The sequence below is a fragment of the Rattus norvegicus genome, chromosome 10, assembly GCF_021556685.1.
Source record: "Rattus norvegicus strain SHRSP/BbbUtx chromosome 10, alternate assembly SHRSP_T2T, whole genome shotgun sequence".
In the NCBI taxonomy this organism is placed as follows: domain Eukaryota; kingdom Metazoa; phylum Chordata; class Mammalia; order Rodentia; family Muridae; genus Rattus; species Rattus norvegicus.
In genome coordinates, this window is record NC_141543.1 from 101,548,141 (window position 1) to 101,682,576 (window position 134,436).

The 134,436-nt window shown below is 41.2% G+C and overlaps 1 protein-coding gene across 1 annotated transcript; it reads right to left on the bottom strand.

Moving 5' to 3' along the window:
• Positions 1-360: 360 nt before the first annotated feature.
• On the bottom strand, positions 361-68,754 carry Abca5 (ATP binding cassette subfamily A member 5). Its single transcript, NM_173307.1, is given in 39 exon segments — positions 361-674; positions 1,425-1,480; positions 2,365-2,444; positions 3,309-3,458; positions 4,653-4,772; positions 5,559-5,653; positions 5,769-5,844; positions 6,373-6,548; positions 7,286-7,377; positions 7,472-7,589; positions 7,927-8,053; positions 16,804-16,895; positions 18,839-18,913; positions 19,667-19,801; positions 20,141-20,254; positions 21,925-22,095; positions 24,221-24,334; positions 25,420-25,557; positions 26,326-26,453; positions 28,520-28,689; positions 30,255-30,456; positions 31,919-32,038; positions 33,408-33,547; positions 33,722-33,812; positions 34,941-35,079; positions 36,058-36,177; positions 36,733-36,908; positions 38,087-38,197; positions 40,654-40,712; positions 41,334-41,502; positions 42,388-42,535; positions 44,451-44,639; positions 45,703-45,844; positions 48,229-48,458; positions 50,891-50,979; positions 57,463-57,624; positions 58,768-58,972; positions 60,122-60,241; positions 68,738-68,754. Coding segments are annotated over 38 exon segments (4,929 nt in total). The 5' UTR covers positions 60,224-60,241; positions 68,738-68,754; the 3' UTR covers positions 361-566.
• Between the last annotated feature and the right edge of the window lie 65,682 nt (positions 68,755-134,436).

The window sequence follows — 134,436 nt, forward strand, 5'->3', positions numbered from 1 at the left end:
GCTGCCCATGCCTTCGCTCTATTTACTGTGGCTAATGACTGCCACCTAGTGGACGTCGCTTCTCAACCGCTCCACATTTACACAGGCCAACCTCCACTAAGAGCTTCTTTTACAGGAATCTTAAATGAAAACCCAGTTTCTGCATTGCTTTGTGTGTTTCTTTTCTACGTTACCAGTCAGGTATTGATCTTTTTAATTAGCACTGGGAAATTACATAATTATGTAACAATATAAAATTTAAATATTCTTCAAAATTATTCTTGTATTATTTCTTTAAATGCTAAGTTGAGAAACATTGTTTGAGAATAATGGCATGTAGACTATCTTCAACATACTTCAGGTACAAGCATGCAGGTGGACAACTACACACACATTTATTTAAAGAAAACCCAGACACATAAATAACCATGGTGCATAAATTAAGGAGTTTAGGAAATTTCCAAGTGCTTTCATGTTTTGTGACTATTCAAGTAATAAACTTTTAAAATCAAAGTTAAGATAAAAGAAGGAAAAACAAAATAAAAAAGAGTAAGTTCAGGGTCAGCAGGCGGGGTGAGCGCAGACATTCAGAACACGACTCTGTCTTCCTGCCTTCTTTCCCACCAGAGCGTGCTGTTTAAAGTCCCGCAGCTATTATCTTCCTCCTCCTGCTCCTTAGTAAGTTCTACAAAAACCTGCCAGAGGAAAAAGGGGAAGGAGACTGCTGTATCATTCAAGTGAATTTTAACTAAGTCAGAAATGATACAATGCCATACTAATATCTAACAAGTATCGAGAGGTTTGCTGATATTGATGCTATTCAAACGAAGCAAGTTCTGTCCAGTAGATACAAAGACAAACACATAGTTAGAGGGTTAATAAATTTTCTAATTAATATATCAAGTAGCAGTGTCATAAAATAGCTTTAAAATGTTTAAACAATTTAAAGTATTCTAATATGAAATAATGCCATGAGTCTTTTAAATATTTACTAAGATAAACAAAAAGATGTTCAAGCTTAACAAAATAAAATTTACTTGAGTTATTTAATAGTATACATATATATCAAACCATCACACTGTAGCCAATAAATATAAATTACATGATTTTTCAATTAAAGATTTAATTGAAAATGAAATTAAAATGAAATTGGACAAAAAACTAAGAGGAAGCTAAAGTTGTAATTACAATTAAACTATAATTTGGGGATGGTGAGATGGCTCGGCAGTACCTTTTGTCAAGCCCACACAAGACCTGAGTTGTCCTCCGGTCCTCACAAAAACGTGTGGCAACTGTACACCCACACATGAAAGAGGTGAGTAACTGTGTTTTAAGTACGTAGTTTTAAATGCCGATAGTATCAGTCTCTACATTGTAAACCTAAGCAATTGCTACTAGATACACTTAATGATACAGTAATCGTTTCTAATTTAACTTTACAATACCTGTTCCAGGGTTGCTTGAGAAAAGCTGTATTCTTCAATGGCAAAAGTGTGTTTTGCTATTAAAATGTAAAAATAGCATTTTACTTAGTGATACTTCTAAGGAGTGAAATGGCAATTAGTTCTAAAGAATCTACTCTGCTTTTTAAAACTCTGTCAACAACTTCTTGGAAACTGAAGCTGTCCAAGTTGTTATTCTCTCAGCCCTGCTTCTTGTCCCTTCCACGCCCACTGCTGGCCCTCTGTAGACAACTGCATCACCTGTGCTGTGGCCTGCTTCTTCTTCTGGGTCAGCGCCTCCTCCTCTCCAGTGTCCTGTTCTTCATCACTCCTCTGTTTCCTTGTGGTGTCAGAGCCCTAGTCCCCATTCTCCAAACACCACTAGAGCCTGGTTTGATTCTTAAATTCATTTCATATCATTGGTCATTATCAGCTTTGCTGTTTTCACTTCAAATCCTACCTTCTAATATCAAATTTCTAATACCAAATTCTTAGTATACTTATTCTTTTAATTATAAAGAAATTATCAGTAAGGTAAAAATTTCAGAACTAATAATTAGTCTACAGCTACAGAGATACATAAGATATAAGTAAATATTGTCCGATTCAGAATCCCCATTAGAAAATGATAAAAACTCTACATGTTTCAAATTCTAAAGTTTTTGTGACTTATATACATGAGAACTGAATTTGCATTATTCCCTTTGAAGTTCTCCCGTGTTTCCCACATCCCCTTTCAAAGACTTGACCTTTTCTCTTTTTAATTATTGTTAAATATATAGGATGAGTATATACATTTATATTTATTTAACTTAGAATAAAAGAACAAAAGATTACATTTTCTATAACTGCAAGTATAACCTGACTCCTAGTTCTAAATTTTCTGAATAAAACCCTTTCCTTACTTGAAAACCATTTTACAGTATTCTCAAATGCTACTTGCCTTCCTCCAACTTAGCAAAGGACTGTGAGAGAGACTGGACATCTTCTTTTGGAATTTTATAAGCCAGAATAGAAGAGAAGCTGAAAAAGAAAGATAAAATACTGGAAGATGGAAAATTTAACTGCTGTGTTTGCTTGAATGCTAAGCTTAAAACTTTTTAAGTTCAAATGTACATTTTAATAATCTGATAATTTCCCTAAAAGTGTGTGCAGAATGATCTGGACACTACCAGGTAATTATCCCCCTGTAGTAGTTACAAGCCTCTATTATGACAGCACAGCCCTGCGCTGCTGAGAACACAGCACATCAAAGTAAGACAGTCGAAGACACATGGAAAATACCTCAAAATGTCAACTTCCCTGATTTCTTGTTGATCACACTGTGACCCCGGATATTAAAGGCTGTCTCTAGTTTCAGCACGGCTCAGTCGTAGGACACACCTTTAATCTAAGAGTGTGCAGGGTATTTGATCACACTGTGAGACTGTGTACTGGAAAAGCCTGTTTCTAGCTGTTGTGTGGCTGAGCCCTGGCACACATCCTTAATCCGAGAGCTTTCTGTTTATTGTAAACAAGACTGAATAAAGCCAGCCAAAGGTCACAGGCAGAGCAAGCAACCAGTTGACAGAGAGTGAACAAAGGAAAAAACTAGAGATTGAGAGGAAATCAGGAGGACGGACAGAGAGACACACAGGAGGTAGAAAGGAGGGACATTCAGTTGGAAGGGTTTTCAAGACTGTGGAGAAGAAATGGGTTGTTTTTTTTTCCTTCTGGGACACTGGTTGAGGAGGAGGGTCAGCTGGGTGCTTTCTCTGCCTCTCTGAGCTAGCAGGCTTCCCCACAGCAACTAGGCCCTGAATTGTCATTTGGTAAAACTGAATGTTTAGGATTTTGTTTTAAAAACAACTGTATAAAAAGTATTAAATATATTTTAAAAGTTGTTACCTCTCTTGGCGGCTTGCATTTGGGAAAATATATTGAATTTCTCTTTGAAGGCGATCTATTTCCAGGTTTTCTATCCAGTCCTTTAGTTTAATTTCTAAAAAGTAGCCTTTGCCAAACTTGCTCTTTAGATGTTGTACTGTTCCAATGCATCTGAAATAATTTTTAAAAGAGTTAAAATGGCTTGACCGTTTTCAAAGAATGATTTCTCCCTTAAATCTCTGCTACATTTTTTTTTTTTTATAAAATGACTCTGGCAATCCTTTACACGTATAGAAAAGTTGCAAACATCATGCAACATGTTCATACACTCTTTATCTAGTCTCATTTTACATAATATTTTCTTCTTCTATTCTTACAAGTTTGTCAAAATCAAGTGACCTCCATTACACAAGGCTGGCCAGGGTCAGACCTGGGTTGATTCTGCTCCTTTCTGTTAGTGTCTTTTGTTCCAGGAGACTATCCTAAGCTTCACCTAGTTTCTAGGGGTCTATCCCAAGCTACACCTAGTTTCTAGGGGTCTATCCCAAGCTACACCTAGTTTCTAGGGGTCTATTCCATGCTGCAATTAGTTGCTGTCTCTCTCGTTTCAAATGCTAAGGACATTTATTACTCAGTCCTCCTTTCTCCCGACTTGCACAGTTTTAAGGAATTCCGATCACATGTCTTGCTGGGATGCCCTTCGATCTGTGTTTACTTTCCTCCGTGTTAAAGCAGGCTTATGAGCTGTGCACAAAGAACCCCATCTGCGTGTGCACCTCACCACACTGTAGCACACTCAGGGATATGCAGTGTCTGCTCAGTTAGGGTGTCTGTAAGCTTTTCAGCCGTGAACACTACCTCTCACAGTTCTTACTCCTTTTCCTTACTCAGTGTTCTAGGAAAAACTGGTTATAACCAGCATTCACCTGAGATCAAGAACGGGTAAGCTTCCTTTGAGAGAACAATACAGACATAGATTACTTGAAACCATCGTGAAGGAAAATCTGCCTCTTTGCACACACTCAATTATTCAATCAACTATTTCTTTATGCAAATATAAGCTCAAATACTATTTTATATTTTGTGTTATAATTCAAAACAATGTCCATTATTTTAAAATAGTTTAATAGTTTTTAAATAACAAACACAAGACATAAAAACATATGAATGCAGGTAGTAGCTGGACATATTTTATAAAATATAGATATACATGTATTTCCAAAATGTTCTATACAAAACTGATTTTTAAAACTAAAAGTTTTGACATTTCAAATTAATGCATAGTTCTCTACATTTTTTAAAGATCACATTTAAAAATCTGCCCTCCCTCTCTTTGTCTGAAAGGTGAGCTGTTTAAATGTCTACCTTAGCTGCCCGGACACCATGATGGCCACCCTGTCACAGACAGCCTCCGCCTCTTCCATGTAATGCGTAGTGAGGAGGGCAGCCCGCTTCTTGTTTTTAAACGCAGTTCGAATGGCTCGCCTATAAACAGAATAAAAGTTAAGTGACACCTGTTTAATATGGGAAATACTTTCTCAAAACCCAACTACTTGACTAAAACTTACCCATTACCAAGTGTTGTAAACGACTGTATCCTGCCAAACTCCAGTTTCCGTCCTAACCTACCCTTCCTTGGTCCTGACTGACAAATGCACTGGGTCACAGGTACCCATGAGCTAAGGCCTGACAGCCAGGCTGGTGCAGCTCAGAGGTGCAGCACCGGCTTACAGTGCACAGTATCTTGGTCTCAGTCCCCAGCAATAACAACAAAAGTATAAAGAAAATACAAAAGCATGAAAGGAAGAAAGAAAGAATCAAGTATGACAAAATGTGATTTTGTTTTAAAAATGGACATACTCATAAAATTAATATAGATCTAACCCAAACCTTATACTTGAAAAACAAGGAAATTAAGAACTAAAAATTATTCAACCAACTAGTGCTTTAAATTTCAACAAATTACAACATAAATTCAAAACAATAATATGAAACACAGTTTACTGTTAAATGACTATGAGAAAAATCTTCCAAAATTAATTCAGAAAGTAGAATTATTTATTTCAGTAATCAGCTGTGTGTTGACTTCTGTTCTGCAGTATACAAAATATCATTAACATTTCAACAAAGATATGACAAAAGCTTTAAAAGTTTAATTGCTATTTTATACAATCAAGATGTACTCATCACTGACAGGAAGCTATTGGTCACAGTGACTCTACCCCATGATGCAACGCACCAAGCGGCAAATGTCCCAAGTGTCATACTCACCACATGTGCTGTTTGGCTCTGGGGTCCATACCTGTAGACGGCTCATCCAGCAGTGTCACCTGAGGATTCCCCAGCATACTGAGAGCAAAACACAGCTAGGAGGAAGAAAGAGGGAGGCTGGACTAAGGCTTCAGTCTGAGGACGTCTGCCCAGAGAGCAATGGACCCTCAACTAATGAAATACACGTATCTGTCCTCTGATGAAGAATACCTTTCGCTTGATCCCTGCAGGGAGTTTCTTTACAGTTTTCTGAAGATGTTCTTTCAAATCAAGGGCTTTTGTTATTCTGCAAAACGGACAACACAAAATTATGTACCTGGATCTGTATTAATACAAACATGTTACATATAATTATTTATACTGTTCTAAAAGTATCACTCAGGTAATGTTAATTAGGTAAGAAAAAAATCTCCAATTTATATCATTGTAAACAAATTAATTTTTAGAAATAATTCAATTAATTTGCATATTATGCATGGTACATTTTCCTATAATTAGAGATAGAAAAACTGAACCCTGCTGGCATGCTGACATATGTCTAATTCTAGCACTCAGGAGCAGATGCTTGCAGATCTGAGTTTCAAGACTGGCTGGGGCTGCCGACGAAAGAGTATCTCAAAAAAATAAAAAAGAATCAGAATGAACAGAAATAGAAGAGCTGATTTTTTTCCATATGTATCATAACTTGTAAGGGACAAATGAAAAGCAATGACCATTTTTCCATGGAAAACATGATCTACACAAAGATGCTTGTTTTAAAATGTAAAGAGGCTGCAGTGTGCGTCTCCGTCCCCAAGGGGTGAGGGTGACTTACCGACTGATTACTTCCTTCATGTCACCTGAACTCATCCCTTTCACAGCTCCATAAATTTCAAAATGTTCTTGCAGAGTAATATCTGGCCAGAGTGGGTTTGTCTGGGGGCAGTAACCCATACACTTGGTGGATTCATCATCTTCATTTGAATGTGAACTATAATCTCCTAGAAATATCTACAAAATGCAAACCATGTTTTATATCTTTGCTTTGTGTTGTGAAGGAGACAGTAAGTACATTGATCTGTTAAGCTCCTCCCCTAGGTCACGGTAGTACCTGGCCAGCATCCTAATGCTTTGTAATGGTGCAAGGTCATGAATAAGTAAGTCAGAATTTAAGAGTTCCATCCAGAGAAGGTGGTAATTTTATACTGGTGGATGGGAAATCAAGTATTATCATCACAGGGCTTCACTGAAACACTGTATGTAAACTAATGAGATAAGTAAAACAAGTCCTTTTTGTTTCTCATGTATAAGGTGTAATTGACATAAAAATTAATCTTAGGCAAAGTCCCAAGAAAGGAGTATTCCTGGTAATTCACAGTGAAGAGAGCAAAGGGGAGCCAGGAAGAAGAAGCACATGGGTGTGGGGTCCTAAGCACGCTGCAGACTCACTGACAGGGCCCAGACTAACCCGCCTATCTCCAGAAATTACTGTATCTGTCTTCATAAGTGGGTGGATAAATCTATCATGCGTGTAAAGACTCACTAAAAGCAGAACTATATATGTCTATTTGTGTGTGAAAATTTCACGTGTATTACTTTCAGATAACCAAAAGACCTTAATCTCATAAACCTATACTAAGAATACTAAAACACAATGTCTGGCCATCCAGTTCATAATTTGACATTAGTGAGCGTATCTTAAATTAAAATATCAGATTAGACATAACCCATGGTTGTCCACAGCGTACCTTGCCTGAAGTTGGTTCAACATCCCCAACAAGAATATTAATAATCGTGCTTTTGCCAGCACCATTTGGACCCAACAGTCCCAAGATCTCTCCTACAGGTATTGGGGAAAAAATTATATATTAAAGTCAAACTAAAATCGGAAATTACTCTTCTGGAAAACTTTCTTAAGAAAAATAAATACCAACCTTTTTTCACACAGAAAGAGACGTATTTTGTTGCTACTTTTGTTGTTTTCCTTGAATGAAGGAAATCTTTCTTGTCATCATATTCTTTATGCAAATTGTATACCATAATGGCCGGTTTCTAATAAGCAAAAAAGTTTTAAACAGAGTCACAAATTAGATATCTATCATTTCATATCTCATATATGTATGCCAAGAACTGATTCACTTCTGAGAGGGCAGTCTAATATAAATTTTACATTCATAGGAAAAGTGTTTCTTCCTCATTCCAGTGCCTTGGTGATTTACCATTGAGGCTGAACATGACTTAGTAACAAGGGCAGGTTACCTCCTCACAACACTGAACATGACTTAGTAACAAGGGCAGGTTACCTCCTCACGACACTGAAATGACTTAGTAACAAGGGCAGGTTACCTCCTCACGACACTGAAATGACTTAGTAACAAGGGCAGGTTACCTCCTCACAACACTGGCAACCCATCAGCTCTTTAACCTTCAACCTTTCCGCTTTGACATCTTCATCTTCATCCTCATTGATGGGTGGTTCTGGAAACTTCTTATGTTTGGCTTTTTGTGAGAGGGCCCTAAGCACATACAAATAGTAGATGGTTACATAATTAAAATACTAAGAAATTTAGTAGATAGTTACATAATTAAAATACTAAAAAAATTGGGCACTAATAGATAAAATGGTTTTAAAAGAACATCAACATGAAACTTAATGTTACCTCTCAAAAGAATAATTACAAATGGTACTTCTCAATGAATGACTGTTAGTGGTTAAACGATACTATTCAAATCCAATCATTTACAACATTATATATATATATGTATATATAAATTGGTATATATGGTATGTTTAAGGTGTTATTCCACAGGGAAAGGGGGAACTGGGGGCTAAAGAGATGTCTCTGTAGTTAAAAGCATGTATTGTTCTTCCAGAGGCCATGAATTTGGTTCCCAACACTCACATCAGGAGGCTCAAAACTCCCTATAACTCAAGCTTTAAAGGAGCCGATACCCTCTTTGGCCTTAGCTTTCACTCACACAAACATGCACACATACACATAAATTTTTAAAAAAACCATCTTTAACTTAATTTATGAATATTTCCCCCAAAGATATAGTAGTCTGAGTAAACATAGAATGGTCTAGGAAGAGTAGATAAGGCTGAAATCAAAACCCAAAGGAATCCTTGATTTAATGACAGACAGGGGAAGGAATCCTTGATTTAATGACAGACAGGGAAGAAGTGCTTGAAGAGAATCTTGAGTAGGAAGAGAGTAAAGAGGCGATGAACGTGACCTTATAAGAAACAAAAGGACCGGAGACAAGAAGTGGGGGAGGGATCAACCAAGGAACCAAGCCCCCTGAGCCCAGCAAAGACTGAAGATGCTGTAGGTGAAGGGCTGAGAGGAAAGCCAGATTATACAGTATGAAGGAGTGAATGGGACATAAACAACAAAAGACAGAGGGCATCTGACTAGAAAACAAACAAAGATATCACATAAAGAACCAGAAATGGATTTATACTTGAAAAAGACTTTTAGGTCCTTTCCTGTATTATGAAGGAAGGTGCTGGAGAAATGGCTTATTTGGTAAGGTGCCTGCTACCACAGAAGCATGAGGCCCTGACCTTGGATCCCTAGCATATATTTTAAAAACTGGGTGAGGCAGCACAATCCTGTAATCTCAGCGGTGGGGAAGTGGAAACAAAAGGATCCCTGGGGTAGAGAGACTGAGGAAGACATCAACCATCAGGCCTACACACACAGCACACACACAGCACATACATACATACATACAGCACACACATGAATATATACATACAAACACCACAACATACAAACACACACACATGATTCAGTATGAAAGAGAAAAGAAAACTGTCAGAGCAACATCCTTAAGAGCATGGAATACAGGATCCATAACAGAGCCAGCGCTTCCCTGGGGCATGAAAAGGCAAAAGCACTGTCGGTGTAGATGAATCTGCAGACACTGGCACTTACATTAAGGTCTGAGTCCTGTGCTCTCACAGAGGCACGAGGGGAAAGGGGTGCTGGGCACTTGGGTCGTCTATGTGAGGAGAGATGTGCACCTGTTCTCTACCCGAGAGGCTGAGAGTGGCTGCTAAGGGCCTGGTAATCTGTGCCATCTGCAGGACCAGGTCATACCAAAATCCACCCGCTTCTGCCCCAACCATCATGTATGTGTAAGCCAGAATCCTCCTCTCTAGACCTTTCTCTTGAACACTGTCTCTCAGTCAGTACAGTCCATTCTTAGGGGAGAAGTCACCATACTTTGAAGCTTTTTAAGACCACCTGTCTTAAACTATAGGAACCGTGCTTATGGAAGACATCACTGGTTGGTTGGAACCCCAGCTCATCCCCTGTACAAGCTAAGAAACCCTATTGGCTTTTCTCCCCTCAACCCCACCAGGAAGGAGAACACTCCAAGCTAACGTCATCTCTCCCATCTACCAGTGCCTACCCAGTGACTTAGTTTTTTTGTTTTGTTTTGTTTTGTTTTGTTTTGTTTTGTTTTACCTTATACGGGCATAATCCAAGCTCCTAGCTCACACATTATCACCCCGCACCTAAAAACCCATAAAACCACTGGCTTTAGCCCAGGCACATGATGTCCCTGACCTCTACCTATGGGATTGTGAACCCACCCAAGAGCCCCCTCTCAATAAACCTGCCCTTCTACTCTTGAACTGGCTTGAATCAATTCATTTAGCTAACTGAAAACCCTACTAATCACTAGTACTTTGCAGAAGAATTTCAATGTGGTCAATCCTTAAGCTTTATTACACACATAGAATTGATATAAAGGTTCCTAGAAAACTGTTTTCCAAAGTTGTACTTAAATATGTATAAAATAAACGGCCTGTTATCAGACTGTACAAGTAAGAACCCACACCACCCAACTAGGTCACATTGAACTAAATGACGTTCTTGCCTCATGTAGATTGTTACTCTGCCAGCTGTCTCTCTCTCTCTCCCTCTCTCTCTGTCTGTCTCTCTCTGTCTGTCTCTCTCTCTCTCTCTCTTTCTCCCTCTCCCTCTCTGTCTCTGTCTCTCTCTCTCTCTGTCTCCCTCTCTGTCTCTCTCTCTCTCTCTCTCTCACACACATACACACACACACACACACACACACACACACACACAATCAAGTACTGTATTTTCAGAGATAAATGGCAATATTTCACTAAGAAGTAGGATGCAAGGTGATCTGGGAAATTTGAAAAATTCGGAGAAAGGCTCAAGTAACAAGTAAGGTTAAGTAGGAAAATGTTATGGCTACCAAGTAGGATCAAACAGCTTCTTTTTTACAGAAAACATACACTATTACCAAGTTATTTTATGTTATTTTCATTTAGAAGAAATGTATTTTTAGCGATAGTGCAAAGAGATATGAAGCTGAGAATAATGAAAGAGGCAAACTGAACAGAGTAAGGGGTGTCAGGGAGGACAAACTAAAACAGGAACTCCCTGATACACAGTTACAAGGGGAAAAGCTGCAGGAGTTGAAGCACATGAAGAAAAGTCCAACAGGACTAAGAAATGAGAAGTAGGAATTGAGAAATTACTGATGAAATCTGACACTGAGGTTTATGACGCTATGGTATAGGTAAGAATTCTATCTCCCGGGGCTGGGGATTTAGCTCAGTGGTAGAGCGCTTACCTAGGAAGCGCAAGGCCCTGGGTTCGGTCCCCAGCTCCGAAAAAAAGAACCAAAAAAAAAAAAAAAAAAGAATTCTATCTCCCTGCACAAAATTACGCTCCACTCGAATCAAAGGCCGCAGTGGGTGAGTGGAAAGACTGCTCTGTGGATCTAGGACCCCTCCCCATGACGTCAGCAGGAATAGGGAGAGGCAGAGTCAGAAGACATTAAGATAAAAACAACCTATGAAAAGGTGATCAGAGTGTTATTTGTCAAAATGAAATGTTAAAAAGGTAAAGGAGCATCACTATGGGATGGATAACGAACCGCCCAGACCCTGCCAACATAGGACTACATGAGCTGCATAAGAATTGGCGCTTCAGATCCTGTTGAGCCAGTGAGATGGCAGCAGGAGGTGTCCACTGCCAAACCTCATGTCCTAAAGTCAATCCCTGGGGCTCCCAAGGCAGAAGGAGCTTCTGCGCTGTCCTCTGAATGGACCATATGCACCCAGGAGTGCAGACTTCCTGAGACCGCAGACAGACTGCCACCTCTGCATACCTCTGCCCACATTCCCGATCCAAGGGGAAACTGCACAGTGACTCTGGACACAGGGATATAGGAACAGTCAGCCGCTGGTTCCTGTGGTTCTGGTCTGCGCCCAGGACTGAACTGAACCGGCCAAACAGTTCCCTGCACCCAAATCTCATGGGGGAGAGAGCTGGACCCTCAGAAGTGTGGATACTCCTGAGAAGTCAGAGGAGAATACTCTCTGCCCACAGTCCAGACCCAAGAGGGAATCACATAGTGCCAACTGTGCCCACTGGGTGCAAGGACCTAGGAGCAATCAGGGGCTGGACCCTTTGATTCCTGACCACGCCTAGAGCTGGAAGACAGTCTCCAGGAGTGCTGAGACACCTGAAATCAGAGCACCTGTTCTCAGAAAAGGCTGAAAGAAAACAGGAAAACAGTTCTACAGGAGTGCTGACACAGAGGCCTACAGCAGGGTCAAGTCACTCCCAGAAACAGCAAGACAAGCAAACACCAGAGACAACCCAGTGACTAGAGGCAAGCACAGGAAGCTAAGCAACAGAAACCGAGAGTACTTGACATCATCAGAGCCCAGTTCTTCCACCAAAGAAAATACTGGATATCTAAACACACTGCAAAAGCAAGACTTAGATTTAAAATCGCACTTTTTAATAATGATGGAGGACTTTAAGAAAGACATAGAGAACTCCCTTAAAGTAATGCAGGAAAACACAAGTAAACAAGTAGAAGCCCTTAGAGAAGAAATATAAAAATCCCTGAAAGAATTACAGGAAAACACAACCAAACAGGTGAAGGAATTGAAAATGGAAATAGAAACAATAAAGAAAGCACAAAGGACCACTGAACTGAGAACAGGACCCCGTTGAAGGAATCAGAGAAAGGACTGGAAGAGCTTGAAGAGGCTCGAGACCCCATATGAACAATGCCAACCAACCAGAGCTTCCAGGGACTAAGCCACAACCTAAAGACTATACATGGACTGACCCTGGGCTCCAACCTCATAGTTAGCAATGAATAACCTAGTAAGAGCACCAGTGGAAGGGGAAGCCCTTGGTCCTGCCAAGACTGAACCCCCAGTGAATGTGATTTTGGGGGGAAGACGGTAATGGGGGGAGGATGGGGAGTGGAACACCCGTATAGAAGGGGAGGGGGACGTTGGCCCGGAAACCGGGAAAGGGAATAACAATTGAAATGTAAATAAGAAATACCCAAGTTAATAAAGATGGAGGAAAAAAATTTAAAAAATAAATTAAAAAAGAAAGAAAGAAAGAAAGCACAAAGGGAGACAACCCTGGATATAGAAAACCTAAGGAAGAGACAAGGAGCCATAGATACAAGCATCACCAACAAAAGACAAGAGATAGAAGAGAGAATCTCAGGGGCAGAAGATACCATAGAAAACATCAACACAACTGTCAAAGATAATGTAAAACGCAAAAAGCTCCTAGCCCAAAACATGCAGGAAATCCAGGACTCAATGAGAAGATCAAACCTAAGGATAATAGGTATAGAAGAGAGTAAGACCCCCAACTCAAAAGATCAGTAAATATCTTCAACAAAATCATAGAAGAAAACTTCCCTAACCAAAAGAAAGAGATGCCCATAAACATACAAGAAGCCTACAGAACTCCAAATAGATTGGACCAGAAGAGAAACTCCTCCTGTCACATAATAGTCAAAACACCAATGCACAAAACAAAGAAAGAATATTAAAAGCAGTAAGGGAAAAAGGTCAAGTGACATATGAAGGCAGACCTATAAGAATTACACCAGACTTTTCACCAGAGACTATGAAAGCCAGAAGATCCTGGACAGATGTCATACAGACCCTAAGAGAACACAAATGCCAGCCCAAGTTACTATATCCAGCAAAACTCTAAATCAACATAGATGGAAAAAACAAGATATTCCATGACAAAACAAAATTTACACAATATCTTTCTACAAATCCAGCCCTACAAAGGATAATAGATAGATAACTGGAACACAAGGAGAGAAACTACACTGTACAGAAAGCAAGAATAGAACTTACTTGCAATGAAACCAAAAGAGAGACAAACATAATTACACCTCTAAAAACGAAAATAATAGGAAACAACAATCACTATTCCTTAATATCTCTCAACATCAACGGACTCGATTACCCAATAAAAAGACATAGGCTAACCGACTGCATACGTAAAGAGGACCCAGCATTTTGCTGCATGCAGGAAACACACCTCAGAGACAAAGACAGACACTACCTCAGAGTAAAAGGCTGGAAAACAACTTTCCAAGCAAACGGCCCAAAGAAACAAGCTGGAGTTGACATTCTAATATCAAATAAAGTAGACTTTCAACCAAAAGTCATTAAAAAAGATAAGGAAGGACACTTCATATTCATCAAAGAAAAAAATCCACCAAAATGAATTCTCAATACAAAATATCTATGCTCCAAATGCAAGGGCACCTACATTCATAAAAGAAACGTTACTAAATCTCAAAGTACACATTGCACCTTACACGATAATAGTAGGAGATTTCAACACCCCACTCTCATCAGTGGACAGATAATGGAAACAGAAATTAAACAGAGACATAGAGAAACTAACAGAAGTTATGAACCAAATGGATTTAACAGATATTTATAGAACATTCCATCCTAAATCAAAAGGATATACCTTCTTCTCAGCACCTCATAGAACCTTCTCCAAAATGGACCATATAATCGGTCACAAAACAGGCCTCAACAGATACAGGAAGATAGAAATAATCCCATGCAGCCTTAGACCAAGGACTAAGACTGGTCTTCAGTAACAACAGTAATAACAGAAAGCCCACATATACATGGAAGTTGGACAACGCTCTACTCAATGACAACTTGGTCAAGGAAGAAATAAAGAAATTAAAGACTTCTTAGACTTTAATGAAAATGAAGATACAACATTTCCCAAACTTATGGGACACAATGAAAATGGTGCTAAGAGGAAAACTCATAGCGCTGAGTGCCTGCAGAAAGAAACAGGAAAGAGCATATGTCAGCAGCTTGACAGCTCACCTACAATCTCTACAACAAAAAGAAATAAATAAACCCAAGAGGAGTAGAAGGCAGGAAATAATCAAACTCAGAGCTGAAATCAACCAAGTACAAACGAAAAGGACTATACAAAGAATCAACAAAACCAGGAGCTGGTTCTTTGAGAAAATCAACAAGATAGATAAACCCTTAGCCAGACTAACCAGAGATCACAGAGAGTGTATCCAAATTAACAAAATCAGGAATGAAAGGGGAGACATAACAACAGAAAAAGAAATTAAAAAATCATCAGATCCTACTACAAAAGTCTATATTCAACAAAACTGGAAAATCTGGAGGAAATGGACAATTTCTAGACAGATACCAGGTACCAAAGTTAAATCAGGAACAAATAAACCATCTAAACAACCCCATAACTCCTAAAGAAATAGAAGCAGTTATTAAAAGCCTCCCAACTAAAAAGAGCCCAGGTCCAGATGGGTTCAATACAGAATTCTATCAAACCATCATAGAAGACCTCATACCAATACTGTCCAAACTATTCCACAAAATTGAAAAAGACAGAGCACTACCAAATTCCTTCTATGAAGCCACAATTACTCTTATACCTAAGCCACACAAAGATCCAACAAAGAAAGAGAACTTCAGACCAATTTCCCTTATGAATATCGACACAAAAATACTCAATAAAATTCTTGCAAACCGAATCCTAGAACGCATCCACCATGATCAAGTAGGCTTCATCCCAGGCATGCAGGGATGGTTTAATATACGGAAAACCATCAACGTGATCCATTATATAAACAAACTGAAAGATAAAAACCACATGATCATTTCATTAGATGCTGAGAAAGCATTTGACAAAATTCAACACCCTTCATGATAAAAGTCCTGAAAGAATAGGAATTCAAGGCCCATACCTAAACACAGTAAAAGCCATGTACAGCAAACCAGTAGCTAACATTAAACTAAATGGAGAGAAACTTGAAGCAATCCCACTAAAATCAGGGACTAAACAAGGCTGCCCATTCTCTCCACACTTATTCAATATAGTACTCGAAGTCCTAGCCAGAGCAATCAGACAGCGAAAGGAGGTCAAAGGAGTACAAATTGGAAGGGAAGAAATCAAAATATCACTATTTGCAGATGATGTGATAGTGTACTTAAGTGATCCCAAAAGTTCCACCAGAGAACTACTAAAGCTGATAAACAACTTCAGCAAAGTGGCTGGGTATAAAATTAGCTCAAATAAATCAGTAGCCTTCCTCTACTCAAAGGATAAGCAGGCTGGGAAAGAAATTAGGGAAATGACACCCTTCACAATAGTCCCAAATATTATAAAATATCTTGGTGTGACTTTAACCAAGCAAGTGAAAGATCTGTATGACAAGAACTTCAAGTCTCTGAAGAAAGACTTGGGGAGGGGGAGAGGAGGAGATAGGGACTTATGGACAGGAAACTGGGAAGGGGAATAACATTTGAAATATAAGTAAAGAAATATATCTAACAAAAAATTTTTGAAAAGTACATATAGATACAAAATAAATATTAATGTAATAAAAAGTGAATAAGTCACATCCTCACAATCTGACTTCTTTAAACATTAATGTGCCCAATACAGGAAAAAGCAGGTGACTATTCAACTTAAGTTCACTTAAAGTTCCTAATAGAACCACGGTCTTTAGTTTCAAATATATGTCTTCTTTCCTAAACCAATGTTTTCATGTATTATATAACTACTCAGAACGAACATGCAAGTAACATGTGAAGGACACTGCACATTAATGTTTAGTTTACAGAAAAAGAAAGATATTATAGTACGCATAAGAATGAAGTAAAAAAAGACTACGTTATATATATACATATATATATGTATATATATGAAACCCCAGTTTCATATATATATATAATGTCATATATATATAATGTTCAGAACAGGCAAACTTCATGAATATAGATTAGGGGTAGCACAGGGCTTAAAGGCACGGAAAGTCTGTGGGAAAGTTACTGCTAATAGATGGATACTGTTACTTTAAAGTGCTGGACACATTTAAAATTATATTGATATTTAAAATGATAATGTGTAATTCTGTAACTAACCTGAAAAGCGGATCCTTTCTTATTGATCTGCCTCCATGTTTTTTCTCATAGTGTTGTAAGAGGAAAATCCACAGTACACACTGCAGGTAGGGCTAGGGAAAGAGTAGGAACAGCTCATGACTAAATCATCTTTTCTTCCCACAGAACCAGGACTACATAACTCAAGTTCTTTACCATGACCAGGGGAAAATCCAACTGCTTTACGTTTGTGATAATAAAGACATTTAAAAGTACTGTGTCTTGTTTAGTTTCTTGGTACTTGAGGTTGAATTCAGGGCTTCAGGTACACAGAGCTTTTATTATTCCACCAACTACAACCCCAGCCGTATACTTTAACACTAACAAAGTAACGTTATTTTCCATAAATCAATTCTTCCCATATTCTCCGCCCCTATAAATTCATTTACTGTCAGTTTTACAAATATAATCAAGATAAAAACTTAGCTGGGAATCTGTCACTGGCTTTAACCTCAACACCAAAGAATTCAGGCAGAAGGATCATAAGACCGAGGCCAGCCTGAGCTCTCAAGACCCTGTCTCACAAACAATAAAAGGCTAAGCTCTTCCTTGGAGGAAGCCAGTTTTATTAAAACAGAATTAGTAGCATGGTAGTGGAGATAGTTGGAAAATAAAGGTATTACTACAAAAATGCAGATTCACTAGCATAACACACTTAACTTATGGGCTTGTGCCATACCTAACAGGATAATCACAACACTGACAACCAAGCCATTCTTTTTTTTTTTTTTTTGAGTGAGTGAGTGAACGAGTGATAATTCTATTTCAATTACAAATATTTTTTAAAAAATTATTGAATCATTTACATAAAATATACTAAAATGTATAAATATATGGTAACAGATGTGATAAATAGCTTCTAATATTTGGAAAGCACCAAAATATTTCAAGGGCATATAAAATTAGTAGGTATATGTGTAAGTTAGTGTTCAAAATTATTTATTTTTTTAAATTTTTTTGGTTCTTTTTTTTTTTTTTTTTCGGAGCTGGGGACCAAACCCAGGGCCTTGCGCTTCCTAGGTAAGCGCTCTACCACTGAGCTAAATCCCCAGCCCCTTAATTTTTTATTAGATATGTTTCTTTACTTACATTTCAAAGGTTATTCCCCTTCCTGGTTTCCTGTCCATAAGCCCCCATTCCTTCCCCTCCCCCCCCACTCATCCCCCTTACTGCCCCCCCATATTCCCCTGCACTGGGGGTCCAACCTTGGCTGGACCAAGGGCTTCCCCTCCCCCGGTGCCCCAACAGGGCTATTTATCCTGTGCTATGGAACCTGAGGACGAGCTCATGCTTCTGAGCGGCCTGCCTCCGCCTACTTAGTGCTGGACCACAGGCTACCCTGGCCATGACTGAACTCAGGATTAAATCAATGGCTCCTCATACTGGACCAGCGTCCTTTTTCAAAGACGCATTGACTGTACCTGAGTACACTGTCACTGTCTGCAGACACATCCTGTAACAGATGGTTGTGAGCCACCGTGTGGTTGCTGGAGATTGAACTCAGGAAGAGCAATGAGTGCTCTTAACCGCTGAGCCATCTCTCCAGCCCCTGGACAAGCATTCAAGCTTTCTTAATAACTGAGTTATGTCCTCAACCTGTAACAGTTGCACTTATTTTTAGTTTTGTTTTTTTTTTTTTTTTGGTTCTTTTTTTCAGAGCTGGGGATCAAACCCAGGGCCTTGAGCTTCCTAGGCAAGCGCTCTACCACTGAGCTAAATCCCCAACCCCTATTTTTAGTTTTTTAATTTTACTTTATGTGTATGCGGATTTTTAGTTTGTTTCCTTTGTTAATTTCTGTATCCCAGATGAACACTTGGTGTCTGTAAAGGACAGAGGAGATCGTAGAATCCCCTGCAGCAGGAGTTAAGTTGTAAGGCGCTAAGTAATTGCTGGCAATTGGCCCTGGGTCCTCTGGAAAATCAGCCGCTGTTCTTAACCACTGAACCATCCCTCCAGCCCCACTAATACTCTTATGAGGACACATGAACACAGGAAAATAGGTTTTTTATTTCTTACCATGATTACAGCAACTAAAAGTCTGTCCCAGGGATTGTAGGCATTCTCAGTTTTTGGTATATTCTTCCAAGAACCCTACAACAAAACATTTTTATTATATATATACACAAATATTTGGATTTAAAATGTTTAATATATTTCAGTCATAAATATGTGACCTCTATACATAAGTTGTTACTATTAATAAGCTATATCTTGTGTTATATCTAGCTTAAAATCTTCCTTGCTAAAAATGTCTCTGGGGGCAAGTATAGTCAGACATATTAAACCAAAGTGGGGAGATTATCTAGCAATCAAAGTACAAACTTACTGGTTAATTAATATAAACTTTGTATTAACTCCTTGAGAATTTCATACAATATCATTTGCTCATAGTCGCCCCTACTCCTACCAACTACTTATTTTTTTCCTAATAAAGTGGAAATATCTTGAGTTATCTATGCTCAAAACTAAACGGAATTTTTCCTTTATGTTTTTCTGGGTGGGGGATCTCTTACACTCAATTTTCTCTCATCACTTTATATATAATACAGTAGTCAATCCTTGAGGAATTCCTCAATATAGAACTGACTAAAGCCGATCATACATCAAATTATGCATATCAAATTGAGCATCAGACACCATGTAGTGACTGTTAAGTTTTTCTCCTTTGACAACTGGAAATCAGACTTGAAAACTCCTGTTATTTTAAATCCCTCTGCTGGTTTTATGATCAAGCATTAGCAGATCATCTTATTTGTTGCTATTTTCAGTACAAGAACTAAGACATTAAAGATTAAGAAATGTATATTTAGACCTTAGACTTTCTGAAACATCCACTAGACATACCTTTATGAAAGAAATCAGACAACCCAGGAGCGGGTAGATTGGGATGGCTATGCAGAAGGTGTAATGAAAAACAGCCGTAACTCCATACCCCAGAAAGAAAGTTATTTCCGTGACTGCGACACAAGCCAATGCTGTCTAAAGAGGAGACAGGAGAAAACAGGTGATGGAGTATTTGCAAATCTCTCATAGATTTATTTACAAATAGTGCCTCCAACTAGGCCTTTGATCCTCAAATAAACCAGGCACCCGGAGACGGTCCCACGCCAGGAAGCAGCAATGCGCTGACAGGGGTTGTTGGCTGTAAATACTGTGAGCAGCGTCTCGCAGAGGAGATGAGGAGAAGGAAGATCAAGGCGCCCACCATGGAAGAGCCACCACACCCTGTGCCCCAGCCCTGTGCCCCAGCGCCAAGGTGTGCCTGACTTCTACCTAAGCTGATCTGAAAAGCTGAAATAATATAGAAGTGTGACTTACCACAGAATAGATAAATGACCAAAATTCCTTGGTATTTAAAATTTTCTTAAAGGTGAACGAAGCTATATAAGTGAACAGAATAACCGAGGGCACATAAGCAATGAGGCAAAAAACCTGTAAGTCAGAAACGTTTCTATAAAAATGAGCACTTAATAACATCGTAAAATATCTCAGAAATATTAAAATATTAAGTAATTGTATTTATCAAATTTCATTTTCAACAAATCATTCCCAAAACTGTCATTGTAGTAATTTAAATAGTTATAATCTACAGCTCTATTAAGCCAATAAAAGTCATGTTTTAATTTAACGTTTTATGCAACACCAAGTAATTTAGGTTGCATATTACTTGTAATCTTTTATACCAAGTAAAACACTCTCTCACTTTCTTAGCATTCAAACCACTGCAGCTAGTTACAGCTATCCATTGCTCACACACAAGCCACCATGCTCCGAAGCCTTTAGACGTGTTTATTTTAACACATGAGGTGCTTTCCCTGCTTGCATGGACCGTGTATGTACCGTGTACATGACTAGTGTCCATGGAGGTCAGGAGAGGGCGTCAGATCCCTCTGAATTGGAGTTATGCATGATTGTGAGAAACCATGTTGGTGTTGGGAACTGACCCCAAATCCTCTGCAAAAATAACAAAATTATTTTAATTGCTGGGCCATCTCTCTAGTACTTATCAATCATTTTAACACATCACAGTATAACTTTTTGTTTGTTTTAGTTTAGGTTTTTGGTTTTGTTTTAAACAGGGTCTCATAATATAGTCCTGGCTAGCCTGGAAATCACCACATAGACCAGGCTGGCCTCAGACTCACGAGATCTGTCTGCCTCTTTCTTTCAAGTGCTAGGATTAAAGGCAAACACGACCACGCCTGGTTTTACTGTAACTTCCATGTTTATTTTACAGGGTGGGAATTAATGTGTCAAATACAAATGATCTCTCACAAAGTGAGGTTTGCACCCAGCACCCTCTTATGTGGCTCTGTGCTGCTTTGCTTTTTTTCTATTAAAAAGACATTTAACCAAAGGATTCTTAATTAAAACTTCCACAGATCACAAATGTCAGTTATATATTTCTTTCACATTTGCAGACAAACTTAAAACCTAAGAGAAAGGATTTCGTTTCCCTGGGCTCTCGCTATGGCCCACTGGTTAAGAACCAGGCAACAGGGGTTGGGATTTAGCTCAGTGGTAGAGCGCTTGCCTAGCAAGTGCAAGGCCCTAGGTTCGGTCCCCAGCTCCGGGGAAAAAAAAAAAAAAAAGAACCAGGCAACTTTGAGAACTGGCATATGGATTCTGTACCCTCGTAACAAGACAGGCAAACTGCAAATGCTGGTAACTCCAGCTCTGAGGGATAGGACCCCTGACTGCCCTGGCTAGCACATATAAACACATACGTATCTGTGACACCCATTCACACGAATTAATTAAATCAAGTCTTTTTACAAAGCCTAGTCCTTTCTTGTAAAATATTTAGGCATGAGAAGATGGAAGGATGGCTATATTTAGGTGCCTGGTGCGAGCACCTAGTCTACTGGAAAGACCAGCACAGCTTCAGGGTTATGTTTAAATGGTGATTTGCTTTCTTTTTATATAAACTTGTAATATAAATTGAATAACATGTATCATATACAATAAAAGCCTTTTGCTTCATTTTGTTTTAAGAAGCTCATACACACGTTATTCAGATTACAGCTGTCATGTTCATATGTAAATAGATTTTAAGGAATACTTAACTATAAAGTCCATGAGCACAACTGATGTGAACTTACCACAGCAAGAAACTTTACAGGATAAAAATACAGTCCGTGATGAAAGGCAAATAAACTTCCCAGCATCAAAGTCAGAACAACAAAAAACAGGGGAATGTCCACCACAGCCTGTCCAATCCAGTAGGCGGATGGCAAAAGACCTGAAAGTTTAAGCTGAGTGTAAGCTTTGATCTAAAAAAAGAAAGAGAAACTATTAAAACCTTAATCATTTTACAAATAAAAAGCAAGTCAATTATTGTAGAACTTTTGATTCTATTCAACAAAACAAAAAGTAACTTTCCATGCATTCATTTTAGCCCTTAGTCGGGTTCACTTGTGAGATTTCACAATGTCAACAGCATTTTTAAGAATAAAATACACTAAGACAAAAGATAGCATAGAAATGATGGATGTGTCACTGATGAGTGGCCAAGCACAGTCATATGACGCTATACAAAAGTAAATGAAGATAAGTTTAAATGGAAAAGGATTCCCATGCTCAACGTCTACCTTTAATAAAAACACTGCTAAACATAGTATTTAAAAAACTGCCTAACACCCTCTGCATGTGCACAGAACCCCAGATTATGGGTGAAACTTGGTGCAAAGAAATACACTTGAAAACATTTTAAATACTTTTAAAATAATTGCCTCGTACATAAATGCATGGTTTCACGCTGGCGTTTTCATGCATATTAGAACTTAATCAATTTTCCTTCTCGTGCGCTCATTACTTACTTTTTGTAAAAATTCTCCCAAGTCCTGATACCTAACAATACTATTCATGTGATCTGTACCACGTCTAAACTACCTGCTCATATTAACTAAGAGTATTACATCAAAGAGCAGGGCGTAGAGTGAGAGACGGGAACAAGACACAAAGATTAGAGGAGGAAGCAGGGTGCTAGAGATAGGTCAGGCTATGGGCACTGGCTGCTCTCCCAAAGGCCCAAGCTTTGGTTCCCAGCACCCACGTAGGGGCTCACAACCATCTGCAACTCCAGCCTCAGAGAATCTGACGCCCTCTTTGGGCATCTGTGAGTACTGCAGGCCTGCAGTGCAGACATTCATACAAGTAAACACTAGTATTCATACACACACCCGCATGCAAACATTCATAGTAACCGTACTCACAATAGTGAGACCTACCAACAGTCCAGATGATTTTAAACAAGTAAACTATACAAACTATAATACACCCGTATCTTCAAATAGTTCTCAGTAATAAAAGAAAATAGACTATTGAGTCTCCTGACACAAATGTCATGAATTTCAAGAAACACTAGGAAGTTAAAGTAGTAAAAATAAAGCCAACCCCCCAAAAATGTGTACTGTGATTACATGTATATGATCTTGAAATACACAAATCACAGGAACAGAGAACAGGTCTATGGTGTAAGAAAACAAAGTGAGCCAGCCAAGAGCCAGCCAGGAACCAGGCAGTGGGCTGCTTTCCGCCATGATTTCTGCTCTGGTTCCTGCTCTTATGTTCCTTCGCTGTGCTCCAGTTCCTTGCCGACTTCCCTTAGTGATAGGCTGCTGTCTGGATTATAAGCCAACCCTCCCTAACCCTAGTTGCTTTGGTCATGGTGTTTTATCCTAGCAATAGAAATATAACTAAGAAACTCTCTAAATTGAATATTCTGAAAGTTTTCTATGAGGCAAACAGCTTATTTTTACCCTTCTAACTAGCAGAATTGATACCTGTAACTGTTTTTATTTTTTTAAGATTTATTTATTTTCTGTATTGAGTACACTGTAGCTGTCTTCAGACACAGCAGAAGAGGGCATCAGATCCCATTACAGATGACTGTGAGCCACCATGTGGTTGCTGAGAATTGAACTCAGAACCTCTGGAAGAGCAGTCAGTGCTCTTAACCACTGAGCCACTTCTCCAGCCCCAGTATTTTATTTTTTAAGATATATACTTATTCGCGTATGTGTGTATGTGTGAGTGATGGTTATGAAGGGGACAATGAAGGGCAGAAGAGGGTACAGATCCCTGGAACTAGAGTCACAGGCAGCTGCGAGCTGCCACGTGGATGCTCAGAACTGAACCGGGGGCTTCCTCAGGGAAAGCCTGTGCTCCGGATTGCTGAGCCATCTCTCCAGCTCCTAGTTATTTATTTTAGCTAGATTGAAAAACAATTTCTTTACATTTACTTCTCTGTGTCCCCGTGTACATGGCATGAGTGGATGTGGGAGGACAATTTAGAGGAATCACTTCTCTCTTTCCATGTGTGGGTTCCAAGGACTGGACTCTGGTCCTCAAGCTGGACAGAACCTGACACCTGTAATTTTTTACATGACCAATTACCTTATGATTCTCTGCATTTTCCATGGCAAAGTAAGGTGGCATTGCAGTAACAATGATTCCAAGCAAAGCTGCTTGAAAATATAGCTCAACTTTAAAAACAATGTCAGTAATTTCCTGAAAGACAAATAGAAAATAGAAAATGAATCTGAGAATCACTTTAATACCTTAGAACATCCTGAAAGAGCATTTAAATCTCTAAGGATCTAAGCAATGATGATATCTACCACAGGCAGGGGTAGAATAAATAACAACACTTATTAACAGACGTGTTGGATTACATCACCAACTCTGCCACTAATTAATAAGTGAGATATACAGTTAGCATATCCACCAGTGGCCAGACATAATAAGAAAGTCCCAGGAACGGTGTTTGGTGTTTTCACTGACTGTGTGAAGACTTTCCTGGCTCCATCAAACAGGATCTGGACCTCCTTCCCCTGGGGAAAAGCTATATCCAAGCTTGTCACCCTAAGGAGTCAAGGACTCCCAGACAAAGGTGACTTTAATGCCTACAGCTCCATGTCCCTTGTCATCCTAAGGAGTCAAGGAATCAGCTAATTTTCTCAGGCAGTGCAGTAAGGAGCTGAACTCCAAATGCCTGAAGCGAAGGCTGCCTTTGTATTAGCCCCACCCTCAACAAGTCCATCTCTGCCCCCCTTTACCCTGCTCTTCATGCTGGAGACCAAGCCAGTGTCTTGGACATGCTGCGTAAGCAAGCACTGGAGGAGCAAATCCTGGACTCATCCTCACCCTTGTTATGTACGATGGCACACTTATGAAACAGGGAAGGCACTCTGCATGAAAACAGAACCCACTGTCTAATAAGCACCCTGGCCCTGGCTACTATCTTATCAGATGACACAGAAATACTATGTCACTGTCTCACTGCCTCCGGTCTTCAACATTTGATACTTTAGTAAAAATGGTTGTCTAGGTGACTCGAGATGTCTTTCACTATCTAACTAGATTACACACACACACACACACACACACACACACACACACACACACACACAAATACTAAACAGTGTTCATTTTTTGTCTACAATTAATACATCGTTGTTTTGCAAATCTATCAGCATCAAATAAAGCTGCTCTGGTCTTGAAGCCAGGTAATCTTGGAGACTCCTAAACTCCCCACCTCAATTTTTAACATTAAGATTTCCACAGATAGATCCCTCTTTCATATGCTTGCTTACCTGAATGAACGGGGTACTCCAGATCTGGATAGTGTCAGTCACATTTAAATGATAGAGATAGTAGTTACTAATGATGTTCATCATTACTGGCAAAGAATAAACCATAGTACTGTTGAAAACAGCAGTAAAAACATAGTCCTACAATTAAAAAGAAGAGTTATAACAATAATGCCAAGCAACCAGAGCTTCCAGGGACTAAGCCACTACCCAAAGACTATACATGGACTGACCCTGGGCTCCTACCTCATAGGTAGCAATGAATATCCTAGTAAGAGCACCAGTGGAAGGGGAAGCCCTTGGTCCTGCCAAGACTGAACCCCCAGTGAACATGATTGTTGGGGGGAGGGCAGTAATGGGGGGAGGATGGTGAGGGGAACACCCATATAGAAGGGGAGGGGGAGGGGTTAGGGGGATGCTGGCCTGGAAACCGGGAAAGGGAATAACAATCAAAATGTAAATAAGAAATACTCAAATTAATAAAGAAAAAAAAAGAAAAGAATCATTGTAAAGAGCCACAAAGATAAAAAAAAGAGTTATTACATACTTGACATAAGCATACTAATATTGCTAAGGGCCAAACTTTTCTTGGAAACTAACCTTATTGGATTAATTATTTCATTAATTAAATTTTACTAGATATTATAAAAAACTGCTTCAACAAGTGATAGGAAAAATAGTGATAGCTAAAGATAACCTGGCTTGCAATATGCAGAAATTTTAGCAGAAATATAATGTAAAATAAAATCAAAAATGCTTACTGGTCACTTACCAGGGCATAAAAGCTATCACATCTAATACAGTTACTTCTAAAAGCAGACTAATGGGATGGGTTCGGCAATTAATTTCAGGACAACCGTGTTAGTGCCTTCCAACTGTGAGATGAGGACGCACATGGAGCACTCTTACCTTTTCTGACTGCACCACATTGAGAGCCGCACTATGAGGAGCAGCAGACACATAGTCACTGTCATTAAACATGGCCACAATTATGTTCTGCTGTGTGAAAAAGTCAATAAGATCATTGATATCTGAATCTGTAATTGAAAAATAAGAATAATAGAAATCAGCTTAAGTAAGAAACAGCCAGAGACTTTTAGTAACATTAGCAGAGTGGTCACTCAAGGGGACCCTTTCTCTTCAGCTTAGACACTGTAGTCAGCTGGCCAAGATTCAAATCCAAGCTGTATCAACTTACACCGTACGTCCTTCAACAAGCCACAATGATACTTAGATCCTAGCTTCCTCCTCTGACAAGGAGGAAGAAGTGTGACTACCTAAGTACAGTGTTTATGACAATTAGTGTCATAAACAAAACCTGGCACACAGTATTGTGTAAATTTTACCTGCTGCCTACAAAAATATTAATAACAGTATAAAGTTTTCATGAAATATGACTAAAAAGTAAAGATGATCTATTTGGTAATTTTAATTATACCAAAGTAGCTAAGCAGAAAAATCAGTCTTCTACCTACATTCTTCAAATGTTCCCCTCCAAAACGCTTGACTCCTGTTCACGTTTAATTGCATAGCATCATGTCTGATTAGTGGAGAGGTCCTGCTCCACCATCACAAAACACAATGTGACTCACAGAAACCCAACTCCCACAAAACCAAGCACTCAGTAACTGAACAGAATGGCAGGGCAGACCGAGTACCAGTCCTGAACATCAGAAAGAATGGTGCTTTTGACGCAAAACTTTCTCCTAACCAGAACCTTACCTGTCTCCTAACTTTACCAGAGTGGCTATGTAGATGAGAAAACAGCTACGGTACAAGGGAAGAAACTATGTGATTTATGCTCCAAAGAAGGGTAAGAAAATATTCAGTATGTGCTTGTGTATTATGTAGACATGTCTTAAATACATGTGTGGATACACACATACATGCTTCACTTTGGACCAGCAGTGGCAGTGTTGTTCCAAAAACAAGAAACAATAATATGTAAAGTAACAGAAGAGACAAACAATGAAGATTCTAGAATTTCTACAAAGGAAAAGAAATGAAAACAGAACAGAAAGACTGAGATACATATATAATTTTTAGATACACATAAAAACTCAAAAGTATGAGATCTCACAAAAGTACTGTATTTTAGCAATGCAAAATACATTTTAAAGTAAAGATAAGATTTCTAAATGAAAAAAGTAAACTGTAAAATATTTTTGAATTGGAGAAATTTTTGTTGCTAAATCCATCTTTCCAGAAAATATCAAGGTCATGTATCACACTCGGCACTGTATTTTTACTGTAATGACTGCAAAAGTAAATAGTTTCTACAATAGTCTTCAGGCCACAGGCTATTATGTAAGCAGATGTTATAGGAACGCTGATCATGAATGAATGATTCTTTACTAAGTTTTCATTTTTAAAAACTTAGAATCTTAATTTAAAATTAGCTCAAGTCCATAAAAATATGAAAAAATCTCTTGTCACTTATAAAGCATGAATAAAAATAGTAAATACGAAATTATTAACTGCAAACTTAAGATATTCAGCTGTAGTTTGTTTTGTGTTGTTTGGTTTTTGGGGGATTGCTTGTTTGCTTTAGGGGTTTTTGGTGCTTTTTTTTGGTTTTGGGTTCTGGTTTTGGTTATTCAAGACAGGGTTTCTAGCCTTGGCTGTCTCAGAACTCACTCTGTTAACCACACTTGCTGGCCTCAAACTCGCAGATGTTTGCTTACCTAAGCACTGTCACCACCGCCTGGCTGGTTGTAGATATTTATATGTAAGTAAGGCTTTCTTTTTAATTTATAGTGAATTCTTCAATAGTTCTTGATGAGTTTTTAGCATCTCAATGAAGATGTGTAAATACTACATACTATAAACTCTTGCTTAGAAAATCTTACACACTCTAAAATTCATTAAGCCCATCATAAACTTTGAGATAAAGTATGCCAGTAATTACTGTTTTTAAAAAGAATTTAATAACTGCAAGTAGTATAAATTGCTATCATTCAAGGTCAATAGGTAAATATTTCATTTAATTTTACAATGGGTCATGCTTTATCTTTAAAAGGTCTAAAAGCCCAGTCTCCGAGCTGCATTACCCCTTGCCCCGCCCACCGCCAACACACACTCACAGACCTTCACACGCTCTCACCAGTAGAATTTTGAAGCAGCAGGCTTGTTTTGTATTTATGAGGTTTATCTCCAGGTTTTAGAAAATACAAGTCTGGAACGAGCTTGATGGGAACCACAGCATTTTTAAAAGAATGATGGACCAAAAACATAAAAATCTGAACTGCAAAAAAAATTAAAAGCAGAAGCAACCTGAAAGGAAAAAATAATATAGCTTAATATACATCAACATACAAATCTATTAGCTATCTTCCCTCACGTTAGTATCGATTCAATACTCAATTGCAAAACCACAAAACAAGAACAAAAAGCAAAGAAAAATAAAACCTTCCTAAAAATTTACCAAAAATGGCCTGATAATAATATTGGAGAGGAAACGAAATGCAATATCAAATGTAAAGGTTATTAAATTTGAGGTAGAGAAGGAAAAGTTAGAAAAGTACATATAGACTAGATTTACTCTTTTTTTTCCTTTTTCTCTTTTTCTTTTTTCTTTTTTTGGAGCTGGGGACCTAACCCAGGGCCTTGCGCTTGCTAGGCAAGCGCTCTACCACTGAGCTAAATCCCTAACCCCTAAATTTACTCTTAAACTACATATAAGCGTCACTGCTAAGGAATGCGGTACGGCCATGAATGCTCGTGCCACTGATCTATGCAGGAGAAAGTGCCACATCAGGGCTGGGACAAGCATCGGACCCAGGGACAGGGCTACAGTGAAAACAGTCATCCTTACCACAGTGCGATTACACTGGCTGCTACTACTCCACTGAGATGCTGTCAATCTCTATCATATAATATACTGTCAACACATATACATATACACACACATTACCGTATTACCCACTTTTATTGGTTTTCAGAAAATGCTTTAGCAAAATGATGTTCAACTAAATAAATTAAAACACACTGACTTAAAACTTTTTCAGGACAACTTACATAGAAACAATCAGATACCTGACTAGCATTTGTTTTTCACTAAATGAACTTGGTCAAAACCTCAAGTAACTCCAGAATGTTTCAGATATGTATGAATGTTCTTCTTATAAAATTTTATTCCTACAATCATTCTAGTTCTAAAAAGAGAGACACGTGGTACATGTAGCAGGATGCTACTTTCCATCAGTCATTCTGAGCTGAGGAGAAGAGATATGAACTGGGAGACTAAATGATCTGGAGAATTCTTTACATCCTAGGTTCACTAGCTATAGAACTTTATGGTTCAACTTTCTTCATCTAATAAAGAGGGATAAATTTAACTTTCTTGCTATTTACTAAAAACAGTTGTAAAGCTTAATGGATAGAAACATTATGAAATTATTTAAATTCAAAATAAAAATTTAGATGTACTGACAATAACTCAAAAACTAGACATTAGATAATATTACTTGTTACTTCATGATTTTAGAGATGAGACAATGCCAGTTTAGGAAAAACGGGTAGAGCTTGACATAAAAGCACACATCTTTCATCCCAGCATCTAGGAGGCAGAGAGAGACAGGTGGAGGAAGCCAGCCAGTGCTACACAGTGAGACTCTGTCTCAGACAGACAGACAGATAGAAGACAGAGAGACATGATAAGAATGAAAAGGTGAAAGTACCATGGATGTGTGATAAAGTTACTGTGACTGTCAAACTGTCATGTAATCTTTCAGGAGTACAAAGCTGTGTACGTGTCATTATTTAAATGTTTGGAGAGCAAATTCTATTTGCAACCTCAGAAAGACAGGCCTTCCGAGGAGAATGGTAATTATACTCACACAGAGCGCACTGATTTGCTTTCTCGCTTCAGTGAGAGGAAATGAAACTTTGCTATTGTAGATACTTGCTGCTTCCAGAGACTCATGGTGCTCACTAGAGAAGCTTTGGTTTCAGAGAGAATAAGTAAACTCTGTTCCATTTCATCAAAAGACTTTGAATCTGTTTCTTCCTCCCGTGGCTGCTGGGTAAATACACTATAATCTATTTGCCAATAAAAGTAAACAAACAAAAAACACTTTGGAATGTTTGAAATAGAAAGATCAAAAACTTAAGACACATCAACGTTACAGAACACATCTGGATGTGATGTGGATCAAAATGGAACTCTTCCACACCTTGGCATCATCTATGGACATTGAACACGTGCTAAGCTTCATCACAAAGTTCTCAGCTCACTGTCTCATCCGACATACCACAGCTCCAGCTTTGCTCTTGGCCACACCACCCAAGACGCTCCCAGCAAGGTCACCACTGAATTCCTCACCACCAAGCCTCTCAGCTCCAGTTTCCAAATTCTTCCCTTCCTTGTTTTACTCTGTGTATCTGACAATCAAGAGTCCACTTTCTCTTGCACCAAAGACAGCTTTTACTATCATTTTGCTTCTCTGTTCTTTTGTGAAGAAAAATTCACATTGTCAGCCCTTCTTTTTCTCCCTGCTGCTCACATCAGGGTCCCCTCCCCCACTGACTGTTCTCCCCATCCAAGGGCTCCTCCCCATCTCCATAACAGCATCTTTGTGACTTCAGGATTTCTAGCTTGAGCCCCTACAGCTCACGTAGCCTCTGATCCACGTCAGACAGTGAAGGCGAACACACATCCTTCCGTTCTGTAAGGCTGCTCCTCTACTCTTAGGAAGTGGCAACTACATCGAGTTCTCAATCAACAACTTGAGAATGACTCTTGACCCTTCCTAACAAGCTGTGATCCACAGTACAAGTGCACTGTGTGCACACTGTCCGGCCACCCGAATTCAAGCCCAATCTTACACACGAGTTTCCTGACTGACCTTCTGTTTATCCTTCACACTGCGGCTATCACTCCAGAATCACAAATGTCTTCCAATGCTAAACATGAGTCCAGCCTTGCAGATGCCAGACAAGACCTCTACTGTGGAACTACCTTCCCAGCCAAGAGAGTGTTCACTAGAAACAGGCCAGAGATTACCAAGTTAGTCCTTCCTTAGACCTTTGACACTGCACTCACAACTAAAGGAAGCTCTTCAGATGTTCAAAGGCAAAACCCAACCCAGCCCTCTGGCTACTCCCTGATAGCAACACCGATTATTTCCATCATGGTTCCCACCATGGGGGCCTGCGTTCCTCAAAGACATCTAATTATGTCTCAACACCTGAGAAGTGGAAACTTTCTTATCTAGTACATTTTGCCCTAAAATGTTTGGCATACGTAAATTTTTCTGGTGATTCGCATCTCAGTTCAGCCACCTCAATAAAGCCATCCCTGACAGTAAGACCTTCCAAGAATATCACGTCACTGCCTTTGCAATCCCCCACGTTAGCAATACTTCAATTACCCATTTACTTCCATCCTTGGCGCCACGTGACGTCAACACGGACTTCACATGCGTGCATAGCTAATTCATTTACTTACATAATTATTTGCATTGTCCAGTTCATTAACTGATCTTTTTAGTTCTACTTTTACCTGCTTGGTCAATTTCTGCTTCAACTTCTAGCTTTAAGAACACGTCTTCCAATGTCGTCATGGAAACACCATAAGAAATTACACCCAGGTTTGAATGAATGTCTAGAGCAGAAAACAAGCCTGAAAGAAAGGAGAAATAGGTCAAGTGATACAGGACTCTCTACATGGGATGGATGGATGGATGGATGGATGGATGGATGGATGGATGGATGGAGAGATGGTACAGTCATTAAGAGCACCTTATATGTCCTTCCCCATCCCCAGGGTGGGGTGCCTCACAACTGCCTTAACTCCTAGGAATCTGATGCTCTGAGAAACCTCCCCAAGTACCCGTACTCATGTGCAAACACCCATACACACACACACACACACACACACACACACACACACACACACACACATGATTTAAAACGAAATCAACATAAATTGACCTACAATGCCATTCAACTAATACAAAGTCTGAAATGCCATTGGAGAATGGGTCTGAGGCAGGCTCTTCACGTCTGTGCTCATAGCACTCCAGAGGCTGAGGCAAAAGAACTGCTAGGAAATTAAGCCAAACCCACACCACATGGTGAGTTCCAAGACAGCCAGACAGCTTGCACTGTAGTCTAAGATCCTATCTCCAAAACAACAAACAAACAAAAAATACACAACACAAGAAGGAAGGAAAGAAGGAAGGAAGGAAGGAAGGACTAAATTTACTTAGCCAGCATAGCGGTACTCAAAGATTTTGCTGTCAGAATACTTTTAACATTATAAATTGCACAGAATGCCATGGAAATTATATTTATGGAAAAATATTAATTAGAACTTTAATGTATTTTAAACTCAAATTAATATTTTATAGCACTTAAACAAAATAATTCTAAATTAAAATAATTACTATGTAACTTATTCTGAAATTAGAAATTATTTGAAAGCACATGAACAGCCTCCCTACACACATATACAGTAAGCAACGACAAAAAGAAAGAGCAAAACCACGTACACACCACCCTGCCCTCAGGAAAACCACACACACACCACCTCGCCCTTAGGAAAACTACGAGCAACTCTGCCGGCTTCGGAACAGGGCTCCCATTGTGAAGTGGCTGTGTGGGCCTGGAACTTGCTATGCAGACTGGACTGGCCTCACATCCATAACCATCTTCTGGCTGTCTCTGTCCCCCAGCTGCTATGGTATAGACAGGCACCACCAAACCCACCCCAATTTTCTTGTTTTCTTAACAACATACACATATTTCTCTTTATTTCCCTTAAGTATTTAAAATAACAAATGAAAGTTGTGTACTCTTTGTAAAAAGACAGAAACAAAAATCATACATATTAGTGTACAGTATTCCAGGTACGAAGACAAGCTTAAGCAGAAAAACTGCAAACTCTGGCCAGCTGAGACTATTACATAGAGAAATAATCAAAACAGGCAGAGAAAAACCTATTCCCAAAACAAAAGCTCTATTCAACCAAGAAAGTGAGAATAAAATACCTGAAAATTTGTCCATGTCTTTGAAGGGCAAGCTATAGACAATCTGCTGGTCATTCTGCTGCAGCAGAGCGGCCGCAGGGATGTGCTGTCTAACCAGCGACGAGAGCGACTCTGTGGCACAGTACCTGTCTATATACATGCTAGAAAAGTCAAAGCCAGGACCGTGATTAGTCACCAAACAATGGGTACGCTCTCAGTGCTCTAAACTTATCACTAAGCATGCCTAAGGCACGCTACAGCAAGCCTTGGACACAGTACAGTAGGCTAAGCGAAGACAAACAGAGTAAGGGAACAGAAGAACAAGCGTTAGTTACCTCAGACGGTAGCCGATTCCCCATTTACTTTTCAGGAAAATTGAAGAACCAACACATTTCAGCATTCCTTGTGATATGACAGCTTTCCTGTCTACAGAGTGAATTCACATTTCAATTTCTAAGTTAACAATAGCGTGCATCTAAGTTCTCTATCATTAATCATTGTGATAACCTTACAAGGAAGACAGCAGAATATCATCACTTATTCTATCCGATGAGAACATGGAGAGAAGACAAATCCACATTGCTTAAACATGTTTCACACAGCTACTAACACAGCGAAGCCAAGAACTGTCGTCAGGCAGCCTGACTCCAGAGTACACACTCCAAATAGCTCAGACCCTTCCTGTAATCCAAGAGTTCTCATGATTCCTTTATAACCAGATGGACCGAAGAAAGGAGACATAATGACAAAATAAAGATGTTAGCTCACTAAATTCTTTCTGATATAGATACGACTGAAGACATAAGTGACTTATCCATTTAATCCTATACGATCAGCTAGAAAAAGAAGTTACAGTGATTCAAACTCTTGTCCTGGGTGTGTGTGTGTGTGTGTGTGTGTGTGTGTGTGTGTGTGTGTGTGTTAACGTACACATACACAAAACTGCACAGAAATGGCTAACAGACCAGTGAGCGCTATCTAGAATGATCTACTTACAAAGCTGGCGCTTGACTAGCAACTGGGAATCTGAATGGGAGAAGGTTCTGGTTAGTGTCAAAACCAAGTTTATGCTGAATGCTTGCTTTCCTTTCCTTCTGGAGTTGTGCTGTGTTTGGAAGAGCACCTCTATGAACCAGTACACACAGGAATTATGGACACTGAGTCTCTAATGAACTAGCAGACAATATTTCATTTGTATTTGCTAACAAGTAAATCATGGGGAAATTAAGGGCCTCTGGAAAGCATGTGCCTGGCTTCCTAGACGTCTGCCTCTCGTGACTTAGCCCTTTGCTAGTTTTGCTTCATAGCCTTTTGCAATAACAAATTAGTATACAGTGAGTATGATGATAAGGGACTCTTGTATGAGTTTTTGAGAAATCACTGAAACAGGATCTGGAAAACACTGAACACAGAAATATAAAAATTTATAATTTTAAATTTTTAAAACATTTTGTTTAGAATATACACCATTAAATAATTCTTTATTTGTTCCCCAGGATTTAGCATGTTCATGTTTGTCTCCCTTATCTTTTAAAAGTAAGGCAAACATCTCACCGGCAAGAATGTCGGCCTCATCCATGAAGTGAGTGCTGAAGACTGTCACTCGGTTAGCCTTCCTGTACTTGAGAAGATTCCAAACAATGTGGCGAGAGCAGGGGTCCATTCCTGCTGTCGGCTCATCTAGCAGGAGGATCTGGGCGAGCCGGGGATAAAAAGGCAAGGAAATCAAAATACTGAAATGTATGTGCACACTGGAAATTTTCTCTATTTCAAGTTAATATTTTCACTCAAAAATCTCTCTTAAAGTTTGTATAAATGTTTAAAATTGTGAATCTTTTCCTTGGTTACTATATAGAAGACACTGGTATAACAATCAGACCAACAAAATGACAAAATACTAAATCTGTTCTAAACATAATTAGACCTGCAAGTGGAGCGACTGACTTGTAGAGACAGACGTTCTCTATCATTGCACGCGATGGGTTCTTGGCTAGGGGAAGAACTTTTTCCCGATACTTTTTGAGGGGCACTTTTTATTAAAATAAGAGTCTTACTATACAGCCTAGACGGCCTTGAGTTCACGACCCTCCCGACAGCTTCCTGAGTGCTGCATTATAGGCACTGCCGCCTAAGCTGGCTTCAAGCTGTTTGTATTTAGAAAGCAGACAGGGTGCCGGCAGGCACTCCAATGAACACACAGCCAGCCCCCACCCTGACCCCATGCTGCAGCAGAAGGGAGGAGCACAGCAAGGCAGTGGTCTGCATGGGCTCTCCCCTGCAAGCACACAGAGCTTTTCAGTGTGTGGAAGGTGAGGCTGCTTCTGGGTCTACAAGCCAGAGAACAGCATAAAAGAGACACAGTGGAGTCCCTGCACCAGACAGCGAATAACTCAACTAACCATTATTTTGTCTCAGTCTAACTTTTTAAATTTCTTATTTCTATGCACATGAGCACTGTGCGTGTATATGTGTCCATGCGCTGCATGCATCCCTGGTGGACTCCAGTCCTGCTGGGACTGGACTTAGAAACAGCTTTAAGCTGCTATGCTGGTTCTGGGAATTGAACACAGGTCCCCTTGGAAGAGCAGCCCGTACTCTTAACCACTAAGCCACATCTCTAATCGAATATTATTTAAAGTGATCTCATCAATGAAATTAACACTGAATTTACCTTTGGATTCCCAAGAACTGCAATTCCTAAAGACAGCTTTCTCTTTTGGCCACCACTTAGTTTTTTCGCTTGATTATCTTTGATGGCTTGCATGTCCAAATCCAGTAAAACTTTCTGTACCTGTAAAAGTAAAGTGTGAATAATGTTCAATCAACAATCATATCATTTTCATAGTCATCAAAATTAGTTTTTACATATTTTAAGCTTTGAAGTAATTTTTAAGCATCAAGTAAGCAGTATAATTTTAAAATTATTTTTAATATCAACTTTAAAATGTTAAATGAGAATGTGCTTAATTTTCAAATATTATATATAATTTTGAAAATAGTAAGTAGCTAGGTTCTTAGAGAAAAGTCTGCTTTGATTTTGTGCCTTGCTGGTGAGTATCGAAGGTTCTGTGTGTGCTGAGGCAGAGAGTGACAGGGGTGAGGGCAGAGGACAGGAAAGGGAGGAGGGAGGGGGAGGAGGGAAGGGGGGAGGGAGGGGGGAGGGGAAGACATCCCCTCAGGAGGAACAGAGGATCATTCACATGTGCTAATGTGTGCACTCCAAATCCATCTAATCCTTCATATTTTCTCTTTATGCTTAGATTTTCAAGCATATTTACTGTACAATTACTATAAGGCATATTAATGTACAGGAAATACAGTGACGGCTTATATATGAATAACATACTTCCTGAATTATGTTGTTGGCTGGTATTCCTTTGACTGAAGCCAAAATTGATAAATTTTCTTCTACTGTCAGAACATCAAAGTTCATATCTGACTGTGGACATATGCCAATCATTTTCCTCGCTTCAAACATTTCATCTATTTCAGAGACTCTGTGTCCATATATAGAAGCAAACCCTAAAAGCAAAACATTTACATTTACATTAAAGACATAGAGTGTTAAAAACCCATGTTCTGAAGTACCTAACAACTGACTCACTGTGTCACCGTGCATACGCAAAGCCAGAGCTGATAGGAATTTGGAAGACACAGTCTCATTCTGAGAGCACTGTTGATAGCATCAGTTCTATCCCCACCTCATTTCCCTCCCCTATCACGGCGTACGACAGAGTGGAAAGAGAGACAGCGAACTATAAGCTCAGCACAGAACACACACAACTGCAGTGACTGTTCGAGATTCAGCCCAACTCCTTCCACATCCAACTATGAGACAGTGGGAGAGCTCTATAATCACACACAATGGCCGCGTGGTCCTGCCGTCTTGATCATCATAATGCCTTCGATTCCAGGCCTCTTATCTCAGCTGAATCAAAAGGCAACTTGACTATCAGGCTGCTTTCCTTAAGGACTACTAAGTCTATGTGACAACGAATGGAGAACTCTGAGTCATGTGTCTAAGCTGTAAGATGCTATGACCAGAGTCCCAGAACAGCTCGAGTAAAAAGAACTAATCAAACTAATTTGGAAAATGAAGTCTCGTTTACAAAGTTGAAATGCAGACTCGACACAGTCTGGCCCCTTTATGACAAAGTGTATTTCACTGACACTACTCAGTAGTTGTGGACACATGGGGCTCCCACACAGAGTTCACACCTAGAACATAAACCCGGGCCAAGACTATTCCTTTGAGGTACTGCCGTTTAAGTCTGATTTTAGAACACAGTGTTAGTAGTTACCATTCTTTCCTTTGGCTGCATATGGAGATATTTGTGGTTTTTCCAATGGCAATTTAATTTCCAATTAGTTACTGATTTATTCTTCCAAGTAAATAAGAAATAAAGATATGTACACGTATAAATATGTGGTAGAAGTGGGTATGTAAAATAAGTTTTTTAAATGTAAATAAAGTTTAAAATTATAGTTTTTTGTTTTAATAAATATCATGAAACCAGTTTTTTATTTTTTAAAATTAAGTGTATATAGTATGCAAAAACTTCCTCAAATAGAAAAGGCTATTCCAAATTACTGACCTAAATGACTGCTACACATAGAGGACAACAATTGCTACATACTGTGATTCCTAATAACACTAAAGAAATAGGGAGATCTTTTTTCTCAAGTGAGGAAACTCTTACCATCAGAAGGTGGGCACAGTCCACACAGAATATTCATTAGTGTGCTTTTTCCTGTTCCACTGTGGCCCAGCAGAGCAGTAATCTGGCCTTCATAGATGTCAAACGACAAATCTATTTCATGGAAAAAATAAAGCTCAAATTTTTATGTTAACTGTTCAGCTCTATAAAAGAATTCATAATTCCACACGTCTTAAGGAGACAAACTTCAATGCATAAAGTTAGCAACACAGTGTAAGCAGATTAAGTGGTCTGGACTAGTCAGTGATGTCAATAGCAGGAAATGTAAAAACTGTTACTGATTTGCTCTGATAGTAAGAATTACGGTATATTCAAAATGTTTGAAGGTTTTCTGTGTACTGACTTCTAAGGAGTTGTCAAGGAAATTAATACAAAAACTTACCTCACCAAGGTGTCTGAAGAGAAGCTACATGAAGTAGAACAAAAAGAACCAAGCAAGGAATTGACACCAAACGCTAAGAGGTTAAGAGGACAGAAAGGCTCCACGTGTGACACTTTTAATTTCATTTTGTGTGTACAGATGTTTGCCTGCATCTGTGTCAGACCTCCTGTAACTATAGTTACAGATGACTGTTCCCCCACGTAGGTACTGGGAATTGAACCCAGGTCCTCTGGAAATAAGACAGTGCTCCCTGGGCAGCAGGCCGGTATGTGTGTCCTCCACAGTTCAGCTTCAGCCCCTGCCTGAATCCCTGCCCTGACTCCTTAGGTAAGGTAGAAGAGTAGGATGAAATAACCCTTTCCTCTCCAAGCTGCTTCTGCACACGGTACTCACCACAGTAACAACTACGACACACGAGCTGCTCTTGTCTCACTGCTGGATTCTGACGCATTTTAAAACATTATACAAACAAGTGCCTTCTTGGACACGGGATTTACACATGTCTCTTCCAAACTTAGGACATTTTTATTTCCTTAGCAGTGTCTTACAAGCAGCAGGAGACTTTGATTTTCAATCAACTACAGTTCATGCTTTTGGAGCCATAGCTATAAAACCTTTGTTTAATCGAGTCTCAAGATATGTGTCGTGTTTTTCATTCTTTGGGTTTTCTTGTCACTTTAAATTCTGTATTCAGTTGTATGACTCATCTCCACTCGTCTTTCTTTACAGCTCAGCATGGATTGCAGGTCATGTTTTATAGTTTTTGTTTTGTTTTAAACTCTAATGGAAATTAATTATTCATAAAAATATAATATTATTTCTGTCTTCTCTATTTCACTGATTTTTCAGTTTCTTTTAAGCCAAAATTACAGTCTTGACTCCTATAGCAGTTATATGAAATCCTGAAACAACGTCATGTTAAATTCCAAATTTGTTGGTTTTTCCACATTTGTTTTGCCAATTCTATGTCATTTGCATTTGTATATAATTTCAGAATCCATCTTTCAAAACGAATGAAAAAATCTAATAGACTTTTGTCTGAGTGCAAATCTTCAAAATATGGATAGAATTTACATGCACACATTTGTTCTTCCAACCCTTAAACATGGTATTTCTAGCTCTTAAACTCTCCAACAATAATCTGTACTTTTTAAGATACGAGTCTTAGAAGTACACAGTATTTTTATGTTTTTATTTAATTGTCAATTCCATGCTGGTGGAATACTGGCACAGAATGATTTTTCTATTATCTTACATGCCAAACCTTTCTAAACACACTTTCAGTTCCACTATATGCACTGCACACACTGATCACTTCATCTGCTCCCTCACAACCTAGTATCTCTTATTCCTTCTCTTGCTTCTTGGCAATAACTTCCAGTTGAGCAGCTCATGCTGGAGATCATAGATAACCTTGAGTGTTAAGTAAAACAACAGAAGAACCATTTATCATGGATGGCACTGTAGCCAGAAATGATGAGACTCACTCGGGAATTGGGTATAATTTAAGTGAAGAATTTGTTTACGCTCATCAAAACACATTATTTATAACCAAAAGACAGGCTTCAGATTGGAATAGGATATTTGAATTCCTTTATCTAACAAAGGCCATGAGCCTAAAATATAAAAAATAAAAAATGTAAATAGGTACTTTTTAAGAAAAAGAATATTCAAATGCCCAATGAAGAGATGATAAGGAGCCTTATTTAATGGGCCGATGTAAAATAAAACCATACTAGCATACCACTGGACCCTCCCGGGACACAGTCACATGAACTAACAGTGTCAGCGTGTTTTACAGATCCTGGAAGATACTGACCCGTTGCTAAATGTACCGCATCTCCAGACAGACCTCACACACACACAAATCTTACGAGGTAAATAAGACATATATACATATATACAATAAAATATAATATTAACCAATCTAGAATATAATATAAGCTGGTTCAAACTGCTAGGTATTTTCATGTCAACAGATACTACTTTCTGGCTTTGTAACTTCCATGTGGTAGATTTTATTATCAACATTAGTCACATACAGTATCTATAATGGGAGACAGACAGAACATCTTAACAGGTAGATTTAACTTCCACAACGACAATGCAGACGGGTTCTCCACCTGTACTGCGATGCTATGGACTAAATCCCGGGCCAGCTACTTACTTCTCAAAGCCTCCACGGTCTCATTCTTCTTCCTATAGGCTTTCTGAATACCACTTATTCTGAAAAACACAGATTCATATTAAATATATATATATATAATTTTATAATCACCTGTGTTAACATATATTTCTATCCAAACTGCCTTGTTTTAAATTTTGAGCTAGCTTCACATCTCTAGCAATACGAGACACTTTACACACTATTAAGACAGGGTTGCATACAAAGTCAGGTAACAGTTATTCACATTTGAGGAGAAAAATTGGATGGGAGGAACTGGAGGGATATATTGAAATTACAAAATATAGAGGAGAAAAGGCTGAAGTACTTAATAGGAAAAATAATAAACTACCTTCCTGCTAAAACAAAGAGCCAAGTAACACTGACGTTGAGGACACGCGTGTCTAAAGACGCTACAGAAATGGGACTCCTGGCTCCCTGTAGGCTGAGCCCACTCGTCTCAGCCTGAGACAACTGAAGGGAGGCACTTGTTTCATCCTTCATTAATCAAATGCTTCTTACATTAGTAAGGGGATACAAACTAGATATCATTTCCTGTAAGCAGTACCAAACTGCCTACAATGTGGATTTTCTCATCCCAAATCCTCTATGGTGGTATAACATAGATTTAAATATCACAATTCCCACCAACAGTTCTACCTATACTTAAAGCTTAAACATACCTTATAGCTTCTTTTCCTATAAATTCTGAAGAAACGGGCTCAACAATTTCATTGAGACTAATATTCCCATTGATGTTGCCCTCTGATAGCTCCTTATAGTTCCTTTTGTTTTTTGACCAATATGATGGCTTTAGGAAGTACAAAGATGACCTCCTCAAGCCAAATTCCCCTAAAAATGAACATAAAAACTGAGTTATATTAAATTGTTTTTAACCATTCTAATCATAGTAAATAACCTTACTTTCATTTTAAATTTAAAAGTCCTAATACATGGGTACAATAGCACACACCTTCAATCCAAGCACTTAGGAAGCAGAGGCAGGCAGAACTCAAGGCCAGCAGAAGCTACATAGCAAGTTCCAGACCAGCAAACCATATCTCAAAGAAAATAAGTAAAAATTAAATAAATAAAGTCCTATTAACTAGTAGTTATCATATTAGACGGGCCTGGAATATAGAAAATATAACAACAAAAAAGAGGCCAACGTCAGGCAGTGGTGGTGCCCGCACCTGGGAAAAGGAGCCGGGTGGATCTTTGAGCTGGTGGCCAACCTGGTCTGTACAAGTTTCAAGGCAGCTAGGGATACACAGAGAAACCCCATCTCAAAAAAACAAACAAAAACAAAGAGGCCATGGGAGGGGTTGGATGGGGGTTGGGAAAGACCTGGAGGGAGGAAAGGGAAAGGAGACATGACGTAATTGGTTTTTAATCTTTAAAAATAAAGCTAAATTTTAAAAAGATGAAGGAAAGTGTCTGGAGTTATGAGGCTGCTTTGGATCTTAGAGAGTAGAACAAAACAGTTTTAAAAGATTATTATAATGAAGGACTGAGTTGTGAAGTGCAGCTAGGCTTTCAAAGCAAACATCTCTCTTGTTACACAATCTCTTCATATTCACTAGGGGCTAGTGAATACGTAATAGACCACGTACTGTGAATATTTGTATAAATATTACTCAAAAGTAGATTAAACCACAGTATGATGCAGAATACTCTGGCTAGGAGAAAATTCAATTGACGGTATATGAGCAGAATGACTTCAGAGCCTTTACACACCTGGGATGACCTGATCAAGGTACACAGCCAGCAGGGCATAGAACACACTGTCCAGAGCGAGCATGGTAAGGGTGATAATTAGCGGGTAGGGGCCTTCAGTCAAACTAGAAAATAAGGCTCCTTCATTGAAATCTTCTAAATGCATGACCTGAAAGGAAAAAAAAAACAAAAACAACTTTTTCCATTAAAATGATTAGAACAAAGCTAGCATCACTAAGCATAATTCATTAAATCTAGAGTAACATTAACAAAACTATTTAAAAAGTAATTAATAACATGCTCTTATAAGGAAAGCAGACCACAAAAGAAGTTTATCTAAAAGATTCCCTTTATCATGATTTCTGTGCGGGGATTCTTTGTTTTTATTTTTTGAGAAGGATCTCTCTATGCAGACTAGGCTGGCCTTGAACTCAGAGACCTACCTGCCTCTGCCTCCTTACTAAAGGAGCAGTTTAAGGGGATGTGGAGATTAAAGGTGTGCACCACAGGCTCTCCTTTTAATTATCGTTTTTCCCAGTCAGTGCTTCTCAAGCCTGTATGCCACACTCCCCGAGTCATTTAACTCTAATGGATAATAAACGAGGAAATAAAAGTAATGTGCAATGTAATGGCCAGCTTGTGTGTAATACTGAGAGGGTGTTTGTTAACATACGTCCTAAACCATGCCCAGGCCAGCTTGTGTGTAATACTGAGAGGGTGTTTGTTAACATATGTCCTAAACCATGCCCAGGTCACAGCATGTGTGTAATACTGAGAGGGTGTTTGTTAACATACGTCCTAAACCATGCCCAGGCCAGCATATGTGTAATACTGAGAGGGTGTTTGTTAACATACGTCCTAAACCATGCCCAGGTCAGCATGTGTGTAATACTGAGAGGGTGTTTGTTAACATATGTCCTAAACCACGCCCAGGTCAGTATGTGTGTAATACTGAGAGGGTGTTTGTTAACATGTGTCCTAAACCACGCCCAGGTCAGCATGCGTGTAATACTGAGAGGGTGTTTGTTAACATAGTCCTAAACCACGCCCAGCAGGCACATACGCTAATGGGAAATGTTCTGGAGGCTCAGACCCCGCTCAGATGCAAGTTCTTCCTGTGAGGATAAACTCATTTCACCACCCTCGATTTCAGTCCTCTCATCTGTGAACTTAAGGAGATCAATTAGATGACCTTTAAGGACTCTGTCACTCCCAACGAAAACCTATGACCACAGTCTCGCTTTGTGAAGAGAAGAGGGACTCAGTATAGTCTCAAAGTGTGGAACAATAATTCCTAAGTAGTTAAATCTTGTTTAATGTACTTATAAATAATTTATTGTAATGTTACCTTAAGAGCACCTACATAACATCAAATATAAATCAAATATAGTATGAAATCATATTTATTTATACAATTACTGACTTAGGGGATTTTTTCATTTGATTCTGACTATACATATAAGAAAAAATAAAAATGAAATTTATAAATCTAAATATTCTCAATTGTATAATGTTTTCTTACTTTGTGCATGCAGGTGTTCGTTTGCATGTATGTCTGAGCAGTACATGTATGCCTAGTGTCCATGACAGCAAAGAGGGGCATCAGATCACTAGATCTAGAATTATAGCCACTTGAAAGACACCATGTGGGTGCTGGAAGAGTAGCTTAACAACTAAGACACTTCACCTCCCCTAATGCTACAAGTCATTTAGACAACTGATAGTCTCACAGTTCCTAGCCAAGAAAGCCTACTACGGATACAGAGTTTACCATTTTCATCTCGACAGCTTTGTTCTGTGTCACGTACGATTTTCTGTGCAGCATTCTTGTAAATTTATAAATGTTTGCAGTAGAGCAATGAAGACTACTTGGCACTTAAACAAGTAACTTCAATGGACGCAGATATAAAATGTATTCTGTACTTTCTTTCTGATGGAATTTAACTTTTCTGACATTTCTTTCTCATGAAATGCTGTATTGTTTGTTTACAAACAAAGGGTGATATTCGTGGCAGGATGGGATACTGTATGAACTGTCAGCGGCAAGGGAAAGGACCGAGTGAGCGTCAGAGCGCAGGACCTACCTGTGCAATCCCAATCAGAAAGGCGCACTGACACAAAGGACTGAAGAGCCACACTAGCGACCTGGGGAAACTTTCTACGAGGACTATCAACAGGCCGACAAAGCCAAACACCACGGTGACAAAAAACTCAACGACTCCCACGTGCTTTGATTTTTTAAAAAGAGGCGTCAACATTAAAGCAAAAAACACCTAAAAAGCATAAATGTAAGGTTACTGTACACTTTATATTACTGACACAAATAAATGTAAGGTTACTGTATACTTTGTATTACTGACACAAGGGAAAATTTACTTCTTTATGAAAGAAAAATGCATTCATGGAAAAGTACAGCTATTAAAATGCAGTTTCTAACTTTTATGGGAAGACACTTTGCTTTCAGAACTGACAAATATTAATGACTACATTTATCTGTATGATAGGGAAATACACCCACATTTACACAACAGAGCCCACAAGGAGCCATGTGTTAGCTAGTTCGCTCCGGGGCCCACTTGCCTTTATCCCCTCACCTCCCAATCCCCAACCTCCACACTGAGTCTTCAGGCACACACTGCTGCACCCAGGTGCCATGTGGGTGCAAGAAACCTAGACTCGGATCCTGATCTTTGTAGGACAAGCACTCTAACCACTGCGTCATCCCAGGGGTTCCCAGTAGCCTTTGAACAAAAACCTGGCTTTAGACTGAGTGTTAAAAATGATATATTAGGTTATTATACTAGAAATGTGAGTTACTTATAATTTATTATTTTAAAGAATGGAGATAGTAAATTTATTTAACTATACATATGGGCACCTAAACCGATCATAATGACACAAGGGTCAGTCATCATTTTCAATATTCAGTTAATATACCAAATGAGTATCAAGAGTACTGAAGAATTATATTTTAAAAAATGAAAAACGACCTCAAAACCATAAAACTAATTGTCGTACAGAATAGACTAACTTGACAAGGTCAGGGCGTCATGAAAGGAGAAACAAGTGCAGCAGTGTGCAGTCTCCCACAGGACAAAGAGAGACAATAATAGAAGACGTGTGTGTGAATATAACACACCAAAACAAGTTAGCGCTAAACATGAGGTTATAGTGTCATTTTTCTAAGACGCACGGCAATATAATACTGCACCATATACCATTTAGTTATCTGTAACAGTACAAATATCTTCACTGGAAAACTGTCTAAGTTAACCAAAGAAAGAGACCCCAGCTACGTCACCAAGGAACTCTGACATTTCGAGGTGAGACACTCACAGATGACAATCCGTACAGGAAGAAGAGCAGAAAAATCACGATGCTGCTACTCTGAGGGAATAACGAGGACGCTGTTGCAATGACGGCCATAAGAAGGGACATAAGGAAGATCAAACTCGTGTACAGAAGAACCCAGGACAGCCTACGAGGAAAGCGTGCACACACTGTCACATGAACAAGCTTCGGTAGTGACAGCAGAACACTCTACACTGTGTGTGAAATTCTTTCAGCCATTTTACTCTTTACGTCAGTTATCTGCATATGTTCATGTGCTGAACACTAATGTGTCAGGAAAGGAAGAATAAAGGGCTAGCCACGCCGCGGTGGATGTGACTGACAGACACAGTGACATCTCTGAGTCAACAGCTTAACAATACAACAGCAGTGCATGCTTAATTAAAGCCCAGGAACACGGGCAGCTCTGATTCCCTTAAACTCTAAGAGTTTACTAAGTCAATACATTTCTTTTCTTTGTGAAATAAATTATACTTACACCCCTGATGGCTTTGGTAATCATAAACCCAAAAGTCCTTACCAATTAATAGCAATAATTACCGTACTTAAACGATGTGAGATGATTAAAAAGACCAACTAAAATCACCATTTTAACTTTAGATCTCCCTTCAGTCAGAGCTCAATGGAATTATCATCAGTATTTAAGTTCACACTTTATTTATTTTCCCATTAGCATTGAAAAATCATTTTAAAGAAAACTGCAAATTTATTTTAAATATTTGAGTTGATATATATTAAGCACCTCGAGCTAAATTCATCTAGCAATTTCAATACAAAAGTAATGTTCCAATGCATCTTGAAGACCATTTCTAGAACATTTTAGAAAAAAGGTGGGGAATGGGGATTTAGCTCAGTGGTAGAGCGCTTGCCTAGCAAGCGCAAGGCCCTGGGTTTGGTCCCCAGCTCCGAAAAAAGGAAAAGAAAAAAAAAAAAGAAAGAAAAGAAAAAAGGTGGCTGTGGTGAAGGATACTTTAATCCCAGCATTCAGGAGGCAGAGGAAGGCAGGTTCCTGTGAGTGTAAGGCCAGTCTGATTCACTCAGGAAGCTCGGAGACAGTCAGAGTTACTTGTAGAGTACCTCTCTCAAAACAAAAACAAAAGCAAACAAACAAACAAAAAACCAAAAAACAAAAAACAAAACAAAACAAAAAAACAGTGGGGGTCTGAAGACATGGCTCAGTGGTTAAGAACACTTGTTGCTCTTGCAGAGGACCTGGGTTTGATTCTTAGCACCAACATGGTGGCTAAGAACTATCTATAACTCCAGTTCCAGGGAATCCAAACCCTCCTCTGACTTCTGCAGAAACTATATACACACAGTGCACAGACATGCAGGCAGGCAAAACACCCATATACATGAAATAAAAATTTAAGGGGCTGGGGATTTAGCTCAGTGGTAGAGCGCTTACCTAGGAAGCGCAAGGCCCTGGGTTCGATCCCCAGCTCCGAAAAAAAGAACCAAAAAAAAAAAAAAATTTAAAAAGCAAAGAAAATGTTAAGACATAGTAATACCACTACATAAAGTTTTATATATATATATATATTACAATAGACCAAATAAAATTTGTAAAATGTGGGCTGGAGAGATGGTTCAGCACTGACTCTTCTTCCAGAGGACCTGAGTTCAATTCCCAGCAACCACATGGTGGCTCACGACCATCTGTAATGGGATCTGATGCCCTCTTCTGGTGTGTCTGAAGACAGACACAGTGTACTCATTACATAAAATAAATAAATCTTTTTAAAAAATTGTAAAATGCATTTTTATATTTATAAAACTGTTTTATAAATGCAATGATAAATTGTAAACAACATAGTTTCTATTAAAAGTACTAACCTTCCTCTGAAATGGGCTAAAAAGAAACCAATCTTTGTTTGAAACAGCATGTGGCAATCTAGCCTGGGTTGGCCTCAGACTCAAGCCTCCCTCCTGACTCCTGAGTGCTGGCATTACAGGCAAGCGCTGCCAGCTTACAGACCAACTGTCTTATTACACAGAAGAAAGAGGAGGGGAAGTGCTTAGTTATTTATACATATCCATGCCTCTATAAAGTTAGCACTGTATAAAAATGCTCATATTTAACCCTCACTTGTGGGAACTTTTTCCTCCACTGTGTCTCTCTAATTACCTTTATATTCCTCATCTGAATTACTGAAGTTCTCAAGGGAGGAAAAGAATCTGGAAACTACATGTATAGACTGTAATCTTTCTAGCTAAGCTTTCAGTGTTAAGTCTGCTCTGACATCAGGGAAGGGCATTAGTAGTCAAGTTCTAGTTCCTAGAGCTTTCCTATCTTCCAAGCAACGACACAATGGCATACAGACTGTGAAATAAAAGTAAATGTCTTGTCACAAGCAGCTACTGACTAGTCTCAAACTCTAAGGAAAGGGAAGCAGGAGGAGGAACCAGGATCAGCACTACGTCAAACTGGGTAAATGAAAGTGTACCGCTGAGGGTCAGGATATGTACTATAACTGCTAATTGCACTACATAGTAAACTGTTAAACATACCAAAAAGCAGTGTCGTGAAGTCCCATTATCTTTAAAAACTCCTTTAACCTCTTTTCCTTTTCTGCTACAATGTGAATTGCCAGAAAGTACCCGAAGGGCGAGAAGGCTATGACGAGGTAGATGAGGATGACCCCTCGTGGGAAGGTGTCAATCTCCACGACCGCAGCTTCCCCCATGATGACAGCTTTGGTTGACTCCAGCTCCCTCCACAGAGAAACATTGGTCTTCAACTATAATTAAAAGGGGCAAATACATTAAACTAATTTAGTTCTGACGATAGCTCCTAATAAAATTGGTTGTTAAACAGTTAAAAAAAAAAAGTAACCTCGGGGTTGGGGATTTAGCTCAGTGGTAGAGCACTTGCCTAGGAAGCACAAGGCCCTGGGTTCGGTCCCCAGCTCCGAAAAAAAGAACCAAAAAAAAAAAAGTAACCTCAATGCAAATAAAATATTAGAAAAGCCACACTGCTGAAATAAGAGTGAGTAATCATAATATCATGATATAAAGGAGAATTCTGCTTTTAATTCATTCTGGATATTAAAAGCTTGAAGACTGTGAATGAATAAATTTTGGTTAATTCACCCAATAAAATAAAATCATACAATTTTATTACTACGTTAAGCATATTAAAGGGATAATAAGAACATGTTTCAATTATGAAACTGGAACCAGTGCTCTGAAATCTTTCATCCTGGTGGATGAACAATGCGTACCCTACTCTCACTCATGCCAAAATGACGTCCTCTATTTCAACTTCAACTGGGGCTGGAGGGATGGCTCAGCAGTCAAGAGCTGCTCTTCCAGAGGACCTGGGTTCAATTCCCAGCAACCACATGGCAGATCGCAATGGAATCTGTACTCCATTCCAGGCGATCTGACACCTTCACACAGATATACATTCAAGGAAAACACCAATAGATATATAATAAAAATAAAATATTTTAAGAAAAGAAAAGCTATGTTTCTTCGGAGCTGAGGGTCAAAGGGATGATTAATAGTCACCATTCCTATGACTATATTTTAAAAGCTGTCTTAAAAAACATGTTTTCTGGGGCTAGAGAGATGGCTCAGCAATTAAGGGTACTGACTGCTCTTCCGGAGGACCCTGGTTCAAGTCCCAGCACCCACATGGCAACTCACAACTGTCTGTAACTCCAAGGTCTGACCCTCTCACATAGAAGAAAAACACCTGTGCACATTTTTAAAAAGGCAAATAGATTTTTTAAAAAAGAGCATGTTTCCTTATTACTTTCAAGTTGATACATGTAGAAAGAACACAGTTACAGATTTGTGTAATAAAAATGTTTACCAATTAATAATTCTAATATTTAAATGAATGCCTAAACTACAAATCGGTACCATCCACAGTGGTCTAGGCTTATAATTGCTAATGTCTAACTGAAACACAGTTAAGTTTTGTAGTATCATCTAATGTTTCAGACTTTAACTTAAAGCACAATACAATTGAATTAGCACAAAACTACAAATCCCTAATACCTTTATAGCATGCAAGCTTCAAGAATTCATAAAACAATCCTACATACGTAGTTCATTTGTTTTTTACAAGAGTCTTGTTGCAAAGAAAGGCATTACTGTCCCGGTCGCTGTGCTCCTAGCAGTGTACCAACAGGAAAGCCAGTTTCAGTCCCCCTTCTCCTGCTGCTCACACATACTCTGGAGGTGGAGTTTGCTAGAGAAGACTGTTTATATTCGTTTCTTTTTGTTGTTGTTTGGTTGGTTTTTTGTCTGTTTGTTTTCAAGACAAAGCTTATCTTTGTGCAGCCCTGGCTGTCCTAAAACTCACTCTGTAGACCAGGCCAGCTTTGAACTCACAGAGATCCACCAACCTCTCCCTCCTAAATGCTGGGACTAAAGGCACACCCAGCCATATGCAATATTGTAAGCTAAAATATTCTATAGTCAATTTCAACTTGAAACACCTTTTAGGACCGCCCCCCCAGATCCAAGGGGAGATAGAGAAGTGTGCTACGTGATTCTCACAGTTCTAATCCTAAGGCACAAAACTTAAGGCTGATTTTTCTAAAGAGTTAAATGTTGAAGCAGGTCATATCTTTAGAATGTAATTGAAGAATTTATAAACCATCTTAGAGGCGAAACTGCACTAAAGCACAGATTTAGGAGTCTGAAGGACATAACTGGTCCTCTGCCGTGATTCAGTCCTAAAGTTACTTGGTATTACTTTATTCCAGGTTCTGTCTCGGAGGGTGGTTAGACAGTAATGAATTATATTAGAACATAACTTTAAAAACATTGTTTAATAAGTAAGAGATAAATGCCTATGAAATAGAAAATAAAACATAGCACTACAATTAAGATAATAAAAGTAGCTACCTTCTTTAACTTATATGTATTCAAGGGGAAAGGTCTAAAAGCTCAGAGCCTTCATAATATAATATTTATGATATTATAATATCATAATATAAGAATATTTCAGAAAATTACATATAATCAATAAATATATTAATATTTAGTATGTTAATCATATTCATAAACCCAAAAAAGATTCAAAAATTCATTTTATCTTTTTTCTCAAATGATTATAAGTTACATATTATTTATATTTTTAATTAACCAAATTGAACTTTAAGGAATTCAGGAATAATTGTTAAAATGTGGTTGGCTTTCTTCCTGTTACATTTACCTGTATAATGGCAGCATCTATTGAGGCCTGTAAAGCTGTAAACCCTGAAGACCAGTACTGAGCAGCATCACATGACTTTGAACAGCCTGCTGTGGGGAGAAAATAGGAGACATCAGAGTCTGCAATACTAAGTGCTTTCGTGCATGGCAGGCTACCAAAGTAGCCTAATCAGTCATTCTCTACAGAACCAAAGTAAACTTGGTACCATTCTTCAAAGACGCGATCTGTTAAGATTTCTATTGATCTGAATGCCCAGACTAAATTACACAAGTTAAGCACTGGCACAGTGGGCCAGTGCCTGCCACACAAGCCTGACAACCCAAGCTGTACCCATGAAGCCACGGAAAGCCAGATGTGGTGGTTATGTGTGACCCAAGCATCCCTGTGCTGAGACGGATGATAGACAGGGAGACAGAGGGAGAGGAGAACTGCCCAGAGAGTCATGGGCCAGCTAGCCTGGAGCAGGAGGCAATAGAAACAACAGAAGAAATCCTGCCTCAACAAAATAGAAGAAAACTTCTGAAAGCTTCCTCTGACTTCTACCACAGATGCAGCAGAATTTACACACAGTCATGAGCATAAGTATATACATACATATATAACCACATAACTAACACACACACACACACACACACACACACACCACTTAAAATATACCCCACTTGAAACAAAAATTATATGTGATAGGATACTGGGTGGTTGTCAGGAGCCACCTAGGAAAGGCTAAAGGCATACAAGTGGCATCTGGAGAGGACATCACATCGCATGGTCTGTGATGGAAAATCTAGTTTCCAGGGCCTTCAGAAATCTCATCTCAGAATTGATGCTTGCGGGTGCTATGTCTTTCCTGTCATTATTAAATTAATATAATTCCTGGGCAATAGCCCACCCTATTGGGCATTTTTTTCTGCAAACCAAAGAAGATGTACTCTCTTGTAGCAATGCTATGCAGACAAATTGGTGATTTCAGAATTCCTAATAATGGTTCTAAAGAATTCCTAAATTTATACAAGTATATTTTGTGCCTTCTATAGAAAGGGCTCTATAAACCTTCACATGTCATAGGATAATTGCACTAAGGTAGAAAACAGGCTTGACATAGATTTATGATCAGAGAAAACATTCTTTTTAGGCTAGCTATAAAACCATTATCTAATAACTAAGGTCATAAACTGGGAATGGCAATTTATTGTAGGTGCAAAGACAAAAGATAAAATATTGACTGGATTTATCTATACAAAGCTTCAATACTAAGGAGACACAAGGCAGATGATTTGCCTCTTGACCAAAACCGTGCTAACTTAAGTAAGACATAATAATTATTGTTTTAAACTCTTAATGAACCTGTAGAGCTAGTGACAAATAATGAATGTTTAATTAGATAACTAGTCTTAATGGAAACACACATAAACATCTCTGTCATAACTTCTTATTCAACGTATGATTTGAATTTATGTTTGAACGTGTGAATGTTTGAAAAAAGATGTTTAGAATACTATGTGATCACGTGTTCTGAAAAAGTACAAGAACCAGGAACAATGACAATAAAAGCAAAGAGCGGAGAGAGCAGAGAACACAGAGAACACAGAGAGCACAGAGTGCAGACACAGCAGGCAGGCTGCTTCTTACCATGAGACAGGGTTTTTCTTAACAGCAGGTTTCTTCTTACTGACAAGAACAGGGCTTTTTCATACTCAATAAAAAGGTAGATAAATTACTTTCTCTGAGCAATAAAGGTTGGAGCTTATTTTTCATCCAGAATAAGTTCTTTCTGCACTGGCGCCTGCTCAATGAAACCTGCTCCTAGAGGCTTTTGCTTTGCTCTATCCACCGAATACTTGTGGAGTGGATGGGACAGGCGGTTGGGCCCAACAAAGACATGTAAATAGTGTGTATGTATAAGTGTGTGTGTTTCTGGGCATAGTGCCTGGGTAAAAGTTTTTCTTTCTGAGAGCATGACTTTCTTTTCCTAGTTCACTAAAAGTTAATTGCCCCAAGCCTCCCTCTTGCCTGGCCAGCAGAAGAAGAGGAGGCAAGAGAGACAGGAGCCTTAGGAATCAGTCTACAATGTTCCTGGCTGCTATGCACCATATGCTAATTGCCAGAGGATTGTAAAGTAAGTTTATAAAGTAAGAGTTAAGTTTTCCAGCACTTATTCAGGTGCAGAGAATTATAAAGTAAATGAAAGACAAAGAATTAAATCTCCCCAGTGCTTAATGAAGCACAGAAGAGGAAGAAGGAGTGAGTTAAGTTTTCTACAAGGCTGGAGATCATCAGTCTTTTGGCCCGTGTCCCATGCTGTGTCCTACGTCAGCCCCTAAGGCAGGCAGGCCCCTGGCAGACAGTAAATGAATAAAGATGAAAAGTCATTATAATCATAATTATTTATAAGTCATCTTTCTAGGGCTGGAGAGATGGCTCAGTGGTGAGGCTGTCACTATGGAAATCAGTGTGGCTACTCTTCAGGAAGAGAGAAATTGATCTACTTCAACCTCCAACTATCCAACTCTTGGGCATATACCCCAAGGATACTTCATCCTACCGCTGAGACACTTGCCCAACCATGCCAAGGCTCTTTGTTCTCTTCGTAATAACCAAAATTGGAAACAACCTAGATGCCTTTCAACAGAAGACTAGATAAAGAAAATGTGGTACATCTACACAATGGCGTACTTCCTAGTCAGCCATTGGGGGGGAAAGACATCATAAAATGTGCAGGAAAATGGATGCAACTAGAAAAAAAAATCACCCTGAATGAGGGACTGCAGATCCAGTTTTATGGAATGGATTTACTTATACGTGGATATTAGCAGTGAAGTCAATGACAACCAAGCCACAATCCATAGAACCATGTGATGTAGGTATAAATAAGGGACTAGAGGTAATGAATAGATCTCAGAGAAAAGGGAAATATATGACTATATTGATGAGGGGGGAGTAGCAGATCAAGTAGGGATGGGAAGGGGAGAAGGGGATGAAGAAAGGAGTATGGGGAGAGACAGATAAGGTTAAGGGACATTTGAGGGGTAGTATGGAAACCTAATAAAGTAAAAATATACACATATGAAGGCCATCTCTTGTCACCAAATGAAGCATCCAATACCAGGTTCGGGTTACATCTAATTAAGTTTTAGCCAAAAGGGCCCCACAGGAATCTCCAAACAGCTAAGGCTATTGGCTACAAAAACCACGGGTTGCTTTCCATACACTGACAGACAGCCAAGCTCCACTGCTAAAGAAAACTCCTCCACTGAGCACGGAGAGGTCAAGCCGGTGCCTCCAGGCACCGTTTACCCCTATGTTCCACATCTTTTATACAACAGCTCTCTACGTGCTACCAAAAAGAAAATGGGAGCGCCAAGCCAGCCACAAACCTTTAACTACAATGGTCAACTACCTATAAGATATGCTAGGACAACGATGGCACACAGTCTGTGGTAGCAGCCAAGCAAAAGCTGATCTGACATATAGCCCACTTGACAGAACCCATAACCAACACTGCTTGAGTAAGCAAGAACCAGGGACTAGGGAGCCCAGGGACCTAGGGCAAAACCAAATAGTACAGATGTGAAAACAGACAGACAAAATGCAGTGGTAAAGTAATCACTAACGGAATCCTGTTACACTCGTGGATCTCTGCTTACTCAGCCATCATCAGAAAAGCTTCTCCTGCAGTGGACGGAAATGAACACAGAGGCCCACAGCCAGCCATGACACAGAGAATCAGAGGCCTCAGAACACTCAGTCCTAAATAAAATGTCGCCAGCAAATCCATCCCCTCAGGGCTCAGGGAGCCTGAGGAAGAGGAGACAGTGGGGGATGGCCAGATGGCCTGGGAAAGAACGAAAATCTGTGGGGGGGTGGAATGGGAGTGTTGGGGGTGCTGGCAGGGCATCTCCAGGATGAGACAGAGACTTGAGATAAGGGAGGTGGCCAAGAATCAATAGCTGTGACTCACAGCAGTAGGGAGGTCCCCTCCCGTAGCCAGGCAAGAAGCCCAGTGGAGTGTCAGAGACACCAATCCACCCACAGAACTTTCCACCCAAAATTTACCCTGTCTATAAGACATGCAGGGACGGGGGTGTAGCAGAGACCAAGGGAATGACCAATGAATAACTGCCCCACTTGAGACCCATCCCATGGGCAAGCATCAGTCCCTGACACTATTTTTTTTTTTTGTTTCTTTTTTTCGGAGCTGGGGACCGAACCCAGGGCCTTGCGCTTCCTAGGTAAGCGCTCTACCACTGAGCTAAATCCCCAGCCCCAGTCCCTGACACTATTAATGATACTGCTATGCTTACCGACAGGAGTCTAGCATGGCTGTCCTCTGGGAGGCTCCACCCAGCAGCTGACTCAGACAAATGCAGACGCCCACAGCCAAACAATGGATGGAGCTTGGGGACTCTTGTGGAAGGACAGAAGGAAAGATTGCAGCCCCCAAGGGAATAAGAAGTCCACAGGAAGACCAACAGCATCAACTATCCTGCACCCTTGGGGCTCTCAGAGACTGCACTATCAACCAAAGAACATACACGGGCTGGACCCAGGCCTTCCTGCTCATAGGTAGCAGATGTGCAGCTTGGTCCTCATGTGGGTCCTAAACAACTGGAGCTGGGCAGGCGGGGGGAAGGGGAAGTGGGAGGGGTGTAACCCAAAAGCTGTTGCCTGTATGTAGGATATGTTCTTCTAGCTGACTGCCTGTATGGCCTCCGGGAGTGGATGCTCAGCCTGGCAGAGACTTGATGTGCCAGGGGATGGGGGACAGCAAAGGGGACCACTCAGAGGAGAAGGGGAGGGAGTGGGGGTAAAAACTGTAGGAGGGAGTGATGGGGAGGGAGGCAGTGAGCTGGATATAAAGTGAAGAAGTTAAAAAACAAAAAAGTAAAAAGAATGTAAGAGTGGAGGTGAATGGAGGCCACCAAGAAAATATGGCTTCCCAGTCAGTATAAGCAAAGCTCATATGAACTCACAGAGACTAAAGCAGCAGGTACAGAGCCTGTGCCTCTGCACGAGGGCCTCTGAGCTTACACTATGGCTCCAGTTTGGTGTTCATGGGATTCCTGAGCTTATGAGTGAGTGGGTCTCTTGTGCCCTTTATTGGCTCTTTTCCCTCTGATGGTCTGTCTTGTCTGACTTCAAGGTGGTAGTTTTGCTTTACCTGATATTTTATTTTGTTATATTTCCTCTAAAGAGGAATGAATGTATATAAAGCTACCCACGAGGATAATGGAACTGTCGTTTATATCTGCTGGGAGAGGGGAAATCAGTTTTCTTCAATGGAATGACACTGATATAACAACCACTACAGAACGGATCTCATGTTCAGGAAGACTTGACCAGCAAATAATGAAGACTCCACAGGGTTTTGTGTGTGTGCACTTTTATTAGATACAGTTTTGGAGGTTTTTGTTTATTTTTGCTTTTTGAGTGGTGTATTTTCTAGGTTTTGAGCATTTTGTTATTGAATTGAGCTTTTGGTTTGTTTTGTGAGAAAGAACTTAGAGTTGAGAGGGTAGAGGAGAAAAAAATCCTGGACAAACTTGGGAGGGGGAAGGATATATTTAACATTATTTAATTTTTACATTTAATATATTTAATTTATAAATATAAAATATAACAACATTTAATATATTTAAGTTTTAAAATTCTTTTAAATAAATAATGCAAAAAATACAGACAGGAAGGAAGGAAGAAAGGAAGGAAGGACAAACAAACACTAGGTTCAATTCCCAGTGAGTGGTTCACAACCACTTGATAATCCTGTCTGTGGGCACGAGGCATGCACTTGATGCTCATACATACAAACAGGCAAAATGAATATTCATAAATAGAAAATAAAAACAAACTGCTTCTATGGTTTAGGATAAACTATTCCACGGTGCCCATCTCAAAGCATCTGACACATAAGCAAATTCAAATTCATAAAAAGAAATAAGAATTTTCCACATAAGACTTTAGAATAAAGGAAAAACTTCCCATACTTAATAAAGTTGACTATAATATTGTACAATAAACAGTTGATATTGTCTTTGCATGGGTTTTAACAACAGTTTTCTATGTTTCAAATGTAAACAAGAAATTTCATTGGTAGTAGACATTGAGATTTTAAACATTTATATCATACAATAGTGAGAGTGGTTACATGCAGGAAAACTGTATTTGGAAAGACATATAATGAAAGATTCAATTTTGTCTTTTAAATATAAATGGCATTTACGTAAGTGTATTAAAATTATATTATGGTTATTTTATAGAACATACACATAATGTACAAAGACATTTGGATATACGTGCATAGACAATTTTTATTTATGGATACAGGGTCTTGCCATGTGCCCCAGATGGCCCGGAACTCACCGTGTAGACCAGGCTGGCCTTGAACACACAGAAAGCTGCCTGTCAGTAAGGTGGATGCCACCACATCCAACCTCACTCCTAAATTTATTTTGCTGCACACGACAGTTTCCCTAAAAATAAGTACAGCTGAAAATGTCAACACTGGACACCATCTTATTTTGAGTATAAAGAAATGCACTTAACCCTGAGTTCAGTGACTAGATAAAGTTATTTACCTCTTGAATCCATATAAACAGAAGACACTGGAACCATATCAGGAAAAAACCGCAGTTCATAGGACATGACGTCTTTGAAAACCACACCCACGAAGTTGCTGGGCTTAGACAAACTGGATGCCAGCAGCTCCTTCTCACTGGCGTATTCTTCAGTAACTAGAACTGTAACATGAAGACGGTGTGATGAACTCACGCTACAGCACAGTGGGTTAGCGGATGCCTCGCCACTGCCTCGTCTCACTAACTTCATAGAGAATGATAAGCACAAAGGGAATAACGACAGACAGCAATAAGCAGCATTACTTTACAGACACTAAAGTGTGACCTGATTACATAAACCATGATTGGATAATATATGATCTGTGTCTATAGTACAGTAAAATATAAAACAATATGGAGGATATTTCATCAAAATATGCTATTTGAAATATCAATACATTGTAACATATTCTAATTCTATATTCTAACGCTGCATAGTTTGATATCATATACCTTTAATTTTTAGGAGGTTTTGGTACTGAAATAAACCTCTGTCCTTGAACATGCTAGGTATACATTTAAAGTCTATAAGATTTCAGACATAAATGAAATTATAAAAATAATATAATTCAATTACCTGCTTCAAAGTAAAATAACTCCTAACAATTAAAGTTTTATTTTTAAATATTTGTTTCTATGGAGAAAATTCTTCTTGGCATGTCCAGCTTTTGACGGGCTTACACTATCTACAAGGTTCATGTTCAAGAATCACTCAACCAAGTTCCCCAAAAAAAAAAAAAAAAAAAAAAAGTAAATGTGGGTTGAACCGTCTTCATAGGTGTCCTCTACCTCAACTATCTGTGACCTATGACCCACAGCTGAGCACCCCAAGATGTAGGTCAGCAAGCTCTGCAATAAAACTGAATAAAAACCATTACTCATACCTAATACTGCTTATTCCTCTTCAGAAGGCAAATGCAGAAAGCTGTGAAGCCGTTCTATCACGTAAATTCAGACTCTTTTTAAAAATATGTCCTTGTGCAGTTTTACATGCATTAAGTTGACCTCACTACGAAAGCTCCAGATTTTGTGGTCGGGGGACAGGCCTCTAACTGTTCATTATCCGTGTATGTTCAGATGAGTGATCTCACTCTCCCCTCATACGTGAGCCCAGCCGACCACGCTGGACTGCAGTGATTCCAGCTCCAGAAATCCTAAGGGCTATTCTGGCCTCCCTGCGCCCCTGCACACATGTGAATGTACACTCACACAAACACATACAACACAGGCATAAAGTAAGGTAAATACACTGGGAGACTGCCATACCGTCGGGAAGATGATCGGTAGAAACTCTCTGCATGACGCTGCTTGTAGTATTAGTCACTGGAGTGTACCCCAGGATAAGGTTGGAAAGGATGGATTTGTCCATAGGGCTGAGTTCTATATCAGATACTTCTTCATATTTCTTATTTGGATGCATCATGCTAATTAATATCAGCCAAAATAAGAAAAATAGAGGAAAAAGAATTTCCTACAATAAACACAAATAAACAAAATGATTACAATGTACAGGAATAATGGCAAGAGTAAAGACTGTTTTGCAAATAGCACCTGTAACAGAAGGGTTAGCACTGCGGGCCTCACATGTACAAAGTAAAGGCGGGCCTATCCTAGAACGACTGCTGTGTTGGACACCACGGCCAACCCAAACACAGTCAATCGTTTTCAACATGACATCAAAACTCAATTTTGATTTTACTGAAGTGTTTTAATACGCAACTTACATAATAAAGTTACATGAAAATAATGTTTAATGGTGATTTAAGACCCACTATATCTGCCAGGCGGTGGTGGAGCGCACCTTTAATCCCAGCACTGGAGAGGCAGAGGCCAGCCTGGTCTACAAAGGCAGTTCCAGGATAAGCAGGGCTGTTTCAAGGAGAAACACTGTATTGAAAACACCCACTACCCACTATGTCTACTCTTAAAATCTTAAGGCAACTTATAAAACAAATCCCTACAAAGATTATCATTAAAATGAAAGGCTTTGGTATAAGAAAAATAAGTAGGTAAGTAAATAAATGAAAAACCCTCTGGTTCCAAATAAAAAATACTATCTTACTAAGATTATACCACTAAAACTATACTTAATTAGCTTTCCGGCCCGCTGTACTAGGAATGGGATAGTATTTTGTCTTGTGCTCGCTGGGTTTGCTAGCTTCAGAGATACCCGTACTTGGAACTCTCGTCCGTTGGCTTCCTAGCTGTACTCTGTACTCTCCTTACCGAGACTACTCCACTACAGTACAATTCTTGTGACATAATTTTAGTGTTCTTTGACAACTTACTTCAGAGACCATAAAGTGGGAAAATATAGGGGTTTAAAATCGTGTAATATTGGAGGTTTCATCCGCAGCGGGGAGAAAATGCATGCCCAAGGTCCGACATTCCACACTGATGCTGGCAGTGGACCGACCTGGGGAGTCATGGACACATTCAGGAGCCTTTGCTCACTCCTTCCTATCTCACTATCACGAACAATACAATATGCTTTTGTTTTATTAAAAAACCTCAAGAAAATAAAAGTATAATAAAAATATTTTCAGTAAAATTATCTCTTGAAAGAACACATCAAAGCAAAACAAACTATAAGGCACGATAACAAACATTCTTAACTCACCTGAACACTACTCTTTTTAGTCCTGCATTTGACGAGGTAATTCTTCAGAAGAAGTGTTCTGGTCTGTCTCCAAACGCCCACATCCCTAATTGCAGTAGCCATGTTTTCTAGGTCAGCTTACTAAAAGGAAAACAAATAAACCATGAACTACACAGTAAATCACGTGTGCTATCTAATGGCAATAATATTCGTGTTTTTCATTCCCAGGTAAAATGAGGTTGAGTAGTCTGCAAGCCATTTCCCTGCCTGTACAGAACCCGTCAGAGCCTCTGTGGTGCGCAGGGTGTACAGCGACATGTGAAACAGGGCTACACCAGAATCTGAAACAGCCCCTGGCAGCAGTGAGCTTGCCACAGTTTCTCTTTTGGGATCCCTCAAACTGACCACATGAGAGGTGGGCACCAAGACAGAAACTCTTAAGAATTTAACTTATAATTCTGACTCCAGGACAAGTTAGTCTCAGTACTCAAGGAGATGTGGAAGTGTCAACTTTGTTTTTATTCCTTCCATTCTTGTCCTTGTCCTTCTGAAAACTCCCCTTGGTGGCAGTACCACACCCACTATAGCAATGAAAGCCTAATGCAGCAAAACTCAAGCATCCTCTCCGTTTGGCGGGGCTACAGTCCTGGCAGGCTGGGCCATTTCCTAGTCTTCCCCACCGTCTACTCTTTGTACATTGCTCTCCTGCCACTGGCTCCTGAGGAGTGATCACTGCGTACGTTAAGTGGCACAGTGAAACTCATGAGAGGACCAAAACAGCAGCCAGAGGGGAGGAGAAAACAGGGAGATAAAGTAAAATGAGGCGCTCCGGAATGCACACTTCAACTGAAGACGTGTTCACAGAATGTGGGGAGAAACTTACAGCCCAAACTAAACACCTCCACAGCCTACCAAAGGAAGCTGTCAACATCCTCCACAAAATTGAGAACAAGCTTCTTCCTATCTCAAACAACCCCAAATTACTTAGCAAATGGCCAGTATATCCCAGTATTGCAGGACCCATAAGGGCACAGCCTCTGCCTTCAAACTGTGATGGTGCTGTCAGACCAAAACTTCAAACAAGTCCAGCTTAATAAGCCAAAAAAAGTATGTATGTATGTATGTATGTATGTATGTATTTATTTATTTATTTATTTATTTGTGAAGTGGTAGATGACTCTCTGTGGGTCAGAGTGATCAACGCCACACTAAAAAGTCCTTATTTTACACAGCCATAATTGAGCAGCAAAAATGATTGATAAGTTAGTTAATCAATTAAAATCTGAACTAAGAATCAACACGAAAGTGGCAAGACAGGCGTGGAATTAAAGCCTGCCATAGGTCAGAGATAAACTCAGACGTGGAGAAGGTGACACATTTGCATGTGCTCTGCTCTTACTGTAGGTTTGGCTGCTCTGGACAACTCTCATACCATGGGAAGGAATCATCTACTTGGCTTCAGTCTGGCACACAGAGCAGCAAGTGGTGTTTGCTGAAAGACAGGAGTTCGCTGGCTAAGATCTGAGGGACTACAGTCCTACCCACAAATTTTAGAATTATCTGACAAAAACTTCAAAGTAGGTAGTGATCTTCTAGGAGACATAGAGAAATCAATTTGAAACTAGCCTGGAACACCCTCCCACCCACCTCCAACCCCACCCTCACCCCCACCCCCACCCCCACCCCTGCTGATGGCTGGCCCTCACAGTGCAGGGGTAAAACTGTCAAATCACTCAGCTACAGACCCTAACTGCAACCCTATCGTGATGCGAGCCAAACAAGGCCTCAATGGCATAACTGGTGCAGCGTGAGTGGCAAGCCTGCTCCAGCGGTAAGCAATCACTTTCTAACCGGCTTGAAACCCACACCAGAAGGGAATGTACACCTGATACTGTAAACCCATCAAAAGCCTAGGGAAATCTTGGGTCCCAGAGGGAAACTACTACAGTTGTTTTGCTAAATGGACCTGATGTGTGTCTCAAACTGCCTTCTAAATAACTATGTTTATGCCCATAGAATAGTGTGACAATCAGCTTAGGGGGACCACAACCCTCCCTGAGGAGCCATAAACAGTTAATGGGAGGGGCGTCATATTCTTCAGTGGTGTGGCCACTGTTAAGTTTCCCTTACTAAAAAAGCTCCCACCACTTCACTCCTGCTCAGGCATGCAGCCCTAATTAAATGTGTTGCACCACAAAAATAAAAGTTTTTGTTTCTGTCTTTTTATTATTATTATTTTAAGATAAAAATAAGAAGGGTCTTGTTAGGAAGGAGTTTGATGGAAGGGCAAGAAACTAAGAAAAAACATGACTGAAGTGTAATATATATAATATATATAATATATATTTCAAGAATATATATATTCTTGAAATTGTTAAAACTGGGAGTTGGAGAGATGGTTCAATGGTTAGGAGCACTGACTGCTCTTCTAGAGGTCCTGGGTTCAATTCCCAGCAACCACATGGTAGCTCACAACTATCTGTAATGGGATCAGATGCCCTCTTCTGGTGTGTCTGAAGACAGCGACAGTGTACTCATACACATAAAATAAATAATTCCTAAAAATTAATTAATTAATTAAAAAACTGTTAAAATTGATAAAACAAAGCAAACAAAAACAACAAATAAAACAACCCTCCCCCCAGGTTTTCTCATTACCCCTTCCAAAGCAACTGTCATTCACTGCCTTGTTTGACATAAACGTGAGCAATGGAGGCCACTGGTGGGAGTCCTCTCCAAAACAAAGACTACTTGTTCCAGCTTCTGACCCTATCCACTTCAATTAAAAAAAGCAAAGAACTTTTTAGAAGCAATTTGTCTTCTCCAGAGCAAATGTTCATCGAGAGTTAACTTTTTATATGCAGAGAAAAGTGACTAGACTAGAGCTCTTTAAATTAACAACGAAATTACAATTTTCCTTTGTCACTGATAGGTAAATCCTTACACGGGAAAACAATACCGTATTATAAAGGTATAAGAAGGAACTAGAAACAGCTAAAGCGAGCAAGAGTACACGACAATCATCTTTGTGCCAAAATAATAATAATAAAAAGACAAAGGAAAAATAAAACGAAAAAACGCATTCCTTCAAAGGTAATTTGCTACAAAACAGAAAGAGCAACCGACTCAGTGCAAACATTCCCACGTTCTCTGCCAAAACACAGCTCACTAAATACCACTCAGTTATTAATTCAGATTGAATGTTTAACACTCCACTTTTAAATACCAAAGCCTCCAGCTGCATTCACTATTATTGCCTCTTTGGACTGCTGCCTGAATTTACATTTGAGCCTCTTGTCCGGAGTTCACAAGCCTGGCTACGCACTTCACATCTAGTGAGAACTTTTCAAAGCAAAACTAAATCCAAGCTGAGTACATAAGCCATACCTTGAATCCCAGAAGAGGTGGGCAGGTCTGGCAGAGTTGGAGGCAAGCCTGGTCCACACGGGGAGTTCCAGGTCAGCCAGGACTACATAAAGAGAACATATCTGTCTTTGATGATGATGATGATGGTGAAGAGGAGGAGGAGGAGGAAGAGCAGCAGCAGCAACAACAACAAAATAAATAAACTAACAAAAAAAAAAACCCTAAATCAAATTTCCCACCCATCAGTCAATATCCACAACAAATAACAAATACACCCCCATTTCCATTTCTTCCCTACAACTGCTCCTTGAGTTGCATTTATTATAGCTTCTTCTAGCACTATGGGATTTTTAATAGCTTCTTCTAGCACTTTGGAATTTTTAATTAGGAGATCAGACCAAAAAGTCACAGGAACTGAATTTACCTTAAAGACAGACGACATTTATGACAACTTCACTTTTCTGACATTAGGTTTTCTCCTAATGGGAAATTAGATAGATTGGGGGGGGGGTATTTATGTATATGGGTATGCTATCTTTATGTACACCAGAAGAGGGTATCGGATCCCATTACAGATGGTTGTGAGCCACCATGTGGTTGCTGGGAACTGACCTCTGGAAGAGCAGCCAGTGATCTTTACAGCTGAGCCATCGCTCCAGCCCCTAATAAGAAATTCTTAAGATGCTCATACGGTTTTCTTCCTTGGGGTAGTGCTCTAATATCGTCCCATTATTTTTTTTTTCAACCAAAAGCATCTTAACCAACCCAACAAAAGCACCAAAATCAACCAATATAGCGATGACCTGTGCTTGAAGCCGTAGAACAGCATAGTGGTTAAGAAGGCGACCTCTACAATCAAATTCACCAAGATGAACTCTGCCTCTGTCACTTCACAGCTGTGAAATGTTAGAAAAGTTACTGGACTGTTTTGTCTCCATTTGCCACTTGTAAAACAATTCCGGTGCCTACTTGGGGTCCTTAAAAACGACTAAATGAATGGGTACATGCAAAATTGAAATCCTGGTACAAGCCAAGTGATTAATTATAGATCTTGATCAATACTACATGTAAACACAGTAGACCCAATACAGGGTCATATTATTGGAAGAACAACAGGGTAAATAAAGGAAACTGACAGAGATGAAATTAGCAGAGACAGAGACTCTATAAACAGTGTTGTTGGCGGCCAAAGACAAATGAATGAATGGTAAACCCCAAGTAAAACTGAATCAGGAGACTCCGCCAGAATCGAGGAGAATGACGACAAAGAACAGAGAGGAGAGAACAGTGAAGTACAAAGTCCGTTGCAGATGCACACACGGGGATGGCTGTGATGACTGGTCATGACTACAAGACTTCCTAACCGCAGAGCAGGTCTAAATGCATGGAAAGTATTACATTTCAGCGTTTCTGAGCTTCTATCCATTCACATTAGTAAAGCCTGACAGTAGTGACAAGGACACTAACGAGGAATCAAAGAAAATCTAAAAGTCTACTAAAGAAACCTTCCTTCCCTAATATAGAAGTAATCAAGTTAAAAGTAAAGCATTTCACAAGCCAAGTGCCAGAAAATCAGAAAAAATTACAAGACTCTGTTTATTTATTATGTGTGTATGCTTATGTATTTGCTATATGTGAATGTTTGCATGTTCGTGTGTTGCTGGTTCTCTCCTTCATGTGGGCTTAAGGGGCCGAAGTCAAGAATTTTAGGCTTGGCCACCAAGTGCATTCAGCTACTACGCCATCTCACTGGACCAAGAATGTTTACTAAGAAACTTGAAAGTTATAAAAACTTGAAAGTTATAAAGTATTTTTAAAGGTAAGAGAATCCTACTGTTTGATTAATTGCCTTTGTTTAAAATGTGCTTTTATGAGATTCTTCACTTAAAAAAAAAAACTCTAACTTATCTAAAATTGCCATTACCTCTGTCAAGCACTTTTAGCAACAATGCATCAAGTATTTTGGAGTAAACAATACCATTTTATTTCATAAGAGGTAAAATCACCTTGAAATTAATATTATGTAGTGCCCACTTTTAAATCCATGTTTTACTTCTATGAAGTATGAAGTAAGATTATTTCATATAAAAAAAAGAGCAATGTTTACATTCAGAGCTATTTACTGATACGATGTGCTCGATGATCTTCTTAGCACATCTGAGATTCTTGGAACAGCTCTCAACTGAAAATATGTTCTGTATTTCCAAAAGGTGACTGAGGTCACTTCTGGCCAACTCAAGCCGAGACAATCACCTCTGCTTTACTGCCCTTCACACTGAGTACATCTACCTGTGATTACTTAACACACTGTGGCACCACTTCATCTTGACCCTAACCCGTAAGACCCTCAGTGGAAACTCCGTGTCTTCTTTCTATTTGCTTTGCTGACCCACCACTGCTAATTATCTCAACACAGGCTCCTTTCTCAAGCCTGTTCCTGGGAGTCCTTACAGATGAAGGGTCTGAAAGTTAAGATTCAAGAGGCCATAGTGTCTGGCCCTCACCTTGCTCTGCCACCATCCAAGAGTTAACAATGTGTGCAGGTGGGGGAGGGGAATGAGACCAGCTTTCCCTGCCAAGCCCTTGATGGCTGGCTGTCAACTCCCAGAGATCCACTTACCTAGCAGATATCCACAGTTTTTAAGGTTTTGGAGGAGAAAAACCGAATAGCATTAACTGTGACAGGTGAAAAATACAAAACTCAAATCTCAGGGTCTCCATACATCGTATGAAGCTGTGTTGGAAATATACCCATGCTGCTTCATGCATGTGTGGTCTGGGACATGCGAAGGCAAATTTAAGCTGAGACAGATTCTACTCAGTCTGCAAGGTCTAAGAGATTGACTTCCTTACTCTTCATCCAAAAAAGATTCACTAATTCCTTCTATCAGTTATAGAAGGTGGGCGTAAGTGGGAAAAGCAGGTCGCTTTTCTAACATTCTCTAAAGAATGTCTGCACAAAACAGAAAAAACGAAAAAAGGATCTTACTATCACTAACTTAATGTAAACCAAATTAAATGTAATATTGTAACTACAGTTGAGGAAAAGAGTTAGAAAAGAATTTCTAAGGGGAGAGAAAACTATGGAGACGCTGAATTCCCAAAGGACTTGATCTGTGGAAAATAAAGTAGAGATCTATTCGAAGCACAGCAGAGGCAGACGACACCCTGGAATGTGGCACAGACGACACCCTGGAATGTGGCAGGGCACAGGTGTACGCCCTAGACAGCAATGTAAAGGTGAAACGGACAACAGACTATGAAACGCCTTTTATGCAAAATGAAGCACTGATTTTGTGCACCCCAAGTTGTCAACTCCACTCCCCTCTGTACCTTTACACCCGAGGGAGGGAGATGCTTCACTGTCCCATGCTCACACTTTACAAGTCCCTTCACTTCCCCAATCCTCAAAACTCCTACAACTCCAGAGCTAACATCACTTCCAAACTGGGATGGGATTCCTACCTCACTGAGAAAACAGAAACAATCCAAAGGGATGCCTCCACCATTCCATCCACTCACATCTGTGCCTCCAACAACTTACATTTTAAACACTGTGCGTGGCAGCCTAGAGACTCCATTCCCCCTAGAGATGGCGATCCGGTTTTAACTATACTTTTAAACTGAGATTTAATTTTCTGAAAAGAGCTGCTAAACTATACAGCAAGGCGTTGGAAGAAAAACCTACCCAACCACTTTACCGGCTTCGCAATGGATATAATAAACCTTTAAATGTAACAGAAGGCATCCTAAACGCTTTCTTCACTGATGTTTTAAAACTCCACTGGAAGCAGTAACATGACAAAACAAAATACTAATGCCAATCAAGTTTAACCTAAATTTTATAACAGTGCGTCTTGCTGGAGACAAAGGATGGCAAGTTAGCTAATAGCCTTTCTTATGTGTAATATTTATAAAAGCATAAGTTCGCACTGTATAAAGGTCTCAAGTTTACACTTGAGACTATTTCCCGTCTGATTTACCCACTAGTGAAGACTACAATTTACATTATTACAGATTGCTTTTATATAATTACTCCCTCAATTAAACTCAGCGTCAGGCATTACACACTATATTCATCTAGGAACTTGAGGAAGAAAATTATTATCTGGAACGTAAAAGGCAATAAGCATGGAACGAACATGTCGATAAATTTGTACAAAATTTAATAGATTTCCCTGTGTTTAATATAACTAGAAGTTTTGCATTCTCAAGAGCGCAACCGACTAAAAGGCCCACGTTCAAAGATCTCTTTTGGGGTTGCGGATTTAGCTCAGTAGTAGAGCGCTTAAGGCCCAAGTATGGTCCTCAGCTCTGGAAAGAAAAAAAAAAAAAAAAGGACAAAATAACAATAGATCACTGTCACTTAGGTCTGCTTCCAGGGTAAATACACACAAAGTGTTCTAATAATGTTCTCATCTATTCAGTCTTCTCTGACGATACATAAAAAACGATCTCTGGGCAAAAATAAACATAAAACACAGTGGGAAAAGCACCAGGATTAAAGAGTCTGGACTCTCTGAGAAAGAATCTCAGCACCTCGTTTTTTTTTCCCCAACTGGGACCTTAATAAAGTTATTTAACCCCTTTAAGACCCATTTCCCACAGGGCCTCAACTAGAGTACCATCTCCAACCTCAGGGCTGGCTGTCAAGATGAAGTAATACTGACCCTGGCCCTGAGCCAGGATCTAACCTCATCTTGGGCTCTAGAATGTCCTTAATTTTTGTCCTCAGACTTGATTCTTTTTAAACGTAAAAGCCAAGCTTTAGAGAGCTGGAACGAAAAACCCTTAACTCCGATCGCCCCAAACAGAGGCCGCTGCCCACCATGGACCTCGCTTTCTCCTCCTCCCAGAAACCTTTCCGCGCCCGGGAATCTTCGTTAGTTATGTTTGGGGAATTCAGATATTTTCAACCCCAAAACCATGTCACGAGCTCTGCGGCTTTTCCTCTCACCCCAACTCCTCTGGTCACACATGATCCGCTAACCCATCTGCCCCACAAGCAGGGCGACGCTCCTGAGCCCTCGGAAGGAAAACTGACTTCGGTTTGGTTTGGGTTTTTATTTAATTTCGGTTTGTCCTTTTTTTTTCCCCTTCTGCCTCTCTCGAAGTTCAGAGAATGTCGCCGGCCATGGGGGTCCCCGTCAGCGCCCACTACCCGCCAGCATCCTCGGGCTCCCCGCGGCCCGCCACACCCTCTCCTCGGCCCCCAGCGGCTCGGCCATCCCCGCCGTCCCCCGGGTCCCCGCGTCCCCGCCGCCGCGTCACCTCTCTCCGCTGAAGCGAATGGCGAGCGGCCTCGAGCGCCGCGGGCCTTGGCTTCTCCTCACCCGGCCGTCGCAGCCGCAGCGGGCCCAAGCCGCGAGCTCACCAGCGGAGACCGCGGTAAATGATCGAGCTCCGAAACCCTGCGCCGAGAAGCGGTCCGTGAGGCCGAGCGCGCGCGTCCCCGCCGCCGCCCGGCGATGCAGAGAGAGCTGCGCGAGCCGCCGGAGCCACGCCCCCTGCCTGCCCCTGTATGCACCTGAGGGCGGGGCGTCCGTCACGCGCCTGCTCCTGGAACTCAAGACCCGAGCGCGCTTGAGGGCGGGGCTCCGGGTGGGCGGGGCTCCGGCGGAGGTGAGCAAGCCGGGTCTTCAGCGAACTTGACCGGTCCTGCTAACTCTAGTTCAGGTGCTCAGAGCCTCCTGGGAAGCTCGCCGCACTCTCGACCGAGGCTCGAGGGGTTTGAGGAGACTCCTGTCGCCTCCTGAAGTGCAGCCTTGGTTCTTCACCCTCCTGTTTTCTTCAATTTAAAGAGCTGATGAAAGTCTCTGCCACTCCTTTTCCCTCCTGCTGCAGCGTCTTGTTTCTGTAGAGACTGCCTTCCCCTCTCCAGCCTCAGACTGAGAATCTGCACATCCTTTCGGTTCCTTTAAATATCCTCTTAAGAATCTGCAAGTGTTGACTTCTGGCAGAGACTATATACCATACTTAATTTTTACTTAAAATGCAAACTGATGTCTGGAGTGTCGTTACCCAAAGTGATAGAAACAATGGCCAAAGGTATTGCAAATTAAGGTTCACAATACCAAAATTACACATCCCTGAAGAAAACTGACCCTTTCTTAGCCAGAAGTCACAGATTGCCAATTCATCGCATGCGTGCACGCGCGCGCGCACACACACACACACACACACACACACACACACACACACAACCATTCGTGCTGGAATTTTTGCTGGCTTGATCTTGAATGTGTCTTGTGCATGCAGTCCCCAGTCCCACATTTTCAGCTCTGTGAAAGTGAACATCATTCATACATATTTTGTGTATGTGTGTGTACTCCTCAAATTTAAAACAAAGTCTGTAGACTTTGTTTTGCTTTATTATACAGGTGGGCATTTTGCCTGCATGTATGTGTTCCCTATTATACAGTGAATATATTTGCACTTCTCATCATCCTGACAAAATGATATTTTTCCTCTTGACACCCCACTGGTGACACCATATTATCCCTTTCACTGTCTTACATTCCAATCTCTAAGCTGCATCATAAAGCCTGAAGTTAAGACCTTTTTCTTACACCGATTTAAAATTTCAGGTTTCGTTAAACATAGACTATGGTAAATATTATTAATAATACTATGAATGGGAGAAAACACCTACAAGAAAGAGTATGTAAATATTTTTATCTTCACAAAATATCCCCACTCACCCAACAAAATTTTACCTGTAGAAACAGAAAATATTAAAATTATATTATAGGACTGGACTTGTAGTCCAGTGACAGACTGCTTGCCTAGAATGCACACAGTCCTGGTTTCAATCCCCAGCAATACATACATGCAGACACATACATAACTTATAAGATGGACAACAAAATTATAGACTTCTGAGAATAAACATAAAATGGACAAGATTGCAGGTTTGTGACAATAACATAAAACACAAAGGAGATATTTTAAATAAAAAGACTGCTGCAAATGAATTGTGGGCTGTGACATATTTTACTGCCTCTAAGCAAGCTATTTCCCAGACCGTTTGAATCTTGTAAACACGTTGGACACACCACGACGACGTCGACCTAAATTTCCACAGCAGCTGAAGAGAAAGATGTTTCTTTCTGCTTTTCTGTATCTAGGAAATAGAAGCAAGCAATACGCACATCTTGGTCGTCATGGCGGCAACCGAAATCCCCACATCTCATTAATAGACTGGATAGACAAATGAACCACTTGGGAGTTCACAGATCGTAGGAGTTCCAGCTTGTTGTTTAAGAAGCGCAATGGCTCTAGGAAACTGACAGTGGGCCACAGTTCTCAACAATATTTGACGTGGAGTAAGAGAAAGAATCCTGCTACATAGAATATTAACTTACAACCTGATGAACAATGTGTGTCACTGCTTTTGCTTGCTAGACACCAAAGATTGGTTTAAATGGATTTTTCCCCCCTAGGCCATCTTGCTAAAATTAAGATTACTGAATCATTTGAGGTGGGGCAAAAGAAAATGGCCTCCATAGGATCGTAGATTTGAATTTTTGGTTCGCAGTCGGAGGAGCAGTCCGGGGAAGGATTGGGAGGTGAGGCCTTCATGGAGGGGGTGTGTCAGTGGGGCAGGCTTCAAGGTTTCAAAAGCCCACGATAACCTCAGTGTACTCTCTCACTCCGCCTGTAACGGAAAGACCGGATGTGAGGTCTCAGAGACTGCTCCAGTGCCATGCCTGCAGGCCGGCTGCCACACTTCCACCATGATGGTCACGGGCTAACCTTCCAAAACCATAAGCAAGACCCCAGTTAAAAGCTTCCTTTCATAAATTGTCTTTTTCAAGGTGTCTCCCCACAGCGAGAGAACAATAACTGTCATCATTATAACAACTTTGTGTCTAACGGGCATAGTATAGTATTTCACATTAATAGTGTTTGGGAACAATGTGCACCATTTTAAAATCTGACTAAACATTATTTGCCACTTCTGAAAGTTAGGAGAGGAGCCAAGAGAAGGCATGTGCCTTCTAGAATAGCTCTAAAGATTTGACATCTTTTCAAAGGGAAAATCTTGGTTTAGCATAATGCGTAACAAAAAAATAAAATCAGACTAGGCTATCGACATAGACAAAGAGTCAGGCATCTGTAACGCCAGAGTCCTTGACTATCATAGCAACTCTGGCTGAAGTGGTTGTTATATGACTCAAGGAGAGATCAATGGTCCTAGATGGCTTCTAGGGAGGCAGCCAAAGGAATGAGTGCTGACGGTAATTTCCAGTTTGGTTTTTTTCTTTCTTTCTTGCTATCAATACTATGACTGTTGTCACAATCGTTCCTATTTCACAAGGGGGGAAACGAGCATTTTATCCCTTTTATTTCTCTAAACAGGGAGATTAAAAAAAAAGTTAAGAAAGAGATTGCCCTGTGCAATCAATGTTTAAATCAAATCAATGTTTAAAATCTGGTCGCCCAACAAGTATTTGCCATGTGTCTGGATTTTGGTTGTTTGTTTATTTGTACTAATTTTAATTTTTTCTTTTTTCTTTTTTCTTTTTTTCTTTTTCTTTTTCTTTTCTTTTTTTTTTTTTTTTTTTTTTTTTTTGGAACCAAAATCTCATACACCTCAGGCTGGCCTCAAACACCCTACTAACCAAATCTAGACTTCAATTCCTGATCACCCTGCTTCTAGCACCCCAAAGTGCTAGATAGTGCTGAAGTCTTGTGCTACCAAGCTGGGTAGTGCCTGGTATTTGAAAAGCAAGCATGCTTTAAACCCAGCAGTCTAGAAACGGAAGCAGGAGGAGTCAAAGCTCAAGATCTCTACATAATATATCCAACTTCTCCTGGTGGAAAGAACTTATATACTCTGAGACCTCAGAAAGCTGGGAGGGAGTTCTCCTGAGCCTGTGCAGTAGAAATCAGTATGCCAGCTAGTGAAAACCCATCTCAGAAACAAACAAAAACAACATCGAAAAACCCAGCAGAGAATGGGAGATAATATTCGTTTTGCTGCCAAATTACCTCGAATGAATTGTCAAGGGCTAGAGCTACCTGGTAATTTGAAGAAGAAAAGATGAGGAGAACATAGCAGAGAGTAGAGAGGAGGGAAGTCTCCCTAGGCATTTAGAAGGTAGCAGTTGAACAAGGTCAAGGGTCAAGACAGGCTCGGCTCATTTGAATGTCCTTTCCTACTTTGGAAAAGGAGATAGACTTTAAGTTGGTACAATTGAAACAGGGAAGCAAGACTGAAATTTGAGTTAGGTAAGGAGGCAGAAAGGGGACACCTATCTGTTTCAAGTAAGTTCGTGTTTCCAGGTACAAATTATATCCCACAGCTGTTTACAGGTAACCGGAGACCAGCGGCTGGTAAGTACTGAGAGACTGTGAAATGTGAAAGACGCAGACCACAGGAAAGGGTTGACCCTGAAAACTTCTACCAGTATATCGTCAGAATAGATCACTAAACACTTTAGTGGTCAGTAGAAACAAGACAAACTAAAATAAGCTACAGCTGTTTACGTAACCTTGAGTTGGTGTGAAACTTTATAAGCGGGATGCAAATTAACATAAATTTATAAATTAGTTATTATCTTTCGTGATGTTTGTATGAGAAAGACCCCAAAGTAAGTGTTTAACATCATTAGACAGATTCAAAGTTAGTCAAATAATTGTGTCTTAGTTTTCTTGTATAGTTTTTTTTTTTAAATAAATCACAAAGACCAAAACCACAGAATTTGTTCTGATCAAATCCAAGGATGAGACAAAAACTACATAGCATGGAAAATATGATTAAGGACTGAAATAGAAAATGAAATTGTTTTGAACCCTGAACTCTGAGCTAGAAGACAAAACGAGCCTGAACTCATGAGGATGGCTACAGTCAAGTTGAAAGATAAAACTGCACAGGTGCAAGATAATACGAATTTTCGTTTACTGGATACAAAGCAGCCAGGTGTCTTACTGTATGTATGCAGCCTGACATTCTGCTGGTGACCGTGGAGTTTGAAGCAGGGTTTCCTGCTACAGCATTGGCTGGACTAGAACTCATTACTGTAGCTTAACCTCTGTTCAGACTCCTAACAATTCCTTTGTATGTCAGACTCTGAAACGTTTACTTTTGTCACACTAGAGACGTGAAGTCAGAAGGATAAAAGGCACAAGTTCGGGCTGAAGGGGTGGCTCAATGTTTAAGAACACTGACTGCTCTTCCAGAGATCCTGAGTTCAAATCCCAGCAACCACATGGTGGCTCACAACCATCTGTAATGGGATCCGATGCCCTCTGCTGGTGTGTCTGAAGATAGCTACAGTGTGATCACGTACATTAAATAAATTAATTTTTTTTAAAGGCACAAGCCACCAGGCACAGCTATCTGACAAAATTGGTGTGAGCCGACAATATCTGGTGGTATTTGCAGCTATATCTGTATTGCTTCCATTTGAAAACCAATCTTCCTCTCTCCTATTTCATTTCCTCCTGAACCACTATTCCCTAAGAACTCACTACCCCCACTCCAACATATAAGAAGCAGAATCAACAAGAATGTTGATATCCTAATCCTGGGAACGAAGCAAGGTGTCACTTTGTGTGGAGTTAGCATTGTAGGTGGAATGAAGGTTAGTAATCGTCCGGCCTTAAGATACAGGATTCTCCCCTGGGCTCAGTATCATTAAAGGGGTCCCTGAAAGGGAGGGGAAGCTAAGGAAAGTGTTGAAGTTAACGAAACAGGGGACCAGGGCTTTAAGAAAAGGAAACTAGGAGAGATGGCTCAGAGGTTAAGCGCACTAGCTACTCTTCCGGAAGTCCTGGGTTCAATTCCTAGCACCCACATGGTGGCTCACAACCATCTATAACTGTAATACTATGAGATCTAATGCCTTCTCTTGGTCTGCATACTGACATGCAGACAAACCTTCACATATATAATAAATAAATCCAATTTAAAAAAAAAAAAGAAAGGAAAGGAAACTGCCTGACTTAAACTTTAAGTAGTGTTGGTTCTTAAATATATCCTGGGGATGGGGGTGGGGGGGCTGGAGAGATGGCCCATTGATAAGAGCATTGGTCAGTCTTCCAGCAGCCCCAGGTTCAATTCCTAGCACCCACATGGCAGCTCACAACTGTTTAACTCCAATTCCAGGGTTCTGACACCCTCACACAGACATACCTGCAGGAAAACACTAATGTACATAAATACAAATAAATAAATTAATACACACACACACACACACACACACACACACACACACCTACGATTCAAACATCCTGGATTCAGAAACGCTGTAATGAATGCTCTTTCATTATAACAGATCACTCACACTTACCTTCCCCTTGTCCCTCCTCCTCCCCCTCCCCCTCCTTCTCCTCCTCCCCCTCCTCCTCCTCCCCCTCCTCCTGCTCTCCCCCCTCCTCCTCCCCCTCCTCCTCCTCCTCCTTGACATCAGCGTCATCATTTGTAAAACAGCTGCCATATCTGACTGTCCGTTTTGGAGAGCTCAAGAAACGAGTCGTGTGGAAGGATGAAACACATTTGTTCAGCACAGTAAAGAAATAAAGGTTTCATAGTTTCACAGAGATGAGAAACAAAGTTATAAAAACAAGGTCTCGAGAAATACATCTGGTGGTCAGGACGTCCAATGATATGGACTAAGTTTTGGTGATCAAGATTCTGATTAAACTAATTAGGACAAAACAATAACAACTGTTCTCAGAAAGACCTCCCCACCCCTCCCTGTGGTAAATTTCGAGAACAACGGCAAGATGTCATCCTGACCCTGCCCGACCACCCAGTTCACCCCCCTCTAAGGGACATGCCAACTTATCCCTTTCCCAGGGATTCACCAAGGCCAGGTGTAGGGCTGGACGAGGAAAGTGACCAATTGAGCCAAGAACAACCCCTTGGGCAGGCCAGCCAATACCTGACCAGATCCTTTGTCCTGTGCACCACCAATGAGAATAGCCAGCTAGCCCTGTTGCTGAAGTCTGCCCTCTGTAATGAATAAAAGTTGTGTGCTTTTTTGGGGTTCCGGGTTGCCTCTCCCTGCGTGGATGAGCAACCCCACGTACGTGGATTAAAAACCTTATACCCTCATGCTATTACAGCAGTGACTTTGTCAATCTATGCTCTGTGGGTTGCGCTCCTGAGGTAAGGCCACTATGGGGTTCTGGGTGCTTTCTGTGTAGTATTTGACTTCATCTCTGATAACAAAATGAACTGTATAATTTTTTTCCCCATCAATGAAGTAGAGAGGAGCTGAGTAACCGAAAACTAAAGAGCACTCAAGATTACGGACAAATGGACAGCAGACAGGAAATCAATACGCGGCGAACACAAAACCAATTTCTGCTAATCATTTCCTGGAAATGTTTTTCTTTCTCTTCAGACCGAGGGTGGCTTCCCATATTTGTCTCTCGCATGTTTCCATCTTGGTTGCTCTCTTCGTTAAGCTGCCTGCACATTCAGTAAATATTGATGAGGGGCATATTTGAGGCCAGGTACCATCCTAAGCGTTTGAAAGGAGAACAGGCTTGGTACCAACTGTTAAGCAGTGGCATGAGAGGAGGACTGCGAGACAGGAAGTGACGGTGGAAAATGGTCACCGGTCAACGTATTGGACATTAGCGATTGATTGGATCCAAACCTGGGAGAACATGTCTAGAGAACACCTATCTCAAAATCTGAAGAGCAACTACAGGCTACACGAAATGGAAAAGAGACTATTCTGGAAGAACAGTTTGTCTTCGTTATTCCGATTTCTTTTTGTGTTTTATACTGACTTTTTTCTTTTTTCTCAGCTCTCTCTCCCCAAACTCAGACCTTGCCTCAAGGTTTATATCTAAAACATCAGAGGTTGCACATGTGAAATTTTCAAAAAAAATGTTTTTATTAGATACTTCTTAATTACTTTTCAAGTGATATCCTCCTTTCCCCGTTTCCAGTCCATAAACCCCCTACCCTATCCCTCCTCCCCCTTCTTCTATGAGGGTCTTTCCCCCACAACCACCCACCCCTCCCCGCCTCCCTGCCCTGACATTTCCCTACACTGGGGGGATCCAGCCTTGGCAGGACCAAGGGCTTCTCCTCCCATTGGTGTGCAACAAGGGCATCCTCTGCTACATATGCAGCTGGAGCCATGGGTCTGTCCATGTGTACTCTTTGGGGAGTTTGAAGGCAAGCCCCTTCAGCTCCTTCAAACCTTTTTCTAACTTCTCTAATGGGGACCCCGTCCTCAGTTCAGTGGTTTGCTGCTAGCATTCACCTCTGTATTTGTCATGCTCTGTCTGAACCTCTCAGGACATAACTTTATCAGGCTACTGTCGGGATGCACTCCTTGGCTTCATCATATTGTCTGGGTTTGGTGGCTGTATATATATATATGGGCTGGATCCCCAGGTGGAGCAGCCTCTGAATGGCCATTCCTTCAGTCTCTGTTCCAAACTTTGTCTCCATATCTCCTCCTATGGATATTTTAATTCTCCATTTTAAGAAGGACTCAAGCGTCCACACTTTGGTCACCCTTTTTCTTGAGCTTCATGTGGTCTGTGGATTGTTTCTTGGGTAATTCAAGCTTTTGGGCTAATATCCATTTATCAATGAGTGCATACCATGTATGTTTTTTATTACCTCACTCAGGATGGTATTTTCTAGTTCCATCCATTTGCCTGTGAATTTAATGAAGTCATTGTTTTTAATAGCTGGGTAATATTCCATTGTGTAAATGTACCACATTTTATGTTTCCATTCCTCTGTTGAAGGGCATCTGGGTTCTTTCCAGCTTCTGGCTATTATAAATAAGGCTGCTATGAACATAGTGGAGCATGGTCCATGTTATATGTTGGAGAATCATTTGGGTATATGCCCAGGAATGGTATAGCTGGGTCTTCAGGTAGTACTATATCCAATTTACTAAGGAATTTCCAGACTGATTTCCAGAATGGTTGTACCAGTTTACAATCCCACCAACAATGGAGGAGTGTCCCTCTTTCTCCGCATATTCGCCAGCATCTGCTGTCACCTGAGTTTTTGATCTTAGCCATTCTGACTGGTGTGAGAAGGAATCTGGAGTTGTTTTGATTTATATTTCCCTGATGACTAAGGACGTTGAACATTTCTTTAGGTGCTTCTCAGTCATTCGATATTCCTCAGCTGAGAATTCTTTGTTTAGCTCTGTATCCCATTTTTTAATAGGGTTATTTGACTCTCTGGTCGAATTTTTTGAATTCTTTGTGTATGTATTGAATATTAGCCCTTTATCAGATGTAGGATTGGTAAAGATCTTTTCCAAATCTGTTGGTTGCCATTTTGTCCTAATGTCCTTTGCCTTACAGAAGCTTTGCAATTTTATGAGGTCCCATTTGTCAATTCTTCATCTTAAAGCATAAGCCATCGATGTTCTATTCAGGAAACTTTCCCTAGTGCCCATGTGTTCGAGGTTTTCCCCACTTTTTTTTCTATTAGTTTGAGTGTATCTGGTTTGATGTGGAGGTCCTTGATCCACTTGGACTTAAGCTTTGTACGGGGCAATAAGAATGGATCGATTTGCATTCTTCTACATGCTGACCTCCAGTTGAGCCAGCACCATTTGTTGAAAATATCTTTTTTTCCAGTGGATGGTTTTAACTTCTTTGTCAGAGATTAAGTAACCATAGGTGTGTGGGTTCATTTCCGGGTCTTCAATTCTATTCCATTGATCTACCTGCCTGTGTCTGCACCGATAACCATACAGTTTTTATGACTATTGCTCTGTAACACAGTTTGAGGTCAGGGATGGTGATTCCCCCAGTTCTTTTATTGTTGAGAATAGTTTTCACTGACTTGGGTTTTTTTTGTTATTCCAACTGAATTTGCAAATTGCTCTTTCTAACTCTGTGAAGAATTGAGTTGGAATTTTGATGGGGATTCCATTAAATCTGTAGATTGCTTTTGGCAAAATGGCCATTTTTACTATATTAATCCTACCAATCCATGAGGATGGGAGATCTTTCCATCTTCTGAGATCTTCAATTTCTTTCTTCAGAGACTTGAAGTTCATGCCATACAGATCTTTCACTTGCTTGGTTAGAGTCACACCAAGGTATTTTATGTTATTTGTGACTATTGTGAAGGGTGTCATTTTCCTAATTTCTTTTTCAGCCTGTTTATCCTACTGTAGAGGAAGGCTACTGATTTGTTTGAGATAATTTTTATCCAGCTGAAGTTGTTTATCAGGTTTAGTAGTTCTCTGGTGGAACTTTTGGGGTCACTTAAGTATACTATCATTTCATCTGCAAATAGTGATTATTTTGGCTCCTTTCCTTTCCTTTCCTATCCCTTTGACCTCCTTTTTTGTCTGATTGCTCTGTCTAGGACTTCTAGTACTATATTGAATAAGTAGGGAAAGAGTGCCCAGCCTTGTCTAGAGCCTGATTTCAGTGGGATTGCTTCAAGTTTCTTTCCATTTAGTTTGATGTTGGCTACTTGTTCGCTGTATATTGTTTTTACTATGTTTAGGTATGGGCCTTGAATTCCTGATCTTTCCAAGACTTTTAACATGAAGGGGTGTTGAATTTTGTCAAATGCTTTCTCAGCATCTAATCAGATAATCATGTGTGGTTTTTTTCTTTGAGTTTACTTATATACTGGACTATGTTGATGGATTTCCACATATTGAACCATCCCTGTGTTCCTGGGATGAAGCCTACTTGATCATGATGCATGATGGTTTTCATGGGTTCTTAGATTCGGTTTGCAAGAATTTTATTGAGTATTTTTGCTTCGATATTCATAAGGGAAATTGGTCTGAAGTTCTCTTTCTTTGTTGGGTCTTTGTGTGGCTTAGGTATAAGAGTAATTGTGGCTTCATAGAAGGAATTGGGTAGTGCTCCTTCTCTTTCTATTTTGTGGAATAGTTTGGACAGTATTGGTATTAGGTCTTCTATGAAGGTCTGATAGAATCTTCACTAAACCCATCTGGGCCTGGGCTTTTATTTTGGTTGGGAGATTTTTAATAACTGCTTCTATTTCTTTAGGAGTTATGGGACTGTTTAAATGGTTTATCTGTTCCTGATAACTTTGGTACCTGGTATCTGTCTAGAAAATTGTCCATTTCCTCCAGATTTTCCAGTTTTGTTGAATATAGGCTTCATAGTAGGATCCGGTGATTTTTTTTTAATTTCCTCAGATTCTGTTGTTATGTCTCCCTTTTCATTTCTGATTTTGTTAATTTGGATACACTCTCTGTGATCTCTGGTTAGTCTGGCTAAGACTTTATCTATCTTGTTGATTTTCTCAAAGAACCAGCTCCTGGTTTTGTTGATTCTTTGTATAGTCCTTTTTGTTTCTACTTGGTCGATTTCAGCCCTGAGTTTGATTATTTCCTGCCTTCTTCTCCTCTTGGGTGTATTTGCTTCTTTCTTTTTTTCTAGAGCTTTCAGGTGTGCTGTCAAGCTGCTGATGTATGCTCTCTTCTGTTTCTTTCTGCAGGCACTCAGAGCTATGAGTTTTCCTCTTAGCACAGCTTTCATTGTGTCCCATAAATTCTAAGATGTCTTTAATTTCTTTCTTTATTTCTTCCTTGACAAAGTTTTCATTCAGTTGAGTACTGTTCAACTTCCATGTGTATGTGGACTTTCTGTCTTTTTTGCTGTTATTGAAGACCAGCCTTAGTCCATGGTGATCTGAGAGTTCGCATGGGATTATTTCCATCTTCTTATATCTGTTGAGGCCAGTTTTGTGACCAATTATATGGTCAATTTTGAAGAAGGTACCATAAGATGCTGAGAAGAAGGTATCCTTTTTTGTTTTAGGATGAGATGTCCTATAGATATCTGTTAAATCCATTTGGTTCATAACTTCTGTTAGTTTCTCTATGTTTCTGTTCAGTTTCTGTTTTCATGATCTGTCTAGTGATGAGATTGGGGTGTTGAAGTCTCCCACTATTACCTTCTAGAAAACTAGTGCGAGGACCCAAACACTGAGAAGAAAATACCCCGACACAAACTTTAAGTAATCGTGGTTCATAAATTCATCCCTAAATATTAACCCAATGGAATCCTCTCTCAATATAACTTTTTTTATTGGCCATTTTATTTATTTACATTTCAAATGTTATCCCCTTTCCTGGTTCCCCATCCATAAACCCCTTATCCTATCCCTCATCCCCCTTCTTCTATGAGGGTGCTCCCCCACCCATCCACCCACCCCTTCCCGCCTCCCCGCCCTGACATTCCCTTACACTGGGGGGGTTGAGCCTTGGCAGGACCAAGGGCTTCTCCTCCCATTGGTGCCCAACAAGGCCATCCTCTGCTCCTTATGCAGCTGGAGGCATGAAATCCAAACTTAAACTACCTTTAAATCCCTGCCTGCAGTAGCCCACCCCGCCCCCACCCGTGCTCACCTTAAGGCACCCGCCACCACTGGGAAGTTACTCTCATCTCCTCTTTCCTTGGTCTATATTCTAGCAGCAATCTTCTACCGTCCGAAACTGGAAAATGAGACTGACCTTCCTCTATTTAAGTCCACCCACAACGTCCCAGTTCCGCGTCTAATCGAATATTTTCACCTCTACTTAAAAGAGGAACCTCCTTCTCTGCAAATTTATCTCTTAGATACTCAAATCCTTCCTCAACGTACATTTCAATTAGCACAGCCAACCAGAAAGGCTCCCCTGTTACGTGGCATAGCTAGAAAATGCCGCCTTCTGATTCCGCTCTGTTCTTTGCGAGTTTAGTAATTGTTTAATAATACATGGAACCTGCATTATACTGAAGAACCGTGTGCATCTCGGCAGCACTTAAGGACTTCCTGTAGTATGGCTTTTTATTAGTCCCTCTCTGTTTCTGCGTAATGCTTGCCTCTTTCGTATGCATAATATCTTAGACATCAATATATCTTTAAATATTAAATAGAATAGTATTATTTATGGGACCGATTTTAATAATATTCACAGCACTACCATCCAAACTTCTTTTCAAAATTGTTTTACTTTAGACTGAACCCCCAGTGAACTAGACTATGGGGGGAGGGCGGCAATGGGGGGAGGGTTGGGAGGGGAACACCCATAAGGAAGGGGAGGGGGGAGGGGGATGTTTGCCCGGAAACCGGGAAAGGGAATAACACTTGAAATGTATATAAGAAATACTCAAGTTAATAAAAAAAAATTGTTTTACTTTATTTCTGTGTGTGTGTGTGTGCGCGCGCGCGTGTGTGCGCGCGCGCGTGTGTGCGCGCGCATGCATGCATGCCCGCATGTGCACGCACACAGGTGCGCGTGCATGCATATGTGCTTGTGCGCACATACATTTGAGTGCAGGTTCTTGATTGGAAAGTCCAGAAAAGGGCATCGGAGAGCCTAGAGCTGAAGTTATAGGTGGTTATTGATCGACCTGTTCCCAGCCACAAAGGTGCTGGTAACGAAACTCAGGTCCTCTGAAAGAACAGTGCTACTTCAAACCCTGCTACCCTACTAGCCAAAATTCAAAGGAGAGAGAGAGAGAGAGAGAGAGAGAGAGAGAGAGAGAGAGAGAGAGAGAGAGAGGATATCGATGATATTTTAGATGATCTGAATAGCACGTGTTGATAAGATAGAAAACCAAGTTATCTTTCTACCTAGAAGTGACAGTCTCTTGCTTCAACCTTTATTCAGTATAAGTGTTTAAAACAGTGTAGTTTTTTAAAGCAGGAAAGTGAACTCAGAGCGGAAAACTCACAGCCTTTAGACATCCATAACAAAGAAGTTCAAAGCCACTGTAATAAAGGTCGGGAGTCAAGCCTCAGTGCCATCTCGGAGGAAAAGAAGTTGTCTCTGAAGACTCATGGAGCTGGAACTAACAAGGTTGTGTGAAGACGGTGGGAGCCCGAGAAAGCTTTAACTTTGTGATCAGCCCGAGAAACCCGTTGAGAAGCCCATATTCCAACCCAATAATCCCACTCGGTAGGGGTGGGACTCAAGGTGATGGTTCCCACAAAAAATTCAAATTCAAAATGTCAACCTACAGAGTTTTAAGTTCACACCGTTGTTTGAAAATAGAATCCCGAGTTCATACAGAAATTACCGAGCACCTACAGAAGCAAATGTGAAAAGTCCTTGCTTCCTAAAGACAGCTCTGTAACTCAGGGCAGAAAGGAACCCCTCACAATACACAAGAATAAATAATCAAAATTTGAATTCGATGCGTCTTGGTTAGGGTTGTGTTACTGCGAAGAGACACCCGTGATCATGGTAGCTCTTTTAAAGGATAACATTTCATTGGGGACAGCTTACGGTTTCAGAGGTTTAGTCTATCATCATCATGGTAGGAATTGTGGCAGCCATGATGCCGGGGGACTTGAGAACTCTACATTTTGATGTGCATGCAGCTGCAGGAGAGTGTGACACTGGGCGGAGTTTAAGCATAGAGACTTCAAAGCCCGCCCCCACAGTGACGCACTTCCTCCAACAAGGCCACACCTCCCAATTAGTGCCACTCCCTTTGGGCCAAGCATTCAGTCTCATGAGTCTATGGGGGCGATACTTTTCAAACTGCCACAAGTGCTATGTAAGGACACAATTTGCCACAAGGCAGACTAAATGGGCACCACAGACAGGAGTATCAGAGTTCCTTTAAACCCATAAAATGATTGAAAGCATACAAAAAGTAAAACAAACCTTAAATAAAGGAACAAAAGGTTAGAAATGGACATTTTCTTATAGTTTCATAGGGAGACTCGATATTGTCTAGAGGAGGCGTTTGTATACAAGAAGAAACATGAGGCAAAGCAAATTTAGTTTAAAGCATTTGGGAAACTATACAAATATTAACATGTAACTCCCACGCTATAACCAAAAAGATAGGAAGAAATAAAGAAAGGAAGGAAGGAAGGAAGGAAGGAAGGGAGGGAGGGAGGAAGGAAGGAATTAATTGAGGTATGGTAACATGGAAGAAGTCAGTTTAGAAATTCTATTTCTAGCCAGGAGGTGGTTGAACATGCCTTTCAGAGGCAGGCAAACCTCTGAACTCAAGGCCTCCCTGGTCTACAGAGTAAGTTCCAGGACAGCCAGGGCTACATGGAGAAACCCTGTCTCAAAAAAAAAATCAAATAAATAAATGAATGAATAAATAAATAAATAAATGTTATGTGTCTACATTTTGTCTCTTGAGGGATGCCTATAATATTAATTTGGGGTACGTTATAAGATTCAATATGCGTGTTCATATTCATGAGCAGCTAGTGGTGGTAGGCGCGTGCCAGCCAGGCTTACAAAGCAAGTTCCAAGACAGCCAGGGGCTGTCACAGAGAGAAACCCTGTCAAGACTGACAACCTACTTGTATATTACTGTATCACTTAAGAAAATGCCAATTCTGAGGGTGGGTGTGTGACACAGGCGTTTGGTCCCAGTTCCTAGGGGGCTGACACAGGTGGATATCTGTGAGTTCCAGACCAGCCTGGTCTACACAGTGAGTCCTAGCCATGGATTCACAATGAGACACTGCCTCGAAACAAAACAAAGTAGAATATGGCATTCTGAGCTGAGGATGTGGCTCCCGTGTGGAGTAATGCACAAGACCCTGAAGTCCACTCTACTGTCAGGGAAGAAATCGGTTATATGTACATACATATACATATACATATACATATACATATACATATACATATACATATACATCATATACATATACATATGATATTAGACTTGAACTAAGATGACCTCATGGTTGTTGACTATGTAGACAAGAAGGTAATGTCAGGTAATCACTAAATACCCACAAGTTCTCATTTTGGCTCCATACGTCCTTTATTCAAAGCAGCTAGATAATATGTATGGTGGGCTAGCAAGGTCTCAGGATTAGCAGGCATACTAGGTCTGCATGTCTTTTTGATAAGGCGCTCAAGAATTGGCTCTCGGTGCTTTCTATCTGCTGAGCGCTCTTAGCTCAGCCTTGACTCGGGGCTTTATAATCACAAGGCTGGCACGGGGAAACGGAATGACGCAGAAGGGTGGGAGGGAAGACCTCCCTCAGGATAGGACGTTCCGTTCAGTAATTTTGATCCTTCTGTACCAATACAGCATTTTCTAAATGCATTTGTAGCCTAACCTGGCTTTCCACTCTGTGCTGTGATCACTTCTGTAAAGAGTCATTTCTGTACCTTGCTTCGGTCTATGAGTCTCTCTTAGTCGCCTACACCAAGATGATTCCCTGCTCGCCTTCAATTAAAAGGTAGAGCTGCAGAGCTTGTCAGTAAGAAAGGAGGGAGGGGAAGCGAGGGGGGATTGAAAGGGCAGCGAGAGAGGACTGACAGAAATTAAGAAATGAATTTTTTATTAATCCGTCAAACTTGATAACTTTTCCCTTTGTTTCAAGGATGGACAATCACTTCCTCATTGGCGTTCCGCGCCACCATAACCCATTACTAACTGTGTGGGATATTGGGTGAACAGGAATAATGAAGCCAAATCCGACCTTTGTGAAAAGAGCATTTCTGTCTACTCGTCAAGTCTGCCAGAGACGCGGGAAACAGGTAGATAGCACACTCGATTCATGGTTCTTGATAAGCGTTTCCTAAACTTAAAAAAAAAAAAAAAAGTCACCAATTCTCACCTTTCAAAAGCCAATTCTAGGGGCTAGAGAGTTGGCTCAGGGGTTTAGAGCGCTTGATACCATTGCAGAGGTCCTGGATTTGATTCTAAGCATCCATATCTGGTGGCTCTCAACCACCCGTAACTCCAGTTCCAGGAGATCTGAGGCCCTCGTCTGGCCTCTGTGAGCTCCTGTGCTACAGACATACACACACCGGACCATACATATTAAATAAATAGCTCTTATAGGGAGCGCCCAAAGACTGAGCCACCAACCAAAAGGCAGGCATAGGCTGGACCCAGGCCCCCACGTATACAGCAGAGGTGCAGCTTGGTCTCCATGCGGGCCTTCCAGCAACTGGAGCAGGGGCTGCCCCTGGATCTGGTGCCTGCCTGTGGATCCTGTTCCCCTAGCCAGCCTGTCTTGTCTGCCTCAGTGGGAGACTGACTTGACTGGGGGGAGGGGTGACACCTGGGGGAGGCTCCCCCTTCTCAGAGGAAGGGAGAAGAAATGGAGGATCTGTGTCAGGGGGTACTGGGAGGAAGAGAGGGCTGATATTGGGATGTACAGTAAATAAATTAATTTTGAAATTTAAATATATATTAAAGTACTGAATATATATATTAATTTGGCGTTTTCGCACCTAATCACTTTTATAGATGGGAGAAGAGTTATGAAATACCAATTTAATTTGGAAGTTTAAAAAGCCTTCCATGTGGTTCTGATTCTTGGCCAAAATTGAGAATAGTCATGATAAATACTGTTATGAACACTTAGAAGAACGGGGCTCATGTTACCTTGCACTGTCTTTCCCATGTACCTAATTCTCAAGGAAAGGGGTGTGCTATAATCACGTTTTGAGAACATAATTTTTTGGTGGCGAGCCTAGCCTTTAACAGCTGATCCACGTCTCCAGCCCAACTTAAAATATAGAATATCGCTGGGCATGCACTCAGGAGGCAGAGGCAGGCAGATGTCTGTGAGTTCAAGGCCAGCCTGGTCTATACTGAGTGCCAGGACAGACAGGGCTACATGGAGGCTCTGTCTCAAAAAAAGAAAAGAAAAGAAAAGTAAATAAAAATAGTTTAATTAATGACTTTCCTCCTTGCTTTGACAAAATACCTCTCAAAGACAAAGAAATTATTTTAAATAATTGTCTGGGGTTATAGGCCGTCGTGGTGGGAGGGTGGGGTGCATAGTAACAGGAGCTGCTGACAGTTGAAGCAGCAGCAACGGAAAGCTGCTCACTCACTTGTAGGTGGATCAGGAAACAGAAAACAGCGTTGTAGCGGTGTGTTGGGTGTGTTTACCTACACTGCTTTGTGCTCCGAGCTGGTCGCCGGGAGCTCTTGAAATCAGAGAATGAAACACACACACACACACACACACACACACACACACACACACACACACACACACACACAAGCTTATTTTTGAAATGTCTTGGCTAGCTCAAAGGCTGGGCAGTTCTAATCCTTAGCCGCCACAGTACTCCTAACTCAACATCCTCTAAGTCTGTGGTCTGTCTTTGCTGCCCTGTTCCTTCTGGGCAGCCCCCTAGACTTTGCTGCTCAAGATGTTTCTGGGGGCGCGCATTCCTTCTCACCTACATTTCGGATGATTGTCCTTCTGCAGCTCTAAATCTGACCCGTCTCCCTCTGAACCCTGATGATTCTCCTCCTCTCTCCCTCATCCTAGCCAATGCAAATCTAAAGGTCCTGCCCCCCTCCCTTTGCCCAGCCATTGGCTGCTGGCATCTTTATTGATTGATTAAAAGCCAATTGGGGAAAAGGACCTTCAGCATTTGGACACGCAGATTCCAGATGAAATCAAAGCACTAGAACCAATCCCCAACAGGGAGTTCCAGAACTCTTCTGGTTGTCTCCTTTTCCTCCTTTTATTTATTTAGAGATCCTATCCCGTTGGACCACGCCACCTACATTAGGGGTGGGTCTTCCTCTCTTAATCAGTCCTCTTTAGAAATGCCGTTACACACATACCCAAAGATGCGTATCATTAATGCACAGCTCAAGTTTCTTCCTCCAGTGAAGTTGACATTAAAAACTAACCATTTACACACAGATAAAGCCCTGGCAAGTCCGAGGACTCTGTGAGATGATCTGAGGCTAAGAGGGAATGAAGGCACAGACTTTCATTGCCTATATGTTTTATGAGTGATAGCTATGTGTCTCTACATAGGTCTTAGGGAAGTGGGCTATGTAGATACTTTGGGGGAGGGGGAAGGAGAGGAGGGAGAGGGGGAGGAGGGGTGGGGGAGGAGGAGAAAGAGAGAGAGAGAGAGAGAGAGAGAGAGAGAGAGAGAGACCCTAATTAGAGACAGAAGATGAGAAATCTTCAGTAACAGTCATGTTCTGTTTCTTGAAGATCTAAGAGAATAATATATCTTTATATGTAGTTTTTATATTTTGGGCTACTTGAGAGTGAGTTGTGTATATTATTTCCTTTTGCCCCTTACATACTGGTGGTGGGGGAAGGCTATTTTCTAAGACCAAGAGTAGTCTTGTCAGCCAAGACCAAAACTGTCTGAGATCACTGGGGATTGGAGCTGTGGGTGACACCCACACTGTCACAAATTAATCACATAATAGTGTTACTTCGTTTTTAGGTCAGGGTTTGTCAACCTCCAATTAGTCTAAATGTTTTCAATATACATGTCATTTGAGTAGTCTTGATAAAGATGAGTTAGTATTCTTACGTCATAGTTTTATGTTTTAAAGGAAGTTTTGTTTTGGTGGGGAAACACCAACACATTAAATTCCCTTTATCCTGGATAAAGTATTGTGACATGGAATTGTCATAGTTTGCCATCTTTCAAAGGGGACACAGTTTACTCGCCGAAAATATAAGGAATGCTATCCGCCTGATCTTCTTGTGTAGGAGTCAACATGTCTTTCTAATTTTAAAACGTGCTTTTTTCATGTATATAGATGTTTGCCTATATTTATGCATGGGCATCTCTTGTGTACTTGGTGCCTGCAGAGGCCAGAAAAGACTTCCAGGTCCCCTGGAACTGGATTGATAGATGGTTGTGAGCCGCCATACGGATGCTGAGAACTTGGGTCCTCTGCAAGAGCAGCAAGTGCTCTTAACCACTGAACCGCTGTCATCTGCCCGGCTCCTGTTCTTTGATTCATATCTGAGTCTTTCTAAAAAGTCTACAGTGAAGCCAGGTGGTGGGGCCCATGCCTTTAATCCCAGCACTTAGGAGGCAGAGGCAAGTGGATCTCTGTGAGTTCTAGTCTACAGAATGAGTTCCAGGACAGCCAGGGCTACATAGTGAAACTCTGCCTTGAAAAACAGAAACAAACAAACAAACAAAAAAAGTCTACATTGAAAATACCAACAAGGGCTGGAGAGATGGCTCAGCGGTTAAGAGCACTGACTGCTCTTCCAGAGGTCCTGAGTTCAAATCCCAGCAATCACATGGTGGCTCACAACCATCTGTAATGGGATCTGTGTGTGTAATTGTATACAAAAAAATAAATAAATCTTTAAAAAAATACCAACAAAAATATCATCTACGCTGCGTTCAATTATATTACCTTTTACTAGAGAGTCACATGATTTTCTATAGGACCGGAAGACATCTTTTTCCACACTTCAACGACCACAACAAAATACTAAGTTTGACACTGATTTAATTTCAAGTAAATGGCACGCAACCCAGTTGCATGATCTCTGTTCTGTTTAAAGCACATTAGACATTAATAAGTAAACTAGGATTCGCACATCTGTAGTTCTAAATCGAACAAAAGAAGCTTCATTGCTTCTGTCTCTCTGTCTCTGTCTGTCTGTCTGAGTCAGAGTTTCTCTGTGTAGCTCCAGCTATCTTGGAACTCAGTCTGTAAACAAGGCTGGCCTAGAACTCAGAAATTCTCCTGCTTCTGCCCCCCCCTAAGTGCTGGGGTTAAGTGTACCACCACATCCAGCTATGACTACCATCTCAAGGGAAAATAGTGGGGGTTTTTTATTTAATTTATTTTGTATTTTCTCCAGACCTCACTACCCAAATTTCTATTTCAATTCCTCAACTAAGTTCCTAGTTGATCTTGATTTTTTTTTTCTATTTGTGTGACAGATGAAAACCAGCACACAGGGTATAAAAATAACATTAAGATGCAAACTCAAAGTCCATAGGAAAATATTTCTGGGCTGAGAACATTCCTGCTTGAGTTTTCCATGAGAAAAGAACACCATTAAGACTGGCTTTTGAGGGTTTAGAGAGAGATGGCTGGGCAGCTAAGGGCACTGGTTGCTTTTGCAAAGATCTTCCACTCCAAGACCTATATAAAGGCTCTGATTCGTCTACAATTCCAGTTCAAGGGGGAATCTAGTGCCCTCTTCTGGGCTCTGAGCGCACTGCATGAGGGTAAGGCACAGACACAGGAAGAGAAAGCGCTAACACACACACAATAACTACGCCTTTCCTTTTTAATCGGCTTTTGAAGTTCCCTTGGGCCAATACTGACGCACAAGCGCTTTAACCAATACAGGGGGATCTGGTTTTCTTTGTTCAGTTATCGACTCTGTAGGCATCGCATTCCCAGAAACCCAAGCATCTTTCAGAGGCTGCAGTGGGACAGAATGGCCCTTGAGAAGCTAAAACGGGGAATAACGGCTTGAGAATGGTATGAGGCAGGAGGACTGACGTGAGAGATATTTTCATCTCTGGAGACTCGGTGCCAATTCAGGGCAAAGTTAGGGGAGCAAAGCGGCCTTCGCAGGAAAGTGACACTGGATGGAGAAGGTGAGGACAGGAGTGGAGTCAGAATGGAAAAGTGACTCACACGCTGACCCACGCCATTGCTGCTTGTCTTCATGATTGATGATTATCAACAGTCATCTCTAGACACACTCTGTCACTGTTCAACCGTAAAGAAGCCATGCTGTGAATAGTCACTTTTTTTTTTAGAGAGCCCAGTGGTGCAGTGTTAGCATAGACCTTGGTGGGAAAGTGGAAAGAAAAAAAAAATTAAACAATTTATGTCCTATGAATGTTAGGTTGAGGATGTAAGGCAATGAGCTTCCTTATGTGTTGATAGAATGTTTGTTTATTTTAAAGATGTTCTTTGTCTTTATTTGTATGTGTGTGTGTGCATGTGTGTGTTTGTGTGTGTGCACGTGCGTGTACATTTGTGTTAGTGTGTGGGGTGTTTGGGGAGGTCTGTAAAGGACATCAGACCCCTTTCAGCTACAATTACAACCGTGAGCCTCATTAACATGGGTCTTGAACAAAAACAAAATAAAACTCAGGTTTTCTGAGCGATCTACACTCTTAACTCCCGAGCCATCTCTCTGGCCGCTGGAATAGCTTATACTGCTAAGAACTTCCTAAAACCGATGTGATATAGGTCATGCGTGTTGTTTAATATGTGTATGTGTTAGTCTGTTGCTCTTGCTGCTACGACAAAATGGCATAGATTAAGTGCCTTTGAAGTCCAAGATCAACTTCCTGGGTGATTTAATATGTGGGGAGGACTCTACTTGCAGGTTGCTGCCTGGGCAGAAGTGAGGTGGAGAACAAGAAATATATTCTGTGTATAATAAAGTCCTCTTTGGTTGGGGTCCAGTCTGTACTATTACCTACCAGTAAGTCCATTAACAGATTTGGTCATATTTGGGGTTGGGTCTCCAGTGTGTGGATTTAAGGGCAGCACAATTCACGGCAGAGCAATGTCCCTAGAACAGTGTCCGTACATTCTGACCTTGGGATTCCACTTTTGGCACTTTCTCCCTTCTGTGTGAAACAGACTATGGTGGAGACTAAAGGAAGGGACTGGTCTGAAACCCTAAATGGAAGCTTAGGTGTATCAGCCTTAGTCCTTACTCACAGATTCATAGTTTGATGGCTTTATCTGAGGAAGAGTCTAGCTAGAAGAAGTAGGCCATGAAGATGGGTTTGGGGGACTCTTTCTTTTTTCCCCCCTTTCTTTTTTTCGGAGCTGGGGACTGAACCCAGGGCCTTGGGCTTGCTAGGCAAGCGCTCTACCACTGAGCTAAATCCCCAACCCCTGGGGGACTCTGTCTTCTCCAGGCCCCTTCTTTCCTATCTACTTCCCAGACACCATGAGATCAGCAGATCGGCTCCACTGTGCCCTTTCTTGACACGGACCCCTTTGCAAGTCCAGAGCCAACGACGCACTGGAACTTCTGAGATCGTGCGCTGAAATAGATCTTCCTCTAAAAGGTTTCAGGTATTTGACGTAGTCGACAAGGTGGGGGATAGGATGGGGTGTGGCGGAGTGGGGGTGCTCACAGAATCGCTGTTGGGAGGATTTCAGACCTGTTTTAAACCTCTGCCCTCCAGTAACATCTGTTTTGAGGTTCTCCATTTTCGCTGAGTTTGCCTCATGCCTCTGCAGCTCTCTGCTGAGACCGAGTCATCACGCGTCTACCATTTTTTTTACAGATTTATTTTATGCTGGTAAGTGTCTTGCCTGCACCCACGTATGCATACCATATAGATGGCTCTTGCCTATGGAGATCAGATGCAGGCATGGAATCCCTAGAATGATTGTGAGCCACCGTATGGTTCTGGGAACCTACTCCGGTCATCCCCAAGAGAAATAAGTGCTCTTAACCACTGAGCTCTCTCCAGCCCCACATGTCTCCCATTTTGACACTTTAAGTTCATGAAGTTCATTTTCATTATACGTAGGTACAGAAATAGTCTTTCAAGATCCAATGGATCTTTGAAGGAGAGAGTTGTTTGGTTTCATTTCTGTGGCTGTGATACAAGGCCTTAACTCTAGGGAGGAAGGGCTCATTTGACTGACAATTCTAGGTGACTGTCCACCAGTGAGGGAAGTCAAGGCAGGAGCTTAAAGGCTGGCCTGATCAGCATTCTGCAGAGCGTGGCCTCTGATCAAAGAACTCACTTCATAGTTTTAAAGAAGTACAGCGAGAACCTTAAAGATGCTGCTTGCCACATAGCTTTTCAGGTTTCTAAAAGTGGCCTGTTTAGGGGATGGTGTCGCCCACTCTCCCGTTTCACAGTCAAGACAATGACCCATGAATGTGCCCACAGGCCAATTTGACCTAGACGATTCGTTAATGGAGACTCTTCCTAGATGACTCTAGGTCTTGTCGCATTGATATTTAAAGCCACTGAGATTATGACAGCATTACTCTGGAATACTGTTGCACTATTCTGGGTTGGGAAAGTCCCTGTAGTTGATTGACTGCATCCTTGGGTTTCACCAGGGAGGTAGCACGTGAGTCCTTTCTGCTTTAGGACCTCGGAACTGTAACATTCATTCCCTTCTCAGGAACAAATTATAGGGGACAGGGCAAAGGACATCAAGGACCCCCTTAAGTCCAGGCTGACCTTCTTACAGTTTGGGAAGCTGGACGAAGACGAGGGTGGGAGGCAAAGTGTTCTGGTTCGTCATCGAAGTCTCTGTTTGCTACTGGTTATTTATTAAATGTCCCATCCTGAAACGCCAGCTGTGATTGTCCTTCAGAGAAGACGAGCGCTGGGAAATGGAATTTAGGTTTGCAACAATACTCTTTCCACTGGGGCTATGGCTCAGCTGTGGAGTCCTGGCTTGAAGTCCTGGGGTTCCACACATCCCTGGCACTACGCACAGCAACAGAAGTGGTTATTTGGATGTTCCGAGAGCTGACGTTAGAGTTCACATGCTATGAATCCGTCTTTTGTATTCCTAGGCTCAGCCCTCAGATGTGGTCAAATTTTATACTTACAGGGATGGAGATAACCTCAATGGAATAACTTGGGTGGTTATCATGTTTGTACAAGACCTCCGTTCATTTGTGTTCACTGAACAGCTACTATGTGTTCAGGCTCTATCCTATATACTGTATTTAAACACCAAAAATATAGAAATATAATCAAATCTTACGTGTTATAAAATGGGAGGACTCCCTGAATCTTCGTGAAAGACTTACTGGTGACCCAGATATATGTCATTCTACATTCACTCACTGTATGTGGCAGTCTGCAGATGTAGGCAAGATATTTGGACACATCACCTCCTGCATAAAACCACAGACTAGTAAAAAAATAAGAGTCTTGCCCAATAGATTTCCAGAGCATCAACAAGGTAAACCAGGTAACATTATTCCTCTAGGTCAGGCAAAAAAATAAATAAATAACACATCAATGCACTAAAAGAAATCCAAGCAAGTTATAATCTAAGGCATAAGAAAGTTTGAAACAGATCGAAGAAAAATGAGGCCAGCATTCTTTGAGTTTTGTCTTACGGATCCACCAGAAGATGTTCTAAAAATGTGTGTGTGTGTGTGTGTGTGTGTGTGTGTGTGTGTGTGTGTGTGTTTGTATGTTTGTGCATGTACGTATGCACAAGTATAGAGGGTGGAGGATGAGCTCTGGTGTCATTCTCAGAGATGTCATCAGCTTTCTTTCAGACAAGGTCTCCCACTGGACTGAGGCTCATTAACTGGCTGTCAAGCCCCTGGGATCCTCCCATAGCCACCTCCCTCCCCACTGCTGAATTAACAAGTTCACACCACCAGCCATGGCATTTTCATGTGGGTGCTGGGGATTGAACTCCTGTCCTTCCGTTTGCAAGGCAAGCATTTTTACCCACTGAGTTGGTTTCCCAGTCCTTACCAAGACACTTCTTACAGTGTAGTAGTGAACTGCGTGAGGACGTGCTGTGGGCGTGACCTCTTCGCTATTTTATACATTCAAAACATTGATCAGCACCACCACCTCAGGAACAAGGTCTCAACGCCTGTGTGTAGTTAGGATGGCAACACGGTTTTGTAATATATTTATTTCTGCTCACACTGACTTAATTATTTTGTTTATGTGCATGGTCTCAACCATGTCCTCAACGAAGAGAGTTGGCAAACCTGTGACTGTTACCCTTACCCATCTTCCGAAGACAAGTACGTCCCAAGTGTTTCCTGACCTCTTCCTTTCTGACATTTTGTTTGTTGGTTTGTTTATTTTCTGGTGCTGGAGATTAACCCCAGAGCCTATCCTATACTAGGCAAGCATTCTATCTCTAGGAAACCTCCAGAAGCCTTGTAATTGTTTTAAGATTTCAAAACCATTATGTCCTATACATAAATTATCACCTTCCCAGAAACTGTCTACCATCCAAAGACAGAATATCTGTTCGGAGTATTATTTTGCCAGCTGGTTGTCATATGACCATAATCTAAAGCCGTAATAGAGGCTGGGCTGGCTAGCCTTATGTCAACCTGACACATAAGCTAGAGTCATCAAGAGAAGGGAACCTCAACTGAAAAAAATACTCCCATAAGATCTGGCTGGAAGGCATTTTCTTAATTAGTGATAGACAGGGGAGGGCCTAGCCCACTGTGGGTGGTGCCATTCCCTAGGCTGGTAGTTCTGGGTTCTATAAGAAAGTAGGCTGGGTGAGCCATGATGAGCAAGCCAGGAAGCAGGACCTCTCCATGGACTCTTCATCAGCTCCTGCTGGTTCCAGGTTCCTGCCCTGCTTGAGTTCCTTCAAGGATATAGAGCAATTTTATTGAAGTGCAAGCCAAATAAATCATTTCCTCCCCAACTTGAATTTCGGTCATAGTGTTTTGTCACAACACTAATAGAAAACCTGACTAAGATAGAGTGGGGACTGAAGAGATGGCTCAGTGGCTAAGAGCACAGACTTGTCGTCAGAAGGCCCGAGTTTTCTTCCAGGGCTTACGCTGGCTGGATCACAACTCCAACTTCAGAGGATCCTGTGCCCTCTTCCGGAGCACACAGGCCTTGCACGGATGTGCACGCTCACCCCACCACCTCCACCACACGTGTATATACACGTGTAATTAAAAACAAGTCTTAAAAAACAAACCAAACAAACAAACAAAAGCAACACAATACAGGCTAGAAAGATGGCTCAGCAGTAAGAGTATTGGCTACTCTTCCAGATGACCCAAGGTTCAGTTCCCAGAATCCACGTGGTGGCTCACAACTGTTGGAACTCCAGACCTAGGGGATCCAATGTTCTCTTTTGGCCTCTGAGGGCACCAGGCACAGATCTATATATGGAGGCAAAACACTCACACATATAATATAAAAATAAAGGGAAAGTTAAAACATAATAGAAGGACTAACTCAACCTATTTCTTAAAAACAAATATATATATATATACACACTATAGATTACAGTACATTAGATCTACTTTAGTTAATATATTATACATATGACATAGAAACATATGTATATGCACACACACATATATATATTATACTCCATTAAATGAATATTAGTTTACCCTAATACATACATACATTAGTTTCCTATGAAAAATATAAAAGTTCTAGAGAAATCTACCGAATGGCTTTTACTTCAGCTCCACAAATAACAAGACGGCTATATAGCTGTATCTGAAAACATTTGTTTTGTGTAACCACATGCCCACATTTCTTCTATAAATATATAACACTCCCTGCTAACTCAATTCTGTCACTTTTTGTATGCTAGACTATAATTTCATATCGTCTATATAAGAAAACGACTTACAAAGTCAGAGATTTGTTTCAACAATAAAAACTATTTACTTGACCGGAAGTCCCACACCCGCGGATCCCGGCCCGCAGCAGCTCTCTGCTCCCAAACCCCGTGGGAGAGAGACCTCACCGCCTGATCAAGTGGGCACTCCTGAGGCTGCAGAGCGGAGGAGACCACCAACACTGCCCACCCCTGCCCACATCCCTGGCCCAAGAGGCAACTGTATAAGGCCTCTGGGTTCCCGTAGGGGAGGGCCCAGGAGCGGCAGGATCCCTGCGCCTGAGACACCGCCAGAACCTGAAGGAAACAGACCGGATAAACAGTTCTCTGCACCCAAATCCCGTGGGAGGGAGAGCTAAACCTTCAGAGAGGCGGACACGCCTGGGAAACCAGAAGAGACTGCAATCTGTGCACATCCAGACGCCAGAGGAAAACACCAAACGCCATCTGGAACCCTGGTGCACGGAGGCTCCCGGAAAGAGCGGCGCAGATCTTCCCGGTTGCTGCCGCCGCGGAGAGGACTTAGGCAGTACCCCAGGAGCAAACTTGAGCCTTGGAACCACAGGTAGGACCAACTTTTCCCCTGCAAGGAACCTGCCTGGTGAACTCAAGACACAGGCCCACAGGAACAGCTGAAGACCTGTAGAGAGGAAAAACTACATGCCCGAAAGCAGAACACTCTGTCCCCATAACTGGCTGAAAGAAAACAGGAAAACAGGTCTACAGCACTCCTGACACACAGGCTTATAGGACAGTCTAGCCACGGTCAGAAATAGCAGAACAAAGTAACACTAGAGATAATCTGATGGCGAGAGGCAAGCGCAGGAACCCAAGCAACAGAAACCAAGACTACATGGCATCATCGGAGCCCAATTCTCCCACCAAAGCAAACACTGAATATCCAAACACACCAGAAAAGCAAGATCTAGTTTCAAAATCATATTTGATCATGATGCTGGAGGACTTCAAGAAAGACATAAAGAACTCCCTTAGAGAACAAGTAGAAGCCTACAGAGAGGAATCGCAAAAATCCCTGAAAGAATTCCAGGAAAACACAATCAAACAGTTGAAGGAATTAAAAATGGAAATAGAAGCAATCAAGAAAGAACACATGGAAACAACCCTGGACATAGAAAATCAAAAGAAAAGACAAGGAGCTGTAGATACAAGCTTCACCAACAGAATACAAGAGATGGAAGAGAGAATCTCGGGAGCAGAAGATTCCATAGAAATCATTGACTCAACTGTCAAAGATAATGTAAAGCAGAAAAAGCTACTGGTCCAAAACATACAGGAAATCCAGGACTCAATGAGAAGATCAAACCTAAGGATAATAGGTATAGAAGAGAGTGAAGACTCCCAGCTCAAAGGACCAGTAAATATCTTCAACAAAATCATAGAAGAAAACTTCCGTAACCTAAAAAAAGAGATACCCATAGGCATACAAGAAGCCTACAGAACTCCAAATAGATTGGACCAGAAAAGAAACACCTCCCGTCACATAATTGTCAAAACACCAAACACACAAAATAAAGAAAGAATATTAAAAGCAGTAAGGGAAAAAGGTCAAGTAACATATAAAGGCAGACCTATCAGAATCACACCAGACTTTTCGCCAGAAACTATGAAGGCCAGAAGATCCTGGACAGATGTCATACAGACCCTAAGAGAACACAAATGCCAGCCCAGGTTACTGTATCCTGCAAAACTCTCAATTAACATAGATGGAGAAACCAAGATATTCCATGACAAAACCAAATTTACACAATATCTTTCTACAAATCCAGCACTACAAAGGATAATAAAGGGTAAAGCCCAACATAAGGAGGCAAGCTATACCCTAGAAGAAGCAAGAAACTAATCGTCTTGGCAACAAAACAAGGAGAATGAAAGCACACAAACATAACCTCACATCCAAATATGAATATAACAGGAAGCAATAATCACTATTCCTTAATATCTCTCAATATCAATGGCCTCAACTCCCCAATAAAAAGACATAGATTAACAAACTGGATACGCAATGAGGACCCTGCATTCTGCTGCCTACAGGAAACACACCTCAGAGACAAAGACAGACACTACCTCAGAGTGAAAGGCTGGAAAACAACTTTCCAAGCAAATGGTCAGAAGAAGCAAGCTGGAGTAGCCATTCTAATATCAAATAAAATCAATTTTCAATTAAAAGTCATCAAAAAAGATAAGGAAGGACACTTCATATTCATCAAAGGAAAAATCCACCAAGATGAACTCTCAATCCTCATCTTCGGTTGGTTTATATACAAGTGTGCAATTTCTAGGCTTGAAAGTAAAATGATGCTATCTCGTGCTGGATAGAGGAGCCTTATTTTTTATTATGGCAGCTTGCTATTTTTGTAATATGGTGATTTGGTTGAACACATTAAAGTACAGTAGTAACTGATCTCCCCCTCTTCCTGGATGAGTGAGGAGATGATTAAATTTTGATGTCAGCATCCATGAGCATATTCAGATGAGCTTCTGCTTCTGTTGAAAAGGATGCTGTGTTTGATTGTGGTCCGAAGCTTTGAAGCACTACTTGGCATCTCCTTCCTTGGAGGTCTCACTGTTTAAACATAACAGATTTGATAGCTTGTTGGTAAGGTGAGGTCCAGCTTGTCTCCACTAGGTCATCTTCATGTGAATCCGGTGGTTATACGGTTTTGTTCTAGGGATATTTCATTTTTTTAATAACGGTTTTAGCTGACATTCATGGAGAGAATGAATCCTTAGAAGTGTGCCACTAGTGAAAGGAAATCCTGTCTAGAGTATGTTTCTTTACAAAGCTGTGTCACACCATCCTTTGGGCCCTCTGCTGGAAAAGTAGAATCAAGTCTCAAATAATGCCTTTTAAATTGTATCCTCTAGTATTATAGATGTAGGACAGTACTGTATCATACCTCTGTGGATGTAAAATAGCTTGTACCTGCTTTATGATACGTAGTAGTGACCGTGCTTTATCAGAGCTGTTTTTAATGATGTTGCTCAGAATGTTTTCTTTCCAGATGATGATTGAGAAGCTAATTTAAAAAAAAATGGTGCCAGGTACCACAAGAGTAACAGAACTGTGCTGTTTTCTCGGGTTTTGTTTTTTTACTTTTTTTTTTAATGGAGTGTGCTGGATGTCTCTACAGTTTTGTTCAGATGACTGCAGAACCTGGAAAAGCTGTTGCTGCTGTTGATGCATAACACACTGCTATTATTGGTCTTTTTATATAAATATAAATATATATATACAGATAAAAAAAGAGTACATAGGGGAACTGGAGAGATAGCTCAGTGATCAAAAGCACTGGCCACTCTTCTAGAGGACCTCGGTTCAATTCCCATCACCTACATGGCAGCTCACAACTGTCTGTAACTTCAGTCATAGGGGATCTGAAACCCTCATGTAGATACACATACAAGCAAAACACCAAAATAATAAATATATAAGTAATGAAAAAAAAACTATTTACTTATTTTTATTTTATGTGTTGCGTTTTCCCTGCCCGTTTTTTTAAAAAAAAAATGTGTGGCCCTTATATGTAATTCCCATAGAGACCAGCAGAGGGCGCCAAAGCCTCTGAAACTGGGGTTACAGGTAGTTGCGAGCCTCCTTGTGGATATTGAAAAACAAACCCAGGTTTAAAAACCAAACCCATTAGCACAATTAACTGCTCTCAACTGCTAAGTCCTATCTCCAGCCATATATTTTAAAACAATTTTTATAGAAATGATATTATTTTATTCTTACCCATGCCATCCTCCACTGCGGCAGCACCAACAGATAACAACACAATTCAGTCAAGAACGAGTTCTCAGCCGCCCTACCAGGGCTATCCTGGGACATTGTTAGCGCTGCTACCATCAAGTAAAAACTAAGAGCCCATGTCAAGATGCACTGCATCAAGACGTCTGCTCTGCCACAGGTGACATGGGCGTGCACGGGGTCATCTCCACCCTCTTCGTGGAGGAGTCAGCTAGGAGGACACTGCCCAGTGTTTTTCAGCGGAAGGAAGACCTCCAGGTAAGAAGAATGGGCCACTTCTTTCTGTGAAAGTCTTACCGTCATCCGTCCTAGGGACTGCGAGATCCAGAAGCAACTCAGACCCGTGGAGGGTCTTTTCTCTCCCTTTAGAGGAAACAGATGATATAAACCATCGGCCATCTGTGGTCAGTCTGAGGAACAAGGACACCCACCACAGCCAGCTTCATTTCAGTCTGAATCACGGCATCTGTCAGTGCTGCATGCCCAATCAAGTCGAGAAAGTACTACGGGCCATAGGTACGGACCCTCTGCCAGCTAAAGTCCTATGACCAAGTGCGGCTACTGACTTGGAGAACGTGTAAAAGTCTCCGGGTGTGTTGAACACATGGAACAGGAGGGATATTGTCCCTATTAAATAGATTTTGCTGTAACCACCCCCAGACCCCCAAAGAGAGCTCATCTGAAATGATTGCCTGGTGTGAGTGCTTTACCGGTGCCGGTTCTGAAATGGGTTCCGCTGGGCCCCACAATGTGAGACGTAGCAGGGTTCAGGGACTGCCGAGCATCTTCAAAAGATACAGCTTTCTTAGCAGCTCAGAGTGGGGCCAACGTAGCCCCACGATACATTCCATACTTCTTAGTTATTAAATCTAGAACCCAGTAAATGCGACTCTTCTGTCTCTAAGCCAGTATATCCCAGGGTATCCTGGCTTCCAATTGGGTCGTATCATCTCCACCCTCTTAGAACTAAGATAGATTGTGTAAGGTTTATCAGAGGCCTCTTGAATCATTTCAGTTTAATTTGATTTGTTCGTTTATTCAACAGAATATGTGCTCAGTACCTACTGCATACTTAGCTACCCCACACTAGATGCTACGGAGGTAGCAGAAACGCAGGCACTATTCTAATGATAGAGAGAGGAAATAAATAGCATTAAAAATATAAGAGCTGGAGAAACGGCCCAGCGGGCAGGAGTGAGTACTGTTCTTGCAAAGTAGCAGAGTTTGACCCCTAAGATCCACATCTGAAATTTCGTAAGGCTCTTTATGTAGTTCCAAGTCCAGAGGATCGCGTGCCCCCTTTTGGCCTCACTAGGTACTGCATTGCTGTATCCACAGCCTAGCAGCAGCAGCAGCAGCAACAACAACAACAACAACAACAATAATAATAATTTTTAAAATCAGGCTTTAAATAGGGTCTGGAGAGATGACTCAATAGTTAAAGTATTTTCTGCTCTTGCAAAGGCTCTGGATTTCGTTCCCAGCACCTACATTGTACAAATCACAACTACCTGTAACTCTAGCTCCAGGAGAGCTAAAAAGCCTTATGGCTTTGCTGATACCCACACACATGAGCGCACACACACACACACACACACACACACACACACTCACAAAATAAAATAAAACTTCAAAGCCCAAACCACGATTCTGCCTTTAGAAAGCGAAGTAGATACTTGGAATGTAAGCCAACCAGCTTACGGACTTTTGATATTAAAGCGCAAACAGATTAAGACTGTAATATAATCCAAAGCCCATTTTGTGTTGTTTTACTGGGTGCTGGTTTAATGACAGATGGCAGGCTATAGTTCGGGTCTAGCCTTCTTCAGATAACCAGGTGCTCTGTTGTCTGTCAAGAAAAGCCCCCAAGAACTTGTCAAGGACTGTTTAAAGGCAGTTTTTCAAAAATGGACATGCGCAGAAAATCCTCCCACATTTTCTTTTCCCACAGCGCAAGGCCTACCTGGAAAGACAATCACCGAATGTTGGAAAAGCCTGTGCCCTTGTTAGCACAAAGGATTATTTCAAGCCAAGCACACATTATCCCAAAGACGGGCACACTCTGTTCCAAACGCAGATTGCAACACCGCTCTCCCTGTTGATCAGGTATGCCCCGGCCTTTGGGTCATTTTGGAGAGCCATCGTTCCTGGACCTTTGGGTTGAGAACAAGTGAAGAATTAAGCGATCTTTCTCCAAAACTCTAGCTGACTGATCAGTGACTATAATCGAAGAAGAAATGCCTTGCCCAAATCAGATTGTGTAGTTCTCAAATCAAACAAGAGGCGTTAGTGGGATAAATTTGAACAACAGAGTTACTTCAGCTGTCTGTCCTTCGTGTATTTTCGTCATCATATTCTTACTATAAAAATGAATAAACACCTCAGTGATTTTCTAGGACTTTCCAACATCTTAAAATATTTACATATTGCCTGATGCCCTGTATTTCGGTTTAGCAGCTTAAGTGAAAAAAAAAATTATTTTTCCTCTAACACAAATTTGTTACATAGGAGTCAGATCAGAACACGATGGCATTTTTTGTTTTTTTGTTTTTGTTTTTGTTTTTTGCGATAGGGTTTCACTATGTAGACCTAGCTGGCTTGGAGCTCACTGTTAGCCAGGCTGGCTTTGAACTCAGGGAGACCTGCTTGCCTCTGGCATTAAAGGTGTGCACCCCCGGGCCTGGCCCAGGATTGAACTTTCAATTGAAGTTTTGTAGCACTCTGTTGGATTAAATGGCAGGCACACCCTTAATGATACAAAGCCAGCTTTCACATCTATAATTGAACTTCCTCCATAATGTTATCTTTAAGACAGAGGAATATTTTGACTTAATTAAAAAGAGAATGTCAGTTGATGAGCGTGCCTTCCCAGAACATGTCTCCTTGCATATATATTAAATCAAATCATTAGCTCGGTACGAACTTAGAGTTGGAGAACATACTCATAATTTAAAATGATTATAGCTGCATAATTAAGTAATGAGGATTCATGATATTTTGGGTGTGTGGAAGAAAACAGGCCTCCTGGTACCAGCGCAGTCTCTAATCTTGCTTGGGGAAGCTATCCTAATTGGCGTTTGCCTCTTACTAATACTTAAGGAGGAAACCCTAATTTACTTTGCTAATCTCTCGGGTCTGCTAAGAGCCAGCTTTCTGATTTGGGGCAATCTGCTTCACCTAGGACTCTCATCTATAAAAGGTGCGCTTTGGTCTGTAATGCCTGTTACATAACAATATTCCTGAGCTTTGGGGAAGCACTTGTCTAGTTTGCGGAAAACCCTCAGTTCAACCGTTAGCATTGACGGACAGAGAAGCAGGAGCTGGCAAGGAGGTTCAGTGAATAAAGGTGCTTGCCACCAAGTACGACAACCCGAGTTCAATCCCTAGGATCCCCATGATTAAAAAAAAAAGAACAAACTCCCACAATATGTCCCTCTGACTTCCACCTACATGCCATGTCATACGTGTGTTACTCTAAAATATATGATGCCAAAAAAGAAAGAATTTATAGACACAGAAGACCAGCAAACCGATGATTTATTTAGAAGGGAAAGGTGTCTGGTTTTGTTTTTAAAGCATACCCAGCATAAAGCAATGTAGGGACCGCACAGCGAGGACCACACTAGGGATACCTGGGGTGTTGCTTTTTCAGGTTCAACAGGTGGCAAGGAGAAGGGAGTATTTAGTGGGATTACCTTGGCCAGTTCCACCTTTGTGATCGTAAAGTTCTCAATACTCATCCCTCAGGCTGGTGACCCTGTGGGTCATGGTACTGTGAGTTTTCCCTTCAGTGACTTATAACTGCCCAAGCACCGTCAGCGGGAGATTAGCCATTCATCATATTGAGGGGAATCTAGGGAATTGCTGGCTCCCGAGGGGTTGGGGTGGAGGGTGGTTGTAGTTAGTGATGAGGTTAAAGCTCCAAGAAAGCACGTGGAGCAGCTGACTTCCTTTTCTTTCCGATGAGAGGGCGGCGAGCTTGTTGCGCGGTTTGTAAATTAAGGAGCGGAGTGTGGCATGAGAGGACTGGCAAGAGTTTACGGCCTAGCAACCCTTTCTGGACAAGTCAAGAAGGAAAGAAACTAGACAGGTACGTGGGGCTACTTAGCTCACGGTTGTAGAGTCTGTGTTCAACAGGTTAGAGTGGCCAAATGGAGATCCTCCGGTCCCCTCAGGTTTTGTTAGAAGTCTGACAGACGGATCTATTTCTGATCATCACCCAACTTAATTTTCTCTGAAAAGGTTCTTAGTGAAATCAAAACAAAGGCCACTTTAGAGACATTAACGTTTGCCCCTTGCTGCTAATATTACCTCCCTGTGCATGTGTTCGTAAGTTCACTTCCGGCTGTACAGGAGTGGCTTATAAAGTTTTCCTCTGAACCGATTACCAACAACATACACGTTTCCTTATTACCGAACGCCATTCATAAGAACTTGGACATGTGTTTGTTTTATGCTTATAAACATAAGTCTCCATTTCCGTCTTTTAAAACCCATCCCTGAGCTGGAGGTGAAGCTCAGTGGTAGAATACTCGCTCAGCCTCGAGTTCAACCCCCAGCAGTGAAAAGAAAGGTTTTTAATTTGCCTAAATCATCCAGCTACCCTGAGGATGAGATAAGACGGTGTATCTTAAGCGCTGGGCCCAGCGCCGCGTCGAAGGCACGGTTACGGTCATGGACAACGGTAAGATGCATTTTGATTTTCGACTAAGTAGACCTGAAACCCAGGAGAGAGGTGGGATCATCGTAGGTTCCACCAAAAGCGCCCGGGATTCAGAGGTTCCAGGAAACAGTCTATGACGCAGGCCCTGACGTCTGTAGCATACCTTTGACGCTGACGGAAATCGCCTGCTACTGAAGACCAATTTATACTAAGGGTTTTTGCACCGCGGCAGAAGTAGCCAGGAAAAAAGGCAACTTTTTTCAGAAAGAAGGAGGGAGTCAGGGACTGGCCATGTAGCTCAGCGCTCAGCATCCACAAGACCCTGGTTTTTAGTCCCAGAATATAAAATATCTTTAATTAAAAAAAATAAATAAATAAAAATCGGCTTAAAAAATAATGGCACTTCCTTTTTCGCGGCAGGTTTTTTTTATGTAGGGCTGGCAGGGCTCAACTCGCTCTGCAGCTGAGAATGACCTGGAATTCCTCTTCCTCCGGCCCCTGCCTGCAAAGCACAGGGATGGGAGGCGTGTGACCCCATACCTGGTTCTTGTGGTACCAGAGAAGGACCCCAGGTCTTTGTGGTAGCGAAGAAAGCACTCTACCAAGCTACACCCCCAGCCTTATTACTTCCCAAGTGCCTTAATTTTTTTTTTTCCTCTTAGCCTAATTCATCATCAAAACAATGCAAAAGAAATTAAGAATATTTATTTCGGGCTGGAGAGATGTGGTTAAGAGCACTGGCTGAGTTCAAATTCCAGGAACCGTCAGTAATGGGATCTGATGCCCTCTTCTGGTGTGCCTGAAGACAGCTACAGTGTACTCATAGAATAAATAAATCTTAAATATATATATATCCTTATAATTAATGTTTCTCTGTGTGTGTGCATGTATGTATAATTCATCGTCAAAACAATGCAGAGAAATCAAGAATATATATTACATATTCTTTTTTTTTATTAACTTGAGTATTTCTTATATACATTTCGAGTGTTATTCCCTTTCCCGGTATCCGAGCAAACATCCCCCTCCCCCCTCGCCTTCCTTATGGGTGTTCCCCTCCCAACCCTCCCCCCATTGCCGCCCTCCCCCCAACAGTCTAGTTTACTGGGGGTTCAGTCTTAGCAGGACCCAGGGCTTCTCCTTCCACTGGTGCTCTTACTAGGATATTCATTGCTACCTATGAGGTCAGAGTCCAGGGTCAGTCCATGTATAGTCTTTATGTAGTGGCTTAGTCCCTGGAAGCTCTGGTTGCTTAGCATTGCTGTACATATGGGGTCTCGAGCCCCTTCATGCTCTTCCAGTTCCTTCTCTGATTCCTTCAACGGGGGTCCTATTCTCAGTTCAGTGGTTTGCTGCTGGCATTCGCCTCTGTATTTGCTGTATTCTGGCTGTGTCTCTCAGGAGCGGTCTACATCCGGCTCCTGTCGGTCTGCACTTCTTTGCTTCATCCATCTTGTCTAATTGGGTGGCTGTATATGTATGGGCCACATGTGGGGCAGGCTCTGAATGGGTGTTCCTTCAGTCTCTGTTTTAATCTTTGCCTCTCTCTTCCCTGCCAAGGGTATTCTTGTTCCCCTTTTAAAGAAGGAGTGAAGCATTCACATTTTGATCATCCGTCTTGAGTTTCATTTGTTCTAGGTATCTAGGGTAATTCAAGCATTTGGGCTAATAGCCACTTATCAATGAGTGCATACCATGTATGTCTTTCTGTGATTGGGTTAGCTCACTCAGGATGATGTTTTCCAGTTCCAACCATTTGCCTACGAATTTCATAAAGTCGTTGTTTTTGATAGCTGAGTAATATTCCATTGTGTAGATGTACCACATTTTCTGTATCCATTCCTCTGTTGAAGGGCATCTGGGTTCTTTCCAGCTTCTGGCTATTATAAATAAGGCTGCAATGAACATAGTGGAGCACGTGTCTTTTTTATATGTTGGGGCATCTTTTGGGTATATGCCCAAGAGAGGTATAGCTGGATCCTCAGGCAGTTCAATGTCCAACTTTCTGAGGAACCTCCAGACTGATTTCCAGAATGGTTGTACCAGTTTGCAATCCCACCAACAATGGACGAGTGTTCCTCTTTCTCCACATCCTCGCCAGCATCTGTTGTCCCCTGAGTTTTTGATCATAGCCATTCTCACTGGTGTGAGGTGAAATCTCAGGGTTGTTTTGATTTGCATTTCCCTTATGACTAAAGATGTTGAACATTTCTTTAGGTGTTTCTCAGCCATTTGGCATTCCTCAGCTGTGAATTCTTTGTTTAGCTCTGAACCCCATTTTTTAATAGGGTTATTTGTTTCTCTGCGGTCTAACTTCTTGAGTTCTTTGTATATTTTGGATATAAGGCCTCTATCTGTTGTAGGATTGGTAAAGATCTTTTCCCAATCTGTTGGTTGCCGTTTTCTCCTAACCACAGTGTCCTTTGCCTTACAGAAGCTTTGCAGTTTTATGAGATCCCATTTGTCGATTGTTGATCTTAGAGCGTAAGCCATTGGTGTTTTGTTTAGGAAATTTTTTCCAGTGCCCATGTGTTCCAGATGCTTCCCTAGTTTTTCTTCTATTAGTTTGAGTGTGTCTGGTTTGATGGGGAGGTCCTTGATCCACTTGGACTTAAGCTTTGTACAGGGTGATAAGCATGGATCGATCTGCATTCTTCTACATGTTGACCTCCAGTTGAACCAGCACCATTTGCTGAAAATGCTATCTTTTTTCCATTGGATGGTTTTGGCTCCTTTGTCAAAAATCAAGTGACCATAGGTGTGTGGGTTCATTTCTGGGTCTTCAATTCTGTTCCATTGGTCTATCTGTCTGTCTCTGTACCAATACCATGCAGTTTTTATCACTATTGCTCTGTAATACTGCTTGAGTTCAGGGATAGTGATTCCCCCTGAAGTCCTTTTATTGTTGAGGATAGCTTTAGCTATCCTGGGTTTCTTGTTATTCCAGATGAATTTGCAAATTGTTCTGTCTAACTCTTTGAAGAATTGGATTGGTATTTTGATGGGGATTGCATTGAATCTGTAGATTGCTTTTGGTAAAATGGCCATTTTTACTATATTAATCCTGCCAATCCATGAGCATGGGAGATCTTTCCATCTTCTGAGGTCTTCTTCAATTTCCTTCTTCAGTGTCTTGAAGTTCTTATTGTACAGATCTTTTACTTGCTTTGTTAAAGTCACACCGAGGTACTTTATATTATTTGGGTCTATTATGAAGGGTGTCGTTTCCCTAATTTCTTTCTCGGCTTGTTTCTCTTTTGTATAGAGGAAGGCAACTGATTTATTTGAGTTAATTTTATACCCAGCCACTTTGCTGAAGTTGTCTATCAGCTTTAGTAGTTCTCTGGTGGAACGTTTGGGATCACTTAAATATACTATCATATCATCTGCAAATAGTGATATTTTGACTTCTTCTTTTCCGATCTGTATCCCCTTGACCTCCTTTTGTTGTCTGATTGCTCTGGCTAGAACTTCAAGAACTATATTGAATAAGTGGGGAGAGAGTGGGCAGCCTTGTCTAGTCCCTGATTTTAGTGGGATTGCTTCAAGTTTCTCTCCATTTAGTTTAATGTTAGCAACTGGTTTGCTGTATATGGCTTTTACTATGTTCAGGTATGGGCCTTGAATTCCTATTCTTTCCAGGACTTTTATCATGAAGGGGTGTTGAATTTTGTCAAATGCTTTCTCAGCGTCTAATGAAATGATCATGTGGTTTTGTTCTTTCAGTTTGTTTATATAATGGATCACGTTGATGGTTTTCCGTATATTAAACCATCCCTGCATGCCTGGGATGAAGCCTACTTGGTCATGGTGGATGATTGTTTTGATGTGCTCTTGGATTCGGTTTGCCAGAATTTTGTTGAGTATTTTTGCGTCGATATTCATAAGGGAAATTGGTCTGAAGTTGTCTTTCTTTGTTGTGTCTTTGTGTGGTTTAGGTATAAGAGTAATTGTGGCTTCGTAGAAGGTATTCGGTAGTGATCCATCTGTTTCAATTTTGTGGAATAGTTTGGATAATATTGGTATTAGGTCTTCTATGAAGGTTTGATAGAATTCTGCACTAAACCCGTCTGGACCTGGGCTCTTTTTGGTTGGGAGACCTTTAATGACTGCTTCTATTTCCTTAGGAGTTATGGGGTTGTTTAACTGGTTTATCTGTTCCTGATTTAACTTCGGTACCTGATATCTGTCTAGGAAATTGTCCATTTCCTGAAGATTTTCAAGTTTTGTTGAATATAGGTTTTTATAGTAAGATCTGATGATTTTTTGAATTTCCTCTGAATCTGTTGTTATGTCTCCCTTTTCATTTCTGATTTTGTTAATTTGGACGCACTCTCTGTGTCCTCTCGTTAGTCTGGCTAAGGGTTTATCTATCTTGTTGATTTTCTCAAAGAACCAACTTTTGGTTCTGTTGATTCTTTCTGTGGTCCTTTTTGTTTCTACTTGGTTGATTTCAGCTCTGAGTTTGATTATTTCCTGCCTTCTACTCCTCCTGGGTGTATTTGCTTCTTTTTGTTCTAGAGCTTTTAGGTGTGCTGTCAAGCTGCTGACATATGCTCTTTCCTGTTTCTTTCTGCAGGCACTCAGCGCTATGAGTTTTCCTCTTAGCACAGCTTTCATTGTGTCCCATAAGTTTGGGTATGTTGTACCTTCATTTTCATTAAATTCTAAAAAGTTTTTAATTTCTTTCTTTATTTCTTCCTTGACCAGGTTATCATTGAGTAGAGCATTGTTCAATTTCCAAGTATATGTGGGCATTCTTCCTTGATTGTTATTGAAGACCAGTTTTAGGCCGTGGTGGTCCAATAGCACGCATGGGATTATTTCTATCTTTCTGTACCTGTTGAGGCCCGTTTTTTGACCAATTATATGGTCAATTTTGGAGAAAGTACCATGAGGAGCTGAGAAGAAGGTATATCCTTTTGCTTTAGGATAGAATGTTCTATAAATATCCGTTAAGTCCATTTGGCTCATGACTTCTCTTAGTCTGTCTACATCTCTGTTTAATTTCTGTTTCCATGATCTGTCCATTGATGAGAGTGGGGTGTTGAAATCTCCCACTATTATTGTGTGAGGTGCAATGTGTGTTTTGAGCTTTAGTAAGGTTTCTTTTACGTATGTAGGTGCCCTTGTATTTGGGGCATAGATATTTAAGATTGAGAGTTCATCTTGGTGGATTTTTCCTTTGATGAATATGAAGTGTCCTTCCTTTTCTTTTTTGATGACTTTTAGTTGAAAATTGATTTTATTTGATATTAGAATGGCTACTCCAGCTTGCTTCTTCTGACCATTTGCTTGGAAAATTGTTTTCCACCCTTTCACTCTGAGGTAATGTCTGTCTTTGTCTCTGAGGTGTGTTTCCTGTAGGCAGCAGAATGCAGGGTCCTCTTTGCGTATCCAGTTTGTTAATCTATGTCTTTTTATTGGGGAGTTGAGGCCATTGATGTTGAGAGATATTAAGGAATAGTGATTATTGCTTCCCATTATATTCATATTTGGATGTGAGGTTATGTTTGTGTGCTTTCATTCTCTTTGTTTTGTTGCCAAGATGATTAGTTTCTTGCTTCTTCTAGGGTATAGCTTGCCTCCTTATGTTGGGCTTTACCATTTATTATCCTTTGTAGTGCTGGATTTGTAGAAAGATATTGTGTAAATTTGGTTTTGTCATGGAATATCTTGGTTTCTCCATCTATGTTAATTGAGAGTTTTGCAGGATACAGTAACCTGGGCTGGCATTTGTGTTCTCTTAGGGTCTGTATGACATCAGTCCAGTATCTTCTGGCCTTCATAGTTTCTGGCGAGAAGTCTGGTGTGATTCTGATAGGTCTGCCTTTATATGTTACTTGACCTTTTTCTCTTACTGCTTTTAATATTCTTTCTTTATTTTGTGTGTTTGGTGTTTTGACTATTATGTGACGGGAGGTGTTTCTTTTCTGGTACAATCTATTTGGAGTTCTGTAGGCTTCTTGTATGCCTATGGGTATCTCTTTTTTTAGGTTAGGGAAGTTTTCTTCTATGATTTTGTTGAAGATATTTACTGGTCCTTTGAGCTGGGTGTCTTCACTCTCTTCTATACCTATTATCCTTAGGTTTGATCTTCTCATTGAGTCCTGGATTTCCTGTATGTTTTGGACCAGTAGCTTTTTCCGCTTTACATTATCTTTGACAGTTGAGTCAATGATTTCTATGGAATCTTCTGCTCCTGAGATTCTCTCTTCCATCTCTTGTATTCTGTTGGTGATGCTTGTATCTACGGCTCCTTGTCTCTTCCTTTGGTTTTCTATATCCAGGGTTGTTTCCATGTGTTCTTTCTTGATTGCTTCTATTTCCATTTTTAATTCCTTCAACTGTTTGATTGTGTTTTCCTGGAATTCTTTCAGGGATTTTTGCGATTCCTCTCTGTAGGCTTCTACTTATTCTCTAAGGGAGTTCTTCACGTCTTTCTTGAAGTCCTCCAGCATCATGATCAAATAGGATTTTGAAACTAGATCTTGCTTTTCTGGTGTGTTTGGACATTCCATGTTTGTTTTGGTGGGAGAATTGGGCTCCGATGATGCCATGTAGTCTTGGTTTCTGTTGCTTGGGTTCCTGCGCTTGCCTCTCGCCATCAGATTATCTCTAGTGTTACTTTGTTCTGCTATTTCTGACCGTGGCTAGACTGTCCTATAAGCCTGTGTGTCAGGAGTGCTGTAGACCTGTTTTCCTCTCTTTCAGTCAGTTATGGGGACAGAGTGTTCTGCTTTCGGGTGTGTAGTTTTTCCTCTCTACAGGTCTTCAGCTGTTCCTGTGGGCCTGTGTCTTGAGTTCACCAGGCGGGGTGCTGCCCAAGGGCTCTCTGCGGCGGCAGCAACCAGGAAGACCTGTGCCGCCCCTTCCGGGAGCTTCAATGCACCAGGGTTCCAGATGGCCTTTGGTGTTTTCCTCTGGCGTCCGAGATGTATATACAGAGAGCAGTCTCTTCTGGTTTCCCAGGCGTGTCTGCCTCTCTGAGGGTTTAGCTCTCCCTCCCACGGGATTTGGGGGCAGAGAACTGTTTATCCGGTCTGTTTCCTTCAGGTTCCGGCGGTGTCTCAGGCAGGGGTCCTGCCGCTCCTGGGCCCTCCCACACGGGAGCCCAGAGGCCTTATACAGTTTCCTCTTGGGCCAGGGATGTGGGCAGGGGTGGGCAGTGTTGGTGGTCTCTTCCGCTCTGCAGCCTCAGGAGTGCCCACCTGACCAGGCGGTGAGGTCTCTTTCCCACAGGGTCTGGGAGCAGAGAGCTGCTGCGGGCCGGGATCCGCGGGTGTGGGACCTCCGGCAAACACAGGAAGTGCCCGGTCCTAGATGAACTCTGCCTCCGTGTGTCCCGATCTCACCAGGCAGCTCTCTTGCAGCAGACAAGTTGGTCTTACCTGTGGTCCCGAGGCTCAAGTTTGCTCGCGGGGTGCTGCCCAAGGGCTCTCTGCGGCGGCAACAACCAGGAAGACCTGTGCCGCCCCTTCCGGGAGCCTCAGTGCACCAGGGTTCCAGATGGCCTTTGGTGTTTTCCTCTGGCGTCCGAGATGTATGTACAGAGAGCAGTCTCTTCTGGTTTCCCAGGCTTGTCTGCCTCTCTGAAGGTTCAGCTCTCCCTCCCACGGGATTTGGGTGCAGAGAACTGTTTATCCGGTCTGTTTCCCTCAGGTTCCGGCGGTGTCCTATATTACATATTCTTATATGTTAATGTATGTGTTTACATGTTTCTTTCTATATATGTTTCTCACACATATTTTAATATATATTAATATATATTAATAACACATTTAATATATATTAATATGTGTATATGTGTGTTTCTATACTTCCCCATTAAACAAAGCACTCTAAGCTGGCTAAGGTTAACAATGCAGTTTGGGAGAACAGGAAGGTTCCTGATTACAATCTCATCCTACTCTTAGACAAGTTTTCTCAGTACAAGACTGTTTTCATCAGAGTCTCTGGAAAGGGTTCTAGAGAAGATTGAGAAGAACAGAGATGGCAGTAGAAAAGCCCAAGGATTTCCATCCTCCCTATCGTGCCGAGCAAGAAAAGCAAACAAACAAATTCAGCCCCCGTTGATGAAGTACCACATGCCAGGCGTTGCACGATGGACAGAAAACGCTCAGCTCTCGCAAGATGTACTGGGAAGCGACGAGTAGAGCAGAAGAGGCTGATGGGAGATTAAAGAGGCAGTAAGGATAGGATGTGCTAGAACATAGACAAGCAGAACAAGGGCGGAAGTCAGCAGGGGTCAGAGAAAGGGACATTGGAGCCAAGACTTTAAGGAGGGCAAAGAGTCCTCCCTGAGGCCATAGAGGGTGGGAGGATGGGGTTCCAGGACCGGACCTGAGGCAGGTGAACACCAGCATTGAAAGTCTAACAAGAGGGGTTGGGGATTTAGCTCAGTGGTAGAGCGCTTGCCTAGCAAGCACAAGGCTCTGGGTTCGGTCCCCAGCTCCGAAAAGAAGAAAAAAAAAAAAGAAAGAAAAGAAAGTCTAACAAGGAGACTCCAGCTGAAACCAGTTTTCCTTCTTCCAGAAGGCTAGCCGTCAAAAAGGTTTAGAGTTCTTTGTAGGGTTCCAGTTAAGGAGATCTTCCTCCTTGACTTCTAATGCCCGCATTTTGTTATATGTATAATTATATGGCAACCAGGAAACCAGAGAGTAGCCCAAGACGGGGGTGAAAAAGACTTGAAGGGAGAAGGTGGGGAGAGAGTACAACACACGTGATATGTGATATGAAAGTAGGGGAGGCAGGTGTACGTGGAGTGGAAGCGGGGCAGGCAGGGAGATGGACAGGGATGGGAGGAGAGGTGGTCACCCAAAACCAAACTTGTATGATTAGTTATGTTAATAATAATTTTATTTGGGGCTGGGGATTTAGCTCAGTGGTAGAGCGCTTACCTAGGAAGCGCAAGGCCCTGGGTTCGGTCCCCAGCTCCGAAAAAAAAGAACAAAAAAAAATAATAATAATAATTTTATTTTTACATAAAGAAGAGTCAGCCTGTCAAGTCTTAGGTAATTCTTATGCATCCTGAAGTTTGAGCATCTGCACACACTAACGGGGAGACGCTGCAAAGAACATTGTATTTGCTAAGACATTCTGTTTCTAAGGTCACATGCTCAACCACGGAACGATCTAAAGAGTAGCAGTCACAAGCCCTTCTGAATGCTAGACAACAAAATTCAGATGGCTCAAAGAAGAAAAGAATTTAGGAACAAAGAAAGAAGAAGTGAAAGTGGGGTATTGACTTTGAATCTGTCGGAACAGAGAGCCGTACATCCGTGAAGCCTGTCGTGAGAAAGGGGACGTGAAGGTGACACACAGACAGGATAACGTTAAAACCCTTCTTTCTCACAATGAGAAATGGGAGAAAGACTATTTCAGTTTTCCGCAGAAGGTATTCCATGGGTACCAAGACAGAAGTTACAATGTATTTTAAAACATAATTGCCTAAGCAGGGAAAAGTTATACCTCCACCTGCAACACCCCACACAAGTTAAACGAAAGGCAACAAAGCAAAGGAAAGAGCTGAATGATCAGTGTTTGTACCTGTCTTTTCTTTCTGTTGCTGTTGTTAACCTTGCAGACATATTTCAGGGGACGACTTCTTTCGTAGTGAAGAAACGTGTGAAGTTCACCAATGCCTTCAATTTCATTTCCTTTTTTTTTTTTTTTTTGTTTTTTGTCTTATACAGAATTCAAGAAAGCTTAATATTTTAATTACAGTAGCATTCATACTTATTTATAAAGGAGCATCTTTTCAATCTTGTTATCAGCCCAGCACCCATCCTTTATCTGAACACTAAAAAAAAAAAAAAAGCCAATATTTTTGTTACTCACGAGTGGTTCCTATGTTGCTATTTCATGTTGAAACCATAAGCATTTAAATGTTCAAACTTTTATATACCTCTCTTGGCTTAATTACATCAAATGACTGTATATACTTGGAGGGAACGTAAGAAATCCCGTGAGAAAGGGGAGGTCTGAGGACCTATTGCAACAGATAGCTTCTAAGGGAGGGTCAGTTTTCTTTAAGGGGCTGACCCCTGGTAGGTCAGTCAGTCATGCTCCAGAGTTGGCCCCACACCTAAGAGTATCTAAGCGGCACAAATCGAACTTCCTGGGTAGAAAAGGGAGGGCATGTTTGGAAAGTAAAGGAGTTTGGGAGGATCTGAAAGGAGGGAGGGAAGGGAACGTGAATATGACCAAAACATGGCATTACATTATCAAAAAAATTAATTAAAATGATATTTTAAAAATAAAAATGGAAAACCAGGCATTCACAATTGGAAAAACAACTCATTAGACTTAGATGAGTTTGTGATCGAACATTTTTCTTTAGCCTAAAAATATTCTCTTTTGTATATCATCTCCCAGGCTCTTTCCCATCTTCCCCAATACTTTTGCAGAGTTGCGAGAAACCAAGATTAGCATCAAGAAATAAGTGAAAAGAGTTGTACACGGATTCAGCCGCAAAAATCCAATTGCTTTGCATTTTCATATAAAATGGGATCCTTCGTACCCCAGGGTGGTTTTCAAAGGATTGTCAGCTGCTTCTTGGGATTCAGGAATTGCTGACAAAAGCCTTTCAGATTCTCTGTCCTTACAAAAGCTCACTCTGCAATTAGATACCATGCCTGCCGTGCACCTGCCCGAGTCGACGCGCTGAACTCAGACTGTTACCAGTTGATTTATTAATTTCAATGAGTTTAGAATACAATTACAAATCGCCCAGACAAGTGTCTCTGAATAATCATAATTCCTGGTGGTATCCAAGTTGCCATCCAAGTATCGATATGTTTGGTTGAAAGGGATTTCTTCGATTCGGATTTACGTAGCTTTGCGATGAAATCTTGGAACTAAGTTGCACGCGGGCAGACGTGCACAGTGGTGTTAAGAAGTAGGAGCTGGAGAGGTGGCTCAGTGACACAGAACACTGGCTGCTCTCACAGAGGATTCAGGGTTGATTCTCAGCAGCTCAGAAACTGTTGACTTCCATTTCAGGGGCTCCGATGTCCTCGTCTGAGGGCACTGCGCATGCGTGCTGCAAAGGCACTCACGGAGGCAAACATTCATACACTTAAAAAACCGTTGGTTGGCTTTGGAAAGAACTCGGTTCAGTCCTTGAGTTTTCCACGTGCAATAAGTTGCCCAGGTTTTTCTTTTTTCTGTTTTCTTTTATTTTTTGGAGACAGGGTCTTTCTACATAGCCCTGGCTGTCCTAGAACTCACTATCTACATCAGACTGCCTTGGAACTCACAGAGATCTGCCAATCTCTGGTGCTGGGATTAAATGTGTGCCTCACCATGCCTGGCTCACTTTCTTTAGTGGAGAGGAAAATGTATTCTACAGGGTTTTCGAAGAGGTAATAGGACTAGCACAACTCTTAGGCTTCCAATTACAGAACTATTCAATTAAACATTGACTTTAACAATCAACCTAATATTGGACCATTTGTTTGCTGAGTAAATAGAAAATAGTCATATAGAGATACAATTCTATATCATACTTTCTAGTCATTTGAATCTTGGTTATAACAACCATTCTGGTCTACTTGATTGGGTTAGCCACCTTTCGAAATAGTTGAATGGGGATGGAGAGATGGCTCGTTAATGGGTTAAAAGCACTTATAGAATCCATGCTTAGTTCTTAGCACTTACACGCTAAGTTTACAACCTTCTGAAGCTCCAGTTCCAGGGCACTCACAACTCTCTTCTGACCTCCCAGATTACTAGGAATGCACACGGTACATTTACACACATGTAGGCAAACTATCAAAATATCCGCACACAAATCAACAAATCTAAAATACTTAAAAGTAGTTGAATAGACTCATCTGCCCCATATTCCATTAATCTATTCAGAGGGAAGGACTCCGGAGAATAGCAACGGGCAAGTCTGGGCAGGAAGCTAAGATTTGAGTCACCTACCTTGATCATGTGATAAAATGCACTTCCACCCTGCATATGGAGGTGTGCTGGATGAAGAGTCACTGGAACAAGGCTTGACATCACCGCTTAGGGTACATTTGTACAGCAGAGGCTCTGCGGCTAAAAAACAGACTGGAGATGGACAGTCAGGAAAGGCTCTTGAGTAGCGTCCCTCCCTACATCTCAGCACAGAGCCCTTCGGCAAGCTTCACAAACCTTTACCTTTTTTTTTTTATCTGTATGCCATACATCTCTTTCTTTCTTATTTGTTTGTTTGTTCATTTATTTATTTATCGTGTGTGTGTGTGTGTGTGTGTGTGTCTTGATTAGACCATAGGCACCGTATTGCACTCGCTTCTATTCTGTCTAGCTTGTCTAGGACAATTCAGGAGCTGGAGATGGTTCTGTGTTAAGAGCACGTGCTGCTCGTGTGGAGGACCCAAATTCTGTTCCCAGCACCCACATCAGCTGGTTGGTTCACAATAGCCTGTGAAGTCCAGCTCCAGGGAGTCTCAGACTATTGTCTCACCTCCTTGTATATATGCACGTCTGTGGCATATATACAAAGACATACACATGTACAAATAATTGTTTAAACTTCTTTAAAACACACACACACACACACACACACACACACACACACACACACCCAGGGAGATTGTGGGTGTGCCTTTCAACTGAACAGTCAAAGAAAGTCTCCCTGTGACAGAACACAGGTTTGAATAACGAAGTAAGCTGCATAGCTATCTGGGTAAGGGAGAGGTTCTAAGCAGAAGAAAATGATAGGAAAACCTTCACAGATCAGTGCACGTGGATTTCAAGGAGTGTCAAGGTGACTGGTATGGGTGAAACGCTGAGTGCTGTGAGCCGCTTTGGGGTCACGAGAAGACTTTAGTTTTTCCTCTCAGTAGATGAGCCATGGGAGGTGCGATGGTTAGCGCCGATTGTCGACTTGATGAGCTCAAGAATCACCTGGGATCCAAGTCTTCTGGGTAACTGAGGGAGTTTGTAGGTTAGGTTAACTGACATAGAAAGACCCGCCCTCTGTGGTGGCGCCAGCCAATCAGCTGAGGTCCTGTACCGGGGGGAGGAGGAGCACTAGCATCCAAGACTCTGATTTCTGACTGTAGATCTGTAGTATCGTAGTGTTGTTTATTATGTGTCCTAGTTACTTTTCTATTGTTGTGACAAAACAACATGACCCAAACAACCTGTAAAAAGAGAACATTCAATTTGGGATATTACAACTCCAGATGGTTAGAGTTTACAACCATCACGGGAGAAAGCAGCCCAGCCCGTAGCTGAGAGCTTACCATCTCCTCTCAGCATGAGGCAGAGAAAGCTAACTGAGAATGGCGGGGGAGGGGGGATTTGAAACCTCAAAGCCAACATCCAGTGGCATACATGCTCCAACGAGGCCACACCTCCTAAACCTTCCCAAGTAGTTCCACTAACTGGGACCAAGTATAGAAATATATGCGCCTGAGGTTGAAGAAATGGTTCAGCTGGAGAGATGGCTCAGCGCTTAAGAGTGCTGGCTGCTCTTCCAGAGGTCCTGAGTCCAATTCCCAGCAACCACATGGTGGCTCACAACCATCTGTAATGGGATCTGATGCCCGTTACAGCCATTTGAAGACAGTTTCAACATACTCAGATACATAAAATATATAAATTAATTTAAATTAATCTTAAAAAAAAAAAAAAGAAATGGCTCAGTGGTTAAGAGCACACATTGTTCTTGCAGAATACCTGAGTTTGATTCCCAAAGCCTCATCAGTCAGCTCATAACTGCCTGGATCTTCTGGTTCAGGGAGCTAAAATCCCTCTGACCTCCTTGGACATGAACACACACACACACACACACACACACAAATAATAAATATTCAAAATAAATTTAAAAAGAAATATGGGGGTCACTCCACAATATGCATTTTGTTGTACATTGTTACTGATCTCTCTAAAGTTTTCTTCTTATAAAACTGAAACACTATACCAATTGAACAGTAAGTCTCCCCACCTCCCTTTTATTAGCACTAGTTCATGGAAACCATTTTATTTTCTATTTCTATTTCACCATGGTAGCAACTGCACAGAAAATAAATACCGGAGTATTTTTGTAACTAGTTTTTTCCAGAAGGCAAAATGCTCTCAAGATTTTATACATGTGGTAGCTTACATTAGAATGCTATTCTTTTAAAAGGCTAAATAATATTTTATTGTACACAGACACCCTCTTTCCTCTATCCATTCTCTTACAGATTAATATTTAGTTGCCCCTCCCCCCGTAGTCATTGGACTCTGATACAATACAGATAACACAAATATTCTTCAAGCTCTTGCTTTCGGTTAAGAGTCAACTTAGAACTGGATCTACGGCTGAGTTCTATCAACTTAGAACTATACATGTGCTTTTTCTGTTTTGTTGTTTTTTGTTTGTTTTGAAACAGGGTCATATTTTTTTCAGCCAGGCTGTCCTTGAACTTATGACCCTCTTGCCTCTTCCTCCAGAGCACTGGAGGCCATAGGAGTACACACCACCATGCTCAGCTCTGTTTTCTTTATTTTGGCTTTGCTTATGTTTGCTAATGGCTACCCTAAAGAGTTTGGTATGTTTCGCTGTGACTTTATTTTGTTAGCTTTTTAAAATGTATGTTTTATTTTATATGTATGTATATGAATATATGTATGCATGTGTGTGTATTAATGTATGTATATATGTATACAGCATTCTGTCTGCATGTATGCTTGCAGGTCAGAAGAGGGCACCAGATCTCATTACAGATGGCTGTGTGAGCCACCATGTGGTTGCTGGGAATTGAACTCAGGACCTCTGGAAGGGCAGCCGGTGCTCTTAACCTCTAAGCCATCTCTCCAACCCTTATTTTTAAAATATTTTTATCTATTTTTTTCTATGACCAAAGGCTATAGCATTGATGGTAATAGCTTCTTAGACTGTCAAAATAGGATGTCTTCCTCCCTCCTTTTTTCACTCCCTTCCTCCCTTCTTTGCTTCTCTCTCTTTTTCTTTTTCTTTTCTTCTTTTTCCCTCCTTCAGTGATGAGGATTAACTGAGCTGTACTCCAAAGCCCCAAAATCCATCTCCAAGAAAAAACAATTGCTGTGACTACCAAGTATCTATAGCTATCTAAAATTGATTTTACAATCAAAAGTCTTTCTATCTACAACACAAGAAAGTACATGACTTCAGAAGAAAAAGGTCGACAAAGGTGATAGGTAGGTCCATTCTCATCCCTATTCTGATCTTCCTTGCAAAACAGATCAAACGAATGACTGAATGAATCAGTGAATCAGTGAGTGAACAAATGGGTGAATGAATGAATCAGCGAGTGAATGAATGAATAAATGAATCAGTGAGCTAATGAACAATGAAAACAGCATTTGAATAACTAAAGAGGCTGACTGTCAGATCTCTGTGACTGTATTTTCCCTCTCGGTCTGTTGGGCCAATCTGTGGAGTTATACTCAGACTTTATTTCTGCTCGCAGTTTCACTTTAGGTCCTTGTTCCTTTACCGGCCTCTTCTCACTCCACCCCACCTCCACCCCCAACCAAAGAGTCCATCCAGTCACAGAATGCGACAACTGGTCTGATATACCTGGGTGAGCATGTTGGTCTCTTAGCAGCTAGAATCCAGCTATCAGTTAATTTAAAAAAGGAGATTATTAAAAACTTTCAACCGGCCATAATTTTCTGCACTCAGAGCGTCTACCCTTTTTTCTGTCTTGGTTGCCTTCTGTGCTCTGAGTTCAGTAAAACAGGCGAAGTTGCCTTACACCAGAGCTTACACACTTAGAGAGTGCCCCAACGCTTTCTTTTGGGTAGAAATGAACTCAAGGCTTAGTTTGACTTTTTTTTTTCTTGTCGTTGTTGGTTTACTTGGAGACAAGAGTCTTTCTGTGTAGCCTAGGCTACCCTCAAACTCTCCATCCTTCTGCCTCAGCCATCTGGCTGCTGGCACTGCGGCTCTGTGTGTCACCACACCTGGCTTCAAAACTTGAGTTTTTCATTCCCCTCTTCCTCCTAGCTTTTACACAGGCACACCAGAGCATTTATGGCTGTTATATAACAAGGTCCCGGGCAAGGGCATGGTGTTCCCACATGCAGAACTCTGCCCTGGGTGTGGAATGTGACAGAAGCAAGTTTAGGCAGGACTGCGCCCCCAACCGTGGAGGAACTTCAGGGGAAATTTGTGCAGCAGACAAAACAACCAGTCTCTGGGCTCAGCCCTTGCAGGTTCATTTACACGAAAAGGGAAGCAAAGCCGCAGTGCAGGGGCTGCGCTTCTTGTGAGACGTGGATTTGCACGTCTGATTATTTACCAGGCGGTTAGGAACACTTTAAACACGAACACTGCTCCTGCCTGTGTCTAGGGACTCAGTTCTGCAAGACACCATTGGTGCAATTAAAGCCGGCGTCACTGTGTAAACATCCCCGGAGAAAGGCAGAGGGAGCCAAGGCTCAGGGTTACTCTGAACTTTGGAATCTCCTACATTACTACTGTGTGTTTGCACAGCGTGCTAAGAGTCTGGGTGGGGTCACGTGGAGTCACGTGACGGGTCCAAATGGAAGGCAGTTCTACTCAAAGCTCCAAGCATCTCTTCTAAGTAAAACAAAACAAGCAAACGGCTACCCGAAGCCAAGGGGATTAATGCATTGTCCTTAGGCGACCTTCTCACTTCCATTTGAAGAAAACAGGTGGTTGGTTGCAGTCAGAGTGCACACAGATTCGCGCTCTGATCCCCAAACCTAGGCTAAGGAAGATAAACAGGCCAATAGCATACTTGCTTTCGGGAGAAGAACCGAGATAACCCACGTTCTGAACTAAGGCCCACATCCTCTCAGCCCTCCGCAATCCACAAAGCTCGCTCACTGTTACTTATTGCTGTCGATGCTCCTTGGGAACTGTTTACAGCCACTCTGTGAATCCCCAAATAAAATCAGTACACACAGTGGGCTGCTTCCTGAGGCTCATCCTGGGGACACTGTAAACCTGGCCCATTTGGTTATGTAAATGTTACAACAACAGGGAAATGATTTCCTCCCCTCTGTGTTTGTAAAACTCAAGAGTGCTCATAACCTTCAGGGAAATTGGCCTTTGTTCCGGGAGTATTTCAAGTGCATCACCGAAATTGTCTGTTCCAATGAACACAGAAATAGAACGAAGAATGTGTGCACACAGCGACTTGAAAGACGATTTTACATTAGGTGTCGTTCTGCATCCAAGGCAGTACTATAAAATGGATGGAAAAGGAGACTGGAACACCACCCACCACTGAGAGTTATCGCTCTCCAGGTCTTCATTTTCTCTAGGAATGATTATTTAATTTTTAACTTTATTTAAATGGGTGTGTGTGCAGGTACCTGTGGAAGCCAAAAGGTGTCCGATCCTCTAGAGCTGACGTCACAGGCCGTAGTGAGGTCCCTGACATGGATGGTCGGAAACAAACTTAGGTCCTCTGCAAGAGCGACTCTAACCACTGTAGGGCCTCACCAACCCTCCGGTGATCTTGTTTTTTTTAGGTACCGTTTTCCAGAGACAAGGCTCAGTTCACTTTTGGAAGGGGGGGTTGTTGATAGATTTTTTTTTTAAAGATTTATTTATTGTATATGAGTACACTGTAGCTGTCTTCAGACACACCAGAAGAGGGCATCGGATCTCATTATAGATGGTTGTGAGCCACCATGTGGTTGCTGGGATTTGAACTCGGGACCTCAGGAAGAGCAGTCAGTGCTCTTAACTACTGAGCCATCTCTCCAGCCCTGTTGATAGATGTTTAGCCCTGCAGGAACTTATATGTCTTTAATGGAATTTCAGGCATCCTGAAAAATGAAATCTTAATTTTTTTCACTTGTTATCTTTTCAAAACCAATACTTCCTAAAATAAGTTGACCAGAATAAATAAGTAAATGGTTAAATGTATGTGCATTTTTCCTTGAAGTTAGAAACCTGGCTTTAGAAGTCATAGCAACCAGAGGAAATACTAATGACATTTCTGAAAAATGTGGCAGCATGTATGTTCTGCTTAGCATAGGTTAGGCCTTTGAAAATTTTTTTGAATATGTAAAAATTTTCAGTATAATACGTTCTAAGCTTTTAGGCTTTGCATATTTTTACAGAAGGTTGTTTATGATTGACTTCCCTTAATACAAAGAGGGAAGGCTGTTCAATTTCCATATAGAGACAGGCAGGCTATTGATATGTAGCCCAGGCTAGCCTCATACTTAAAACTCTGTTGTCTCAGCCATCCAGGTGATGAGATGACAAGTGCCACCACATCCAACTTCCTCAAGGATTCCTAAAACTCGCTGCGATGGAAAGCAAAGTATTTAGCTAAAAGGAAAACCATCTAAGTCCCCCTCCCCCCCACTTTCTTGTTCTTCTCCTGCCCTGTTTAATTCGAAACATATTATGTGGATCACTTTGGACAGACATTAAACAATTACTTTAAATACAGACTCCATTGATCACTAATGAAAGGTTTTTGCCGTTCGATTAATAATGAAACATCCCTCTACTATTTGTCCTTTAGATAAGAAAGAAAGTGGGAAAAACCCATCTAAAAGATTTTAAAATATGCTTAACGTAAGTTAATTGACAAGCTAAATATCAAAAAGGAACCCACCACTAGTAATGGCTACAAAGGAAGGACAGATGCAAATTCAACGGCCATACGAAGTACTTAGAGAGGCCCATCCTGCTGAAATGTTGGCTACTGAAAGATTTGGCGAGAGGGAGAAATCACCATTTTCAGCTGGGTACTTGCTCTGTGCCCGCCAAACTCCAGTGCATAGCTCAGAACCCCTGCTTATAACAGACAGCCATGGTTCAGCTCAATTGGTCCCAAAAATGAAACAAAAAAAGGACATGAATGTGGGCAAGGGGTTTGGGGCAGGGGATTGACAGGGATGGGAGGGAACACCGACTAGAATTCATGTTACACGTGAATGAAGATGTCAGAGAGTTAATTTGATAAGAAGAAAGAAAGAAAGAGAGAGAGAGAGAGAGAGAGAGAGAGGGAGGGAGGGAGAGAGAAGGAAGGAAGGAAGGAAGGAAAGAAAGAAAGAAAGAAAGAAAGAAAGAAAGAGAGAGAGAGAGAGAGAAAGAAAGGAAGGAAGAAAGGAAGAAAGAAAGATAGATATAGAGGCAGGGTAAGTAAGCCAGAAGCTCACAGCATTAAGGCCTTAAGATCCTCAGGTGATCACAAATATTGTTATTCCTTTAGTAAAAAACCACATCCTAAGTCCTGCTGATAGGCTTGGGACAACTTTCTCCTCCCCTCATTAACCACCACCAGGGCCTTGCTGTATGCCTTGTTCAGCTCTGACACCCTGTGGCCCAAGGCCTATGTGATTCATTAACCCTAGCTAGTCCTTGTTTTTTTAAAATCCATTTCACTCTGTGGAATGAAATTTTCTCCAGATGGTCTCCATTTCCTCTAAGCAAGCATCCAACAGTGTTTTGATTTGATATATATATATATATATATATCAAATATATATATATATCAAATATATATATATATATATATTTCTCCTTCTTTTTCTTCCCATTTGTCTGAGCGTCTCTATTCATATTTCTTCAAATTGGTAGTTACATTCTAGTTTCAGAGTTTTCTTTCCTGTGGCTTTAAAATAAGAGGTTTTCCCTCCTCCCTTTTCCTTGATAGGATACAGATATGCACATTCTATATCAAATGCCTTCCTTCTCAAGAAAGGAAGTGTGGTTCCAAGCAACACAGTTACACCCAGAGTTAAAACCCTCACCAGCCGGTCTGGAGAGCGTGACTCTGTTGCAGAAGGCCTGTGTTTTGATTCCCAGCACCCACATACTGGTTTATGACTGCCTGAAATTCCAGTTCCAGGGACCCAGTGCCCTCCTCTGGGCTCTGAAGGCATACAAGCCATGCACAGACATGCATACATGCAAAGCACACATACAAACAAAACAAAGGGGGGAAAAGCTCTCAATAGGATTTTTGGAACACACAAGTACCAGCGACCTTTCTTAGTGCTTCGAAATACTCCTCTCACACGGAGAGGTAGGTCCTATCACTAATATCTTTTCAAAGGTGATGTAAAACAAAGCATAGGAAAGTGATTTGCTAAGCCCAAAGCCATAGCAACCATAAGTTAAGAGATGAAAAGCCAGCACAGGCTTATGCCTTATCGGTTAAATTTACTCTTCCCACTTAAAATTGAATATCTGAGGAAGAAAAAAATTATCCAGAAGACATCAGAATAATTTTTCATGCAATGCATGTTAACTCCTTATTTTAAAAATGGACTTGAGGCAGGTGGCAAGAGGGCTCTGTGCTTAAGAGCACACAGCACTGTCTTGAGGGGGATAAGGGCTTGGTTCTCAGCAACTGTGTCAGGCGGCTCACAACTGTCTGTAATTTCAGATCTAGGAGGATCTGAGGCCTCTGGCCTCCAAGGGCACCTTATGTGTACTTAGCCTCATTTTCACTCCCGCAACATGCACACATTGTTAAAACTAACTAAAAATGGACTCAAAATACTCCTCCCCCCAAACATATTATATACACTGTCACTATCAGCCAATAAATTACATCTTTTAGCTCTCTGGTGCCGATTGGAAACAAATCCGCACCGGGGCTAGAGAGATGGCTCAGCAGCTCAGGTTGAGCACTGCTCTTGCAGAATACCACAGTTGAATTTCCAGCGCCCAGATCGCATGGTTCACGACAGCCTCTAGCTCTAGATTGAGAGGGATCTAATGCTCCTCCTGGCCTTCTTGGGCAACTGAATTCATTTGTGCACACTTCACACACACACACACACACACACACACACACACACACACACACACACGGAGAGAGAGACAGAGAGAGACAGAGACAGAGAGACAGACATTAAAAAAATAACTCTACAAATAAAAGCCTATGCCTATTGATTATGTAAATGCTTGAACCTGAAACAACTGAGCGAGGTCTGCGTCCGGACTGGAAAGTACATTATTATTTTGGTAACATCCAGTTTGATGTTATTTAATCCTATTTTCAAAGCCTTTGTTTTTCTGAAGACAGTTTGATAGAAAAGAGTCTAGTCAGTAATGATTTGCTATTTTACCTTATTACTGGCTAGAGGTCATCCTCATATAAAGGTTATTTAAAATTGTGACATGAGGGGTCGGGGAGATGGCTTAGTGGTTAAGAGCACCGGCTGCCCTTCCAGAGGTCCTGAGTTCAATTCCCGGCAACCACATGGTGGCTCACAACCATCTGTAATGGGATCTGATGCCCTCTTCTGGTGTTTGAACACAGCTACCATGTACTTAAGCATACACATTAAAAAAAAAAAGTAACATGAAGCTGGTAGGTGGTCCTGTATGCCTTTAATCTCAGCACTGCTGTGGGGGTGTGGGGTGTGGGGTGTGGGGTGTGGAGGTGTGGGCGTGTGAGCGTGGGGGCATGTGGGGGTGGCAGAGGCAGGTGGATCTCTGTGACTTCCAGGATAGCCAGGGATACACACACAGACGGACAGAGTCTCAAAAAAAAAAAAAAAAAACTAAAAATAAAACAGAACAAACTTGAACAGCTCCTTCACTCTACCAAGCTAAAATCAGAATCGGTTTGACTCCCACGGAACTGACCAAAACAGCAGGCAGCTAAAGATACAGGATGAGCAGCAGAATGTACTTTTTTACCTTGGTGGTTTGCATTGTTCCAAAAAGTTCTAGTAAGAGGCCTCAGGATAGAGTTCCAAAGAATGCTAAATGGAAAGTGGCCCTGCAACCTTTCTCCTTATACTGTAGGCAGAACTTCGATGTACATCGTATCTAGGTCATGCTGCTGACCTTAATTAATTAATTAATTAATTAATTAATTTAATGTATGTGAGTACACTGTCACTGTCTTCAGACACACCAGGAGAGGGCATCGGATCCCATGACAGACGGTTGTGAGCCACCATGTGGTTGCTGGGACTTGAACTCAGGACCTCTGGAAGAGCAGCCAGTGCTCTCAACCGCTGAGCCATCTCTCCAGTCCAACGTTACCTTTTATGGCTGATGGGAAGACCACCTTAATAGGATACTTTTACATTTTCAAATAGTGCCTAAGAAATACTTTATATTTACATAATATTTATAAAACATCCCTCGGTTGTGTAATATATTAAGATAGATCACACTCACTTTTTTTTTTTTAAATTTGGTGTAGAAATCGAAGCATTAGCTGACATATCTTAAAGAAGTGGGGAGGGGCTGAGAGGGAGGGGCTGGAGAGGTGGCTCAGAGGTTAAGAGCGTTGGCTGCTCTTCCAGAGAGAGGATCATGGTTCAGGTCCCAGCACCAGATCGAGCAACTCTTAACTGCCTGCAACCTCAGCCCCAGGCGAGATAAGGTGGATGCCTCTGGCCTCTGAGGGAAGATTCACTAGTGTGCACATGCCTACTTCCGTGGGTACCAGGCACACATGTGTTACATGAACATACCCTCAGGCAAAACACTCATAAACATAACGAATCTTAAGAAAGAAGAGTAAAATTAAAAAAAAAATCAGTACCATTTTTAGCTTTTCTGGCATAAACACACACTGTCGATTACAAAATATACCCTCTGGATATTAGCCCAAAGGAAGTGATTTTACGAAAAATTTGTTATGCTATTTGTGTACCACTGTAGTGCAAATAGCTTAACTTTCTGCAGACATTCATACCTTTCGCTATATCTTTAATAGGACATCTACCTAAGAAATTTCCCAGAATACTTAATAGTTTTTTTTTTTTTAAACAAAGTGCATCAGGTCAGCTTGACCGGAATAGTTCGTGTCTATGAATGGAGCCCAGAACCATCTATTAATATCAACGTAAACAGACCAAGGAGGCTTGAAGGGCGTGACACTATGTCCTGCATCAGGACTTCTGACTCACCCTCAAAAACTATGGTATTTACTGAGTCGTCACAGTGTCTTGTCCAAGGACTTACTTGGTCATGAGATGAAGTCGTATCATTAAACTGTAATAAGATGACTCAACAGGCCACCGTTTCCCCCCCCTAGCTTAAAGAAGGTACATTTTAGAGCTCATATCAAAAGGTACCAAATGGGGCTGGAGTAATAGCTAGATGGTTTTAAGAGTCCTGGATGTCCTTGTAAAGGACCCAGAAGGTTCAGTTTCCTGTACCCACAGGGTGGTTCACAAGCATCTGCTTTTGGAAAAAGTCAAAGCAACCACATAAAGGGATGGTAAACTAGGGTTTGCGGGGCAATCCATTTTAGTGTCTTTAGTACAGAAATGCTACGTGCAGTACCCAGAAGACTTTATGACGTCCTCACCAGGGACCATGCTTCCCTTCTTTCCTAATCCATACTCTATCTCTCAAAAGTGTAGACCTTAATCAAAGTCTTATTATTTTAAAAGGTAGAATAAAACACATTGATTATAATACATCAATTTATATTCCCTTTGGTTCCTTAGATAAAAAGATGTCAGCTCTGTTGTGTGTGTGTGTGTGTGTGTGTGTGTGTGTGTGTGTGTGTGTGTATGGATGTGTGTGTGTATGAGTGTGTGTGTGTATGAGTATGTGTGTGTATGAGTATGTGTGTGTATGAGTGTGTGTGTGTGTGTGTGTGTGTGTGTGTGTGTTCATGCTAAGTCTGATAGACTGGCTAGTTAGCAGATCTCAGCTACCTGTCTCTCCTTCTCCAGCACTGTGACTATCTATAAACATGCACTGCCATTCTCGGCCTTTTAATGTGGGCTCGGCTGGCAAAATACCTTTGACATCTGAAAAGGGAGCCACAATGAATCTTCCCTGTCTTCATGGTTAAAGGAAGATGAAGCACCAGGGTGAGGCTGTGGGGGCACCCTCCCTGAAAAAGTTACAGGGTTGAGATATTTAGGGGTTTGGGTGGACAGTATGCAATTCCTTTGCAGTTGTCCTGTAGAGCTCAAGGGAGTGACGAGTTAAGTGTGGAATCGATTTGGTATGTTGCAAAGGAACATCAAATGTCTATGTCATAGAGATTCCAGATTTAGATACTATCATTAAAAAACAAAACAAAGCTGTAGGTTATTCTCATTTTTCTGAAGTCAGACAGAGCAGGGCTTAGATTCTGGTAGGAAATTCATAAGTATTTATTGTGTGATATTATTTCCTAAGGAAAGTAAACAAACATTGGACTCATTTACATAGGGAGCCAAGGAGGACAGAACTATATAAGAATATCACCAAAGTTCAAGTTGGTGAGCCAATGAATTATATTTGAGTTACTCACAGGAGTATGCCTGAGGTGTTATTTTTAAGAGTAGAAATGACTCAAAGACAGCTGAACCTCTGAAAGCCCACCTCAACACAGATAGTGACTCATGGAAACTGGAAACCTGGAGCTTATTACACAAAATTTGGAAGCTTGACAGATTGGACAGTATTTCTTCCAGGCACCTTGGCCAGTCTGAGAGTTTCCCAGCTTTCCTTAATACTAATATTTGCTTGGGGAAGGAGGGTATTGGTGAGTTTGATCAGTTTCAGGGACTTCCTGGAACTTTTGAGTTGTTTGCTTCCAAAACTTAAGGAGCTTCCCTGAAGGTTAGAATGTTTCACTTCTCTTATTAAGTCTTAATAAGCTTCTCTGAAAGACTTGGATGGTTCACATCCTCCCCTTCACTCCCACCCTCCCCCCACTTGTAGAATATCTTGCATCTTAACAGGCTTTCCTGTTAAGATGGAATGTTCTATCTTGAAGGAGACTGCTACCTACCAGTACTGTATCAGAGAGAAAATTATGCAGATATATATACATGGATATATAAATTGTAGTGGGTTGAATATGTTTGACCCATGGCAAGTGGTACTATTAGGAAGTATGGACTTGTTGGAGGAAGTGTGTCACTGTGGGGGTGGACTTTGAGATCTTAGGCTTAAGTTCTGCCCAGGGTGAAAGAGAGTCTCTTCTGGCTCCCTTCATATCTCTCTCTCTCTCTCTCTCTCTCTCTCTCTCTCTCTCTCTGCTCCTCCAGTACCACATCTGCCTGCACAATATCATGCTTCCCACCATGATGATAATGGACTGAACTTCTGAAAAATATAAGCCAGCCCCAATTAAATGTGTCTTTTGTAAGAGTTGCCTTGGTCATGGTATCTCTTCACAGCATTGGAACCCTAACTTAGACATACATGTGTCTAGTATATGTGTACATGTGTGCATGTAATTCCATATGAAAAGCAAGAATCAGGCATTGGGTGGAGGAAACGAAACAAGCATATTGCAGAAGTTTTGATCCCATTTTTTCCCCCTTGGACAGAATTAGAAATCTCTGAGGGGCCTGTGTTGGTTTTTAATGATTTGGAATATTTTCTACTTGCAAACACATTATACTCCACACAAATGGCACCCTGAAATGTTTGTAGGTTTCATGGCAGAGTAGATTAATTTACACTTTACCTTCCTAGAAATGATAACTGCTTGTTTGTCAGCTCAGGATAACATTCCTATCCAGGACTCTGATTTGGGAGTAAAGGTTAAAAATCCTATTATATTGGAGCTTTACATGACTTCTGAGTTGCTAGGTAACATCCAATATTCATAACACACACACACACACACACACACACACACACACACACACACACACACACTTCAAATGCAGTCAGATGAGAACTGAGTAGCCAGCCAGTATTTCTCAAGCACGGCCAGTTATGAAGGAAAACTCACAGTAATTTGAAACCAGAATCATTATAGGAGTCTTAAAATATTTAAACTAAATATCACAACTAACTTTCTAACAAATCCCTATGCAAGCATTATTTAACTTTTAACGAAGATGGCCAATTTAAGCTAATAGATAGTCATTATTAGGTAAGTTAATAGATAGTTTATTAGGTAATAAATGCATGAGCACAATTGGATGAACGAATATAAGCTGAGTATTATATTTTGTCTCCGTGGCAACTCAGAAAGACCTCATGAACATGTGAGAGTTTGCAGCTGAGCTTAGAGTCAAGGGTTAAAAAAGAGTCCAGTGAGGATGACTTCCCAAAGGAGTGGGCTAGCATTGTAGGTTGGCAGAGATGGTTCAGTGTTTAAGAGCACTTGACTGGTGTTGCAGAAGACATTGGTTTATTTCCTAGCACCTACAATGGATAGCTACTCACGATAGCTTGTAACTTCCGCTCCAGAGGATCCAATGCCCTCTCCTGGCTTCCCTGCTTCTCTCCACACACGTGCTGCACATAAACTCATACAGGCACACATACATAGGCATAAGTAAACAAAGAGTAAATCTTAAAAAAGGGTAAGGTTTATATGCAGTATAATCACTGTGAGATATTGGTAAGTGTACGTCTCACTGGATAGATGCCTCCTAAGAACTAAGGTGGAGTTAGAACTAATTGGAGAGGATTCTCTTAAAACAGGATAGAGGGATGGCATCATCAAGGACACCCTTATAGGAGAGGTGGTTTTAGATGGAGAGGAAAACGAGCACCAAATGGAGACCAGAATAAGCAGGAGCCATGGACTGAACTATGCGGAGCTGGTGAGACGTAAATTCACACCCTAATGAGAATGTTATGTTAATTAGACTGCAGAGCACAAGGTAAGGCTACAGGTATACCTGTGCCACACAAGGTTTCTGCCACTAATCATCATTCCCTAGGATGTTTTACGTAAAATGTATGCATAATTGTAGGTAGGTATATATGTATGTATGTGTGTGATTTATATATGATCTTTATGACATATAGTCACACATGTCATAGATATTATATATAATATACAATATGATATATAATATATGATATATAACATATATTAATTACAAGGGGAAGGAGAGAGATAGCTCAGTGGTTAACAAGGCTGCTCTTTCAAAAGACCCAAGTTTTGTTTTTTGGCATCCACATTGGTTGGCCAACAATCACTTGTATCTCCAGTTTCTGGGGGTCAGACCCCATTTTCTGGCCTTCACAGTTACCCATGTTCACGACACATACATACACACAGACAACACATCTGCACAAAAATCTTCAAAGACATCTGTACAGAGGCAATCGAACGTCTAAACGAGTTCCCCTGTAGGCCTCTCTCTATCATACTTCGCGTTTGATCCTTCTACTCCCAGCTTTTCACCTCACCACCTTCCTCTCCCGTGCTCCTGACATCTAGCAGACACTTCCGCTAAATCGGTGCTGCTCCCTGGGAGGCCAGTTTGCAAAATGTCATAGGAGCATTTTTTTGTCTCATCTCTTAAGATGCGTTGTTAGGATGGTTATCCCTTGCCTTGCCAAACAAGAGATCAGGAACCCTTCTAATTACCGAATAGAAAGACATTTAGCTAATTAAAAAAAAAAAAAAGTTCTTCTTAAATCATTAGTGGCTTCAATAGTCAGGTGAGTCGGGAGCCATGAAATGCCAAAATCTCAGGGGCCGTAGGCTAACCCTCCATGTTCGACACTGGGACCCAAAGAATTGCAGAAAGGCGGGAGGATCTACTTCAGAAGACACAACTCATGTCTGTGGCCAGGATTAGAACCTAAATCTCTCACCTCCAAATAATTGCATCTTACCAAAAGGCATCGGTTTGAACTGACGTAGAGCAAAGAGTGACTTCTCATGCTTTGCACCAGCAATTCCCATACGCCACACTGGCATTTCGAACCAGATAGTTCTTGGCTGAGGGCGGGACTTCCTGTGTACTGTGGTATGCTGGTTGCATTCCTTAGTCCTGTCTCGCAGATGCTAGCCTCTCCCAGTCTTCCGTATTACAAGGCACGTATTGCCCAACCTCCCCAGGAGGCAAACTGACGACAGCTATTGACACTAAGTTACAGCAGGTGCCTTCCCTGACCTATGGATTGTTCCTGCTACTCATGCTACCTCCTCCCCCACCAACCTGTAAGTCTATAATAACAGCTTCAGAAACCAGTATGGCCTAACCTAAGGGCCTCCTTCCAAGAATTCCACACTTTCAACCTGACAGAATAGGTGTTTCTCCAGGTGTTCTGGGTTCCCCAGAGGTGTTAACGCTATTGCTGGAATGTAGTTATTCCAGGATAGCCAAAGTTACAGGTCCTTACCTCATCTACTCCATGCAGGCCGGACTCCAGCAGGTTTTGGAGTGCAAGGTGTGCGCAATGCTGTGCTGCGCACAGACGATCAGGGACATTGGTCAAGTCTCTGATCTTTAGTATTCTAGCCTCCCGTGGAGACACATAGGTAAGAAACACTTGTCAGCTCTAGAGATGAGACTTGGGTAAGATCCACGTGCGAGGTATTACAGAATTAGAACGTGCACCCAATTCACAGGGAGGGTGCTTGAAGGGACCCCCTCGATATGCAGAACACATTGAGAGTGGTCAAGGACAAATCAGAACCATCAGCTCATGAACGAGTCTTTCAGGCAGAGGGGCAAATACATTCAAAAGAGCCAGAAATCCTGCCTTCTCCTGGGTACGGAAGGTGTCAGCCTGGGATGAGAAATGAACCCGGGAGTATGTAGGTTCAGGCATCGAACATCCGATGGTGCTATACCAAGAAGTTTGGGTACTGGTTCTGAATATAAGCAGAACTTGTCAGATTTGCCTTTTAGAAGGATCTGAAGTTGGGAAAAATCCCAAGATAAACCCTCTTTGAACCTGTGAAGAAACTGCCGGAATTTTCTCTCGATTTTGCGCAGTACAGCAATCCGGCAGAACAAGGGGAACAGCTTCTTGACCATGCAGAGAAGGGAGGGGGAAGGCGCCCTTTTACGCCAAGGGAAGAACCTCCTCTTCACACCTTTTCAAGGGGGCTTGAACTCTCCGTCATTCCAGCAGCTCGCTCGGAAACCAGGAGATATAAGACAAATGGCCCACTCTGTCATTTCTCAGTCTATGGTTCAGTTGGCTTGTGGCGAAAGGGTGTTTTGCGTACATGCATTTGCAGATGCCCAGTGCCTGTTGACCCTCGCGTTGTCTCTGTGGAGAGTGAGTGGCAGATCGATTCGCAGGCCGCGCTCCATTTACCAGCTGTAGCTCGTGTGCGCTTATGCAGACAAAAGATCATGCCAAATCATGACAGCAGGATGCACGCCGCACCAGCTGAGATTAGAACTCTTCTAGGGTTGCAGAAATGGCTCAGCGGGAAAAGACAATTAGCATTAAGTCTGATGACCCGGGTTTGACTCCAGCGACCCACATGGCGGGAGGAGAGAACTAATTCCTGCTAAGTTGTCCCTCCCGTGACCTTCACATGTGCTCCGTGCTAGGCGTGTATACGAATGTGCTCATGCAGACACACGTCCGTCTGCGCACTAAATAATTGTGTGCACACTAAATAATTTTAACCAGAGAATAGAACTCTCTTCATAAATAAGGCCGGGCTCGTGAAAGAGCAGCGCGGTTGTTGACAATACAAAGGGTTAGCTCTCTAGGTGGTTGTTCAGGCTAAGCCAGTCTGCAAGAAGCTATCTCGGGACCCGAAGGAAGCAGGTGTTCTTAGCATTGTTTCCGAAGGAAAGTGGGGGTGTGTTGAAATGGATTGACACACATGTATGTCCTGGTTCAATGAGACTCTCAGGGGGGAGGAGGCTCTAAGCCTGCCTATATGTAGAAGAAGGAATAGCGCGGACTAGACCTGACAGACAGAAGATAAAAGGAAGTCCTTACAACCGAACACATGGAACAGAAAACTGCTGTCTCACAGGTAGATGCTGCCCCTCTGTACGCGAATTTGCCTTGATTAATTTTCTGAGCGTCAGTAAAGGGAGCCAGGAATTGTGGGAAATGCCCATAATCCCCAGCACTTCATGGGTACAGAGGCAGGAGGATTATTGCAAATTCTACACATTGAGTTCTAAGCCAGCCAGCCAAGGTAAGATCTCAAGACTAAAACAACAACAACAACAACAACAAAACAAAAAACAAAACAAAACAAACAAACAAACAAAAACAACCCTGAAAGAAAGTCAGCAAAGGTCAGTGGAAGTAATTGAATGCATTTTTATTTTAAGAGCTGATTTGCTAACTGGTGTTGGGATGGGGCAGAGGCAGGAGGATTACAAATCCAGACCCTGTCTGTGTTGCAGACTGGGTTCAAAGGCCAACCTGGTAACTCAGCTAGATCCTGCCTCAAAAAGAAAAAAGAGAGGGGGCTGTGGCTTAGTGGTAGACTTCGGGCCTGGAATGCCTAGGCTCTAGATTCAATCTCCGGTACCGAAGGGAGGGGGTGTCGGTGGGAGAAGCTGATCTGCAGCTGACACATGGTGGCCTTCTCTCTGATTCCGGCATTACTCAGATAGTCCTGGCTTCCTAGAATTCTTAATACAATTCCAGACATTTTCATTAGCAGCCATCACACATGAATCTTCTCTCAGAGTGGCTCTGTGGCTTTTCCACAATTGCCCTGACCTATCTCTGGCCTCTCCCAGTTCCTACCCACCAAGATCACTACGGGGGAAATTTACATTCTTAAAGCAACGCTTTGATTAAGTTCCCGGTTTCAAAACTGTTTACCTCCTCCCATGAGCTTTGGAATAAAGTCCAAACAGTTAAAGCCTTGTAAAATCCCTCACCCCAGGTAAATTCTGACCTCCGCTGGGCTCGCTTAGAAGTCAACTGTGTGTCCCAGGAATGGACAGGTGGCCCTTATT